General features: G+C 45.6%; 1 protein-coding gene and 1 long non-coding RNA gene across 4 annotated transcripts; both read right to left on the bottom strand.

The window, feature by feature from the left end:
* Positions 1-27,376: 27,376 nt before the first annotated feature.
* On the bottom strand, positions 27,377-128,372 carry FKBP11 (FKBP prolyl isomerase 11). Of its 3 annotated transcripts, XM_069653845.1 has the most exons (6): positions 128,125-128,372; positions 126,998-127,060; positions 51,557-51,644; positions 33,985-34,018; positions 29,537-29,607; positions 27,377-28,191 (listed from the first exon to the last, which is right to left on the bottom strand). In XM_069653845.1, the coding sequence occupies exons 1-6, from the start codon at positions 128,254-128,256 to the stop codon at positions 27,965-27,967; spliced, it is 615 nt and encodes a 204-aa protein (XP_069509946.1). In that variant the 5' UTR covers positions 128,257-128,372; the 3' UTR covers positions 27,377-27,964. The 3 variants fall into 3 exon arrangements, with proteins under 3 accessions (XP_069509946.1, XP_069509948.1, XP_069509947.1); XM_069653847.1 differs by lacking the exons at positions 126,998-127,060; positions 128,125-128,372 and adding an exon at positions 103,823-103,908; XM_069653846.1 differs by lacking the exons at positions 126,998-127,060; positions 128,125-128,372 and adding an exon at positions 103,126-103,345.
* On the bottom strand, positions 55,071-56,148 carry LOC138582505 (uncharacterized). Its single transcript, XR_011305035.1, has 3 exons — positions 55,944-56,148; positions 55,586-55,701; positions 55,071-55,427 (listed from the first exon to the last, which is right to left on the bottom strand). It is a non-coding gene; the product is annotated as an uncharacterized lncRNA (long non-coding RNA).
* Positions 128,373-144,179: the final 15,807 nt, after the last annotated feature.

The following is a 144,179-nucleotide window of genomic DNA, read 5'->3' as shown; positions in this document are numbered from 1 at the left end:
GGATCCCAGACTTGAATCCAAAGCCAAACATGACCCCAAAGACGGAAAAGAAGAAAAGACAGATTTTCTTGAATAGAGCCCCTCAAGCCAGAAGCAAAATCAATATTGAGGAAGACTCTGCAAAGGTGGGAGAATTTGGCAAAGCAGGTTTCAGCAGCTCAAGGAACAAAGGAAGGCAGGCCAGCCACAGAATATGGTCCAACGCTGAAGACTATGGTAGGGGTGACCCAGAACAGTCATGATGAGCAGATAAGGTGGGGCGTTGGAATTGCAAAACCCTTCCAAGTGATGACAGCAAGCACCACCAAGAAGGGTCAGCCACGGCTGTACAGCGGGAAGCTTGTAAAACGGCAGAGATATTGATTAATTATGGAAGGACTGGCCCAGCACACAAGTGGAGCCAGCAGGAGAGATCAGCCCAGTACACTTCATCCAGCCATTATGGCCAAATCGGGTCCTAAAAAGGCACCAGCAGCAGGAGAACCTCCAGCAAGTAAGCAAACCTGCTTCTTCAAAAAAGTCCAGTAGAAATCCAAGCTTAAGTAAAACTTTTCTCATTATATACCACCACGCACTGGGCTGGTCTAAGCCTGCCCACCAATTACGTTTGTCCTAAATCTCCCACTCAGCTCAAATCACCCACACAGGATTTAATAATTCCATCTCTGGGATAGACACTGGTCTAAAACAGTAAAAACTAACACAGAGGAGGCATCACTGTCTCGCAAAGAGCCATGAGTGAACAACAGCCATTTTACACCTGCATCGTGGTTACTCTGAACGAAGAAAGACCCTAAAATGAAATGTCTGAGAGTAGGTCTTAGAAGAAGCATTGGCACTGCAGCAGATATCATAAAAGTACATTGTGGCATTAATGAAATAAATTGGCTTGCACTACGGTGCAGCCAAAACTGAAGTAGAGCCGCAACCAGACCAATGAAGTCTGTAATATGGGTCTTTATTGGAACTTTACAACAGAATGACTGAATGGTCAACAGGGTCCTTTAGGGTCTACCAGGCTGTTAAGGGGGAGTGGTGCTAGGGCTGTCCCTTGCTTCCTACCTCTTGCTCATTTACCCCCTCCCTAGCCCTGGCGTACCTATGGGGATGTTAATACTACCGCCAGGTGACCCCTACTGTCTGTTTTTCTTAATAATACTATTGGGTGTTTCCCTAAAGCGTTGGTTGACTAACTCCCTGGGGATTTTCTATACTTTCCCTAACATATCCAGCTTAATATTATTGGAAGTTAGGGATGGTGCCTTCTTCCGCCTGGTGTCACTCTCTCTGCTTCCACACGCGTTCTTACCTGACCCTTTTCTACACTGGTCACAAAAGATGTTCTCCTCCCACCATATTACTGTCCCACTGAACTCTCATTCTGCCTTTCCACCACCATCCCTTGATCTTACTTTTCTTCTTGCTCTTTCTTACTACTGATCTTACCTCAAATTACCCCTCTACATCTACCTCTGCTGTTGTCGTCTCTTCCCTCTATTCTGATTTGCTTTTTGTTATTCTGTCTCTCTCTACTCTTGCCACTAGCTACTCCTATTATCCCACTCCCTGTTGCTCTTGCTACTTTCCCTCTACTGCTGTTCTTACTCCGTTATTATCACTATCCCTTTAATACCCCTCCTTCATACTACTACTGTCAGTCTGCTGCTTCTTCTACTGACAAAAGCTTGCTATCGCCCTCTACTACTAACTACTGCTCTATTGCCTATTCCACTTACTCGCTATGCTGCTACTCGTGCTACCCGCTGTCTCTACTCCCAACTACTGCTACTAGCTACAATACTAATACTACTCTGCTACACCTACTGTACTTCTAATCCTCACACTCTCCACTGTCACAAACACACACTCCACAAACCCCCTCCTTATAATGGCCTCTGCACTCCTTTTGCTCTCGCCTCCGCTGGTTTCTCGGATGTTCTCCTCAACCTCCTGTCCTCACCCAACTAACCCACTCCAAGCCACTCGCACATACTTACTTGTATACCCCACCCCTCCCTGGATTGGATACTTACCCTGACCAATGACGTACCCTAATTCCAGAGGTGTGTCAGTAAGGGCATTAGAGGCTTCACAAGGGCTGATAAGCCCTACCCTTTTCTGCATTACCAACGTGGACCACGCTAGGGTCCAGGCCTTCTTGGGCCTTTTTAATAATCAAAATATCCCTGCTGATTTAGTGGATTTATAGAATTTCCTAGGGGTCTTTAATATAAAACTTCCCTGGTGGGTTAGTTGTTTTACCTTTAGACCCTCTATGGGTATTTTTCTTATTAACAGTCTTCCTGGTGGGCTATAGGCGTTCCCTGCCGAAGCGGACTCCAGTTGACACTGTCAGCTCGAGCCACACCTTCTCCAGGTGGCGTCCGGTGTATGGTTGTGCAGTAGCGAAGCGCAACCCGCCACTGTGAATGCTGCATACCGTGATGCTCCAGCCGGCGTCCTCGGCTGGCTGGTGCTGTGTTCGTGGCATCCCTCTGTATCCTGGCTGCTGTGGCATGATCCCAGCCTCCACTGGCATCTTCTCCGGCCCCTGCCCTCAGGTCTCCTTGTCTCTGGAGGTCCTCTACAATGTGGCCACAGCCACCAGAACAGGTAAGCTGGGGCAGGGGGCCTGTCTGCACTCGAGCGGGGACCACAGGTTTTTTGCGGTACTCCTCCCTCCCCTGAAAGGGCCTGTACGCAGGCTCTGTTGTCACAGGGGAATAAAGAAAAATGTCAAGGGACCCTAATAAGGCCCTACAGAATTCTGAAAAATGAACACTGTCAACTTAGATGATGGCTCTCTTGCCGTTGCCAGCAATATTCTTGGTGCAATAGTCTGTCGACTTGGTATGGTCCAATATTCTGGGGAGTAGTGTTCCATGGCACATTATCGGGAGGGGAATCTTTCTAATGAACAGTACTATTATTAGGTGGGCAGTATACTTCCTGGCACAGTATACCCTTTGAGATCTTTATTAACATAGCAGTTCAGATCTCCATCATATCATGGCACACCATTTATGATGGGCTTTGCCTTTGCCATGGATCCAAGGTTCAGATGGACACAATTCCTGGTGTGCAAAGGACTAGTGAGTGATTCAAGTATACTTTGGGAAATGTTGAACTTTTGAATTCATTCATATGGTCTCGTTGTATGTTTAATTTGATTTCTATAGCGCCTACTCCTAAGCGCTGTACAATAATTGATTTGGTACATTTTAAGAAATGATGGCAACATTACAACAGGAATGAAAAGACAAGAAAAAGAATAAAGAAAACCATACAGGAAGAACATTCAATGATAGTCCAGAATAACAAATTGTGATAGTCCAGGAAACCTGCGTGCCGCAGGAAAAAATGAAGCCATCCCACCACGAACACAGTGAAGTGGGAGCCAAAGTCTAAAAATGTCACAAAAATACAGGGTGCAGCAAAGAGAATAGTTTGCTTCAACGGCATCCCCCCAGAAGGCACAGAATGAGATGGTATATCAGTGCATTCCTTTGACAAAAAAGTGCTTTGCTTTTGAAATATACCATCTTGAGATAAATACATGGATCCGGGATTTACTCAGGGAAGAAGGAATCACGTGGCCATGTGCAGATTCTGGTAACTGTTACAGGACTTAGAGTTAATTTTGAACTTAAAATGCACTTTCTACAAATTATGATATCCCATCATAACCCTTTTCATCTATATATTGGGGGAATATGAGTTTTTAAATTTCCCTTGCAAACTCAGTCTTTTGAAACTGTCTTGCGGGAAATCCAACTGCACACACACTTCAACTAAAAGAGATTTGCTCTATTGTGGAGAAACACGTGTGAATTCAAACAACTTGGTGAAAGCCTGCGAGAGACAAGGTTGCAGGTGTTTGCGCCTGCCAGGGTGACACCAAGTCATTCCTTCCTGCAACCTACTGAAGCCACGCCCCTCCTGGATATTTGGTCGGATCCTGCCCACAAGGGGGAAAGCCAGCGGGAAGAAAGGTTGCGGGTGTTTGCGCCTGCCAGGGTTTTAGTGGCCTGCAAGGAACGTAGGACTGTTTTGTTGAAACAGAGGTGAGAGCGTGCAGAGACTGGGCATTGCCAGAGGGGCAGAGGGGCTTCTATCTTGAAGTTCTGATCTGGCCCCTGCAGAAAAACTGTTGGAGGATACAAAATGGAGGCGGCGACAGAGCTCTTAGCCACATCCCCCCCTTTCTCTGCAAGTCTGCTCTCCTTTCCAACATGCCAACCCACCCAGAACCTAAAGCAATAGGCAAGATCAAGAGGGTACGAAGAAAAGGGGGGTGGGGTGGCTGTCAAGTATCCAAGGGTTTTGGTGGAGGTGGTGCAATTGGGATTGACTCTGGCAGGGCCGCCGCACCAGTTGCTGCTGTATAATATCCTTGTTTTGGGGGGGAGTAACCAGGGAGACAACTTTAGAGAATCCCATGAGTTCACCTAACCCCACGGAGGAGGCTTACTCCCGACTAAATGAGCTTAACCATTGTTCGGACCCCAAGCTCATAGTTTGGGGTGGGGACACAGCAGTGACCCCATTCATTCCAGCTGTCTCCAATGGGGAGGGATCCACTAACAATATGTCTAACCCCATTGTCACAAGCTCTGGAGAAAATTCCCAAGGCTTGTATCAAGAGGAAACTACGTCCAACACAAGTCTGTCCACCTCTGCAGTGAATCCAGCTTGCACCGGCATGGCTGCCATTCCTGAAATACTGGGCAACAGAATGGGGAAAATGCCCCCAAGCATAGCCTGTTGGCTCTGACTGCGTTCATAGACATGCCATGAAGGCTTCTCCATGGGACCAATGGCTTGGCCCCTGCCCCACAGCTGGCTCTGGTCCCCACTGTAGCTCATCTTCTCTCCACTTTCACATCTCCTGCCTTGAATTTAATGGATATGGACATTGAAGGACCCACTGAGGAAAATCCATCTCGCAGCTCCACCTGTAGCACATGGAGGGAGACCATGCACGCATTTGGGCGCCAGATCTTTCATTCGTCTAACCCCCCTCCTGGCATTCAAGCCTCCCATCCAGTGGAAGAACCTTTACACCTGCAGGCTCATACTGCCAGGGGTTGTTCCTGTGAACATGTGCTTGCTGAATTGACAGCCATAAAAAAACGTCCATTAGACTTAATGGAGGGGTAGGGGGTGGTTCCGGAGAAGGTCTATCAGGGGACCCCTTGGGCATTGCTCCTATTTTATGGTGCACCATCCTTTGTGAACTCAGACGACTATTTCTCCTGGTCCTTTCAATGTTCCAACTCTGAGGCAGCTCCAGACTGTCCAGCCACCAATATCTAATGCACCTCATGAATCCCCTAGGGCCCCCGTGCCTGGGCCTAAGCCCCCTCCCTCGGTAGGCCATGCCCCTAACTTCTCGAGTACTAAGCACCCCGGTGAAAGGGTATCAGGTAATAATATCCCCAACAAAAATATTGCTGTAAATATGGCCGTTTGGTTCGCCATAGGCGATATTTTTATTGGGGATATTATGTGGGAGCGGGGGTTGCGGGGGTGTCCCCGGCACATTAAAAAGTGATGCAGGGGTTGCGGGGATGTCCCCCGCAGGGTCCATTGTGAATTTCGCCAGAAAAATATGGTGATATTTTTGTATGGCGATATTTATGCAGCAAAATTATCACATGGAACCAGTGAAAGGACAACTAGTGCTCGTACTCACAACTTGGGGGAACACTTGGCTAAGGCTCTCATTTATGGGGAGTCAAGTTGTCCACCGTGTTTCTTCATGGGGTACCTAAATTGGCCGTAGATCTGTGAGAGCCGAGGGATGCCCTCTTGAACAAATGCCTTCACTGGTTTCACTCTTCTAGGGACTGTTGCTTTGTGAGTAGGGATGCCACGGTGGGGTGCCATAGACTGACTAGCAATAAACCCGTAGACTCTGTTAAATTGGTCTTCAGGAACAAACAAATGGACAGGGATGTTTTGATGATTTAGGACAGATATGAGCGGTCACCCAAAAGTGGGATTGTAGTCAGCATGTTCCCCGACCCTGGAACAGTGCGTCCCCTCAAATATACCTTTACGAAGATTCTTATCTGGTGCAAATCTCATCCCCTTCCCTTCCCCCCTCAGCACTTGGCGTCCTGGGAGCTGAAGTGGCACTGGGTAAAAAGCAACCTTTATTATTTTGCCATAATACTTTTCATAATTGTTTTTTTATAATGAATAACAAAGAGATTTCAAAGCGCGGACCCGGGATTCAAACCTGTGTTTCTATGCGTCGTCTTGTTTCCAATATGAGTGCGTTGCCTCGGAAACTATCCTCCCGGCCAAGATGAAGATACTGGCCATCACCCCCATTCTCAAAACTGTCCATGACCCCTAAGACATCCCGTAAGAGTTGTACCTGGAACCAATATTACAGGCACTAGACCATCTATTGCCTGTTGGAGCATAGATAATCCCACTGCACTGTTTTTAGGTACTGTCCTAGCTTTCATGTCTGAGCTTCCCTCGAATATCGCAACTCCTAATCCATTTTATCTTTTTCTCCATACACCCCTCCCTCCATCCTAATCGATACAAAACAATTATCACGGATATGAAAATGTGGAGGTTCGGCCCGGGAGAATGTCCCATCAAGATCTCATTCGGGGGGCACATCCATGCATGTGACACATCGCAATGTTTTCTTCATCAAATTCTCTTCCTGGGAATAGACCTCCAGTACTTAGGGTGGTAAGGCAGGGGCGGACTGGAGAACTCTGGAGATTCCACAGTAGGCCTCTGTGCCCTGGACCTCTTTTGTGTGGTAACCTGCTTGATTTCCGCATTTTTCTCATAGGCCAGGGGTTGGGCTTGCTGAAAATGTGTAATAGGGGGCCATTTTGAAAATATTTCCAGGGCCTCTTTTGGTTCCCAGTCCACCCGTGTAGAAAGGGCACAACGGGCGTTCTAATAGTCATTTAGTACAATGTATGACACAGATCTTGTCAAGTGTAAGTTAACAAAACAATGAACGAGAAGTGAAGAAGGATAATCACAGCTGCAGACTGCGATATAGCAGAAGAAAAAGGCCAAACATGCAGCAATGCAATAAACAATGCAAGATGGGAAATGTGTGATTGCTAATACTCTTGCACTTCTCTCAACATGTCCCAAACCAGTTTCAGATCAAGGGCGCAATCTTGTGTTTGGGGCAACTGAGGGAAAATGTAATTCGCCTTTACCATTTGACCTGTTTTTTCCATGGTCTCGGTTCTGCTCGTCATTATGGTTGCAGTGCCAAGCCACAGAATGGACTCCCCTCTGATCCATAATTTTTTCGTTACTCAGTGGTGATGCTGATGATTACGCGATAAGTTGCGCTTGGTTCAAAGTTCAGTCTTCGTTATCTTTCCTGGGACACCTTTCCTAACAACATGGCACACGGTACAGCCTGGTTTGGGTAAAAGCTTGCAAATCTGCTTGCCCATGATCACAGAGATCTGAACATGGGGTGCTGAGGTTTCAGTGCATAACTCGGAGTTGAAGTTTGAAGGATATTGTGATATACCCTTTGGTTGGCTAAGGTAGCAGACGTGCACTTAGGTTCATTGCTGGCTTTGAGAAAGGATCTGGAGTTCCAATCAGCAGCCTCTCAAGGGGGGTTTACCACGTGTGACACAATGCCTTCTGCAATGACGTTCTTTGCTGATCTTTTTTCATTTTTGTGATGCAAAGTAAAGGTGGTTTCTCTGTCGGAAAGTGTTCTCTGCTTGAAACGTTGCACAAATGCTATATGGCTAAAGGGTGCTCTTGATGGTTACACCTGAGCTGACATCGGGTTCAGTGAGCATATGAATTACTAGCATCCATATAGTGGATATATAGTTCAGCTCTGCAAAAGTCCAAAGGCAAAAGTAATATACTGATTCAAATATGCTCACACAGACACTGTATCAATTTCTCATGTTATTGTTATGCTCAACTGATATCCCCGGGGGTGTCTGGAAGGCTCTGACTGAGATCCGGAACCCTAGATGCGTAGTTCCCAGTACTGAATAATGAATCTTAGTTATTTGTAGGGTGAGCTATCCATCCTGCGTTTCTTGTGCAGGGGCGCTTGATGTTTGTTGGCGAGCTGCCCGAGTTGTTTCACTGGTTCAGTTCACTTTCCTTGGGCCCAGGCCTGCTGGGACCCCGAATCTGCTAGTAGGCAGGTAGATTTGTTAATTGTAAGTCTTTGTTCTGTTTATGGTGGGAATTTGTTAATGTCTTTAACTCCTTCTTTTTAGGTGCAAAGGTCTTGATGCTGGCGTGCCGGATGGAGAGGCACGTTTTCTAGGTAAGAGAAAATGCAAAGCGCAGCGCCATTATTGTCTTTTAAAGCTAACCTTTGTTTTCTTCTTCTCCTCACAGGCCACTGTGGTGCTGTGAGTGGATGAAAGTGTGATGAAAAACAGGCCCCTGGAATCCGTTAAGGTAAGTACAGAGCTGTGCGGTTGTTTAATATTGAAAGCGAACATGATTATGTCTCTTTTCCTTTGCAGATGTTGCTGTGGTGCTCCGGATGGAAGCGTGGCGTAGCGCGATGGAATTCAGTTAAGACTGATGGAATTCGATGTTTTGGAAGCACGCGTTCTAATATTGTTTTTCCCTTTCTCGTTATTGCAGGTCGCAGTGCTCGAACAGCAGCTGTGGTAGCGGTTCGCCAGAAGTCCTTAAGCTAGTACTCACCGGTCAGTGATGTTTCTTCTTCTCTCGGTTTCCACATATTGCAGCCCTATTGAGATGCTGAGTGCTGGATGGTGTCTTTTCAGGTAAAACAGAATAATCTTGTTCTTGCAGGATTACAGGAAGATGCTGAAGACCAGGAGCTGGACACGGTGAGCGTCACACCGCGGGTTGCAGAATAACTCGAAGCGTGTTCTGCAGTCAGGGTGTGGTTTATATAGCCCAGGTAAAGTAGTACCAGGGAAAGTAGTTCCAGGCCTGCCACACCCAAAACACTAGACCGCATGGCTTGGGCTTGGATCTTAGAACTAGACTGTGTGGGTGCTTCCATGTTGGATTTAAAGGCCCATGTACATAAATGGGACCTAGTTTGAACAGCCCTTCCTTCCTACATATGAGCCTGGTGCCAAAGGTGCCAGCACTGGCTCCAGGAGCCCTTTTGCAGTGGTTTTAAGGCCCTCAAGGTTCTGGTGGGAGCCTGCTTGTGGCACAACTTGTACTCCCTCACAGTGGTCATGACAGTTATCTCGCTTTAAGAGCTCATTTGGAACTGGGCAGATAGAATGATATCATACAGATATCATTTTGCACTAATAATCCTATTACTACTAAGGGAGAGGAATAGCGAAATTATGTTATTCATTAATAAAAACTGCTAAGACCTAAGTTTGCCTGGCAGCAATGGAATTGAATTTCAATTCCATTAAAATTCCAAGTTAAATTCTATTGGCATTTGCAATTCTTTCTCACACCAGGTGGCAGTGTCCTGGTATCATACAGATTTGAGGCAGATCCAAATATATATCAATATTCTGCCAAAGGAAAATGTTACGGTCTGAAGAGAAGACAAACATTACTTCCCTTAATCGTCTTTCTGATGCTTGTATCTGCTTGGATTCACATACTATGCATCGGCCAACATCTAGTAGTTGGTGTGGAGTATTACATTATTTGTTTTTGAACTTGAAAGAATTACGATTTTACTAAATGGAACGTTTAGAACACGGTTGGCAAGGCTGGTTTCAAAAGGTTGGGCTGAACCATAGACCTCTCAGTGGAGCCTGCCTGGCAGGGGTGATCCAGTAAGTGAAGGTAATTACAGCCAAATACCTTTTTGTTCTTAAAGAGTCAGGACACAGACAGAGCTTAAGCATCCAGAGAGCTTTGACGCAGGAAAGCTTCTTTCCACCATTTTTAGAATTACATGCATGCTTTGCTTTCACTCCACTCGGTGCTGAAGCCTCTGAGAACTGCCATAAAAGGGAGTAAATACTTCCCTAAGAAGCCACCCTCATTGGACTATATCCAGAGGTTGGGAAGCCATCAATCCCCTACTAGAATGTCCCTATAAATGGTATAGGAATCCCCTCTCTGAGCTTTTCAAAAATCCAATAAGAATTAACAGTCACCTTCCATTGGGGTAAAGACAATAATTTGGAGGAAGGAAGGAGTCCCCTTCCCTCTAGCTTCCTAAGCCAGAGAAGGTACACCAGCTGGTAGAACTCAAAAGTTGCCTGAAATTAGGGCCTTCTGGCTAGGACACATAAGACTGGCTCAACTCTATTAAGCTCTGAAAGTGACAAAGGTAGTGAGCTGGTGGGGAAAATGCACTTTCTCAGTCATGCTAGGGATTCTGACCCCTGGGACCCTTACTTGGGCCCTAGAAACGCCTTAGGCCGCTTTTCCTACTTTAAGCAAGACTTTTTGAAAGTAACTACTTTGTGTTTTTTCCTTTTTAACCACTCTAACCCACAGTTCCTCTCTGGCATTCAATTACCAGAATGTAGCGAAATGTTGGTTATTTGTTTCTTCATTAAACTTTTTGTAATAAAGAAAGTGCAGCTGCCTTTATTTCGACTATGGCTGATCTAAGCACATTTTGATGTTTTCAATGACGCGGTGGAGCTTTTTGGGAGTGCCCATCCTGCTCAACATTTTTGATTAATTGGTTTTCAGTGTATGTGTGTGTGTGTGTGTGTGTGATTGCATGTGTATATATATGACAAATATCACATACGTGTAATCGTCTTTCTGATGCTTGTATCTGCTTAGATTCAAATGCTTTGCATAGGACATCTAGTGGTTGGTGCAGGGTATTCCATGGCTTGTTTTCGAAGTTTGGAAAAAGTACGTTGCCAGAGCTTCCAAATTACTATGCTGTCGCTCTATGCTGTGATACTAACCTATGATTAGGGCTTACAGTTTTCTGTTTTTACTGATTTTTATACATAAATACAAATGGAAATCAATCTGCTTTCTGTCTGTATTTATATATAAAAATAGAGAAAAACATTTCTTTCTGTCTGTTTCTCTATGATGCCACTTGTACATCGCATGCCAATCACATTGTGGATTGGCAGCATGCATAGTGTAAAGGTTGCATAAAAATAGCATTAACGTTCTTCAAATGGCTGAGAGAATATATTTTAAGGCAGCAGCAGTCAAAGGAGCAACCATTTGTTGTTATGGAAAAAGCAGAGCTAGCATTTCTTTCCTATATGGTTGCATGTGTGTTTTTATAAATGTATGCTTTATTAGAATAAACGCAGAAAAATACTGGTTGCAAATTATCATTTTATATGACAAAAAATAAATGTGGATTAATGCAGAAACAAAGCCCAAAAATAAACATGGATAAATACAGACAAAAATGGCAGAAAAATAAATACCATAAAACCGGAAGCCTTACCTATAATGCATTCACTCCTACTCACCTTTCCCTATGCTTTCTCCAATCATGCTACAACTTCCTCCTTTCCTATGCCGATTATAAAACTCCCGACTTGAAACTCCCACTTCTCCATTTCTCATCCACCTCCTTCCAAGAAACAAAGCAGGCAAGCTACCCATACCTCCTCTAACATCTATCCACTGTTGCCTCTCTTCCTGAGACTCAACTTCTCTTCTCTTCCTTATCACATCAACAACGGAACATTGCACTTTGGAATGCTCAGTATGTATGCAACAAAACTTCCTTTATCACTGACTACTTTCAGTCCAACTCTCTTCCCCTAGGCCTTGCTATCACTGAAACCTGGATTTCTCCATTTGACACCACTCTGGTAGCCCTACACGACTCCAAAATGTCCTTTGTTCACTCTCCTCAACTGACTAGCAGAGGTGGAGGTGTCAGACACCTACTCTCTTCCAGCCTCAATGCCTCACAAATCTCCAGTGCTGCATCCTCTCCTACCCCTTTTGAATTCACCATCTCTACTATTGCTCTGCCTAACTCGGTTCACATCATCTCCATCTTTCGCCCTCCTGGTCCCACTGGACCATTCTTTGATGACCTTGGCAATTCCTTGATTCTCTTTCCCCTAAACGTCAACTCATTCTCTTGGGTGACCTCTCCAACCACTTCTCAGAAATCTGAACTTCAGTCTTTTCCTAGTGACTACACTCTCCACTCTGTCCATGACCTACCTGCCCACACGAGGGGTAACTCTTTGGATCTCTTATTCATGTCAAAAGCTCACTCAGCCACTAATATTACTGTCACACCATCCCTATCTGATCACTCAATTGTTTCCACCACCATCTCCTTTCCACCCTCTGACCTTTCCTCATCGCTTAATTCACCTATTACTAAAAGGAAATGTAAACCTTCTGCTATTCCCTCTTTCTCTCTGACCTACAGTTATCACTCTCCTCCTTCACATCAGATACCTTTTGCCAACACTGCCTTCTCCAGCTTCCAGTCCCTACTATACAACTCATTCTCCTCTCATTTCTGACTGCTTCCACTCACCCCTAGGTCTCTGCATCCTCAACATGGGTCACCCCAGTGATACGCTCTCTCCGCACAGACATGCGTCGGCTGGTGCGCAAATGCGTACTCACTCGCATGAGGGCTTGCAACTTTACCTCTCTTTCCTGAACTCTCAAGTCCTCTCTGAACCTACCGGCTAACTTTCACTGTGTCTCTCCTTCTGCACTACTCTAAAGTGCTCCAAAGGTTTGTGCTTAAGCATGTTACCAATTTCTCACACATTTAGAACCTTCGAGACCCACTACAAGCAGGTTTCTGATCCTGTCACTCCATGGAATCTGCTCTCATGAATCCACCCAACTTCATTGCTTCTGCTAAGCACGCAAACCTATCCTAATTCTCCTTGACATGTCTGCTGCCTTTGACACTGTCAATCACTCTGATCTTCTTAATGCTATCTTCTTGGGATTTGCAATTGAGCGCTTGCCTGGATATGAATCCTACATTGCACCTTGCCAATTCTCTTGAAGCAACACCTCTCAACTCACTCCTCTAAATGTTGGTGTTCCACAAGGCTCTGTCTTGGGGTCCGCTCCTCTTTACACTCTACACCTCTGCTCTTGGGGCACTAATGTCCTCCTTTGGGTTCTTGTACCAACTCTTTGCAGACGACACCCAAATCATCTTCTCTTTTCCTGAACTCTCCTCTGTTCTCCCGATCAAAATTTCCAATTATCTCTCTGCCATTAAAGATTGGATGGCTTTGCACTCCCTGATGTTAAACTCTACCAAAACACAGGTGCTCTTCTTCCCTACCAAAAGCTCTCTTATCTCTTCCTGTGCCGATCCAGTTCCCACCCGACACTCCCCCTTACTCTTCTTCAGCTAGAAACCTCAACATAATCTATGACCCTCCTCTACTTTCAACTCCAAAACTGGAACAGCAGCTTGACTCAACCTCCTAAATATTAGGAAAATGAGCCACCTTCTTCCTTTCAACACTGCCAAGCATCTCTTAAACACTCTTGTCTACACTGGAGTGCTGTGCCAGCATTCCTCTTTGGTCTCCCCAACTATGCTTTCTGTCCTCTTGCAAGATCATTAACTTTGTTACCAGGACTCTCTTTGAACTCCTTCACTTCACACCATCTTCCTCGTACCGTCACCAGACTGGATGGCAGATGATGCAAAACAGGGCCAGATTTAAATTTCTTCTCCTGGTTCACAAATCAATCCACAGTAATGAACCACTGTATCTATCCTCCACAAGAGGTAAAGACGCTAGGCTTCTACCTGAATTCAGCACTGAACTTGAACAAACAAGTCCATGCAACTGCCTCAGCCACCAGCTACACATGCAAACTTAATGCCTGCAAACCATTTCTATCCACTGACACCTGCATTACATTAGACAGAGCGCTAATTTTTTCTAAACTAGACTATTGCAACGCTCTCTACCTAGGGTAGAGCAAACACAATATCGCCAAACTACTAACTCTACAAAACAATGCCCTTAGAACAGCATTAAGCTTCTCTGGAATACAGTATATCTCTAATGCTATGCGCTCTACTAAATGGCTTGCCATCAAGGACAGAATCAAATTCAAATCCTTAACCTTGACCTTCAAATGTCTGTCTAACCTGGCACCCAAATATCTAGTGGACAAATTCACTAAACATAGTTCTGAACGTCCTATCAGATCCCTCCATGCTAACGGCCTTAATGTACCTAAATTCAAATTCAAGAAAGCAGGGGGCAGTAGCTTCCCTGTCATGGCAGCCCAACTGTGGAACTCCATGCCCGCAACCCTAAGATCAGTCCCTTCATACCACACATTTAGGAAAGAGACCAAAATCTGACTTCTCTCCCTTGATTCATAATACAATCATGTCCACCCTGCATTCTGCCTGACCTTGATTGTTGGAAAACGATTATTATACTTTCTGCATTAACTATGTAATATATTGGCAATCATATGTGTGTCTTCCTTGTTGTATATACTATGTTCTGATAGGTCATTGTGTACAAACTTAAGCAAACTTGTAAAATGTAATGCGCCCAGCTACCCCAGGGTTTGGTTAGCTATGTAAACAAACAAGCAAACACTATCCAATGCTACAAACCTGCTCGTAATCTCTACTCTGCCTCCTCGACTACCCTATTGGATTCTCTCCATCCCTGTGCTTCCTCTAGCTTCCACTATCTCTTCTTGCTCCACTTGCATGGAATTCTCTTCTCTTAGACATCCTAGAAGCAGTCCACCTGGATGTGTTCAAAACCAGACTAAAGGCCTACCTCTTTGCCTCTGAGTTACCCTCTTATCTTACCTCTCACCTGCCTGTTACCTAACATGTTAGCCTAACTTGCCTCTGTTGCTCACTTCCTCTGTCTCCATTCTAGCACTTCGCCCATCATGGTCACGTCCCGAGCACAGCTGTTCCTCCCGCCTACCTGCACTTAGAAATGTCCAATGTTGCTTGTACTTAATGGATGTCCCTTATGTACTGCCCCATTTACTTCCACAACCTGGTCAGAATGTCCCTCACTCACCTCATTGTAAGAAGCTCACTGCTTCTCATCAAATCTGATTTCTTATCTATTGTACATTCTTTTGTGATCAAAACAGCATTGTTCTTCCTGTATATAAATAAATAATACTATCCCCAGTGTGACGTGTACTGTACCCATGGTCCTTCACGCATCAAGGTCCTCAGATTGTTTTGTTATTTGACCTGAGGGAGCATGAAGTGTGTATGTGAGTACAAGAAGGTAAACAAAAGAACGTGTAAGGGGTTTTGTACCTTCAACTCCAAGGGGAGAGAGGGGAGGTTTGGCACATGTGAATCTAAGCAGATACACGCATCAGAAAATGATTACAGGTATGCAATATTTGTCTTCTGAGGCTTGTGGATCTGCTTCGAATCGCATGCTTTGCATAGAATAGCGAGCAGTACCCGGAGAAGGGTTGTTAGAAGATACAGAGGTAAAAAGATGTCTTAATACCACCTGTACCATCTGAGAATCGATCCTTGTAGGATTTTCCCCACAGTAGTATTGCATGAAAGTCTGAATAGAGCTCATATTGCTGCTTTGCAAATAGCATATTTGCAATGAATGTTAGAGTAGTACCTCGAGTTGAGTGTGCTCTGGGTATGAATGGTCATGTTTTCTTGGACAGAGAGTAGCACAGATGGATTCCATTTACAATCCACCTTCAAATAGCGAATTTAGAGACACAATCTCTTCTTCCAGTAGTTAGGGAGACAAATAATGGATGTTTTCCTTATTGGTTTTGTTTTAGGTAGTACATCACTGCCCTCCTGACATTGAGTGTGTGGAGGGCCCTTTCAGTTGAGTTCTGTGGGTTTTCAAAGAAGGCTCGAAGTTCTATTGACAGATTGACATGAAATTTGGAAGTACATTTAGGTGAAAATCCTTGTGTTCTTAATACTACCATGTCCTTATGAATGGTTACAAATGGATCTTGAACTGATAGAGCTTGTAGTTCACTCACTCTTCTTATTGATGTGATGGCTATTAGAAAAGCAGTTTTGTAGGTGAGATGTTTAAGATTAGCTTTATCCATTGGTTGAAAAGAGGGACCCATATGTTTTGTAAGAATTACATTTAAGTCCCACCCTGGGGGTAGAGTTGACATCTGAGAATACAGTATTTGACCCATTCCATGAAAGCTTTAACCACTGGAACCCTCCACCAAGACACCTTGCTCTGTGAGGTGGTGTATGCTGGAATGCTGCTAGATGGACTTTAAGATAGTTAAACACTAATCCCGTGTCCAAAAGGTATATCAGGTAGTGTATTATATTAGAAAGTGAACAGCCAGTTGGATTAACATTGGGCCCCATTCCAGGCCTGGCAGTCCGGAGGTATGGGTGCCTGTAGCAACATACCAGCACCCTTCCAGACAGCCAGACTATGAGAATGCCTGCAGGGGCCAGTGCTCCTAGCAGGTTTGACCTGCTAGGAGCACCAACCCCTGCAGGCATGGTTTTCACAGAAGCAGCGGCACTGTAACTCCGTGGGAATGGGGACTTACACTTTCCACCGCCAGACATCCTGGCCCGATGCCACCTGGAATATCCCGGTGGCACTGGAATATCAGGGGGTGGAACAGAGTTACGAGGTCAGCAGCAACCCGCCAATTCTCATAATGAGGTTATTATTTATCTAGCACTGCAACACAAATCATTTCCATTTTTTAAATAACAGTGCCTTGTGTTCGGTTTACATTCTGCCTTTAAGATATGAATGCATTTTTTAGGTACGTTTAGGTGTCTAAATTCTATGACCTCAGGAGCCAGGCAGCCAAGTTCAGTGTTTGAGGATGTGGATGGAGGGTTCTTCCCTGTTGGTGGGACAACATGCTGTAAGGGCTCAGCAGTTTGACTGGTGGGCAAACTGACATTTTGAGCCGGTGTGAGAACCATGTTTGACGTGCCCACATTGTAGCTATCCGGATCATTGAGAGATGTTGCTGGTGCATTTTGTGGATTTCTTGTTGAGTAGCAGTGTCGGGGGGGGGGGATGGTGGGAAGCGTACGCACATCTCTGTTCCCCTTGGAACCTAGATGCGTAATCACAGCATTTTGCATTCTCTTGTGTTGCAAAGAGATCTATGTCTGGATGCCCCCTGTCTTTGAAGACACTGTGTAGCATGTTTGAATGTAACTCCCATTCGTGTTCTGTGGGAATCTGTATGTTTCTGCTCAACACGTCTGCTCGACAGTTGTGTTCCTCTGGAACATGTTGTGATAGGAGGAAGATGTCTTTTTTTTCAGAGACCAATTCCAAATCCTCTGAGCTTGTTTGGACAGACTTGGTGAGTGTTTTCCGCCCTGTTTGTTTATGTAAAACAGTGCAGTTATGCTGTGTGTGAGGACTAAAACTGTTTCCCTGATGGTTGGTGTTGAAAGGCTTGTAAGGCGTTGAACACTGCTAGTAATTCTAGAAGGTTGGTATGCTTCATTAACATTGACTGTTCCTTCATGCTATGCGCTGTTTGGTGGAGATGATGGGCTCCCTACCCTGAAAGAGATGCATCTGTTAGACTGGCCTCTACTACAGGTTTGTCAAAGAGTTTGCCTTTTAGGTTCACCCTTGTCCACCAATGCAGTACTTCCCCCATAGCTGATGAAACAACCACTACATCATCCCAGTGACCGTCTGCTTGAGACCATTGTTTTGCCAGCCACTCTTGTATAGGACGCATGCGCAACCTTGAACGTGGCACTAGAAAGATACAGGAAGCCATCATTCCGAGAAGGTGGGTAACCCTTCGACCTGCTGTGTAACTGTTAATTTGCAACAGCATGTTTTGTACTGTTTCTGCAGAGGGGAACACTAGAGTGCTGCTTGTAGGTATTATTGCACCCAAAAATGGTTTGATTTGACTGGAAACGAGACTTGATTTTATTTTGTTTATTAACCCAGCTAAAACAGTAGGTTGATAGTGTCTTGGGTGTGTTGCCGAGGCATTTGTGGTGTGTCTCCTGTTATCAGCCAGTCATCCAGATAAGGGTACACTGGAATGGATTGCCTGCGTAAGTGGGCTGCCACCACTGCTAGAACCTTTGTGAAAACCTGAGGGACTGAGGTAATACCGAAGGAAAGCACTTTGAATTGGTAGTGCGTGGAGCCTACTTTCGTTGAGCTGGCAGCATTGAAATATGAAAGTATAATCATTCATGTCTTATGTTGCCATCTAATCCCCTTGAAATACACCCCCCTACCGGTGGAGACATGGGAGGGTACCTGGATGTGTTATTGTTTACAGGGAGTGTCCAAACATTTATCAATTTGGCCTCTCCCTCGACTACGCCCTCTCCAGGAAGGTTCTCTGACCGGAGGACTGAGAGGACAAGGGCTGTGTCTGGCTTGTATACCAGGGTGTGGATGATGCACTTGGTGTGTAAAGTGATTGTGATGCTCTTGAGAAGCCTTGTGATGTAAAGTGCGCTAGGCATTAAAGGTGCCCCATTGCCTAAAGGGTTTATTTGAGATTTGACCGAGGGTTAGTTCTTTTTTGGCAGTCTCAAGAGCATTATCTACTGCTTTACCAAAAAGACCTAATTCTCAATAATATTAATCAAAGTTGCTTGCGTCTCTTGCTTGAACCCGGAGTTCCGGAGCCATGAGTGGCGTTTCATTAGTGTACTCTCAGAAACAATTGCTGCCAGCGGTGTCAGCTGTGTATAAGGAATTTTTAATAATGGATTTGCCACTTGGTTATCCTCCGACACCGTTTTGTGTTTTGTTAGGTTCTGACACTTGGACCAGCTGTTCTTCAACTAGGTCCCATTGGCCCCTATTGTAGCTTCCTATTAGAGTGGTATTATTGAGAATTCTGGCTTGTAGACGTAGAGGACTGTTTGAACACGGTATCGGTTAATGTAACAGTAGCTTTGTGTTCCACGGGTTGACCCTTCAGCAGTTTCGCAGAGGTTTGGCTGGGGGCATGAACGTGTTTAACATATTTCATTAAGTGCCCATGTGTGTGTATGTGTGCTCTTGTCGTCAGCAGTTGTCTCCATAGGAGTGCTTGGCACATGCCTTCCGGAGCTGGGGACGAGCAAGCAGGAATCTTCTGACTCCTGCATTGTGTCCTCGGCATCACTAAAGGCGCCTATGCTGCCTTGTTCATCCTTGGACGCCTCCGCGCCAGCGGGGTAATCCGAGGAAGCCTCAGCCTTTATGGCGTAGGCCGCCAGCACTTTGTCCGCCAATCTTTTCGTGTTTTCATGTGGAAAGGTTTGAAAGTTTCAGAATGCTTTTGTGGAAGACAATGATTGCACACAGTATATAAGTATGTCCTTTCACAGAAACTTGTGGTTGCACTTAGGGTAGAATTTAAAATGTTTATTTTCCATGACCATGAACAAAAGGCAGCCTGACAATGGGTGCAAAAGGGCAGAAAAAGGAGACATTCTCTAAATGTATAAAGAATATGTCCACCCCAAACTGTCCCTACTATAAAAGTCAAAGTCTGATATAGGCTGAAGGGCTAGATCATTAAGCTGTCGACTTGTAGTCGATCACCAAAGAGACTGTCGTGTTGATCAAGCGCGTTGAGCAGCAATTATAGAAAATATGAATATCATGCTAGCTATAAGCTACCCACTTTGCACGAAATGTGACCAACTTGGATGGCTGAAAAAAAATCTGAGGACCTTGATGCGTGAAGGACCATGGGTACAGTGCACGTCACACTAGGGATAGTATTACAGACACACCTTGTCAATGTCCCTTTTCCAACTTCGAAAACAAGTCATGCAATACTGCGCACCAACCACTAGATGGCCTATGAAAAGCATGTGATTCTAAGAAGAACCTCAGAACTATATATCATGCATTACTTACCATAAAAGCATTTCTGATGATTGTATCTGCTTAGATTCACATGCTGTGCATATAGTCCGACATCCAGTGGTCACCGCAGAGTATTGCATCTTGTCTTTTGAGAATCGAAAGGGGACGTCGACATGGGCGTGCCTGTAACACTATCCCTAACGTGACATGTAGTGTACTCAAAATCCCTCATGAGTAAGTCTTCCAGAAGATTGTGTTTCTCTGGAACATGTTGTGACAACAGGAACATGTTGTGTTTGAGAGCCCACTTCCAAATGTTCTGGGACAGTTTGGACAGCCCTGGAGAGCGAGTGCCCCCTTGCTTGTTCAGATAGTACATGGCCGTGGTGCTGTCCGTGAGGATCAGGACCGTCTTTCCCTGCAGTTGTGTCTGAAAAGCTTTTAATGTTTTGAATACTGCTAACAGTTTCAACAGGTTTATGTGATTGGATGCTATGTCTGATGACCAAACTCTGTGCGCCGTCTGATGAAGCAGATGAGCTCCCTACCCTGTGAGAGATGCATCTGTAGTTAGAGTGGCCTCTACTGCGGGGGTGGTGAAGGATTTCCCCTTCAAGATGTTCTCCCTCCACCACCACCATAGCGAGAGAACGAGGGCTGGCGAGACAACCACTAGATCGTCCCATTGTTCGCTGGCTTGACACCACTGGCTGTTGAGCCACTCCTTCATTAAATGCATGCGCAAGCGCGCATGAGGAACCAAATAAATGCATGATGCCATAATTCCTAACAGTCGCACAGCTTTGCGTACCATTACCTTTCGACTGGCTACATATTGAGGGATTTGAAACAGCATGTTTTGGACCCTCTCGTTGGAGGGGAAGACGAGGCCATCCCTTGCTCGAATTAGAGCCCCTAGGAATTGCTTGACCTGACTGGGGTCTAGGCTTGATTTCTTCTCGTTGATGGAGAATCCCAGACTGAATAAAAGATCTTTAGTTCTTTGGGTATTTGACAGACATGTCTCGTAGGAGTCCCCTGTTATGAGCCAGTCGTCGAGGTAAGGATAAACTGGAACGGATTGCCTGCGCAGGTGTGCTGCTGCCACTGCCAGTACCTTTTGTAAATACCCTTGGTGCAGAGGCTATGCCGAAGGGTAGTACTTTGAACTGATAGTGCTTGTCTTGTATCATGAATCTGAGGTATTTTTTTTGTGCGCCAGCAACATTGAAATATGAAAATATGCATCTTTCATGTTCAATGTTGCCATGTTATCCCCCTGTGTGCGATCATGCAAAACTTTTGGGGCTTGACAAATTTGTTTGCTGGGCGCAGATCTAGTACAGGACGCATGGTGAGATCCTTTTTGGGTACAAGGAAGTACACTGAATAAATAACCTTGTTTACCTGTAGCAGAGGTATGACCTCTATGGTGCCCTTTTCCTGCAGGGTTTCAACTCCTTGTAGCAGGATGCGCAGATGTTCTGGCGTTCCGGCGTCTTGCTCGTGGTGGTCTATACTGAGGGTCCGGCAGAATTCTATACAGTAACCATGGGCAACGGTCTTTAGTACCCACTGGTCTGTTATGCAGGTCATCTCTGGCCTGAGGCCGGGGATCCTCGAGGGGTAGGATTCTAGCCCCTTCTTTTACCACGTCATTGGCCCCTTGAGGGATATGGGGTGGTGTAGCTGCTGGTTCCTTGGGGAGAGGACCAATTTTTTTCCTGAGCCATACTGACTTTGAGGGAAATGTTGACCACGAAAGGAACGTCTATTCCCGCTCCCCCTTCTTTGTGACGGTCTCTGGGTGATCTGGTCCAGAGTCTTAAGCGTGTCATACTCTTTCTTTGCAGTTTCGAGGGCCTCATCCACTGCCTTTCCAAATAAATTAGCTTCCTCCACTGGTTTATTTATAAGTGAAGCTTGTGTTTCTGGCTTGAAACCAGAGTTCCTTAGCCATGCGTGTCTTTTCAGGAGGGTACCCTGAGCCAAAGACCTTCCGGCCGACTCTGCTGCATCCAAAGTATTTTTAGCATACTTAGGTTAACTTGTCTGCCTTCTACCACTGTTGAGAGCAGAAAGGCCTGCAGCAGTTCAAGGACTTCTTAAAGGCTCTCCTCTAGTTTGGCCCATCAGCATAGCTGGCCAACAAAGTTGTATTGTTTGCAATGCGAGTGTAGTACGTCGCCGCTGCAGTGATCCTTTTCCCCAGAGCGTAAAGTCTCTTACGCTCCTTGTCAGGGGGTGCCTCCCCAGTAGATAGGGGAACACCTGCTCTTTTCCTGGTAGTTGTCACAACCAGTGAATCTGGAGTAGAATGACCCTTATGTAGAGGGGGTCAGAAGGGGAGGGTCAAAAAAGTTTTTCTATCCTCAGATTCACTGCTCTAGTAAATGCAGGTGTTAATAAAGAAGGGGTTAATTGCTTCTTTATTGAATTTAGGAGAGGAATGGCTTGGCTGGCAGGTGGTTCTTATTTTAAAATGTCCTCCACAAAATCAGCTTCTGGAACGACTTCCTGCATAGCAATGTTGAAGTGGTCCGCTGCTTTCCTCAATATGGCGTGTAAAGCCATTTGATCGTCAACCTCGGAGGCCTGTCGAGTGGGGGGTGGTTGGAGCACAAGGCATCAGGTTCCGGTGTCGGAGTAGGTGACTGCCAAGGGTGAGGATCAATGAGGTCTGGTTCTACTCCCCAGCCCTCAGTGGGATCCAAATGAACCTCCTCAGAGTCGACAAAGGGATCTTCATCTTGAGCCTCTTCTCCAATGAGGTCATAAGTATATTCCTCTTCCTCTTGAGTAGGGTCAAAGACCCTCTGCAGCTTAGCCACAGGGTACATCTCTTGGGTGTGGACTTCTTATAGCCTGTCCATGCATTCTTCTAATTTTTCTCTGGTCCGAACAGATGAACCAGAGCGGTCCAGGGGCGGAAAGGGCTCTTCCATTAGATATTCTGTCTGCAAACATCAAGATTTCTTCTTTAACGTTGAAGAAATCCCTTCAGCAGCTTCCAAAAAGAATTTTCGGGGTCTGATGGGATGGTTCACGCGTGTTCCATTGTTTGTCTGTTGGTCTTTCCGTAGGTTCTGGTAACTCCTTCGCCTATCCTTGGATTTCGACGAATCCTTGTGCTTGTCCTTGGGTTTCGATGAATCCTTGGACCGTTGCTTCTGAGAATCCGCCGAAATGCTCCTGGCGATGCTTTCGGTAATCACCTCCACATCGGGAAGTTCTGAAGTTCGGGCCTCTGGTTGTGGGACTACTTTCGGCGGAACCGGGGCCTTTTTGGCCGTAGATGCTTTCTTACGATGCGTCTCGACGGATATCTGAATTTTGGGGGTAGCCCTTTCATTTAGAGGGCCCAGTCGCAAAACGCTTCTGACGGTCGGTGGGCAGGGCCGAAGTTATCGGTGTGCCCGTTGGCACTATGGATCGTTTCAACTGTTTTGTCGAAGACGTCCCTGGGGTTGTGTTTTTAGTAATTAAAAACATGTGCGTCTGTCGCTGGGGTGTACATTCCCCATAGCAGGACCTGAGTCTTGCCTACCGGGGCCAGCTGCAGACGATGCGGAGTGAGAGTGCTCTGCCGTGAGGTCAATTGCCTCCAAAACGGAGGCTTGTCACAATCGGCGGTTGTGGCAGCGGGAGAGCTAGACTCGGCCTGCAACATTCCGTAGGCTTCCCACCGCTTAACATGGCGCTCCTTCAACGTTTTCGGGATCAGGAGCTTGCAAGCCGCACAAAATGTCTCGTCATGATTAAGGAGCAAACACTAATTACATTTACAGTGTTTATCCTTACAAGGGAATTTGGCCTTACAAGAAGGACAAAACCTAAATGGAGTCCTCTCCATAGCTGAGGAAATGATGAGACCCAGGGAACAAAGAGAGAGGAAAAGGAAAGACATTCTCAGAAAGGGAAATGTCCACCCTGACCCCACTCTCCCTACTGTGTAGGCCGGCCAGAAGGCCCGGCCACATGGTCGGCAGCGCCGACCGGAAACACTGTCCGTCGAACCGTCTACGGCGGAGACCTGGAAACAGCCGTCGATGCAAGGGACGGTAGGGTAATATTTGTAACTGTAATATATATATATATATATATATATATATATATATATATATATATATATATCCGACCAAAGGTCGAAGACAACTATACCAATCCACATATAAGGCGACAAGCCTGCTGTGACGAAGAAAACTATCTGAGGTACCTCAACGCATGAGGAATTTTGGGTACACTACACGTCACGTTAGGGATACTGTTACAGGCACGCCCATGTCGTTGTCCCCTTGTGATTCTCGAAAGACAAGATGCAATACTCTGCGGTGACCACTGGGTGTTGGACTATATGCACAGCATGTGATTCTAAGCAGATTAACAAGCATCAGAAATATATATACACACACACAAGGCAGTTTTGAATAAACTTCACTGGCTCCCAGTTGAGGGCAGGGTGATGTTTTAGGCCCTCTGCATGATCCATCGGGCACTAGATGGCCAAGGGACCCTTTACCTCTATGAGAATATTGACCATATGTGCTAAATAGAGCTCTTCGCGCGGCTGGCCAACACCACCTCTATGTACCACAGATTAAGAAATCTATGGTTGGGGGCCGGATGTTTTCTGTTGCAGGTACTTTATTGTGGAACTCTCTTCCCCTGGCCCTGAGGCTTACGGATCATTACTTTGTTTTGCTAGGCTCTAAAGACTTTTCTTTACCGGCAATATTTATTTCGCCTGGTGGTATGTTTCTGGTCATTTTCCTTTTTTCTCGCTCCGACTCTTATGGTTCCTCCCATTCACAGCACCAAGATACCTCTGGGTGATAGCTGCGCTATCCTAAATTCCACTAACATAACATGCATTATCTGTGTATTTTTCTTGCAACTGTCTCTGCATGGCCATTCTTTTCCAATTACAAACTTACCGTGGTATTGTTGTCTGTGGTGCTTCCATTGCTGACTTGTATCTATCATCAATCGAAGGAGGTAAACTACTAATGGTATCTCTTTTTTAAGTTTATGCCTGAAACACTTCTAAGCAGAGCTGTGGTACACGTTTGGGTCCAGCACATCAAAGCCTTTTCTTTCCCTTCTACGTTTTGTGGCCAGAACAGCATTTCATCACATCACTGTTTCTGCATCTGGAGAGAATCGGCCTTAAAGTCTTGTCTTTGTTTTCAACTTGCAACCCCTTCTTTGTAAAGGAGCAGCAACTTGCAGTTTGTTCTGCCCGCCTTGCAGTGGGCTGGCAGCCTGTCTGATAGGTGCTTCCTTCACAGACCTCTCACTTAGTACTTGAGCTTCATATGCTATCCTTTCTTGCTTCATTCTGTGAGAGGGTTTTAATAAAATGCTTGCACGTTCAGCAGTAGCTGGATTGTTCCTCTGTTTCACGTCTGACATGGTTGTGGCCACCATCTCCAGTCAAAGCTTTTTTGATCCACAAGGGGATATATGTAGACGGAGTACATAAAATAACTTAGAATACACAAAACGGATTGAAGTAAATAGAGCGGTTTTGAGTGCGAGTGGCGGATAGGCGTGCGAGTGGCAGACAGGCGTGCGAGTGGCCGACAAGAGTGCGAGTGGCGGACAGGAGTACATGCATGAGGCTGACAGGAATGCATGCATGAGGCCGACACGAGTGCATGCGCGGGGCAGACACGAGTGCATGCGCGGGGCAGACACGAGTGCATGCGCGGGGCAGACTAGAGTATGTAGGACGGACTAGAGTGCGTGAGGTGGACTGGAGTGCATTGTGCAGACCGGAGTGTGAAGAGCAGACTCGGGTGCATGGAATGAATAAGAGTGCATGGAACAGACTGGAGCGCATAGAATTGCGTGACGTACATAGTACGGTTTGGAATGCAGGGAACGTTTGAAAGAGCATATAACCCATCATATCACACACCACGCTTACTCTCTTCTTTACACCACCACTCAACTGGAACACAGAGATACTATGACACCATTCGGTATAACTGTTCTGATACCAACATCTGCCACTCACTCCCCATCATTCTAAGTAAACACTGCTGGTTACACACCCCCCAGCCAGGCGTTCTCCTCAGGCCTAACGCGGCCACATTCGGTCTGGATAAATCCTGCCAGAACGAACATATACTCCTGATCTCTCAACCAATACCACACCTACTGCTAAAAAGCAGCTATCACACGAATGCCGCACCAGCTGCACACATACCCGGTGCTCACATGCACCTTTGACTATCTACTCTCTCTACTGACCTGAACTTCGGTTCCCAAGGGCGTTCAACCTACCAGCGCCTTCAGACCATACCAAGGCATATAAGGCACTATATAAATGCAAAATAACATAACATAACATGTGGCTCTTTCTTTGTTCATGCAATCCTCTAAATTAAACTTGATGCCGTTTCTGGGATTGTCCGTCTTTCGAATGGATATCATCTCCTCTGCAGATTCCTAATCTTTCATATATCCAGCCTTCGACCTCAGACATTTTGTATTCACCTCACACAACACTGACTACTGCTCCCGCAGACCTGCAGTGCCACGAAAGCGTGCCTTGCAGCCTTCACCAAAAGTGACCGTATCCAGGGTATAGGTTCACTGGGCAATACAAGGCTCCTGATGGGCTTTCTCCAGGTGCAGTTGTTTTTCACCAGTTCTGGTGGAAATGTACACAGATTTTGGGGGTTGCTGGACTAACATGATGTCTCACTTTCCAGACAAAGTGCCGCCAGCCACGGGAGGCATCAGCTCAGTGGAAACATCCAGTCCTTTGCTATGGCTTACATGAGGCCCTTGTAAAGCAATGGCACAGGCTCCCTTTTGAAGCACATGTATAACGGGTTCACCAAAGCACCCCACTCACATTCACAAATCCTAGGACTGCTGTTGCAAAATGTTAAAGCAATCTAGAATTTGCATGAGCCACGGGCAGGGGTTGGAACACATTTTGTTTATGTCCACAGCATGCCACTGTGATTTCTCTTGATAACTAGCAGATTAGATTTGCTCCCCACTCCCAAACCTGACAATAGTAGTTCAGGTTAGCACACACAGTCTGGAAGAGAGCTCCATTACAAACACAGATGTGTTTGCCAATTTCCCATTGATGCCAAATGTTCATGTTCCTCATGTGAGACAGATCGCTTTAGTACCTCCAAGGGTTATGCAAGTTACTTCTATATTTCTGCTTCAGCGTCCGCTGAGACAGATGTAGTGTGCCATTGAGGGCAGTCAGTTCCGGTATTATCTATTCCGTTTCTAAGAACATTCTTTTTGACAATCGTGAGGTTTTCTCTGAAATGACTCAAGGGGCAGGTGATGGATGCAGGCTCTGACATTTGCACAGTGATCACAGGAGGTTCGGACTTTTCCACCGATTCTTGGCAAGTACCCCAACAGTCACTGATCTCAGAGCTTAAACCATGTTAGAAGTAATTTCTCAATCATCCAAACGACATTTCCATTGCAGAAGTTAGGTAAAAATGTGCTTTTGTAACCCGAAGGCGGACAGGTCACTTCCATGTCTCCTGACATATACGTTAGTTTCAGCACAAAAGACAATTAATAACAGCATTTCTTTGCTAAAAAGAAGCGTCTCCTTTTCGGAACCGAAAAAAGACAACACAAATGGGACAGAAAAATAAAACAAATATTACATTTTTTTAAAATTCATCCTTCAGATATACAACCAGGAGCAGGTCATGTACACTCCGAACTCAAAGCTCTGAAAAATAGTGTCCTGTTCAGATTTAGCTACACAAAGTGTGCATCAGAACTTAAATTGAAAAGGAACTCGGAGTTTTGATCAGAAGTTGGACCTCAGACAGACAGAGCATAGGTCAGAAATGAGACATACACAATCAGAATTTAGGCGTTTCATCAGAATTTGGAGAGGAAAACAGACAGCAGCAGCGAGCATGGGCAGACATGGTTGGCCTTCATCAGGACTTGGAGAGACAGATGGACGCGTGGCACGCTAGAACTCCCACTGATGGAGGCTGAATCAGATCCTAGACAAATGAAGGACTTTCAGATGGTCGGATAAGAAACTGGATAGACGGGCCAAGAATAAGAATGTGTGTTAGAACTTGAGAAGAGAGAACTTTCATCACACATTGGAGACAGACTGAGGGTGGATCAGACAAACGATGGACAGGACATGGGCTAGAATGTGCCCACACAGAACATTGATCAGAAATCGAAGAGACAAGCTGGGTCCTAATGAGAACTCAGGAATCTTTATTCTTCTTGAGCTTATTCTTCTTTTCCTCTTTGAGTTTCTTCTTGGAGATCTGGGGGGCCTTGGCTTTGGAATACAGGTAGTAGCCGATGAGCAGGAGGAGGGTGGGCACCAGTCCAATGCAGAGCAAGGGCAGCACATCATTCAACAGTTTCTGCCAGTAAGTGGCCTTCAAGAGAAGCAAGACTTCAATCTCAAAAAGGAGGATGGCATCCGCTGCAAGAAGAGGAGGAAAGTGTTAAGGAGGGAGGGGTGGTAAATGGAGGTGGAAAGATATCAGTTAATAGGGATGTGTACCTGTGGAAAGTGAAGGCGTTAGCCGATGGTCAAATCAGGGAGTCTGCGGTAAGTGGAATGTGAATCTGGAAAGTGATGGAGAGTTAGACTTTACAAAAAGGGGTGTGCATGTAATGGGCCAATGAGGGAACCTAAAATGTGGGGGACAGGCAGGCACTCATCCGAGTACAGAAGGACTCTGGTAAGAGGGGCCTATCCCTCAGTTCATTGACCCTAAGAGTTTTGAACAGGCCTGTGTAACGCCTTAGCACGTCACTTTCAGCGCTATTATTTGCTATTCACATTAGAGACTTGCAACACTGCCACATGTGCCTCCTCCAGAACTTAGATCTTTCTTCTTTATACGGGGGCTTTTATTTCATCTTCATCTGATTTCTCCCCATTACCAACCACTGAGCTTCACGTGTGGTGGTACCCAGGCCTTTTTCATGTATACAATTCTACAGCTACTATGGGGCCAAAGGTCCCACCCCAAGCCAAGATTCAGCGGGTGCATAGTGCTTCTGCCCCCCCCGCCCCCTTCATATGATGGGCGACACCGCTCCTGATCCATCTTTCAAATGCATCACCCAAGTTACACACTGTTTGCGATGCAAACATTTTTGTCAGGCCAATTTTTAGATCTACTGTCCTCTCATTTAAAAGGCTTTCTATACTTTACAACTCCTCACACAAAGGCAGTGGCTTTGAATTTTCCCGACAAATAAAAAAACGACTTTCCTCCTCCTAAAAGGTTGAGGGCCAATGCGGACAGTTACTCAGCAGAAAAAGATCTGTATTGTTACCAGCCTTGGTCGTACTAAAGTGCTTTATTGCCCTTGGGTCCTCAGTGCTATACGAACACTATTAAAATGATACACTAACGTAGCCCTTGGCCACCAATCAAGCTATTTAGAGCAAAGGCTAAGCCGGATTTGGATCTTCTTCCAGCAAAGCCATCAGTTTCGGGGGCTCTTCTGGGGGTGAGGTTACAGAAATTCTCAGGATTTGGGGACGATGTAGGTTTACACGTTTTGGATGTGGCAATTCAGAAACTCTCAGTGCTGTGCAGAGACACTCTGGCTGTTCTGATGTGGAGGCTTCAGTGGTTTGGGGGCTGCTGGGGGCTGGGGTTGTGTTTTAGATGCTAGGCTTTAGAGTCCACGATGGGCGGTTCGGATTTTGGAGACTCCAGCTGTGCTCTGGAACTCCAGAGGTGGTAGGTCAGATGCAACCTTGGAGGCTGTGGTGTGGTGTTCTTGAGGTGCTTGTTTGCCATCATTACCTGGAATAGCCGGAGGGAATCCTCTCTTGCCATAGGCCAGGTGGGGAGGAATCACCACCTGCCGCTTCTCCCTGTGGTTAAAAAAGAAAATTCGTATTTAGACCTGGCCTCACAGAGCAAGTGTCGCCCCTGAGTGTTGGCTGTCGACTTCCCTCGCCACCCTCAGCGTCACTTACAGGACATGCCTGTAGAGACACGGCAGGCAAAGCTCTTTATCACCCCCTCAGGTCAGTGCTGTAACAGGCCAGGGGGGAAGCAGGGTGAGACTGAGCAGCACGCTGGCTTTGTTCTAGACTCCTCTGTGCTGCCTGCGCCAGCCTTGAAGCCACTTTCGGCAGGACCACACATTCTCTGGGTGCAACGGTTATTGCAGTACTCATGACTAAATCCGATGCGGCTTCATACACCTGAGTGGAGCAGAACTACTGTGGCACCTTAAAACTCCTGCGTCTATTTAGAGGCACCCCTTGGCAGGGCAAGCTCCATTCTACACCAATGGCACAACACAATGAAACTATAGATAACGTTATAATAAAGCAAACACATTACATAAACAACAGAGCGATTAAGGGATTCATATAACAATTTACTTTCAAAAGCAAAACAGGACGCATGTCTGAAAACATACAAGGCAGAGGTCTGAGGAAACACAGGGCACGCTTACAGGCCTAGCGAGATGCAGGGGACAGTGAGTGGTCTGAGGTGATTCAGGCATGAGGCTACAGGGGCATTGCTGTAGGCATGAAGCAATACAGTCCATCTTTGAAGACACATCCATGGAATTGCCCTGCCCTGATTTTTATTTCAGCATTTTTGGTTTTCTACATGGGGCGACTCCCTGGAGCCCACATGCTGCCTCCAGCACTGCCAGGCTTCCGTTTAACTGTACTTATGAGAGAGAACTCCCACTGCATACTGTGTCACCCTACCCTCGAGTTACATGTGGCGGGTGGAGTAGCTAACGCTATTTGCTGCCCTCCCCTGCCAGAGTCTAATCCTGGCACTCTCTGCGCCGTCCACGTGCCTATAGGGTGAGCACAGCAAACTCTCCAGTTGTGCAGTTACGGTGCAGTCAGCCAAGCAGCCTGGGTCAGACCTTGGGATTTAGGGCCTAGTCATGTCATCATTGGCTAGGAGAACGCTCAAAACCTTTCCTAACAACCCAAGAAGGGCGACCGCTCACAAACTCTGTCCTCGCCCTTCCCAAAGCCTCGCCCGTCTATAGAAATGAAGTTCTGTGCATTTGGTAATGCCCCAGCTCACCCCCACCCAACCCACTTCCGCTCTGGGCTTACAGGCTAACATATTCATCAGGGAGAGAGAAGCGTGCAGAGAGAGCTTTCCACTGGCATTGTTGTAGACGAGGGCGAGAACCGCATCCCTAGGAAGCCCTCTGGCCTAGTCCCTTTCTCACTATGGCCCTTCACTAAGCTCTAACCTGCACCTTACCTTTCCCTTCCCTTCATTCTTTGTCCCTCTGTCCCCTCCATGTCATTATCTCCTCTTCTCCTACAGGTCTTTGAAATGGCTTGACGCAGTGTTAAGCGCCATACAAGAAAACTATATAAATACCCACTATAGTTCCAGGGGGAAACAGTGGCGGCAGACAGATTAAATAAGATGTTACATGTCAGGAGAGCCTGATGTGGACTGGCTGCCTGTTTGTGTGTACCTGGTCTCTGGGTTTACCATGTTGATTTATGGCACACACTGCTACCACCCAGGGGCAGTCTCCCGGTGGTTGCATCTTGCACTGTCCGTATCCAGGCATGACTGATGCGCCTAGGCCCTCCCACTTTAATAAAACATTAGCATCTGGAATGTGGCTTAGCATCTTTGCATGCTGGATGTGACGCACACAGCCCTACAAACCGAGCCAGACTGTGAATGAGGAGTCCTTGCGCCTCACATCTTCCTGATGAAAACCTTTCCCCCCCAAGGTATTCTTTGCGGCTCCAGAGGGTGGATGGAGGGGTGGGAGTGGCTAGCCAAGGTGGGAAAAGGTCTCCTGCACTAGTTTATTTTGTGTTTAGATCATCGCCACACTTCCCCAAACGTATCCTGTCCTTGCTGGGCGTGTGCTCTGATACCTGATTTATTTTCCACACAGTGTGCCTCCACCCTACCTTCTCAATGCCCTACGTAAGAATACATTAGGTATATGGATAATGTAATACTGCTTAATTTCTTAACTGTCGAGCAGGGCATCTTGGGAGGGTCTGCAGCGGGTGTTGCAACACATTGTTCAGGCTTCCACAGGACACAAGAAGCCTCTCTGCATGCAGTCTTCAACTAGTCCTGTGTGCCGGTTTCCCCCGGTCCAGGAGGGATGGTCGATGGACTGGAAAACTAAGCTTGAAAAGACCAAGAGGGGGAGTGATCCCTGTGCTGCTGCTGCTGCTGCTGGGTTGTACATTCAGTGCCTGGATCAGACAAAGCACTGCCATTGTCCTTAAAGCTGGGCAGCCCAAGCCTTGCAATGGAGGGTAACTGGGTCTTGTCTCGCTCTCTAAGAGAGGAAAGCATGCCGCTAAGCCTGAAGTGTTGATGCACGCATATGGAAGCACCTGCACTTTGTGTGCTGGTAGGGATTGTAGGTGAGGGCAGTTCTGGTGTGTTTTGCCAGAGGGGAGCACCATGTGTTTCTAGCCCGCTTGCTAACACCTTCTTCCCTGGGAGCCTGTGGGCTTGCCTCTAGTGGCAAGTACTGTGGTGGGCTCGGGTGTGTGTGAGTGAGGGCTGGCAGCATGTATACTGTAAGGCGGAAAGGAGGAGGATGAGTGGGTTGAGGGGCAGCCATGTCTGAGGCGACTTGCTCACCTGTACCAGCTACTAAATAGGAACTACCAGGCCGCACCCCCTTCCCTATGTTGGAATGATGAGGAATCTCGTCCATCAGTTTTTAAAGGTGAAATACCAAACAGCAACTGTCTTCCTTATTTTGCGATGATTTAATTTATTTTCATTCGAATTAGGTTTGCATGTGGATCAAGGGGGCAAACCTGGATCCCAGTTACCCTGAACCTCTAGCGATGTCTCTTGCCACCGGTCCAGCTGCCATGGGGATTTGGCCATGCCCGTCTTTAAATGGCACAAAAGATAAAAATGCAGTGAAAAATCATAAGCTCAACACTGGGCCATCCAGAAGACAACAGGCTCTGGATGAGCGGTTCTATGGATACTGGTTCCCCATCTCACTGACTCCCCATAGACTATCCTCCTTTGGGCAAAATCAAACCAGTATGAAGCAAAAGCTTCGAGATTGCACCTGGCCCCCTTCTCGCAGTCATATGGAAACATTTTCCCTTCAACTTGTGGGAAGCTCCAACATTTACTTCCGGTACATAAAGCGAGCGTAAGGGTGAAAAATCAATAATGCCTTTTTTATGGCAAAGTCTGGCCACTATTAGCTGCTAGTTTACTATGTTTAGCAGCTTTGCTTGGTTAACTGTGCCAACTGCAGGCTTTCCAGAACAGAGGCATGGTAGTCGACCGGCTGGCAAAAGAAATGTAAGTGGTTCTTTTGTAGTCATGTCGTCCCCTCTTTGCCACTGCATTTTTACCACATTTGAGTGAGATCCAACAACATATTTGTAAATTCCATGGTCGCCTTCCGTTCAAGCTGATTTTAGGTCACATAATGGCATGCAACATGTAACCAGAATGACAAATAAATCAATATCACCTGGGTAACTAACAGGGCATTATTGCAGGCACAGGGATGGAAAGGACATGGTTACAGAAGAGGGGGATTTACACACACATGCTGCAGAGTCGAGTAGATTTAGGGATTTCACCAGGTTTGGGAGATTGATTTGTAGTTGTGGCTGTTAGGTGGCACTGTAACTGTAATCGCTATGTATACGCCAAAACTATGGGCATAGCTAATGAAGACCGGAGAGCAGGAACACGCAGCCTGCGCCTTGATTCATTTTGCCTACGCATTGACCGCCGAAGGCCATGTTACACCCCATGGCCATTCCCACCCACTATATGACCCTCCCCAACACAACAGTCCCCACCGCAGGATCTCTTTGTGCTTTTAAGGGGACACCAATGGTTTTCTAAGCAATCATCTGAAAGATTAGTGGCTTAACTGCAGATCCTGGTGTAATAAAATGTCTTAACCAAGGGTGCTTTCAGCTACTTGATTTATAAGCAATGTGCTTGACCTCAAATCGGTTTCTTGCACTGAATCTCTGTTAAAAAGACTCATTGCCAAAACCAAGTCTTTTTTCTCTTGTATAGGTCTTTTCCAGGCACTGCCATAATATGCCCAGATACTAAGACCATTTGCCAGCTGTTGTCATTTCATGGCAAGGTAGTACCATTACGGCAGTGCCTGGAAACTGTTTTTCCCATACCCACACAAAAACCAAAACTGTTGGCTTTGCCAATGCTTACTGCTGGGGAGATTGGAGCCATTGCACACCACGTATGTTACTCACCCAGCGCACACGCCTAGCAGGCTTTGCTCCATGCCTAAGGATCAGGAGGAGAAGAAGAAGAAAACAAAGAGTAGAATCATTAATGTCTCCACTAACGTACACAAAGGACATTTGAGTTTGCAAGTGAAAAAGACATATTTTTGCCAGAAAACGTAATTGTAACACCAGGCGGTATAATATTTCGCCAGGATCAATCCATTTTTAGTCAAAAAGTTAAACCAAGATTAGGATTCAGCAACATGACCTTCGTCTCCTTGGCAATTTCTCCTTTGCTGGAGCAAAATATACTGACGTTTATTTCTAGGCACTTCATATTTGGCAGGTAAGTAATCTAGAGTACAGGATGTGGCCTAGATCACACAATGTTGTACAGGTAAGGAAAATGGGATCAGACATTCTATAATTTGGTTTCCAAATAGGCAGTTTAGCCACTAAACCCTTTCCCTCATCTGCTGCATTCCTTATGGTTTCAGAATAATGATTTGTGCTGGTGTTAAATGTATTTCTAAGCACCCTTACTCGGCAAAAAAGCAAACCGAGGCCCAAGGGGACAGTGATCTGCCTAAAACACCGGGATTAGAATCTAGATATGTTGGTATCTAAATTGCCAATTTATCTGCCAAATGTTTTTTCCTTTCTCCAATTCTATCCCTTACCCGCTCTCCCTCATTTCCCCTTTGCTCCAGTTTCCTTTCCCCCTTGTGCAGGTGGACGGAAGGGATGAGCAGAGGAAAGCTGGGCACATGTTTGTGGTGGTCTGGATGGACGCTTGTGTGTCAGAGAAAGGATGATGTGTGGATTGTGGGATTTTATCTGCATATAAGAGTTGGGGGTATATTTGTGGTACGTGGGGATGACCCTGTAATAATCTGGCTAAAGCGTGCTGCTATGCCTGTTGTGGTTATCAGGGTGGGGTGGACGATGTGTGGGAAGCTGTGAGGGAGCCTGAAGAGCATGGTGATGGGTTTTGGCGACTGGATGGAGGAAAGATTGGGATAGGTCTGTGAAGAGTATATAAAATGTTGGAATGTGTTTGAGGGGTGGTTAGGTGGCTTGAGTATGGAGATCAATAGATGTGTCTGCTGATGGAGGGAGTGGGTGTGCCTACAAGAGAAGGGTTGGGGTATGTCGGTGCGGGAGATTAGTATGGATTGTATACATGATGGCCTTGTTGAGCCAAAGTATAGTTCCAGTGAAACTGAAGTTGTCTATAATTTCGCCACTCCTGAAAAAACCTAATCTAGATCCAGATAACTTGCAGAACTATCGCCCAACTGCAGGTTTGCCGTGGCCTGGTAAAATCTTAGAGAAAGTGGTCGCAGTGCAGCTGCAGGTATATGTTGAGCGAGAATCTTGTTGGGCCCCCTGCAATCTGACTTCCGCCCCAAAAACTGAACAGAAACAGCACTGGTTGTGGTACAGGGTGAAATTTTGCGAGTGGGAGATCAAGGAGAACTACAACTACTCGTAATGTCATAATGTTGGTTCTCTCTGCAGCATTCAATGCAGGTATTATCAATCGACTGAGGACGATGGGTAATGTCTCAGCCAGTGCAATCAAATGGTTCACCTCTTTTCTGTCAGGGCGGCAACAGTGAGTGATGTCTGGAGGTCATCTATCAGATTCTTTACCTCAGGATTGTGGAGTCCCTCAGGGGGCTTTTCTTTCACTGTTATTAATTAATCTCTTTCTACATCCACTAATGGACATCCTGCGGAGCCATAAGGTCTGCTTTCAGTCATATGCAGACGACACCCAGGTGCTCCTCAGGTTGAACGATATAGAGAAGTACTTCTCATGGGTGAGTCGCTGCCTGGAGCTAGTTAGCCACCTGATGTCCACCAACTGGCTCCAACATAATCCAAACAAAACAGAGGTCATTCTGTTTGGACCAAAACATTGGCTAGGCGAGGATAGATGCCCCCCTCCTCCCTTTCTCTTGGGATCAGAACTGAACTATGCCACCAGGATTAAAAACCTTGGGTGCATATGGCAGAATGATCTTAGTTGTGAAGGCTGGATTGGGGCCAAAGTACAGGCTGTCTTTTACAGTTTACGGCTGCTACAGCAGGCCCTCTCCTATGTACCTCAGAAGGATCATGCGGCAGTGGTAGGAGCCCTGGTAAATTCACAATTGGATTACTGTAACTTTCTTTTAGCCAGTGCTCCCGCCAAACAAAAATATCGGCTGCAGAAGGCGGCGGTCAGACTGGTGTTTGGAGTAAGTCTTCTCCTATTTCAGGGCTGCATTGATCCATCCACTGGCTAGCCGTGGAGGACAGGATCAAGTATAAGATTGGATGTATGATATTCAAATGTCTGTACTATCTAGCCCCCACATATCAGGCAGATAGGCCAAGCCTCTACCAACCAACATGTTCCCTTAGTTGAGGAGATAAACTACTGCTGACTATCCCCCCTCTTTCTGAGCGTCTAGAGGAGATCGCAGATTTTCTGTATTTGGATCTAATCTAGTGAACCACCTCCCATTGGAGATTAGAGAGTCCTTCTCCCTGTTCCGCAAAAAGGTAAAAACATATTTGCTTAAATAGGGTAGATGGTCTCTGGCTCTTAGCAAAGTCCCTGGATCTGGAAACGCTTTGCTGATTCACTTCTACAACAGCTTCACCTAGATAAGATTTGGTTCGTCCCAGATGCGTAATATAAAATCCTCAATCAATTAATCAATCAAACTCCACTTACCGTCTTCGCCGCCCGATATCCCGGTATTACCGAGATATTACGGGTGGCAGAGAGTCGGTAAATTACCATTCCCATGGAGTCCCATAGGACTCAGTGGGATAGGATTTTCTGTATCACTGGAATCAGTATCAGGCATTTATCTGCTGGTGGTGGCCTGATCTACTGGCAGGTCAGGCCTGCCGGGAGATCCGTGCCCTCCACCGGCAGACTTGTGCTTTGCTAGTCGGGAATAAATGCTGGTGTTGGAATTACCAGCAGGTTTCCCAGACCAGCAAAGTTGCAATGCGGCACTATGACTCTCATGATCCCTCAACATTGACTCAGTCATGCTGGAGAGGAATGTTTGGACTTGTAATCCACAGCATCTCCAAACGTTACACAGCCCGACCGTACATGCTCGTCAGTATTGCTAAACCTCTCTGATGAGTGCTCTTTGTTGCTAATAATGCACTGAGGCTGCACAGAATCGGAGAGGGATGTATCTTCTCTCTCGGGATACGACTGGTGCGTGTGCCAGGGTTTGGAGTCTGTATAAATAGAGACAAGCCTGAAAAATAGAAAGTACCTGGGATACAAGGCATCCTTGGGAGTGGAGTTACGATGTGTTTTGGAATGCAACTGAAGAAGAAACTTGATGTGTGTGTGCAAACGTCAGACTGGGACTTTGCTAAGAGGCTGTGCTGGGTCTCTTTTTCCCGCTAGTGCCCTGAAACCCGAAAGAAGATGTAAGTACTACATGACAACCATCTTAGTAACGATGATTGTAGGTTAGAGATTGTTTTGCAAGGGGGTTCTAAGGGCATTCCTTCCATTCTCCCTGTAGTACATGGACACCAAGAAGTCTCAGACGAACTGGCCATATTTAATATGGGGGATCCTCAGAGTCTGAATCGTACTGAAGCAATTAGAGCTTCTGATCCCTTGGGTCCTCAAATGATTGTTTTTGTACAATTCCCCTATGCTCTTCGCAGATATAAGCGGTCAGGACCTTGCAGAGAAGTGATCCCAGCTAGATGTTATGCTCACCATTGTGAAACGGAGATTAAGAGTGAAAACCATCTAGGCAGCAATTTAAACAGTATCACAGGCCAGCTGCTGGAGACACAAGGCAGCCATGTTGCCTCAAACTCCAGCCCAAGATAATTGAGGAGGAAGCAAGTGAACCCCAAAGTAACATCAGGGGCTCCAGAGGATAGGCAAGGCGAGCCAAACCGATAAGCTACTACAGGTCAGTGCTGTGCTCGGAGACCAATGGTGTTGGCCACGTTGATTACGTCTGAACAGCTTCAACGCTATCGTTGTCTCCTTCTTCATCGACCACTGTCCAGTCTTTAGCTGCAATAATTGCGCATCGGTCTAATCCTGTTGAAGGAGAACCAGGACCTGCATTTTAGAATTTGTATTCCCTAACGTACACTATTCTACTTTAGGTAGACTGGTAACCTATCTATGCACCCATAAACTCCATATAACAAAGCTTCTACATTTCAAGGTCCTTTGTTCTCTGTCGGCCTCATATACACAAATTTAGAATCCAACACAGTGGCCCCAAATAGACTCACTTGCCTGCAAAACAAAAACAGGACACTGCCAAAAACAGACACTCCATACCCACTATATTACATGCATTTTAACATTGGGAAGACCAATGGATAAACTGTGCTGCTGAATAAAAAAGGCAGAAATGCAATGATTTGAGGGTAATAGAAAACTCAGAAATTAAGTCTAAGAGCAGGAAAAAATAAAATTCCCCTGAACTGCCCAATGGCTGCTATAGGGAACAATACACCAACATAACACTGCAATGAAGAAGATGCGAGGAAAGTACTGACACAGTCCACACAAAGACACCGCTAAGAGATCAATGGACTAAACAAGCCTAATCAAAGACACTGCTAAGAGATCGGTGTGCTAGCTAGAACTGGAAAAACAAAATGGAGGAGAAAGTGAGAAAACAAACCAGGAGATGATCAACCCTCACTGACAAATGCAGTAAGCTGGGAGATTGACTACACTGCACAAGTCAAAAGAAGAAAAAAAAGCGTTTAAAGAAACAGTGACCGTGTGTAACCCAGAAGTGCTGTTTGCAGACTATACCCAAAATACAATCATGAGGATAAAAACTGATCTATATTCCCCACAGAATGCTATATGATTTAGTCAAAACTACAAAACGACTTGGACTTTCTACATTAAAAAGACAGGCAATATAACAACCTACCATAGCAAAGCGTACACAGAGAAAAGGGGATCGGGAACTGCCATTCTCCATATTAACCCACATCAAAGAAGGAGAGTACTAATCCCAGCAACGGAGAAAGACTTAAGCAATTTTGAAAATGTGTCCTCTAGGCTCAAAGGCTCACATTTAAAGTATGAGAAAACAAAAAGAACATGCAAGAAGAAACAGATGCTGAACCTTAAAAGTCAACTAAAGGGCAGAATTGAAAAAACCAACACCAGCAAACTACCACCACTGAAACATCCCTAAAAAGGTGGGAAGCCTGGGGAACTGGCTAACGGATCGACAGGAAGACTATGCAAAATTCAGAGAGCTTGCTTGAGCAAAACTAGACATAGCCCACAAGACACATCAGCTAGAAAAAGATACAATGACCATAAATAATCGGCATAAAAAGGCAATATGTGAACTCAAGATACATCGATGAAATAAGAATGGGAAATAAAAAATTACCAACGAACTAAAAACAATGAATTACTAGACATAAAAGAGACTCTATTGACGATGGATCAAATGGAACAAGATGCACATGAGAAATACAAAAAAATAAACCCCTGGTGCGGGTTTCCACAAATTCCACTGAAACTACACAACAATAGAGACACACCGACCTTGGAAAAGAAAAAGAATATAAACCACCAGAGAAGATTACAACAGACCATGGGAAACACATCCTAGAACGCCTAGACAAAACTTGAACAGCCAGAGTAACTGGACATGTAAACTCTGGCCAACAACCACCAGATACAGATATTCTGCTCCTTGCAGACTCGTATGGGAAATTCCTAGATGCAGTACATTTATTACCACAGGAAAGAGTACTACATATACCCTGCCCAGACACACAACGAGTAATGGAAAGCATTTCCAACTCCAGACTCAGCAATCCCATTCATACCATTCTTCATAAAGGAACAAAGTGTTTAAACCAGGACCATAAAACATTACAGCTACAGAAAACCTTGCAAAACTAACAAAAAATGTCCCTTATATAAAAATACCATTGTCCGATACACTGCCAAGACAAGACATGAACCAAGACAACCTACATGACTAACAGACCCGTTCCACAATCCCATGGGTGGAAATAGCACAGTACCGAAACATCAACCCACAGCACCATTAAGACGATTCAGTCCATGGTACACTTAATGGCCAAAAACCACAACAAAAACATAACTCTCAATGGGGGCTGAATAAGCAAATTTAGCAAAGTTAAATAGGAAGGTCTTAAGGCGTTTCCTAAACATAAGTAACTTTGCGTCAGAATGAACAGAGGCGGAAGGGAATACCATTTGTTTGACAGCGAGTACAAAAAAAGGAAAGTCATCCGGTCCTCTCTCGTTTATATAGCGGGGTACTGGAATCAAACTGTTGGACTGAGAACTCAAACAGTGGGGGGTTGCGGGAGTAGATCTGCAATTTATGCCAGAGGAAGGTTGGATTGGAGGTCTGCAATATTTTATAAACTAGGCACATAGCTTTTTTTAAAAATGTGCTTTCTGGCAGAAAGCCAATGCATGGCGGCAAGGCCGGGGGAGATGCTCTTGAATTTCTCTAATTAAAGCAACATTCATGCTGTGGCATTTTGTAGTTTCTGCAAATGCACCCTCGTTGGCTGAGAGTTGCAGACAGATGCTATTAACAAAGGGAAGCCTTGATGAAAAGAAAGCATTCATTGCCGTGGCCCGTGAGGCAATGATAACAACGGGAAGAGGCTCTTTACCTTCCTGAGGTGATAGCAATAGGATGTAGATACAGAGGCCACCCCGATTCTTTTTCTTAATTTATTTATTAAAATAACTTTCTTCATAAAGTTCATATACACAACAGCAACCTAATTCTTAAGGGAGAGTCATGTGTCAAAAGTTATGCTTAGGTTTTTTTTACTGCCTCTTTTGGAATCGGGCAAGAGGCAAATGTGTCAGACCAATAATAAGGGACCCAAGGGCGCGAGGATGAATTAGCCAGCAAAATCTTGGCTTCATCAGGATGTGTTTTCATATCATCTGTGTCCATCAAGTGCTTGATCGAAACTAGGCAATCCTTCACTCTCGTGGCCAGTGCAGTTCTGTTTACCGATGGATTAACCAAAATGTTAGTATTGTCCGCTTAATTAAAAAATATTAATCTAAACTGATGCACTATGTCCACCCAAGGACAGGAATAAAAATTAAACCGCAATGGCGACAATGCTGAACCTCATTATCCCCCTCCCCCAGTTTAATGATTTTGGTTATGATGCAAAATGTCCCAGTTGTACTATTTTGGTTTGTTAGGTTAGACAGTCTACCTACTTCAAAGGAATTAATTCAATTCCCTAGCTTCCTAGTCTGGTACTGAGTGTTTGATGACTGACTGCATCAAATGTGGGTGACTGTTATGATACGGGGATCGCTGGCCCCTGCTGGGACATCTACACTTACCCGTTTTAATGTCCAGAGACGTTCTGCCAGACATGGCACATTTCTATTTCAAAGAATACGGCGCTTTGCAGCTCCTTTTCATAGACGCTGGAATTTACAGTAATATGGGTCGTAAACGTTTCCCATCATCCTTGGGTTTCCGTTCTGTTTCCTCCAATGGGAAACATGGAACCTCACATTGAATTGTATTTTACGCTCTACAAAATGCGGAAGTTTGCTTCCTATTGAAGTTACTACAGTGGTTTTGTTTCATCTGAAGTCCCGTCTTCATTCACGAGCAGAACCTCGTACCTTGTAGTGAACTTTGCCGGTTATTTTGGACTCCTTAACTGGCTCTTGCTTCTTTACCAGCTCCCGGTTTTTCGGAACCGCGGTAGTCCTTTATCACCCCTTGGACTTACCTGCCTAGATCGATCTATCTGTGTATCAGACCTTTCGCTTGCCTACAGACTCCCCCCTTTTGGAACAGATTTTGTTTTGGTTTCCATTTCCTTTGTACCGGACATTCGGCCTGCCTTCGGACTACTCTCTTCGAATCTGAATTTGTCTCTGGTCTCTCCCTCCTGTGTACCGGACCCTGACTGCTATACGGATTGGCTTTGGACATTCCCTCTCAGCAGCAGCTACTGAAACATTGCAAGTATTTTTTGTTATTTACCTGGGTAAACCTTACAGTTTTCTTCCTGTGTTTACAAGTTACTTTACTGTTATCTTTGTCGCCTACAAGTCTGGTTGCATCCTCTGATCCTCCTGATACTTACCTTTCCTTGTGCACTAGGACGCTCTGCAGGGACGTGCACCACCCCGACTCTAATGTGATCTGCATGCCGTCGGGGTTAGTTCCCCTACTAACAATACCTATTTGTTGTTTTGCACCAGTCGTTGTGGACTTTCTCTTATTTTTCTTTTTATCCATTTGCCTTTCAACACAGTAAGACTCTAGGGTCATTACTAGTTACCAGTCAGCCATTTACCTTGTTCTGTTTAGTTGAGCTTACCACTTCCTTCATTCTTATCTCTGTTCCCAGGGTCAGATTACCTAGAGGAAGACTTAGCTGCTATTTAGTGCAGGTATTATTATTTGTAATATCACAGTGTTTAACCCATTACCATTACCTGATATGTAAACATAGTAGTTTTCTTTACAGCCGGTGTCCATAGCGGTGTGTGTTCCCGCTCTTTTGAGTGATCAGTCTCCTTTGACTGTCTGTTCTGAACAGTCTGGGGGCATATTTCTAAAAAGAGTTCATTTCCCTCAACAGAGAGGATGCCCTGGTTTAGGTCAAACTTAGGGCTCTACTATCAAGTCATGGGCCAGGGTTCTGCAGCATCACCAGGATTACCACCCGGTGAGTGACAGGTCTAACAGGAACAGTGCACCAGTACCGCCAGTATCCGCTTCTTCACTCAGCTGATCCAAAATGTGCTGTTATATTAACTTCAGATCTGAAGTCGAATCGGTCCGGATCCAGAACATTAGAGTCTCCTAACATGATGTTGTTACCAATGAATCACCTCACTTTCAAGGTGTTTTGCCATATATGGCATTTGTGAGATGGGAAATTATTGGGGTCTGCAGGGTCCAAGGAGGGCTAATTTAGAAGTGCTTGTATGACAGCTTGTTTCCAGATTGGGGGAAAAATATGGTTCTATGTGATTTCATCCAGGAGATTAGGTCGAATCCAAATCCGTTGAATTCTTTTTTCTTCTTTTAAGCCATTTAGCTTCAAATATATGTGGGGGGAGACCCTCACAGCCACTCCTTACCCCCCACTACCTTAATTATTACCCTTACCCACCCCCACATATATTTGCGGCCAAAGAAATTCAATAGATTTGGCTTTGACCAAATCTACTGCGATTAAACCTCCCTATCCCAACAATATCTGAGCATAAGGATGAATAGATAGTAGATATATCTGTTTAGCAAGTAAGGGAAGGCTATATTGTGCCCCCCTAGGGGGGGTAATATGTCCCATGGTAAGCCAGAGCATTTAGATAAGAACAAAACGTTTATGTACGCATTCTTTATCCGATATCATGGATTTCACTGAATCCAATTTCACCTACTCACAAATCTTCTAATTTTTTTGTCTTCAAATTGGTTAAAGAGTTACATTTCAAAAACATAGATGCGGTGGGGTAAGGGGATAGGATAAGGTAGCGGGAAGTGGGAGGGTGCAGGTGGTCTCCCCCTGCATAATAACAAAATTGAACAAAAACAAATTTGAAGATTTCTCCTTTAGGTGAAGTGGATTTGGTGAAATCAAAGACATTCTTCTTTATCCAGCTTTCTAAAAGAAGTTAACGTAGGCTCATGGATAATTGAAATCTTGTTTTCACAGTGTGTAGCCAAGTTTGTATTAGCTGTGCTACCTTCACTAGCACCACATTCTCGGAATGCCTATAAGCAGGATGGTAAAAGGAGGAGATCCAGCCCACTGTGGCAGGAGAACAAACCCTCCATAAAACGCAAGTAGCTATCACTGAAATCAATGGGGGATGAAAGCCCAGAGGTTAGAGTTTCCTTGAGCAAGGGGGGCGGGGAGACAAGAGAATGGCAATGGTGATCAAAGGTTAATCCCAGAATTTCTGTGTGAGCCAGCTCAACAAAGTCATGGCCATGCCAACAGGAAGGTTGGGTCACTGCTGGGAGACAGCAGCATATCATAGGACAACAACCCCCTGAAGAAGATGTATAGGACACACCCAGAAACATACCCGTGAGTCAGAGGAAAAGGGGAGCAGTGGTCAAAGAAGGCGGAAACCTCAGGGGGAGACCAGTGTGTAGCAAGAGGAAAGGCTGAACTTCCACCCGACCTTCTAAGGGCCACAGGACACTTTATGATGTCGGGCAAATGCAGGAAGCAAGATGGAATAACCCGGTGAACAATTAATCAATATGGAGAGCTATCATTGAGAGAGTACATTGAACAAATCCCAGAGAGGGAAAGACGAGGAGATTGTAGGTAGGGCCAATAAAAGAGACGCAGAGATGAAGAGGAAGGCAGGAGTGGGAGCTGGTGAGTTAACCACATCCAGGCGGAAGAAAGGCAGGAAACCGAGGAAGCTGGAATGAGCCAGTAATTCCGCTGCAAGTGCTTCATCCCAGCCTGGGGAACTCAAGGGAGGGTTGAGGCTCAAAGACAGAGCCACGTTTGGAGAACCCCGGAATCCTTGGTGCAGCTAGCTTCACTGTGGTGGTGGCGGTACAAACCTGGCAAAATATCTTAAGACCTAAGCACACAACCTCCAGATCTCAGATCCACAAGAGGGCCAACATAAAATACAGTCCTATTTTTAATTCTCAGTCTTCCGGATACCCTGCTCTAAAAGAGAAATGGTCCAAGGTTAGGCCAAAACAATATAGTCCAAACACTATGCTTATAGAAAGTACTTACCTACTCAATTAATATTAACAAACATAGTTCATTAGCAAAGTTCTGGAATCAGGTACTCAGTCCGGTCTTCCCTCTGGGCCCCTTTCAGATTTCTCCCTAAGACTTGTGTCAGTCTGGGAGTCCTCCTTCGGGCCAGTCCTAGCCCTTTGGGCTCCATTGTTTTGTTCCAGTGTCTCTTAAAAGACCTTGTAAGATTGCCTTGTCCCTACAGGATCTGGGATATAAGACCTTTCACACAACCTTTTCTCCAAGACCGTAGGTTTCATGTCTGTGGGATTAAGGATTCATGAGGGGTCTCTTCCTTCTCAGGCTTTGGGTTTCAGTGTTCTCAATAGGTCCTTTACTGGACTTTGGTGCATAACATATAATGGGTATCTTCCCAAACCTTGGTCTTCAAGACGTTTTGCAGGTCTCCTCCTAGACCTTGGGCTTCAGGTTGCAGCACAGGTCCCTTTCGACACCTGGTTGTTGCCCAGGTCTCTTACCTCCTGATGCTTGGGTTCAGGTTACAGCGGTCACAGAGGGCCTAAATGACACACCAACTCCCAGAGCTGGTTCAAGGGTGTTTATTAAAATTCTTGAAACAGGCTTCAAGGGCCGTCCCTCGCTCTCTTGTCTAGTAAAGCAAGACCCTCCCTAACCAAGGCATCCCTATTCCCCCGGATAATATCTGCTGCTTGTTCGCCCCTACAAACTAGATTCTGTCTTGCTATCTGTCAGGGCCTAAAGGTGTTCACCTTCTCTGGTGTGCCCTACAATATCCAAGGGGTTAGGTCTAAGGGGTTGTGCCTTCCAAACACTCAAGCCCCAAGAGATTGTCTTACTTTCACACCCTGATCTCCATCTTCCTATGTCTCTTGAGGACTCTAGTCTCTGCCTGCTACTCTCCTCCCTCCAACTCCATCCACCTTCTATCTCGTCTGCTTGGTCTTCCTTCTCAATCCCTCTGATGTCTCTCTCTTCCCTCTCCCTTTCTCTCTTACCTACCTCCATCTGCTGTTACTCCTTCCTACTCTCCTGCTACTCTCCCCTCTCCTACTCTCCTCTTCACTCTCCCTTCTCCACTCCCCTACTACTACACCCAACCTTCTACTCAGTCATTCTCCTTTCACTCTCCTCTCCACCTTCCACCCACCCTCTACTCTGACTCACTCACCTTACACACACTCTCACAACACAGTACCACTTGCTTTCATCAACCAATACCTCACCTTCAATAAATCTACTCCACACTCCTGTACACCACCCTTTCTCCTTCTGGTCTCTTGATCTGACACTTCCTTCGCCCCTGACTTCACCAGAACAACCCACATCGTTCTGCTTCCTACCTCCATCTTTATCCCAACCTCCTCCGAGTGATCATCGTTCCTGGACCAATCTCACCCTATCTTATCTGCCCCAGAGGTGTTACAGATGTCAAAATCCATTAAAAAGGGGGTAAGCTCCGCTCCATTTTGCTCTGCATGTCCGCCTTTCCAGAGTAATGGCGGCATGTATTAGAAAACGTCCCTGTTCATGTCAGGGAGCCGTGGCGCTGCCAAGTCCAAGGTAAGTGCTTGTGTATTTCTGGGTTTCAAATTGGAGAGATGCTCCGCGCAATGTTTAAAGCCATCTGGGTTGGCGAGATATGCTGCAGCTTCTTGCTTGTGGTGTCCACTGATATCAGCTGGCATGGCACCAATTTCCCTGCTGCTCCTTAAGGTCTCTGCCTCAAAGTAGAGTGGTTCTCTCTCCCCACAATGTTCGTGTAGATCTTGTCATTGCAGTGGTTAGATTGGAGGCGGCTCCGGTGGGCTGCCATGTTGCCGTTGTTCCACCAAGACCAGATGTTGTGGCCTACAATAAAAAGAAAGAAACTGGCCAGAACTTAAATAAAGAGGTATGCAGTGATTCACTGTAGTAATGCCCAGATATATACATGGAGCTGGGGAGGGGACATGAACTACGGCCCCTTTCAACTGCCATCTTCCCCCTCTGGGTTAAGACTGGCTCTAACTTTCTCTCTGGTTAGACCTACCGCCCCAGGCTGAGAGGGGTCCCAATCACCTCTTGAAAAGGTCAGATTGCTGACCTTGTCACACAGCCCAGGTCTCTCTCTACACCTTTCGATGCACAGGTCTCTTTCCAGACATAGACTATAAAGTTGTCGATAGGCATTTCTCCCCACCTTTATCTGCGTCCTCGTCAGGCAGCCGATACGTTTTATGCCCTCCTGCCAAGGGTCTGTTATTCTTCCTTTGTCCTTGGAGTTGCTGGTGGAGGGTTAGTCTGGCGGCCCTCCAGTTCCTTTATGCTGTGAAGTTGTGTATTAGTTCTTGGATCTTTCCTTACTTTCTGGGTCTTCCCGCACCGAGCGACCAGCCAGCAACTTCTAATGCTCTACCAAAGTTCCCCAGGTTTCTACGCAGTGGACTTCATCAGGTTACCCTCTCAATTACAGTGTCCCCTTGTTTCTAGGTTTCCGTGGCACCATTCCTGAGCCTGGGAGCACCTTCTTGCAGTCCGCTCTTCCAGTCTACTCTTTACTGGTAACAAGAAAGCCATGAAGATTCCCTCTGCATCTCATGGGATCCTCCCTTCGGCTACTGGATTTTCCCCACAAGCTTTATTGTACTCAAGGAGGCACTGACCTCCTTCTCTGCTCTCCCATAGGTTATTCCCCTTTGCAATTAAAACTACAGAATTTAATTGATGCTTTTTCATTTTCAAATCAGCCCCTCCTTTTGGTTTGCTGTTTTCTTGGCTTTGTGATTGGTTACCTGATGATTCTGCCCAATTGCTCTTAATCAGGCTTAGCTGCGGAGTTAAATGCCAGTTCAGCATTCGGCACCATTTTGGATTCGCTTGGGCCCCTGGAATGCACACTTTTTCATTCGGGTTGTCGAATGTGCCTGCTGGAGCTCTCCACTCCGCGCACTCTCTCCAGGTAACGTTTTGAGATCTGTGGTGAAAGTTACACAGATGCCAAAAGGCATTGTTTTGTCTCCTCCATGTCTTTGCTGCTAAATTGAATAAGACTACCAAAAAGAGATCTGGAATATGGTTAAAAGGTCTCTCCTTTTCTCCATTCCTCTATGGCCATCTGCTCTGCAGAAAAATGATCCCCTGTATATTCTGGCCCTGTTCTCAAATCTCATATTTCCTGCATAGTATTTGAGGCATTCTGGGACTTCTGCCTCAGTGTTGTGGCTTTGTTTAATACCAGGTTCCATGGACAGTAACAAAACCCTCCTCCTCTCTTGAGCTATTTTGCCTGTGTTAATAATTAATCTCATGGAAGGAGTTATTTGGGGTCAGAAACAAAATCCGGAGTGACGTCCCTTTCCCTGAAAGTTATTTCAGTTTTGGGACTTCTTGTGCACCCTCCTAACCCTACATTTTTTTCATAACATGTTGCCCCAACCATTCACTTCAAGCTCCTCACATATCACCCCAAATACCCTTCACCACTTTTCACCTGTCATTTAACTCCTTGCCACTTGCTTTCATTCTTAACCCTTCACATGGATTCTTCCACCACCCCTTCACCCGTTACCTACTATCCTTGTACTATCTGTAAAATCACACAGGGGAAATAGTTCCACTGATAAAGGTTACTCAATTAAAAGCACTACATGATTAATCTACATGAGAAGGGTTCAGTGCAAGGAGGTTGTGCTTCCCTCAACCTACATAGCTACAACAGGAAGCATAGCACTCACGTGCTCCCAGGGGGTTTAGGCCATGTTGAGGGCACTAGAATGCTGCTGGTAAAAATGCCAGTGCCAGTATTCTCATTCTTGTTCCCCTGTGCCTTCCTAGTCCCTCTGAATCGATGCCTTGGCCTCGCACCAGCTGTAAAGGTTATCAAGCAAATGATGCAACAGTGTTTTACCAGTGGCCTTCTATTGCACTGCCCCACTGGCAGTAAGTGATGCACAGACAGTCTCCACCCCCCAGGCAGCACAACTACCTTGCCACAGAAGCTCACACTCTCACAGGGTGTCCGCTCCCAGTGAACAGCTATTCTCAGATTACCCAGCCTAGGAGTTCCTTTCATAGCCCTTACTGATTGTAAGCCCCCTCACTCACAGTAGCATCAATTCAAGATTTCACCAGAGTGTGCAATCTCTTTGCCACCAATTGTGCACTATGTTACTATCTCACCTTCGGCAGCCAGGGGTAAGGAGGGCACGTTAAAAAACTATATAATGGTGCAGATTGTGCGTCCTGATTTCTACCTGAACATGTACAAGCACAACTGCCTTTACTTCAAGAGGAGAGCCATGTTTAAATGACACAAAGACTGGGACGAGCATAGGCTACAATCTGGGGAGTAAAATGGTATCCATTTAGAATTAAATAGAGGGACAGCAATAGATAGACGGCAAAGAATAGCTCACACTGTTTTTGAACTGCACATCCTGCTTACTCAGCAGCCAGTGAAGATCACAGAGAGTTGGTGATCTGAGCAGAGGGGTAAAGGCCCAAACCAATACCGGGAGCAGAGTATTGAAGAGTTTGGAATCGTTAGACCTGGAAGTAGGGTAAAATGGAGGGAATTAGACTAGTCCAGATGTGATCGTAGAGGTGCCGTAGAAGCAGGAACATGGGGCGAGTGGGAAAGAAAAGGAACAATCTGTCACAGAAGACAAGCAGAATACAAACAGGAAGATGAGATAGGCCTGCCATGAGGGAGAAAAGCAAGTAACGCATCCAATGTGGACCCAAGCTTTCCATAACGGGGACAATTATAGGACATGTGCCAAGAGAAGACCAGAAGAGAACCACAAATTGAGAGGGTCATTAAATAGAAGGATCTCTGCCCTGCCTGGGCTTAACAGAGGCAGGCTTTGAAGGCTAAACACATAACCAACTCTTCCACTCTTGCCCTTGACCAATGAGAGGCACCGTCCCCAAACTGTCAGGCATGACTGGTAAGGAATCAGCAAGAATCTGGGACACTTTTGGGGACACAGGTCAGGTGGGGATAAGGGGCTGAAATTTGAGACTGGCCTCAAATATCAGGGACATACAGACACCTTCTCCCAATGCCTTTTGTAAGGGAGAGTGACTGCAAGCATCTTTTAATGCTGCCAGACTGTTAAGACGATTGCAAAAATCAAGAAGCATGGATGAGTGTGGGAAGGTGATATGATGGATGGGGCCGGAAAATCAAAAGTTGGCAATTAGAGATGAATGACGCGGAGTCTGTGGTGCAAGTAAGGATGGCACAAAGCGATAGAAGATGTGTATATACACTCGCCAACCTTTTTTCCAAATGCAGAACTGCGTTATCAGTACCCATGTGGTACACGTGCAGATTCCCGAAGAGGTTAACCTGTTTCCAAGTTGAGAATTCAGTCATAAAACATTATGTACTAGACCTAGTGATCAATGTATTCCCTAGTTGTTGGCATGTGTTTCAACCCATAACAGTCTTTTTCAAGGCTTTAACAACCATAATATTATAAAACTATTGTAAGTGTGAGTGTCTTAATATTCCAATAGTGATACACATGTATGTGTTATGTTTTTTTTATACCACACACTATCACCACGTACCTGGTCCCTTGGCGCTCTTGCAGGTCTTTGAACCAAGATGGTAAGGTGTGGGGGTAGGTTAGTATGACTGAGTGGGAAAAAAGAGCAAGAGGGCTGTGATGTGCTGTTGGCAGCTTCAGTTCGGTTTACACCGTTTGCTGGGAATAGGTGTGAATTTTCGGTCAGTAGCCGTCACGTGCTGTTGTGCAAGGCTATGTGTGGTTTGTTTCGTTGTTGCAGGGTACTGAAGCGCCTGCGGTTTGTTGTGCTGTAGAGGTATGGTTGTGTTTAGTTCGAAGTTTGAGAGGTGTATTCAGAGAGATCATTTTCTTTAGTGGGGTTGGTTAGTGGCGATACCTTATGGTGCTCCCTCAGTTTTGGCCACTTGCGGCACATATCTCTTCCAATGTCGTACATTGTGGTGTGCTTCAATTCCCCCTCCTATTTTCTGTGCAGAGGTGTGGGTTGTTAACAGGGCTATTTAGTGGTGGTACCCTCTCCACTCTCTGTGTTCGGACTGATGGATGTCCACATCACTTTACCCCCTGGCACATCCCGCTGTGCAGCAACCATCGCCTCCACCGGCCCCTTGAGGAGGGGGCACCTCTTCCCTGTGCCCCTGAGCTCTCTGTGCCCTATCTGTTATCAGGGTTGGTCGCCACTCTCTCCCCTTTCATTCTAATGCCCTTTATCTGGGGTTCAAATAGGTTGGTCCCATCGCTCTCCTTTGTTTCCAGTACGGCCCTCTATGAGAACGGGTGCACCTGGGTCTTCCTCCCACTCAGAGGCCTCTCTACTTCCCTGCACTTTGCTGTAGTCTGGCCTAGTCCCCCGTATTTCCAGTTGTGAAAACCATATATAACCATAGGTGCAAATCAATTCCAGGAAATAAGCAAAGATAAGTGATACCCGAAAGTGTTCCAAATGTGCCACCCTGAAAATGTAACAAACCTACGTAGAAAAGATGAAACTTTTAAAAGTTCTCCTGAAATGGTCACAGTAACTTGCAGTGAAAGGGTCTAAAGACGTATGAAATCTAGTGGAAGTGAAAACGAAAACTCGGATATAACGGCTCCTTAGATCTGTAGTCTTTGCCATTCTGGTCTGTATTATAATTAGGTGATCAGACTCTGATATCCTACTTCTCTGTCTAGTACACGGGCTTTCTACAATTGTTCCTTGTTCTTTGTAAAATCTGGTCATTCCCTTGCGAGAGCAATGCAACAAGCTAGGCCAGCACAACCTGGCGTGTTAGAAGAACCAAGGATAAGTATACCTGGGATCACCTGCTTCTTGCCGAGCTCCACCACCAGAGGGTCCCGTGCCAGGGAGCTGTCGATGACGCGCCCATCCTCCAGCTTCCCCTGTAAGGAAAAATAAATCTCTGCGTCAAGAAGGTAGCGCTGCGTTGATAAAGTACGCGTGTATAGTGGATTAAAGTGTAAGAGTAGGACTCTTAACCCATGGGTCTTTCCTATTCACAAACGGCTGACACCTTGTGGCAGGGACGTGAAAGCCGATTCCTTGGCATAAACTGTACCGCTCCCTGGTGATGGCTGCTTGGTCCTTGTGCGTACATTAGTAGACAATAACAAGGGGAACTTCGCAGCACGGTCCCAACAAAGGCAACAGTTTAAATATTTGTATTTTAGATTTAATCCTAAATTAAATTGGTTCCAAATCATATAATACACATAGTGTTGAAAACATAATTTGATTATAGGTAGATCGTGAAGGCGGCCCTGTCCCGTCCCAGGAGGGCGTTGGAGGGATGGGGAGGGGTTCCAGTCTCCCTGCTATCTTTCCCTCCTTAGGCCTCTTTCCTTCTGCACCAGCCGGACTCAGCTCACACCCATTTTCAACAGGGAGCACCCTAGCCACCATGAGCCCATCCTCGTCACTGGTGAGCTCTCCCCTGCAGGCAGACCGGGGTCCCCTACCCACGGGACAGAGCCCCTAGTATGGCCACTGAACATTTCAGCACCCATCGGCTTGCAGTGCTAAGCCTACCGGGACGTTGATACAAGAGAAGACCCCAGGAGACAGACAATCAAAAAGAAACGCCATAAAGGCAATGGGCATCTATTCTTTTCATTAATGGACAGATACACACCTGCACCTTCCTGATAAGTTGCACACGCGGCAAAACATGAATCAAGGATTATGAAAACATATATGGGACATTTTCAGTTGAGGTTTTTGAATACTTCAAGGGTTTACAATTGCGTTTTTTTCTAGTAGAGGATACTCAATTTCAAATCAGAAAACATTGGCGAGTGATGATTTTCAGTTGAGGATACAAAGAGGAGCAATATTTGAGGATACACGTACATAACGAGTAATATCCATTGGGGCATCAGGATTAATAGATTTAATAATCAGGTTATGCTGTCAAGACCACGTGTATTAATTGTAATGATGTATTATTTATATAACACTTATGCCTAAGCTCTTTACAGAAGGGGACTGGCCATCAGCAAATGAGTGTTGGTTCTGCCACCAAAAGGGGTAGTTTAGTTTCAACTGCTTGGCACTTCCCCAATGCGCCAAAACGCAAGCCATCACAGGCATTGTTAGGCCTTGTGGTCTACCAGTTTGGGCCGGGCAGCTCACATAAATGGCAGGGCCAAGGATGATTTGCAAACAATGGCATGGAAACAATGAGAGTGGTTATAAATGATGCCAAGCCACACACCCATCCTTTTTCCATGTTGGCTATTAAGTAGAAGCCAAAACTATGCCATTGGAATACTGATAGCAGGGATATGTGATGTGAGGAGGGGGACACAGTGTATGGGCTCATTTGGTCATTTTCCCACCCATTGTCCACTGCATGCATTCCACCAGAACTGTTCTGCTCTACTTTCCAAGATGAATAACATATGTGAATCTTTTGCTTATGTTGAACAAGTGTACTAACCACTTTCCCTAGTGAGTCCTAATCAAAGATCTCAGTAAGGGTGAAAATCTGCATATAGTGCTCCCGGCGAGACCATACTCCCCTCAAGGTGGTGTGAGCAATCCCGCAGTCATCCCAGTATACCAGCGTAGAGCCTCCTCCCATGTAGCCATGGGAAGGCAGACACTACCTGATCCTAACCCTGGGGGTGGTATCAGGTGGGAAGAACACATGGGAGGAGAAGGCTGTCAAGGGAATGCGGTGACTCTGTCAGGGGTACACAGTATTCCTCCTCTTCTCAGAATGAGGGTTTATTACATTTATTATTAATGAGTTTATTAATGCCTGAATATGTAATGGCATATTGTCACTGTAGGACATCCCCTCCCAGACTTACCCTAGGTGCCAAGCATAAAAACCTTCTTTATAAACATGAAGATGATATATACATATTTAAGAGTCAAGGAAATGTTACAACCTTTAATAGCACTGATCCTCCAGAATGTTCAAGTAATAAACCTAAAAGAGAACTTATAATTCGATTGAAATCTTCCTTAAAATATGTATCACATATGACCCCTAAACAAAGAGGATTAAGAAGAGCCATTAAAGAAACTAGGAACATTAGGGACTTCAAGTCCCACAATGCCGTTAGTACTGAGACGAGGAAGAGGGGCACAGAGTCACTGGATCATAGTGAGCAGTCAAGTTCTAATGACCCACACCTGAGCCGGATCTTTGAATATTTAAGGGCCTGTCAGGTGCAAGTCATTAGAAAGTCATGGCAGAGGAAGCCTCAGAAGCCGCATGTAGCAGTAGATGTCGGCACTGCTGCTTTGTCGATAGCGGGACGCAGTATAGAGAGTTCACTCATAGTGCCCAGGAGATGAGGAGAGACTTACTCTCTGTATCCTGTAACGCTCTCCGGTGTGAAGACTTCACCGGAGCATGTGTGGAGTCGTGGGAGCTCCAGCTAGAGACAGCACATGCAGCAAGTGGCTGTTCATCGCAAGGAACTGCCCAACGAGCAGCAGATTATAAGAAGCGGGTCCGGAGGAGATGCCGAGAGAAACTGGCGAGTTATCCTGAACAGGGTATCCCCGGGGTGCTCCAACATAGACCACTTCAAAAGAAAGCCAATTTTGAATGCCGAACATTTAAAAGAAAACATTGAATGTAATTACACAAAAGGGAGAGGACAAAACAGAAGGATATTCCAACCCATGCTTCCCAAACCAAAAGGTGGCAATTGTTAAACAAAGTGAATGCATCATGCCTGAAAGAAAAGGCTCAATATGAGTACGTTATAACCTGAATTGCTTAGCTGAAGGAGGGCAAATATAAAACCAAGGTGGACAGTTTTCCTAAAGAAGGATATTCAAATAATGATATTACCTGAATTGCCAAAGCCAAAGAATATCAAGGCAGATTGAAGGTAACATTCACAGGAGTTGTAAATCACATTGTCATCGGCCAAAAGGTAGTATGGAACGAAATGAGACAGCAGGAGAAAAGCCCTCCTCATGGAAAGGATCAAACGGGAGAGAATTGTAACATGCATTACCAATGGCAAATAAATGAATGTAAAAATCTGTGTCCTTCTGTGTAGCATGTGTATGAAAGAAGTTATTCACCAATGGTGTTACAAGTCCAAAGACTTATCCCAGAAGCTGTTGTGGGTTTAACTTTCTTTATTTACTATACATAAGGTAAGCAACACCTCACTGAAAACCTAACTCCATGGTCCGGGGTTAGCCATAAGTATTTATACACAAAGGAGAACAGGTACACAAAACCTAATCTGGTGAATAACTCATGTGTCTAACAGGAGGTGTTTAGTAATGACCTATAACCATTGGTCCTGAATAAATGGACTTGGTGTACAACAAACTTTCATAAATTTGACCATTTTAATTATCATATTCAAAATCAATAAAACACTACTAAAAATACTTTTTTAAAACACACAATAACCCAAGATTTAACCCACATGGTGGGTAAAACATCAACCTTATGGGATAAAGTACACCAACAATTCACAACATATAAAATTCAATAGACACATGACAATTACAAAACACTATGCATTTGAACTGAGTGTTGATTCACAAAAAACATATGCCGACATGTTTCAGTTCTTTATAGCTTCTCAATGCTTGAACTTTCTTCAGGGGAAAACTTTACACATTAGTTTCCACCACCATGCAATCCCGAGTTAGGGGTGAGACGATCCAATTGATGGGGCCACCTGCATAGGACAACAACCAACACCAAAAAAAAAGAAAGTGAGCAACACATTCTCTATGTAACTCAAACAACAACCTCTAGCTTACACCACATTGGTGTCTAAAGGACTAAGGTACAGGTCTCAATTAGGCCTGTCCTTAAAAAGAAAAGCTACTATACCTCTAAGTGGGACTTTAGTAGCGCTAATGTCCAAGTCCAAAAAATAGCAAAAAACTTCTTGAATCAAGTTTGTATTTATATGTGGGTTCTCAAAGTAGCCCTGCTGGTTCCAGGATCTGTACAGACAATAAAATAATAAACAGGAAAACAAATCCAACAATAACCCGTTAAAAATAGAACGCACAAAAAATGCCAACACCACCTTATATCCCAGTGATCTGGATTAATCCCATCACCTTTAGTACACCTATACAAATAACCGTTGACAACATTAGCCCAATATAACACAGTGTAGTGTCTATAACATACACCAAATACCATCACCTTTAAATATTGTAAACACACCAAGTGTAATTACCTCAACCACGTAAGAACAACCATTTCCAATATTCACTGTTGAGTACACGCCAGCACCTCAACACTGCTCGTTCGTGGATGGAATCCTACGAGCTCTCTAGTTTCTCTGGGGGTAAGTATGCAGCACAAAACGTAGCGTTACTAGAACAAAAGGGTATTCCAATGTAAGAGTCAAACATAAAAGATGACACCGACATTTAAAAACACAGTCCAATTACTTTTGCGTGCCCGGAATGGAACTCTCCGAATACCGATCTATCTGGTGTTGATCGCCGCAAGCGTATTGAGGGAGCACCATTAAACACACGCGCTGTAAGTATTAAGTGCATGTACACAAACAACGGACTAACGCCATTGGGCACACACGGCGTGTAGAGAAAGTAAACAATAAACAACAATGATGGACTAGCTGACTAACTCCCCTCATATAACCCTAATATTAAAAAGGTTGTGAGCAACCAAAAAGAAAGATAATGTATATATCAGTGCAGACTCCAGTAACGGATAATTAAACAAGTATCACACGGTACCGTCCAAAAATAACCCGTACCAAGACGAGCGCCATTTTGGAACAGGAAAACACATCACTGGTGCAAAGAGCCGGTAAAAGGAGGGAAGGTAGATTACATGGTGGTAAAAAATGTGCATGTTCACTGCTGCATCAAGCAAATACATAGTTGTCACAATTCATTTGTGGCATAGATGTTCATTGCAATTTAAACACTTGTGTCGAGCAACAGCATTTTTGAAAATTGCAACAAGCCTTAAAAACAGAACATCACATCTCCAAGACAGTCAATTTTACACAAGCAAAGCACTACATTGGCATCCTATGCATTGAAAAAATTAATGAATTGCCAGCAGACAAATTGGTGTCAAAGGTGTTTAGCTTGAGTACAACCAATTCATACAGTTACGACACTGAACATTAGAGGGGTATCTCAAAATTATGCCTAGCAGATTACCAAAAGTCAAAACAGAGCAAGAACCACATGATAGCAACTCATAAATTCGCATGATGCCACTCCACATCCTCTTTGAGCCCTCTAATGTGACTCTGGCATTTAAAAATCATCTTTTGTTCAAAATTTGAAAGTCTCCGATCTATCTCTTGTTTGGTAGAACCATGGATCTTTTTAAGAATGACCCATCTAAAGTCTTCATGTGTATGTTTCATTTCTAAGAAATGTTTTACCATGGGGGCTGCAATGACTTGGTTCTTGATACAACTTCAATGTTCTGTCATTCGTGTCCTGCATTTCCTATTGGTTTTTCCAATGTATTGCAACTCACAAGGACATGTAATCAGATAAACCACATTTTCTGAATTTCAATTGGTCATTTCATTCAATACCCAAGTACAAGATTGATTTAACTTGATTTGTTTGGTCCCTTCTGTGTAGCCATACATCAAACAATTACCACACGGGAAATGACCTTTAACAGATGGAAGGCCCCATAAAGTGGTCTGTCTGGATGCTGATGTTTGTCATTCCTAATGAGCATATTTCTTATATTTTGGCTCTTTCTAAAAGCTATAAGAGGAGGAGGAATGGCTCCATCTCTGTACACATTTTTCCATGCTTTCTTTATGATAGCCTTTATTTTATAGGACAAATTTGAAAAGGTATTAACAAACACAATGCCAGTTTTATTGCTTTCTCTTTCTTTCTTTTCTAACAAGGCCTCCCGATTGTTATTGAAAGCTCTTTTCGATGATTGATTAACTAGCTTCGCTGGATAACCTTTATTCAAATGTTTGTTGGAAAGCATTGCATCACTTTCACTAAAATCCTCCTTCCGGCTACTGTTCTTCTTAAGCCTAAGAAATTGGCCGAAGGGGAGGTTATTTTTGATGTGATTGGCATGGTGGGTAGTATAATGCAAAAGTGCATTCTTATGTGTTTCTTTACTATACGGTTTAACTTTCAAAGAACCCATATGGTGGAGAATGGTAATATCTAGAAAATGTATTTCCTGCTCACTAATTTCTCGTGTAAATTTTAAGAAAGGATTACATGAATTCAGCCAATCAACAAAAGAATTAGCCTCCTCTGTAGTGCCATGCCACAAAATAAAGATGTCGTCTATATAGCGAAACCACTTTAATAGATTTGATTTGAATGGATTGACATCAATATATACAAAAAAAAAATCAAAGTACTCAACATAAATTAGGTGCCATAGCAGCACCCAAGGACGTGCCCTCTGTTTGTTTGTAAAACGTGCCCTGAAACTGAAAAATGTTTTTGGTAAGAGCAAACTCTGCACACCATATAATGAAACCATTACTAACTCGATGTCCATCTTCTCTGCTGTTTAAAATTTCTTCAATAACAGCCAGAGTCGCTCTCTGCGGAATAACTGTGTATAGTGATTGAATATCCAAACTAATCAACAAAGTTTCGCCAGGGACAAAGGAAGGTTCTCTATCGTGTTAATAGCATGTGTAGTGTCTCTTAAATAGCTGTCCATCTTTAACACAAAGGGTCTCAAGTAGAAAGCCACAGACTTGGATAGTGGTTCCAGAATAGATCTAACTCCCGACACTATGTGTCTTCCAGGGGTATTAATGAGACCTTTATGAACTTTGGGCAAGATGTAGAAAACAGGCACTCTGCCTCGGTCTCGAATTAGATAATCATGTTCTTGTTTGCTGATCATTTCTAATTCCAGAGCTCTAGAAACCTTAGATTTTATAACTTCTATGAGGTCCTTAGATGGATCATTAGGGATACGGCAGTAGCCTCTTTCATCACTCAAGTGTCTTAAGCACTCTTTCACATAATCAGAGTGATTAAGAAGCACAATGGCGCCTCCTTTGTCCGTCTGTGTTTGGTTACCTCAGTCTCTACGGCTGGGCCCCTGTCCTAAAAAAGGACGACCTTGTCTCTGACGATTGTCATATCGTTGTCCTCTACCCCTGTGGATTACCTAGACCACTTGAACCTGTACTTCCATCGTCACTGGAACTATATGTTGTGTTCCGAAAGTGTACCCTTTTCTTATTAGAATTAGTGGGGCCTTGATACACATTTCCAAATTTATATCCGTTCACAGTACATGGAAATATTTTCTTGTGACTGTAGTTAAGCAAGTCTTTTTTCATTCTTTTAACACGCTCTAAAGTGGTATCATTTTTAAATTCCACTAACTCTTTAAGATGTTGTTCCAATTTTATTTTGAAAGTTTCCAAATCAAGATTTTTTTTTTAGAACTTCCTGCAATTTTGTGATGTAAATTTCTATGTGTTTGGAAACTTCTGCGGCGGTATCTATGATTAGCACCAACCAGTCACGTCCACATTTGTTGGAGATATAGCTCCATTTAACTTTGAATTCCTGATTGTCAAGAAACAATCGGGGTTCATTTCTAACAATGAGTCCTTGAGGTAGAGCCTGGTTCTTCAGATCGCACTATGTAATTCCGTGCGAATTGGACATTTCCTGAGCTGTGAACACTCATCCCATTGGTCACTGCTCTTACCCAAAATACCATCATTGGTCTCAGATAGAATAAAAAGTGAGTCCAATAATTTTTTTACATGTTCTTTGCTGTAAACAAGACATTTCTCTGAGGTTTCTGCCATGGTGACTAACAAATACTTTCACGAGTGCTACACAAAATACACTATAACCACAAAACAATCTGTACTTCCTATTGAACCATTCCGGGGTAACCATAAGTATTTATACACAAAGGAGAACAGGTACACAAAACCTAATCTGGTGAATAACTCATCTATCTAACAGGAGGTGTTTAGTAATGACCTATAACCATTGATCCTGAAAAAATGGACTTGGTGTACAACAAACTTTCATAAATTTGACCATTTCAATTATCATATTCAAAATCAATAAAACACTACTAAAAAGACTTTTTTTTAAACGCACAATAACCCAAGATTTAAACCACATGGTGGGTATAACAACAACCTAATGGGATAAATTACACCAACAATTCACAACATATAAAATTCAACAGACACATGACAATTACAAAACACCATGCATTTGAACAGAGTGTTGATTCACAAAAACCATATCCCAACATGTATCAGTTCTTTATAGCTTCTCAATGCTTGAACTTTCTTCAGGGGAAAACTTTACACATTAGTTTCCACCACCATGCAATCCCGGGTTAGGGGTGAGACGATCCAATTGATAGGGCCACCTGCATAGGACAACAACCAACACCAACAAAAAGACAGTGAGCAACATTCTCAAAATAACTCAAACTATAACCTCTAGGTTATACCACATTGGTGTCTAAAGGACTAAGGTACAGGTCTCAACTAGGCTTGTCCTTAAAAAAAAAAAAGCTACTATACCTCTAAGTGGGAATTTAGTAGCTCTAATGTCCAAGTCCAAAAAAGTAGCAAAAAACTTCTTGAATCAAGTTTGTATTTATATGTGGGTTCTCAAAGTAGCCCTGCTGGTTCCAAGATCTGTACAGACAATAAAATAATAAACAAGAAAACAAATCCAACAATAAACCGTTAAGAATATAATGCATAAAAAATGCCAACACCACCTTATATCCCAGTGATCTGGATTCATCCCATCACCTTTAGTACACCTATACAAATAACCGTTGACAACATTAGCCCAATATAACACTGTGTAGTGTCTATAACATACACTGACTACAATCATCCTTTAAATATTGTAAACACACCGAGTGTAATTACCTCAACCACGTAAGAACAACTATTTCCAATATTCACTGTTGAGTACACGCCAGCACCTCAACACTGCTCGTTCATGGATGGAATCCTACGAGCTCTCTAGTTTCTCTGGCATTGTGTTTGTTAATACCTTTTCAAATTTGTCCTATAAAATAAAGGGTATCATAAAGAAAGCATGGAAAAATGTGTAGAGATAGAGCCATTCCTCCTCCTCTTATAGCTTTTAGAAAGAGCCAAAATATAAGAAATATGTTCATTAGGAATGACATAACAGTGAAACAAACATCAGCATCCAGACAGACCACTTTATGGGCCTTCCATCTGTTAAAGGTAATTTCCTGTGTGTTAATTGTTTGATGTGTGGCTACACAGAAGAGACCAAACAAATCAAGTTGAATCAATCTTGTACTTGGGTATTGAATGAAATGACCAATTGCAATTCAGAAAATGTGGTTTATCTGATTACATGTCCTTGTGAGTTGCAATATGTTGGAAAACCCAATAGGAAATGCAGGACATGAATGACAGAACATCGAAGTTGTATCAAGAACCAAGTCATTGCAGCCCCCATGGTAAAACATTTCTTAGAAATGAAACATACACATGAAGACTTTAGATGGGTCATTCTTAAAAAGATCCATTGTTCTACCAAACAAGAGATAGATCGGAGATTTTAGAGGGTTCAACGAGGAAGTGGAGTGGCATCATGTGAATTTATGAGTTGCTATCATGTGGTTCTTGCTCTGTTTTGACTTTTGATAATCTGCTAGACATGAGTTTTGCGATACCCCTCTGATGTTAAGTGTCGTAACTGTATGAATTGGTTGTACTCAAGCTAAACACCTTTGACACCAATTTGTCTGCTGGCAATTAATACATTTTTTCAATGCATAGGATGCCAATATATATTGTGCTTTGCTTGTGTAACATTGACTGTCTTGGAGCTGTGATGTTCTGTTTTAAGGCTTGTTTAAATTGCTATAAACATCTATGCCACAAATGAATTATGACAACTATGTATTTGCTTGATGCAGCAGTGAACATGCACATTTTTTACACCATGTAATCTACCTTCCCTCCTTCTGCCGGCTCTTTGCACCAGTGATCTGTTTTCCTGTTCCAAAATTGCGCTCATCTTGGTACGAGTTATTTTTGGACGGTACCGTGTGATACTTGTTTAATTATCCATTACTGGAGTGTGCGGTGCTATATACATTATCTTTCTTTTTGGATGCTCACAAACTTTTTAATATTAGGGCTGTATGAGGTGAGTTAGTCAGTTAGTCCATCATGTTTGTTTATTGTTTACTTTCTCTACACGCTGTGTGTGCCCAATGGCATTAGTCCGTTGTTTGTGTACATGCACTTAATACTTACAGCGCGTGTGTTTAATGGTGCTGCCTCAGTACGCTCTCAGCGATCAACACCAGATAGATCGGTATTAGGAGAGTTCCATTTCGGGCACGCAAAGGTAATTGGACCGTTTTTAAATGTCGGTGTCATCTATTATGTTTGACTCTTACATTGGAATATCCTTTTGTTCTGGTATCGCTACGTTTTGTGCTGCATACCTACCCCCAGAGAAACTAGAGAGCTCGTAGGATTCCATCCATGAACGAGCAGTGTTGAGGTGCTGGCGTGTACTCAACAGTGAATATTGGAAATAGTTGTTCTTACGTGGTTGAGGTAATTACACTTGGTGTGTTTACAATATTTAAAGGTGATGGTATTCGGTGTATGTTATGGACACTATACAGTGTTATATTGGGCTAATGTTGTCAACGGTTATTTGTATAGGTGTACTAAAGGTGATGGGATTAATCCAGATCACTGGGATATAAGGTGGTGTTGGTATTTTTTATGCGTTAGATTTTTAACGGGTTATTGTTGGATTTGTTTTCCTGTTTATTATTTTATTGTCTGTACAGATCTTGGAACCAGCAGGGCTACTTTGAGAACCCACATATAAATACAAACTTGATTCAAGAAGTTTTTTGCTATTTTTAGGACTTGGACATTAGCCCTACTAAAGTCCCACTTAGAGGTATAGTAGCTTTTCTTTTTAAGGACAGGCCTATTTGGGACCTGTACCTTAGTCCTTTAGACACCAATGTGGTGTAACCTGGAGGTTGTTGTTTGAGTTACTTTGACAATGTGGCTCACTGTCTTTTTTGTTGGTGTTGGTTGTTGTCCTATGCAGGTGGCGCTATCAATTGGATCATCTCACCCCTAACCTGGGATTGCATGGTGGTGGAAACTAATGTGTAAAGTTTTTCCCTGAAGAAAGTTCAAGCATTGAGAAGCTATAAAGAACTGAAGCATGTCGGGATATGGTTTTTGTGACACAACACTCTGTTCAAATGCATAGTGTTATGTAATTGTCATGTTTCTATTGAATTTTATATGTTGTGAATTGTTGGTGTACTTTATCCCATAAGGTTGATGTTATACCCACCATGTGGGTTAAATCTTGGGTTATTCTGTGTTTAAAAAAAGTCTTTTTAGTAGTGTTTTATTGATTTTGAATATTATAATTAAAATGGTCAAATATATGAAAGTTTGTTGTACACCAAGTCCATTTTTTCAGGACCAATGGTTATAGGTCATTACTAAACACCTCCTGTTAGACACATGAGTTATTCACCAGATTAGGTTTTGTGTACTTGTCCTCTTTAGTGTATAAATACTTATGGTTAACCCCGGACCGTGGAGTTAGGTTTTCAGTGGGGTGTTGCTTACCTATGTATAGTAAATATTCGAGAGGCTCTTGTAAATCTCGAAGGTTTATATTTACTGGTTCAATAGGAAGTACAGATTGTTTTGTGGTTATAGGGTATTTTGTGTCGCACTTGTGAAAGTATTTGTTAGTCACCATGGCGGAAACCTCTGATAAATGTCTTGCTTACAGTGAAGAACATGTTAAAAAATTATTGGACTCACTTTATATTCTATCTGAGACCAATGATGGTATTTTGGGTAAGAGCAGTGACCAATGGGATGAGCTTTCACAGCTCAGGAAGCGTCTGATTCGCACGGAATTACATGGTGCGATTTTGTTGGAGTATCTGAAGAACCAGGCTCTACCTCAAGGACTCATTGTTAGAAATGAACCCCGATTGTTTCAGGAATTCAAAGTTAAATGGAGCTATATCTCCAACAAATGTGGACGTGACTAGTTGGTGCTAATCATAGATACCGCCGCAGAAGTTTCCAAACAGATAGACATTGACATCACAAAATTGCAGGAAGTTCTAAAAAAAGATCTTGATCTGGAAACTTTCAAAATAAAATTGGAACAACATTTTAAGGAGTTAGTGGAATTTAAAAAGGATACCACTTTAGAGTGTGTTAAAAGAATGAAAAAAGACTTACTTAACTACAGTCACGAGAACATATTTCCATATACTGTGGACGGATATAAATTTGGAAATGTGTATCAAGGCCTCACTAATTCTAATAAGAGAAGGGTACACTTTCGGAACACATCATATAGTTCCAGTGACAATGGAAGTACAGGCTCAAGCGGTCTAGGTAATCCACAGGGATCTGGTAGGGGTAGAGGACAACGATATCCCAATCGTCAGAGACAAGGTTGTCCTTTTTTAGGACAGGGGCCCAGCCGTGGAGACTGGGGGAACCAAATACAGACATGCAGCAGAGCAAGGAGTCAGTGGTGATTAACCTTTCTGACTATATATTAAGCCGAAATGAAGAAAATGTGCTCAATAAGGGTCTTAATTTTGTTACTACGAAGTTTCATGACCCTTTTGAATTTAGATCAGAGTTCCAAGCCTTTATGCGCAAACTACACCTCAATGAATTTTTTGAGACAGGGAATGATTATGTTAATCTCAACCGTACAGGTTTGAGGAATAAATCCACCTTCAATGCTCCATCCCATAGTTTTTGAGCTGAATATCTTGTTTTTGAGAAACAGGTATTGTTGGAATTGCACAAGTTGGAACAGTATGGTATTCCCAACCACTCAAATTTCAGTACCGCACAACGTACACTGGTTTCCAGGATAGCTAAAGATCACTATATTATTGTGAGACAGGTGGACAAAGGAGGTGCCATTGTGCTTCTTAATCACTCTGATTATGTGAAAGAGTGCTTAAGACACTTGAGTGATGAAAGAAGCTACTGCTGTATCCCTAATGATCCATCTAAGGACCTCATAGAAGTTATAAAATCTAAGGTTTCTACAGCTCTGGAATTAGAAATGATCAGCAAACAAGAACATGATTATCTAATTCGAGACCGAGGCAGAGTGCCTGTTTTCTACATCTTGCCCAAAGTTCATAAAGGTCTCATTAATACCCCTGGAAGACCCATAGTATCGGGAGGCTCTATTCTGGAACCACTATCCAAGTTTGTGGATTTCTACTTGAGGCCCTTTGTCTTAAAGATGGACAGCTATTTAAGAGACACTACAGATGCTATTAACAAGATAGGGAACCTTCCTTTTGTCCCTGGAGAAACTTTGTTGATTAGTTTGGATATTCAATCACTATACACAGTTATTCTGCAGAGAGCGACTCTGGCTGTTATTGAAGAAATTTTGAACAGCAGAGAAGATGGCCATCCAGTTAGTAATGGTTTCACTATGTGGTGTGCAGAGTTTGCTCTTACCAAAAGCATTTTTCAATTTCAGGGCACGTTTTATAAACAAACAGAGGGCACGTCCATGGGTGCTGCTATGGCACCTAATTTAGCTAATTTGTACGTTGAGTACTTTCAAAAAAGGTTTGTATATATTGATGTAAATCTATTAAAATTAAATCTATTAAAGTGGTTTCGCTACATAGACGACATCTTTATTTTGTGGCAGGGCACTAGAGAGGAGGCTAATTCTTTTGTTGATTGGCTGAATTCATGTAATCCTTAAAATTCACACGAGAAATTAGTGAGCAGGAAATACTTTTTCTGGATATTACCATTTTCCACCATATGGGTTCTTTGAAAGTTAAACCGTATAGTAAAGAAACAGATAAGAATGCACTTTTGCATTATACTAGCCACCATGCCAATCACATCAAAAATAACCTCCCCTTCAGCCAATTTCTTAGGCTTAAGAGGAACAGTAGCCAGAAGGAGGATTTTAGTGAAAGTGCTGCAATGCTTTCTAACAAACATTTGAATAAAGGTTATCCAGTGAAGCTAGTTAAACAATCATCGAAAACAGCTTTCAATAACAATCGGGAGGCCTTGTTAGAAAAGAAGGAAAGAGAAAGCAAAATAACTGGCATTGTGTTTGTTAATACCTTTTCAAATTTGTCCTATAAATAAAGGGAATCATAAAGAAAGCATGGAAAAATGTGTACGGAGATGGAGCCATTCCTCCTCCTCTTATAGCTTTTAGAAAGAGCCAAAATATAAGAAATATGCTCATTAGTGAAACAAACATCAGCATCCAGACAGACCACTTTATGGGGCCTTCCATCTGTTAAAGGTCATTTCCCGTGTGGTAATTGTTTGATGTGTGGCTACACAGAAGAGTCCAAACAAATCAAGCTGAATCAATCTTCTACTTGGGAATTGAATGAAATTACCAATTGCAATTAAGAAAATGTGGTTTATCTGTTTACATGTCCTTGTGAGTTGCAATATATTGGTAAAACCAATAGGAAATGCAGGACACGAATGACAGAACATCGAAGTTGGATCAAGAACCAAGTCATTGCAGCCCCCATGGTAAAACATTTCTTAGAAATGAAACATACACATGAAGACGTTAGATGGGTCATTCTTAAAAGGATCCATGGTTCTACCAAACAAGAGATAGATCAGAGACTTTCAGATTTTGAACAAAAGATGATTTTTAAATGCCAGAGTCACATTAGAGGGCTCAAAGAGGAGGTGGAGTGGCATCATGTGAATTTATGAGTTGCTGTAATGTTGATCTTGCTCTGTTCTGACTTTTGATAATCTGCTAGATATGAGTTTTGAGGTACCCCTCTGATGTTCAGTGTCGTAACTGTATGAATTGGTTGTACTCAAGCTAAACACCATTGACACCAATTTTTTTTTATTTTTTTTTTATTTTTTTTATTTTATTTTAAGTGAAAACAGTATAAACAAACTTGTGACATTATACACAATAAACCAATAAAACACTTAACAAAGCACAACACTACACTCCCTCCCTCCCCCCCAAGAGCTCATCCACAGGGTAGTTCCGTATCGACCTGGTGTGGCCGGGTGACTTCCTCCTCCGAGGCAGTAGATTCTCCTCGTACCCCAAACAGACCAGTGATTAATGACCTCCAGGCTACTAGGTTGCCCACATCCTCCTCCCCGCATTTACTGCATGCCTCTTGCCAGACCATGGTTTCAGCCTCCGCCCATTTTTGGAGATCCCTCCACCACATCTCTATCCTAGGTTTGCGGCATTGCTTCCAGTTCATAGCTATCCTCCTCTTAGCGAGTATATACGCTAGGTCTCTCAGTTTCCCCAGATGTCTGGTGTTCTTTGGTCTGGAGAACCCCCCCAGAAGGCAAGCCCAGGTCGTGTCAATGCTTATCGAGACCCCTTTGTCAGCCAACTTCTGTGACACTTCTCCCCAGAAGACTTCAATTACTGGGCAGGACCAGAACATATGCGTCATGTCCGCGTTCTCCTCGTTACACTTCGGGCATGCTTGCCTGCCCGAGTTAGCAAACTTAGCTATTCTCTTGGGGGTCAAATACGCTCTGTGTGTGATATATAGTTGGATTTGCTGTAATCTAGCATTCCTGGACACTTTTTTATGATATCCCAGAGCCCGTTCCCACATCCCATCCGTCATCTGAACCCCCACCTCCATTTCCCATTCTAGTCTCAAGTCTGTCAAGTCCTTTCCCACTCGGGACATCACCACCTCGTACAATCTGGAGATCTCGTGTCCGCCCTCTGATATGTCATATATTGTGTCAATCAGGGCATCCGGATCCTCCGCTAACACCGTCTCAGGCCAAGATTTTCGGATAATCTGTACCAACCTGAAGTATGTAACATATTGGCCCCCATGTAACCCAGCTTCTTCTTCTAAGTCTGCAAAATCCTTGATGGCCCCATCTTGCCATATATCTCCTAACGTGGCCAACCCAACCGGTTCCCAGTACATTCTGATCAATTTTCTAAGTTGACCATCCCCCGCAGTCAAGGCAACCAGTGGCACCTGCGGCGAACACGGATCCGGGCTTTCCAGTAACCGGCATGCTCTACGCCACATTTTCCACCCAAGTAACAGCATACCAGGGCAAAGGTTTAAGTCTTGTCTAGGGACCCAGATGATCTCCTTCAAATAAAACGAGGTGCAATCTGTCCCAACCAATCTGGACTCGGGAGATTCCTCATCAGAGAGCCACTGTGTAACATATTGCAATTGGCTCGCTACATAATAGGCCTCAAAATGTGGTAATTTAATTCCTCCTTTGTCGTAGAAGTTTTGTAGCTTCCACAGTGCCACTCGGTTGCGAGTGCCGTGCCATAGGAAGTCCCTGCACATACTGTCGAGTTTGGTAAAGAACTTCCTAGCTATTAAGTATGGTATGTTATTGAAGAAATGCAGCAGTCTAGGCAAGACAACCATTTTAAGCAACGCCCCTCGCCCTATCATCGCTAGCGGCAGTTTTTCCCAAAATCGCATAGACGCACGGATTTTATCCACAGCAACCTCGGTGTTGTGCAGATGTTCGTTTCTCACAGTGTGATATATGTCTATTCCGAGGTATCGGAAGGACTCGGCTGCCCAAGGCACGGGCAATACCGGTAAGCGTTCCGTGGGGACCCTCGAATAGTACCCTAGAGGGAACATGCTCGACTTGTCAGGATTAACCGCTATGCCGGACAGTTCGGCATACTTCTGCATGACCTCCAAAACATACTGGAGGTTCTCTTCAGGATACTTTAGGTACAGCAGCAGGTCATCGGCATATAAGGATATCAAATGGCTCTTTCCTCCCACCTCGATGCCCACCAGGTCATATTGCTGTCTAAGATATACCGCTAAGGGTTCCAAGGCCAATATGTATAACATCGGGGACCAAGGACATCCCTGCCTAGTACCCCTACTTAGGTGCCACTTGTCGGATATCACTGATCCTGTACGCACCCTAGCCGTAGGCTGGCTATACAGTAGTCTCGCCCATCTGATATAGCCTGGCCCAAACCCATATTCCCTCAGGACCGCAAACAGCCATGGCCACCTCACCGAATCAAACGCCTTAACTGCGTCTAGGGAGATCACTGCCATTTCCTCATCTCTTCTGTTCCCTTCTTCTATCACTCGGTGGAGCCGCCTGTGATTATGAGTTATGTTCCTGCCAGGGACATAACCTGTCTGATCCGAGTGTATCAGCCTGCCGATGACCTTGCGCAGCCTATCCGCCAAGACCGCTGTCAGAATCTTACTGTCTTGGTTTAACATCGACAGCGGTCTGTACGATCCACAGTGTTGTCTCGGCTTGTTAGGCTTGGGCAGTGGTACGATCAGCGCTTCTCTGAGCGTGTCTGGCAATCGGCCTCCCTCGAATGATTCGTTGTACATCTCAAGCATAGGGGGGAGTATCTCTGCGCTATACGTTTTGTAGAACTCACTCGGGAGTCCATCAGTGCCCGGGGTCTTGCAAGTAGGCAGCCGTTTCACCACCTCTTCCAGTTCATCTAGCGTAATGGGGCCATCTAACTCCTCCCTTTCCTCTGCACTAATCCTGGGCAGTTCTATATCTTCCAGTGCGTCCCTGATTTTATCCAGATTGTCTTCCCCTTTGTCCTCATACAGCGCTTTATAATAATCTAAGAAAGCAGCGTTAACCTCTTCCTGAGTGTGAGCCTCCTCTCCGTCTTCCCTTTCTATCATCATGACCGGGGCCCTGGGGGTTTCCCTCTTGTAAAGCCATGCCAGTAGGCGACCCGTTTTGTCACCTCCTGCATGTTGCCTCTCTACGTATTCCCTGTAATTGAGGTCACAAAGCCGCTCCCAAAGCTCTGAGCATCGTTGTTGTAATTCGAGTACTAGGTCTGTGTCCCCTCCCCCTCTGGTACATTCACGCTCCAATTCTTTCTCCACTTTTCCCAGCTCAGCTAAAACCCCCCCCTGAAGGCCCTTTGATTTAGAAATAGCATCGCCCCTCACTACCACCTTGAAGGCCTCCCAAAGTGTACCAGCCGACTCCACACTGCCTGTGTTCTCCTCAAAATACCTTGTAATCGTCTCTCTAATATCTTCTCTGAAGGCCGGGTCTCTGAGCGCCTCCGCCCGGAGGCGCCATGTTGGAATCCGCCCTCTAGGGCGGCCATATTGCCAGGCCATCACCAAGGGCGAATGGTCCGACAGGACCCTTGCTCTGTATTCAACCTGTATAGTTGTTATCGTCACTTCTGGCGTAGCAAAGAAGTAATCTAGTCTCGTGTGCAACTGTTGAGGGGCCGAATAATGAGAGTACTGCAAGGCCGTGGGGTGTTTCAATCTCCAGACATCCTCTAGTCCATAGTCGTCTAATAGTACCCGTAGAGCCCTGGCCGCTGGGGTGGGCCTATCTACTTTCCTGTCGGACCTATCTATCTTGGGGTCAAGAACACAGTTAAAATCCCCCCCCCCAGATGATCGGTTCTCCTGCGCACGAGCCCAGGCGTGTACATAGAGTCCTAAAATATACAGCAGTATTCTGATTGGGGGCATATGTATTAATAATACTCAGTCCTCTGTTCTCAATCAGTACCCTCAGTATTACCAGCCTACCCTCCGTGTCTATCTCCTCTCGTACAATTCTGAGTGGGACATGCGGGGCCACCCAGATCAGCACACCTCTGGCATAGGCCGAGTACGGGGAGCCCACCACTGTACCCCCCCATTTTTTCTTTACAAGGTCTAGTTTATGTTGGGCCAGGTGCATTTCTTGTAGCAGGGCAATGTCGATCTTCTGTCGTTTAAGATACAACATGACTTTATTTCTTTTCAAGTAATTATTGAGGCCTCGGACGTTCCAGGTGGCAATCTTGAGGTCACCCATGGCAGCTATGTGTCTTCCCACCCCCCTTAAGGGAACCTCCAACAGTTCTCATGACACAGAAAGCGTCCCACTGCGGCCACTCCGCAGATAAGCTCATTCCCAAACTAACCGCACACACAACTAAACTCCAACCCCCTTTCCCCTCCCTCACCCACCCTCCCCCCAACACCACACACCCCAACTGTTGCCCAGCTTCAACAAAAGAGCTCAGGCACCCCCACATCTGGCTCCGCAAACACCAGTCCGTACACGGAGCCCAGTAGGGTGAGGTCGCCCTAATGGCCACCTAACCTAAGCTATTGTGGGGAGAGAGTATCGCTCCATGGGGCTCCCGTTCAATAATAATCTCAATGTTTGTGGCAAACAGTACAACCAACTGACCTTCCATACCGAAGGTTCCGAACCGACTATAATCAAGTCTTAGGGTCCATGTGTCGCGCCATCTTGCGACGCCATTTTACGTCTTCCGTAGCTCCTCCGAGTCCTTCTGGGGCCGGTCCGCCGATTCTTGAGGGCACCCTTGTGCGTCGAGCCACTCCATGGCGTCCTCTGGGGTCTCGAAAAATAAAGTCTTATGCGCCTGTATGACCTTCAGTTTTGCAGGGTAAAGCAACATATATTTGTAACCTGCCTCCCTCAGCCTCCGTTTCACAGTTCCAAAGTTCATGCGGCTCCGCTGCACAGCTAGGGTGTAATCCGGATACGCCGTGATGTTTGCTTCTCCTCTCTTGATCGTGCCTCCTTTACGAAAATGTTCTAATATTCTTTCCCGATCACGGTAGTTAAGAATTTTGGCAATGATGGGTCTGGGAGGGTTTCCAGGAGGCGGCCTCCTCGTTAGGGCTCTATGTGCTCTCTCCACTGCGAAGCCTTGGGATAAGGCCCCTCCGGATATCTCCTGCAGCAACATGGTCTCAACGAAGTCAGTAGGGTCACGGCCCTCCGTCCCCTCCGGTAGGCCTACAATGCGGATATTGTTGCGACGGGCCCGTCCTTCCGCCTCCTCCGCTCTACTTTCCAGGTTGCCCACCCTTTGGATTAGGGCGTGCAGTTTTGTCTTGTGGGTGGCACAGTCTGCCGTATTCGGGCCGACTTCTTTTTCTAGGGACTCTGTGCGCTCTGCCAGAACCCTAACGTCTTGTCTCAGTAGATTGACGTCTTCCTGGACCTCCCCAACTTTGAGGTCCAATGCCGTTTTTAATTCAGAGACAGCCTGTTCTAATTTCGATTCCCAGGCCGCTCTCAGGTCCGCAATCGCTGCTAGGATTTCTTTGTTAGAGCTCGAAGTCGTCGCGCTACCTACGGCCGGTGCATCCTTATTCTTGGTGGCGTCCGAGCCCGGGGACGTTTTGGTGAAGTCATCCAGCGTGGGTTGTTTCGCCTTAGGTCGCCCTGCCTTACTGGACATGGTTCTGAGGATGTGCAGGTCTACCGAATGATGAGTGGGCGCATTACGCGCTGACCTGGTTAGGTCTTTCCCACGACTCTTTTCAATCCCGTCTCAAGTCTATGTCGGCCATTTTGAATCGCCCTTTGTTCTCAGCGTCTCTCGACTTTTCTTCTCCGATCTCGGTCGTCGTAGCTACTATGACCTCCAAAAGTTCACAATACTTCGGCAGCACCTTCACACGCTGGCATGCATGTCGTCGGTTTTCAATAAGCAGTCGAATTGCACTGATTTGCCCGGATCTGTTCAGGATCTCGGGAGCTCCACTGGAACGCGTCCTCCTACATGGCTCTCGTAGCCACGCCCATTGACACCAATTTGTCTGCTGGCAATTAATTAGTTTTTTCAATGCATAGGATGCCAATATATGTTGTGCTTTGCTTGTGTAACATTGACTGTCTTGGAGATGTGATGTTCTGTTTTTAAGGCTTGATGCAATTTTCAAAAATGTTGTTGCTCTATACATGTATTTAAATTGCTATAAACATCTATGCCACAAATGAATTGTGACTACTATGTATTTGCTAGATGCAGCAGTGAACATGCACATTTTTTACCACCATGTAATCTACCTACCCTTCTTTTACCGGCTCTTTGCACCAGTGATGTGTTTTCCTGTTCCAAAATGGCGCTCGTCTTGGTACGAGTTATTTCTGGACGGTACCGTGTGATACTTGTTTAATTATCCATTACTGGAGTCTGCAGTGATATATACATTGGGCCTCATTACACGGTAGGCGGAGAACCATGGTGCTATTAGCGCCATGGTTCATGCCGGTAAAATACCGGCACCGCCTTGGTGGAAAGGGGAATTACCGCCCCATTCCAAGGTTGGCGGGGCGGTAATTCCCCCTTCCACCATTGCCCTTCCCCATTTTTGCCCCATGGGGCATAATGGGAATGGGGAAGGCGCTAATTACGGCACCGCAAATTGCGGTACCGTAATTAGCTCCCTGGGTCCCTTTGCGGGTTGGTTTTTAACGCCTGCAAAAACCAGGCGTTAAATACCCCAACCCGCAAAGGGACCTCGTAGTAAGGTGGTAAGGATTTACCGGTACCGGTAAAATACCGGTACCGGTAAACCCTTACCGCCTACCGTGTAATGAGGCCCATTATCTTTCTTTTTGGATGCTCACAACCTTTTTAATATTAGGGTTGTATGAGATGAGTAAGTCAGTTAGTCCATCATTGTTGTTTATTGTTTACTTTCTCTACACGCTGTGTGTGCCCAATGGCGTTAGTCCATTGTTTGTGTACATGCACTTAATACTTACAGCTTTTGTGTTTAATGGTGCTGCCTCAGTACGCTCGCGGTGATCAACACCAGATAGATCGGTATTAGGAGAGTTCCATTCCGGGCACGCAAAGGTAATTGGACTGTGTTTTTAAATGTCGTTGTCTTCTATTATGTTTGACTCTTAAATTGGAATACCCTTTTGTTCTGGTAACGCTACATTTTGTGCTGCATACTTACCCCCAGAAAAACTAGAGAGCTCGTAGGATTCCATCCATGAACGAGCAGTGTTCAGGTGCTGGCGTGTACTCAACAGTGAATATTGGAAATAGTTGTTCTTACGTGGTTGAGGTAATTACATTTGGTGTGTTTACAATATTTAAAGGTGATGGTATTCGGTGTATTTTATAGACACTACACGGTGTTATATTGGACTAATGTCAACTGTTATTTGTATAGGCGTACTAAAGGTGATGGGATTAATCCAGATCACTGGGATATAAGGTGGTGTTGTCATTTTGTATGCGTTATATTTTTAATGGGTTATTGTTGGATTTGTTTTCCTGTTTATTATTTTATTGTCTGTACAGATCTTGGAACCAGCAGGGCTACTTTGAGAACCCACATATAAATACAAACTTGATTCAAGAACTTTTTTGCTATTTTTTGGACTTCGACATTAGCGCTACTAAAGTCCCACTTAGAGGTATAGCAGCTTTTCTTTTTAAGGACAGGCCTAGTTGAGACCTGTACCTCAGTCCTTTAGACACCAATGTGGTGTAACCTAGAGATTGTCGTTTGAGTTACTTTGAGAATGTGGCTCACTGTCTTTTTTGTTGGTGTTGGTTGTTGTCCTATGCAGGTGGCCCTATCAAATGGATCATCTCACCCCTAACCCGGGATTGGATGGTGGTGGAAACTAATGTGTAAAGTTTTCCCCTGAAGAAAGTTTAAGCATTGAGAAGCTATAAAGAACTGAAACATTTCTGGATATGGTTTTTGTGAATCAACACTCCGTTCAAATGCATAGTGTTTTTTAATTGTCATGTGTCTGTTGAATTTTGTATGTTGTGAATTGTTGGTGTAATTTATCCCATAAGATTGATGTTATACCCACCATGTGGGTATAACAGTGTACCATCTTGGGTTACTGTGTGTTTAAAAAAAGTCTTTTTAGTAGTGTTTTATTGATTTTGAATATGATAATTAAAATGGTCAAATTTATGAAAGTTTGTTGTACACCAAGTCCATTTTTTCAGGACAAATGGTTATAGGTCATTACTAAACACCTCCTGTTAGATGAGTTATTCACCAGATTAGGTTTTGTGGGTTTAACTTTCCCCATTTAGAAGTCAAGTGTTCAAAGTTGGGAGCAAACCTTACCACCGAGTACGAGTAGTAGTAGTAGTAGTAGCAGCAGTAGTAGTAGTAGTAAGAGTTTTATCCTGGCCGGCGAGTGTACCAGGAAGGGGACAGATAGTAGTTAGTCATGGCAGGCGAGTGGACCAGGAAGAGAAGTTGAAGTACTTCGAATGTGGTCGAAGGTTCTAACTGGACAAGAATTGACAATGCCACTTCTGTGTTTGTTGAACTGTTGTGTAACCATTCTGGCTGAAGTGGAATTTCTGAATTATCCGTTCTGATGAAGGTGCTAATTGTGAAGAAACATAATGTAATGCAAAGTGATTGGCCTCCTGAGAAAACAATCTCTTAGTTATTTACTTTTCAAATTGATGTGTGAAGAAAAAAAGACTGTTTGAATTGCCAAGTGGAAGTCTTATTGTTCTAAGAAAGAGAAATCTTTTGAAATGGGATGTTACTTTGCCATGTGAAGGATATATTGGACATAAAGAACTGTGTATTCCACCTGGAGTGGAAATGGCCAAAAGAAAATAACTTTCCTGAAATTAACTTTGGTTTAAAATATCCTGACTCGAACTAGGGGAAGGGGACCCAACCATGATCATAAGAGTTTGTTTCCTTTTCATATTTGAGTATATGCTGAATTACAAAGTTGAAACTGCCAAATGGTTCCTGTATGGTTTTGTTGTATGCAATAGTGTTAGGGACAGACATTTTCCGCAAACTAGGTCATTTTCCGTTAGTTTTGGTTTTGTTAGGTTAGGGAAAGATAGGCGTTTATCTCACCTTTTAACATTTCAATAAATGTACGAATTGTGTGAAAACTCCATCTACGTGTCCGTCTCCCATGTCTGATCGCTCACAGTGGGAAGGGTGGGGCCAAAACGTACTGTCATGCGCCGCATGAGCTGGCGCATGTGGGAGTACTGGCGCTCCCGACACCATTAATGGTTCCGTTATGCTCCCTTCCGTTTTGTCCTTCAGCGGTCTAGTGTTTAGCAGCATGGCTGCCGTCGGGATGCGTAATTTCCCCCCATCCCATCAGCAGTCGGTGCGTCGCAACCCGCTACTCAGGGAGTCATTCTTTAGGTCCAAGCGCTGTCCTACCGTTTTTGGTGCGTACCGCACTGCTTTCTCTCTCTCTGTCTTTCCTGTGTCTCGCCATGGTCTGTCTAGGTCTCCCTGCTACCTCGCTTGGAGGTCTAGCGCTGGTCCGCTTGCGTCCCTTCAGCTCGCTCTGTGCTGGTTGCCTTTGATCTCTCCTCTGCCCCTCTCCGCTGTGCTCATTCCCAGTCTCCTCACTGTGTTCCTTTGCTGTCCACTGCATTTTCACACCACTTCCTTATTTGGTGCTCATCTCTCACTCTCCTTCTCTCTAGTGCTCTCTGGTGCTCTGTTTGAGCATTATTTTAGTTTCTGTGCATTCTGCTGAGTCTCTTGTCAGATTATTTGCCTCTCTTCTATTTCCTTTTCCCTTACCTGTGTCCAGATTGCTGACTGGTCTCCTGCCGGTTTACTTGGAGGCCCCCCCTTCCTATCTTCCCACTGGTCATTCTCTTCAGTAGTACTGAAGTTCCGGAATCCATATTCCACCAGGGTGGTACGGACTACTTGCTCACCAGTCCTTCTGTTGACTCACTCATTCCGATTGCTTGGAACTTTGGTCTGCTTGGAAATTTGGATTACCTTGATCCATCAAAGGGGTTTTTTGTGCCTTCCGGCTTTTTCCCCTTCCCTGGGTTTGTTCCGGGAGCGAAGACAGTGGGTTACTGTGCTATTAAGTTTCCACTGTGGCTTCCTCTCGAGGCAGGCCATATCTTCACAAAAAAAAGGAAGTACTTGGAAAAAGAAGAAGACCCAGAAGGATGCCATCAGCTCAGGTGAGTAGGAGGGGGATTAATAGAAACTGAAGACAAAGACTACCCGAATGACAGTTTGCAATGCCGATCGGATACCATGGCAATGGCAGAACAAGTACAGGAGCTAGTGGCGGCCGTGCAGGGGCTGATGTTAGAAGTACAGAATTTAAAAGCTGAAAACACGGTCCTCAGCCAGCTAGTCCCAGGTCGGGAACCACATCCAGCGGATCTACCTCCCATGGCGCTCTCCTCAGGCAAATTTGATGGAGCACCCAAAAGGTTGAAGCAGTTCATCGAAGCCTGAATGATTCACTTTGCCTTCCGCCCCCACACCTATGCAGCGAAACACTCTCGAGTGAGCTTCATGGTTTCAAACGTGACAGGAAATGCATTTGCATGGGCTACCCTGTTAGTGACAGGGAACAACCCGGTTCTCCAGGATTATGGATGATTCTTTGTGCTGCTCAAACAGGTGTTCGCACACCCCGAAACCACGTTTGGAGCATGTGAAGAACTTCTCAACATACTCCAGGGATATACTGACCTGATGGCAACTGAAGCAGGTTGGCCTGAACAGGCACAGTACTTAATTTCAGAATGGCTCTTAAAGAGGAATTGAAGAATGAGTTAGCTCGGACCTCTTATCCTGCGACGTTCTCGGATCTCCTCTCTATGGTATTACAAATCTAACACTGTCTACAAAGATCCGAAAAGAGGAAGACCAAGACCTTTTTCTCACCACCCTCGACCTCCTTCTCCCCTCCTCCCTCTGTAGCTCGACAGACCGAAGAAGAGCCCATGCAGATCGGTTCAGCCAGAGCCCTGTTGACCCCTGAAGAAAGAAACCACCGACGGGAGTCCGGACTATGCATGTATTGTGGCTCAGATAAGCATTTACTCCGAAGCTGTCCTGAAGTTCCTCCAAGGAGATCAGGAAACGCCAACCTCGGACCTAAATGGGACGGGTATCTGAGGTCTGTCATGTAGTCCCTACGTCACCCTCACTGTAGCTCCCACTGCTGGTACAGAAGAAACCCCCTCATGGTGGCCACCTAAAAGATTCTTACCCAACAGCAAACTATTGATACCTTAGCCCTCATTGACTGCGGGCAGCAGGAAACTTTATAGATACCCTATGGGCTGATTATTATTAAACATATTTTATTGGCATTTAGACATATAAACTTCGTTTGGCATGTGACAAATCAGGAATTAACAATTCGTCTCGTTATTATGTGTGATAACATTTAACAAAAACAACATAATAAACAACTAAACAACAGTCTTCATTTGGTGCTATTGTGTCCTCAGCGTCCGTTGGGGGCAGGGGTGGAGGGGAGCAAAGGTTCAGATGCCGAGAATGGTCCAAGTCGTGCGTCTTCAGGAGTTAGTGTAAGTCTCTTTCAGAAGTTGTGCTGGTCCGGGCGTTCCCTTCAGGGGTGTTTGTGATCCGTGGTAAAGGGTATGTCTCTCAGAAGGGCTTTCCACGATTCGAGGGTGTCGTTTGCTTCGTCCACTCTGGGGTTGGCCCCTTCTTGCCATGCTCTGGTCTCTGCTTCGGTTCACCTTTCCAACTCCTTGATCCAGCGATCATATCTCGGACCCCCAGGTGACTTCCAAGCCATTGCAATGGTCCTTTTCGCAAGGATGCAGGATAAGTCCATCAGCTTGACTACATGATTGTATTTACTCATTCTGGGGTGGGATCCTAGTAAGCAGTCTTTCAGATCCAATTGGTATCTGGTGATGTCCACTGCTATGCAGGTCTGCTTGACTTTGGAACAGAGTTGCATCGTTTTAGTACAAGTCCAGAACAAATGGAGCAGGTCAGCTGCGTCAATGCCACACGAGGGGCAATTCGGTGAAGCCTTTTTGTTGAAGCTGGCCTCCCGCTGTGGGGTCATATACGTCCTGTAAAGGACATTCATTTGTATCTGCCTGAATCTGACGTTTCTAGACACCTCCTTGGGGTAGAGTAGTATTCTTTCCCATTCTTTGTTCATTAGTGTGATACCCAGGTCGGTTTCCCACCTTTCTTTTAGTGCTGCACTTTTGGGGTTGGGTTTGTCCATCAATCGGCTATAGAGCCGGGACACCGGCTTCCAGCCGTCAGCTAGTTCGTGCATCTCTTGCAGTAAAGGATCCGGGATGAGTTCCTCGGGCCAGTTGCCCCATTTCTTTCTAGCAATCTGTTTGAGTCGATGATACCACAGGAATTGGCCACTGGTGAGTCCCTCTACCGTCTGCATTGATTCAAAGTCTCTGAATTTGCCATCTTCGAACATGTCCCCCCACACGTAGATATGAGCTCTCTCCCAGCTTCTCGCCACCGCAAGATCTGTTGCAGTTTTGCATGCGTCCACCAGGATAGGGGTATTGGGTGAATATGGATGTCTCGATTGCAGGGTGGAGCAGGTTCTGGACCAGATCTGTCTGCCCAACTTCGTAATCATGGGGACGTCCTGTGTCTGTTTCAGTGGGTTCCAGAGTGTCTCTTTGGGGAACAGATTGGAGGTTATCTATCTTAACAGTTCCAACTCCGTGTTCGACTCGTCCTGAAGCCACCTCGTCATGTGGCTAAGCTGTGCCACTATGCAATACGTTTGAAAGTCGGGAAGTTGCACTCCACCTTCTTTGTGACGCAACGTGAGAATTGATAGGGGTAGTTTGTGTCTGGATGGGCCCCATAAGAAGTCTCTGATTAACGTTTCCAGCTTCTTGAAGAAGGGTGGACGGATGTAGTAGCAGATGTTTGTGAAGAAGTATAAGAAGCGAGGGAGGATTATCATTTTTGCAATGGCTGCTTTGCCCATCATTGCGAATGGTAATTTCGACCAGAATTTCATGGATTTACGAAGTCCTTTCAGTGTTATTTCAGTGTTGTGGTCGTGTGTGAGTTCTGGAGTGTGATGTATGTTGATTCCTAGGTATCGGAATGCCTCAGGCTGCCATTTTATGCCCACACCCGGTAAGTCGGTTTCTGCCAGGTCTCTGAGTCGGGCCAGTGGGAATGGAAAGGATTTTGATCTGCTGAACTTGATCCCCGAGTAAAGTGCGTAGTTGTCGAGGACGCACAGTATGACTTGCGCGTTTACATATGGGTCTTTCAGGTATAAGAGCACGTCGTCCGCGTATAGGGATATTATTGAGTGTTGGTTGCCGAGTTTGATGCCCGCGTCAAAGAACTGCTTTCTAAAATAGATAGCGATCGGTTCCAAGCCTAAGATGTATAACACCCTATGGGCTGATGAGGTCGGTTTTCGTCACCTACGATGAGAAGAGGACCAGAAAGTGGAAGGAGTGGACGGAACCCCTCTCACGTCCAGACCTATCACTCACACTACCAAGACTCTTCTGGTCAAGGTATTGCAAAACACAGAGAAAATGGCCTTTGATACTATGGGAATCAGCCAATTAGGTCATATTCAAGAGCCGATCATAACCCATAGGTGGGGTGAGAGAGTTGAGAGGGCCCACTCTACGAACCCCTTGAATGTGCCTTGCATGTTGACATTGGTACTCCTGTCGATTACCCAATGCCTTGCAACCTAATTTCTGGCCAGAGCGATCTTTGGTTTGCTTCAGGACAGCAAGATCAAACTTTCTTTAACACATAACAGTCTCTAAGGTCGCTTGCCACCTCACTGGCTGTGTGCATTTCTTTCTTGGTTTCACAATTTCCAATTCACGAGTCAAGGTTAGTACCACAGGGTTGGCCTCACCTCCCCAACTCTGCCGATCACCCAGGAGGGTCGCTGGCGTCCTTGAAACACAATGCATCCTTCTGATGTGTGATCTGGCCTTCTCCATGTGTCTTTTGCGGCCTGTTGGGAGGCAACAACCTCCAGTAGGGAACTCTTGGGTTTTTCAACCAGCTGCTCCCGTCCCTCGGTCTGTCGCTCTGTTCCAGTAGGTTTGCCTTTGCCCCAGAAGTTCTGCTCATTCTCGTGTTCCGCCTTGGTCAGAGTGTGTCTCTGAGTTGTGTCTTTTATCCGTGTGAGGAGAGCTAATTGGTATCAGGTGTATGCACTTAAAGTCAAGTGCCTAACCCGATTAATGGGACATGTCCAGTATGATGTATGAGAGTTAGTCTTGTTACTCTCAGTCATGCTCTCCCTCAGCTCAGTGTTTGTGTAAAAAGTGGGGTGGGGGAGTTGTGATCCCGGACTATCCTAAAAAATAGGATGGGTTAGGTGAACAAAAAAGGGGGGAATACTGCGTCTCACCATTGGCTATCTCCCTCCCCCACTCCTGTAGACCCCTCACCCAGGTGATTCTCTGGCTCTGGTCCACCCCCAGGGTCTGGGTCTAAAGGCAATGGCCGTGCCCTGGCCACCTGAGAGAGAGATCCCTGGGGACTAGATGGTGAGACACCCTCTGGCTTCTCACATCTCTGCTATTACATTTATGGAATCCTGGGCTGGGATGGAGGAAGCCCACAGGAGGATGAGGGACCAGGTAGAGAGACCCATTCGTTTTAACCATCGGCAGTCTACTAAGATCATAAGAAATCATCTTTTGGGCAACTTGTTAATAAAAACCCCATGAACCATCTTCTAGAGTCTGGAGAGTATTGAAGCCATCTGTGACAACACACACACACCACACACCCACACAACTTGGGCATTAATGAAGCTTATCAAAGTGAAATGTGAAGGCCGGAAAGTTCTACCTTCTTACATTAGCAGTATTCAATTTAATCCCAGGATTAGATGTATCTCACAGAATTAATTTTCCAGGTGCATCATTTCAAAATTGTTCATAAGCTAAAAGTAGGAGAAAGGATTTGTGATGACAGTGTTTTTAAAAAAATTAAATATAGGCCTTTTTGGAACCCATGCTTGTATGTTTTTGAAGAATACATAACGATTTTCTGAAATTCCGTTTAACTTAATATTATTCTAATGCACCAGTGCATTAAGCTAGCCCAACAAATACATTCTTTGTCGAATCTACAAGTGTAACTATTAATATGTTGATCAATTGAAGCACAGGTACTACATATTTATATGCTCAACTATAATAAAAGGCCGGATGTATGTTTGTCCAATGCTGTCATACACAGTAGAGGCTGCCCGAACACACCGAATGCTCCGCTAGAGGGAGCTGTTGCTTTAGGATGTATGGTGGTTCAATTTGCATAGCTTCGCCTGTTGTCACCGGTGCATTAAGCTAGCCCAACAAATACATTCTTTGTTGAATCTACAAGTGTAACTATTAATATGTTGATCAATTGAAGCTCAAGTACTACATATTTATATGCTCAACTATTTTTGTGCAGCGCTAGGTACAGTATCTTATCTTAATATACAATAAAAGGCCGGATGTATGTTTGTCCAATGCTATCATACACAGTAGAGGCTGCCCGAACACACAGAATGCTCCGCTAGAGGGAACTGTTGCTTTAGGATGTATGGTGGGTCAATTTCCAAAGCTTCGCCTGTTGTCACCGCTAGAGGGAGCGGTAGGCTAAGGATCTATGGTAGTCCTACTGTGTTAATGAAAACCTAAACTTTGGCCCGTGTACATGGGCTTGTAAACTAGTTATAGATACAGTGGATAAAAAAATATTTTCGAGAAAATACCTTCTACATATGAGAAGGTAACATACCCACAATTAAGCAGATATATTATGTTTTCACTAAGCGAACCACTTGATATTAACCCAACAAATGGGTAACAGTGATGAGTTTGAAAAGAGAAAGCAGAAGAGGATATAATCACATTAGGGGAAAAATGGGGTGTCTGAGAGGCCCCTTAGGACCCAATACCAGATTCCTTACATAATGTAAAACAGGTATGGAATGGGAAGAAGTCAATGGGCCTCATTATAAGTTTGCCGGTCCGATAACAATGGTACCAGTAAGCTTGCCGGTACCGTTGTTACCGGACCGGCAAACTACGAGTTCTGCTCGCAGGTGCCTTCCCGGCCACCAGGTCTGACCTGGCGGGCGTACCGGCACCCGCGAGCAGAGCACGTCGGGTGAACCGGCACCATTCTGAATGGTGCCGGTGAATCCAAACTCTCCATTTCCATTGAGCCCTATCGGGCTCAAATGGGAATGGGGAGCAATTCGTTCCGGCGCATGCAAATGGGCAATTACCAGGTCCGGCAGGGCCGTAATGACCTGGTAATTGCCCATTCGCGGGCACCGTAAAATTCTGCAAATTTGGCGGCAGCCTGCCGGTTTTACCAGCAAGGCTACCGCCAAACTTGTAATGTGGCCCAATGATCCCAAAATAAAAATAAATAAGGAAAGAGTTGATGGGCCCTAAAAAGGGATGACAGAATTCCCAAAAATAAGACGCCTGGCTTTACACCTGAAAAATAATATTCCCTCCAAAACAACACCTTCGATCAATGAGCAGCAACCCACTCACAGAGCTTCATGGCACTTTTTGCTGGAGGACGCCATAGAATCCCATGCCAAGGTTAGATGTTGGGCACTTTTTGGAAGTTAAACTATTTCCATGCTTACATTATTTGGAGTGAATGCAAAGTAGAAGTCACTCGCTAAATGAGAAGACACGTCAAGGACAAGAGAAATACCTTCAGCATGTTTCACAATACTTCTGACACTGCACAACTGGAAGTCAGATTTTAAACACTGCTCAAACGCTTTTTTGGAATTTTCTGCACTGAAATATATCCAAATCTGACTAAACTTGTGCACTGCCTACTTGTGTTCCCGAGAACTAAATATAGTCAGGCCTTGCAAATTCTTAAAAATCACACTGGACCTGTAGGGCGAGTTCCTTACTTTACATACTCGACCTAAGAGAAATTCACTTGCCCCAAGGTGACAAAATATTTACCAACAATATATTTTTCTGCTGAAGGACACAGTTTCTCCCAACCACCAGCTGATCCTCAGGGTACCTTGGACACGCCCCCCCCGCTCTCCCGCCACCAGCCTACTTGTAATCACCAGAGCTTGCGCACGTCGCGAGCGCACGGAAGTGAGGAGGAAGTGAGGAGCTGTTGGGCTGGAGACTCTGCCCATATAACATTAGTTGTTGCCTCTCGTTGCTTGCTGTAAGGAGAAGAGGAAGGGCTAGCTGTGTAAATTACGGCGAAACGCTGGACTGTGGACTCCATTAACAATAGTAATTTTGCCTTTCTGCTTTACTGAGATTTCTGGGACTAGCGTTGTGCCATGCACTTCGTTTTGGCTTGGGGGCTGGGTTTAAGGTTGGTGGGTTGAGTTTTGGTACTGATGGGTTGGGCTTGGGTTTTGCAACTGAGATTGCTGACGTAGCCACACAATAATTGACTAGGTCCTCCTCTGTTTCCATTTGTTTCCAGATCCTCTGGGTACCTTGGACACGCCCCCCCGCTCTCCCGCCTCCAGCCACCGGCCTACTTGTAATCAGCTGAGCTCACGCACGTCGCGAGCACACGGAAGTGAAGAGGAAGTGAGGAGCATCGTTGTTGACGATGAGGCGGCATTACACTAAAATTAACTTGTTTTTTCTGTGTTTCATCAGGCTTTGAGCCTGTATTGAGTTTGCTTATAAGACTTCCTAAGGGATACGCCCCACTCAGTTGATGTGTGTTTTGTGTGTGCATTACTTAAGGTGATTTTCTAAGGCTCAGGGATTAAATCCTCTTAAACCAATATGGCCACAGTATTAAGAAATGGAAAAGTCTGCCTTTCTTCCTCTATTCCTAATAAAACCAACACTGAATCCTCAATGGAGGACCTGTGTCCCCCTGGCTTAAATAGTGAAAATGGGGTGGCTGAGCCCAAGGGAAACCAAGAGGTCCCAGGGCCGGGGGCAGCACACAAGGGGCCAGTAAATCTGGAGGAGGGGGGTATTAAAGATTGGCCGCAGTATGTGGGAGAAAATAAAAAAAACAATTAAAAAAAACAAAAAGACAGAACTCTTACAGGAAGTGGAATTTTCACATATGTTGGCTCAGGTGCACGCAAGGGGGAGTGGTCATATGTCGGAGGAAGAAGACACCTCATTTATCCCAGGAGGCCTATCGTTTGACTCAAATTCCTACCCAAACAAGTTTTCTGAGCATTCGAGAGATACCTACTGAACAGCAATCCAGGTCACAAACTGAGGAGATAAAGGAGACAAAACTGGATGTCTCGATGAGGTCACAAACAGTTAAGCTAGAATTTAGCAAACATGTAAGGCTTTCAAGAGGTCCATCTACTCCTGTTAATGCTGCATGTAATGGAGTGGATACTGTTCACCTCTATAATACTCTTCCTCGACTGCAAAATGCAACACCACATAGACTATTCTCGGCCAATGCAAAATTTCCCCTTCCATCAGCCTCTATTTTTTACTGACGCCGATGGTAATAAATGGGCACTGGATGAGAATATTGATGTAGCCTTACATGATGGGCTGACAAATTTTGAAGAACAAAATAAATGATTGCCACCTCTACCTGTAACCCATCCACCACCGCCTCGGGCTTCTTCGACTAGCTCCCCCAATCCCGAGAATAATGAGCACTATGAGGAATCACTCCCAATAATTCCCACAATTTTAAACCTACTGGATAAGGGGCATGAGTTGACCCCTTGGGGAGTTAGAGATCTCAAACGAATCGTTCTGGATACACAATCTAAACTCAATAGAGTTGAAGGATTTTTAATGGGTACAACATCTGCAGACATTCCGGAAGCTACGAAGAAGACTGTGCCGTACCCTGTAACAATCAATTCTCAGGGATCTCAGACTACTGAATCTATAAACAATCACCTCACCTCAGCTTCAGTACGGTTGTAGCCTCTGTAAGTAAATTAACAATGACCTACCCTCTACCTGCAATTAACGCTCTGATGGTTGTAGGTGAAAGGGATAAACAAATCTTAACTGCAATGAAAGAGCTTTTGTGAAAATTACAAAATTAGGATATGGAGTCTCGACTTTGGTTCTGTCTACGAATTCTAAGACAACTGTGGGGGACAGGGCAAGGAGTACGGATCGAACAATTTCAATGCCATTTCCCCCCCCCCCCCCCCCCCCGACAGTCCGTCAGTCCTAGTAGACTTTATGGAAAATGCTCAGAAGTGGGCAGTAAAACACAGAAGATCCATTAATGACAGATTGTGAAGGCTATTCTTTATCAAGGCGGCAAAAACGTCTAACACTGAGAGCAAAAAAAAGGCAGTTGAAGAAAAATGAGAAACCTTATAGGTTACCAATAAATAATAAAGGTCCTAAGGCTCTGACAAATGAGGTTGCACTGTCAGATTTGATACAACTGAACGAAAAAAGTAGAATGGCTTTGCAACTCCATAATGTCAGTTCCGATCTAATTCCACCCTGCCCAGCTATGGGAAATAAAAAAAATATTAAAAAATCACAAAAAATAAAAATTACAAAGTCAGAAAATCTGGGAGTGAAGATCACTGAGGGTGGTAATTCAGACTTGGGACACGAGCACAGGTTACAGTCCCCAACCCTGAAGGGGGACAATAATAAAGAAGTGAAACTACTCCAACTGTCTAACTATTATAAAGTACTGGAAAAATCTACCTCAAGGAAAATATTACCGCAGGAGATCTTGAACCAGAAGGTCGAAGCCCCAATGACTTTGGCGGAATCCAATAGATTAGGCTTCACTTCGCTACCAGCGGATGGTAAATGGGCTCAGTTACCATCAAGGATAGTTGACTCCTGGCTCCTGCCAGAGAAGGAGCCATTACCGAAAATAGATTCGGTTCATCCAAACAAAATGGTGCATAAGGGGCAGGAACCATTACTGATAAAAAACAGTTTCATAACACTTACCAGAGGAAATTGGGCCAAACAACAGTAATCTTCCAATGATTATTAAAAAAATTATTCTGGACTGGCCACCAGGGGGCGCACGGATGAACGTCCTCTCCGTGTGAGCACCGCCCCCATGGTCCCAAAATAGCGGTATGAGCCCCCGCTAACGGACCCCCCCCACTCCGAAAGTGAGAAATCCCGTGGTCTAAGGAGACCCCCCCGCCGCGGAGACGAAACCCGACGAAAATCGGGCCCGTTTTCAGCGAGAACGGGGTGTTTCCAGGAGCGCCCGCCAGCTGCGCAACAGGAGTCTCGAACGCGACGGCCTCTGAGACAGGCCTCTCTCCCGGCGACGGTTCGCACCCCAGGCCTATGGAAAAGGCCAGCCGCGGGATCGCAGTAAGGTGACACCCCCCAGGACCGGCACATGAGCACGGGGTAAGTGAGGACCCCCACCGTGAAACTCCGCGGCGCCGGCGCCCGCGCCCCGGCGGCACCGCATGACACGCGCACCTTCCTCACTGCTGGAGGTGCGTGCGGGGAGTTGTGCCCCGGGACTGGACACACTCCTGGGCACGCTTTTGAGAAGGCAGGGCGCCGACCTCTGCAGCTGCTGCCTGCTGGACCCGGACCCCCCGTACTGGTGCTGCTGCCCCCGGCGCCACCGGGGGTAGTGAGGTGTTTCTACGCACCGGGCTACGCCAGATCCCGGCAGTGAACCCCGAACCACGGCACACGGCCCCAGACCCTCCTTCTTTGCTGCTGAGGTGCGGATGACCCCCCCGGAGGCTGGAAGCCCGCGAGACACCACACCCAGGAAGGACACAACCCATAACAGTCTGTGTAAAGGACTGATCTTTACATGATCATTGCCCATAACTGCTGGCTGCCCAGCCATACGCCCCCTGCGCCAAATGCCACACTGAAGAGACAGGGGTAAACCGCTAGCCCAGCACTACATACGGAGCAACCCCCGCCTAGATACGCTTCTGGACCATGTGAATCCTGCGTTGGGGACACCAAACACCGCCTAAACATCGCGCTCTACGTGCAGCGGACTCCCAGTAATCCGGCAGGGAAGGCCTCAACAGAGACCGCCTGGAACGCACAAGCGACCCCAATTCTGGGTGAGCATAGCAGTAATACCCTACCCCGTGACCCCCCACATCACACGAAGTGCCGAGAACAAACAACACCACTGAGCCTTCCACCTGTGCATCCTCCCAGAGGGTAGGGCCCCCTATCCAGGGGCGTGTGCCTCCTCTAAACCGGAAGTCGGCGCATGGACCCGCGCCACAAACTGGCCAAATTTGCCTACGGATCATCCCCCGCACCCTCTTGGACCATAGATACCATGGCCACGGACTCAACGGAGGCAGGTGCTGCGGCCACCAAAGGAGACATTGCCACCCTATTGTCCGAAATAAAAAACATGGGTGCCAACCTTGGCGGCAAAATCGACAAAATCACCCAGAGAATGGACAGCTTCGAGGAACGATTGGAAAGCGTGGAGAATAATCAGACCTCAATTGGCACCCTTGAAACCCAGATGGATGTACGAATCCGCAACATCGAAAGAAGGGAGGTCGAGGCAAGGCTTAAGATGGATGATCTAGAAAACAGGGAAAGGAGAAATAACCTTCGCTTCTTCGGCATTCCGGAACGGGATGGTGAAACTGAGAAAGACCTCGGTGACACCATTCACGACATTATCAAAATACTAACAGCTGATGAAGACATCGATGAACCTAAGACGGAGCGCATACACAGAGCTGGAGGACCGCCTGGTGGCCCACGCTCTGTACTGGCCAAATTCCACCGATACCAAGACAAAGCCAGAATTCTTGAAAAAGCCAGGTCTGGTGGCCCGCTCACGATGGGAGGCGCGCAAATCACCATCTTCCAAGACTTGTCTTCGCTGACGTTAGCCCTGCGACGCCTCTGCAGCCCCCTGACGAAATGGCTGAAAGACCAAAACATAAGGTACAGATGGGGATATCCTTTCTCGCTTACCTTCGAACATGGCAGCAGGAGATTGACCCTACGCTCCGAAGAAGAAATCAAAGATTGTATCGCCGATCTCCTTGAAGTGAATAAGGGAAGCAAAGAGGATGACGACGGCGAACGCCCGAGAACGCAGTGGGAACTCCAGGGCCCTAGGCGCAAGAGGGTAAAGGGATCAAGAAAATATAGGCGTCCCAACAACACACCAGAGCAGGCCTGAGCCAAGGGACCCAGGCGAAATTTGAACCGACCACAGCCATAGCCACAATAAGCAACGCTGTCTCCCGCGGAGATCGTCACATGGCGGACCCCGCCGAATGGATGCCGCCGCTGGCGGGGCATCCCTCTGGACCGAAAAGTGATGCGAACTTCCGCGGAGAGACCAGTGCACCACACGTAACGTTGAAATTTCTCTCTTGCTTTTTGTCACTGTTGTTGAAACTGTAAAATGTTTGGGGGGGGGGGAAGGAGATGGGGGCTCACCCTTAAGTAGCGATGAGAAACCTGAATGGGACCGTGGGATGACGATCCCCACTGATGGTCTGCCAACGGACCATACGTTTCCACCTAGTCCGTTCCGGACGCCGTCAACAGCTGCCGACGCAGCATACCCTGTTCCTACGCTCAAACGAACGCCACCAACCATGGTGGGACACGAGAGAAGGGGAGAGAGGTAACGAACACTTGGGAAATGTACAAATATCACTGCACTCGCTTCAGGTTGTCGTATGCGTGATGACACAGGGTACCAGCAGGTCTTTCCGGACTCTGGTGGCGAAGGATTCCAGTCTACAAACCATCAATGGCATCACATGAGAAGGTCAAGGGCAAGGGTCTTCTCAGAATTGGGTCAATCAATGTGAAGGGTCTGAACTCTCCTACCAAGAGGTCGCTGGTAAATAGAGAATTCCGAAGGTCTGGCATAGACATTCTCCTCATTCAGGAGACGAAATTTGCGAGGGGTGAGGAGCGGACAGTTCTGGGGACAAGGGGAGGCACGGAATTTTGGGGCTCTGGCCCGCTTAGAAAAGGAGGAGTTGGAATCCTCATTAAAAAAGGAGTTGGGTTTGAGTTAGAGAAGTCCTGGTCTGACGTGAGCGGACGAGCCCTCTTGATTGTGGGGAAAATTGCAAGGATTCAGGTCACGATTGCCACAGTGTACTCACCCAATACCGGACAGACCGCATTCCTCAGGAAAACGATTCCCAAAATAGTGCTGGAAACTGCAGGCCATCTCGTGTTAGGAGGTGACTTCAACCAGTGGATGGACCCATCTGTAGACTGGAGACCAGGTAACCCCGATACGCGGAACCAGCACAGAGGGGCCCGCACCGAATTCGCAGCCCTGATGGAGCTGTACGACCTACGTGATGTATGGAGAACGCAGCACCATGACGAAAAGGGCTTCACTTTCTACTCGAACCCTCATGGCACATTCACGCGCATAGACTATATATTCCTCTCGTCTGATCTTGCGAAGTCCACAAGCCACTCCAATATAGTCCCGATTACGTGGACAGACCACGATATGGTACTGGCTGACGTAGATTGGGCTGACCTGCCTGTCGCCGGAGGATCTTGGCGCTGCAACGAGTCCCTTTGGACTGATGTGGTGTTCAGAGGAGAAATGGAGACCGAAATTGAAGAATATTTCAGGACAAATGACAATGGAGAGGTCTCCAAACAAGTGATCTGGGAAGCTGGGAAGGCTACGTGGAGAGGCGTGCTAATACGCGAGGGCTCCTCTAAAAAGAGAGAGCGGAGGATTGTCGAAAACAAGCTACGCAGTGAAATACACCAGCTGGAGAGCGAATTGAGAGATGAAACAGAAATAGACTCCGCCAAACTGGACATGGCCCACCGCAAAAGGGAAGAACTACGACTGGTGGAACATGGCCAGGTGGTGCGGAAATTGCAATTTCTGAAACAGACATACTATGAAAAAGGTGACAAGGCCGATGCACTCTTAGCTACCAGGCTCAGAGAACGGAGAGAGGAACGCAAGGTTAAGGAGATATCAGAGTCCACTAGCCCCACGACTCACCTACCCTGCTCAATACCCGAGCGTTTTGACACCTTCTACGAAAATCTTTATACCTCCGAGCTGCTATCGGCTCATTCTGACATAGCATCCTATCTGTCCCCAATTACCATCCCTACAGTAACGCAAACGGAAGCCGAACTCCTTGATAGTCCCATAACTGAAAGCGAAACGAGAGATGCAATCAAACGACTTAAACTAGGAAAGTCGCCGGGCGAAGATGGCTACACGGCCGGTTTCTATAAGACCTTCGCCGACCAATTGTCACCATTCCTCACGGAGCTCTTTAACGAGATAGTGAGCTCTGGGACCGCCCCAGATTCCTTTAAGAAAGCCCTCATATCTGTCATCCCTAAAGAAGGTAGAGACCCCAAATTGTGTGGATCGTATCGCCCCATTTCCCTCCTCAATCTGGACGCGAAGATCTATGCCAGGGTATTGGCCGCCAGACTAGAAACCTTAATGCCCAAACTAGTCCATTCCGACCAGGTCGGATTCATTCTTGGCAGGCAGGGCGCTGACACCATGCGTAAGACTCTGCACCTTGTCCACGCCGGACACAGTCTTCCAGACGACCCGGCCCTCCTTTCGATTGACGCCGAGAAGGCTTTCGACAGAGTGGAATGGGACTTCCTGAGTGCAGTCCTCCAGAAAGTAGGAATAGGCCCCAAACTCTGTGATGGGATACGAGCACTATATGCCTCTCCCAAAGCGTCAGTCTTCGTTAATGGAGAATACTCCAGGTGGTTCGAATTGCAAAGGGGAACCAGACAGGGATGCCCGCTTTCAGCGATCCTGTTCGCACTTTCCCTGGAACCTCTGGCACAAAAGCTCAGAGACGACCCCCGAATAGAGGGAATACGGTTGGGAGAGACTGAATACAAAGCAGCGTTATACGCTGATGACATCCTCCTTCATCTAACCAGACCTATGACCTCAATCCCTCATGCCTTAGCCCTAATAGAAGAATATGGTAGGTTCTCCGGATTCAAAGTAAATATGTCTAAGTCCATCCTCTTCCCCCTCCAAGGCACCCCGGTTGAAAATGAAGCAAAGTTCCTCTCCCTTGGGCTCAAAATAGAACACGTGACATTACAATACCTAGGTATAAAGATTACTAGAACCCTAGATGACCTCTACGAGGCCAACTTCCCCCCGCTTCTCCGAAGCTTTGAAAGAGACCTAGAGAAATGGAGTAAACTGACGATCTCATGGCTGGGGCGTATTAATGCCGTTAAGATGGTGTGCCTCCCTCGCTTTCTATACCCCTTCCAGATGCTGCCGATCGTGATACACAAACAATTCTTTGTCGAGGTCCGGAAGACCATGCTGCGGTTCATCTGGCAGGGGAAGAGACCGAGGATCTCATACAACACGCTCATTCTCCCCACAGAAAAAGGAGGGGTGGGTCTTCCTGACTTAAGGAATTACTATAAAGCTGCCCAGTTGCGCGTCCTAATCCCACACCTTAGGGACCACAAACACCTGCAATGGGTCCAGATGGATAACCACTATATGTCCCCTGCCACAGTGGCAGAATGGCTTTGGTCCCCATACCAACGGGTGCAGAGGAAAATCAGACAACACCCAATATTGATTACTATATGGAGCATATGGCGCACTGGGAAAGAGATGCGAGAAGTCACCACCTGGCCATCCCCGCTCAGTCACCTATGGTCTCCTGGCATAAATGACCATATTCCGAACCTGGAACGATTCCAGTCATGGTATGAAGCGGGCCTTGAAAGGGTAGGACAACTTCAGAGAAAAGACTCGTTCATTACACTACCGGACCTGACAACGGCGCTGGGGATAGGTACCTTATCAACATTTCACTTTATCCAGCTAAAAGGGGTGTTGACAAAACCTGAATGGAGAGTGAAATTGAGAAGAGACCTCACCGCCTTTGAGAAACTTCTGGACTCCAGATCAGAGATGAAAGGCCTCATATCCGTAATGTACCAAACACTCCTAGCAGCAGAAGGTGGCAACACGGAACCCCTCAAAGCTAGATGGGAAAAAGACTTAGGTGAAGAGATACTCCCCGACCACTGGGACCTGATGTGCAAAGCCGCACCCAAATCCTCCATCTCCAGCCAGTACAAACTCCATGCAATAAAGCTCCTACATAGATGGCATTATGACCCACTACGCCTCTCTAAAATGTCCCAATCCATGAGCCCGAAATGCTGGAGGAGGTGTGGGGAAAATGCCAACTACTGGCACATGTGGTGGAGCTGCCCGCACATCAAGGTGTTCTGGACTGAGGTTTTGGGATGGATTAAGGAAATAGATGATATACACAGGGAACCCGACCCACACCTGGTTTTGTTTGACCTTGAAAGAGATGAGGAAGAGTGGCTCCGGGTGAAAGGCCTGGCCCCCCAGCTGTTGTTGGCGGCAAGAGCTCTCATAGCGACCAAATGGAAGTCCCACCTGACCCCAGGGAAGGCCGAGTGGATCAAAATTGCTACAAATATCTATGTGATGGAAACGATCACCGCCTCCTTGCACAATAAATCTGCGAAATGTGAAACCCTATGGATGGACTTCAAGAACACGTATATCTCACCCCCTATTGCCTCCCAATCAGAGGAGCCTCAGAACCCGACCGAATGATGCCACGTCCAAAGGACAATACAAAATACAAAAAACGAGCCACCTAAGCCCGACCGCTAACATCTTGCAATGCTTAGCCCTGTGCCAACTGCACGATACCGATAATAATGTTTGATGATTGTATTTGTGATGTACAATAAACCAAGTGGGGGCGGGGGGAGGGTGGGGGGAAAGTATGGCAAACAGCCAACGAAACATACTCAGGTAACTGGGACTGTCGGACGTCAATGAGACTATTGACATCTTGTTCTGATTTGCATCTCGTGCCCGACTTGCCCTCCTGAGGGATGTACAACTGTGTTTGAGCAATGTTTGCATTTTTCTGTTATTTGTAAAACCAATAAATATAAAATTTAAAAAAAAAAAAAAAAAAAATTATTCTGGATTACCTGATGTATCTAGACTTAAAAATCTGGACCCCCAGGAAACTGAAAAGGAAGGAAAGGGAAGTTTCCACCATGTTAAAGTGGAGGCTCCTTCTAACACGAACATGTCTATTGAGCCGACTGTGAAACATCACATGCGGGCATCTCAGCCGGACATGGGGGAAAACTTACAAAGGGCCATGATCATTTATCTGAACAACCTTCTAACTCCAGACTTAAACAAAATCTCATGTGGAGGGTGATGATAGGTCCCATCAACAGCCAACAATGCCAACTCATATTAAGGACAGTGATCTGCGCAATATGACTTGGCGGAAAGTGGCCCTTCCTGACTATCCAGGTATTCTGCTATATAATCTATGTGATATTGGAGGTCCCACCTCCCTAAATAGATCATGTGTTCTTTCTCTGTTTAATAAGATTCCAAAACTAAGACTGATTTCCTCGGCAGACATTAGCTTGGTGGACTTTATTCACCCGACTCGACCATGTGAGAATTGTTCTGAGGTCCCAAAACATCTTTGACCTCATAATACAGGAGACAGAAAACTTTAATAAGATGGGATATGACATACTAATCTTTAACAACGGCTGGGAAAATGGAAGGGATGTTATGGATCCAAAACACATTCCTCTCCGACCACGGGAGGAAGATCATCTGCAGAAAGAAGAGAATATCCCCCAAAAAGGAGGTGATGACCAGGATTGGAGATGGTTAGCGCTGTCTCTGATAGAATCCATCTCTCAAATTCAAAACATACATCAGAAACTTTAGTTATTCTGACCTAACACAACACTGGCTAATCCCTTCATGGAATTCAAGGGGTCCCTCTTCTTTAGTGACCTCAAATGCCCTATGTACGAAACTTAAATCCATGGATGTGATATGTATCCAAGAAACTTGGCTGAGAGCCCCTCTTCATTTGGATGGATATGAATGTAGATATCAATTTGCCGGGGGGGCTCCGTGGTAGACCATCAGGAGGTCTGCTAATTGCGGTGAAAATAGCAAAGGGTACACGAATTATGGAATCTCTCATTGTAACATGGGGAGTACTAGCAATTGTACTAGAGTATACGATCACACACAGTTCAACCTTTATATTGGTAATGAATATTAACTCGAAACCGCAAAACCTAGTAGACAATATCATTGCGTCTATAAATGTTTGTTTCTCGAGTATGCGGACCAAATATAGAGGTCTTGACATTGGTGTAGTGGGAGACCTTAACTCGGAAATCTGTTATGGTGAGGGGATGAATAAAAAAATGGGTTCCGCCTCTTCTAGATCCATAGGGAACCCGGGGCCGATAGACGGGGTACCCTGTTCAACTTCACGTTAAGTCAATGCATGGGCAGATCTGGTCTAAACTTTTTTACTCATGGGGACTTACTCATATGAATGTTGTATTTGATACTTGTGCAAATGAGTTTACATGGTCAAATGGGACTTCTAAATCAATCATTGATCACATGTTTCTCTCAGAAAGACTTTCCACTTCCTGTGTTGATTTCTGTGTGGGCGAATCTTATATGAGTGATCACAGACCTTTAGAGGCTAAACTGAAGTGGAACTATGCTAAACCAATTCAGGATTCCCTCTCAATTTCTTTGACAGCGACATGTGCGGGAAATCGAATTGGTTGGCATGATGGTAACATAGATAAACTGAATGCTGCTTTTGTATATGAGCACCAATGTACTCCTTTGTTTACTAGGTTAATACCATTTTCGGTTCCCTATTTCTGTGATTATGTTAAGTGTTTAATTGACAGCTCAGTAAAACCTAAGGGAATTGGAATCATGAGACCCCAACATGTGCATATCTATGATCCTACTGTAAGGTAGAAAAAAACTGTACAAATCGCAGAATTAGAGCAATCTTAAAATCTAACTTAGATCAGGATACAAAAATGAAGGAAATTCATGTACTTAAGCAAGCAAAAAAAACTGCCTGAAAACTCATAAAATGTACATGTTCGAGAAAGATAACACTGCTATGCTAACGGCATTAAGAGATTCATCGGGCCCGTCAGTTCTGGACATTAATAAACTCCTTGGAGAACTCACAAGTAACATTACAAACAGCATGTGTACAAGAGGATGCTTGGGTCACTTACTTCTCAACTCTATATGAGGGAAAGTTTGCTTTAACAGATTCGCTAGAGGCAATTAAAAGGGGAAGTTGGATATGTAATTTTGGTGTTGAAGATATTGAAAAACAGATTAAAGCTGCAAATATCTCTCGAGCTGCCGGTCTAAATGGGCTTAGCAATAGTACTCTGAAACGAAACCCTGAATTATGGGCTTAGGCACTGTTTATACTATTCTCTGATATCATACTGACTCAATCCATCCCGTGTTCCTGGAGGATTTCTTATATTATCCCTATATATAAAAAAAGGGATAGAAGAAGCCCTCATAACTATCGTCCGATTTCTATAATGGACGCGGATTCCAAAATATTTGCGGGAATAGTTTTAAGGAAAATTGAGGAATGGGCGGAAACAAACTATATTCTTTGCTCCCAACAGTTTGATTTCCGAAAGGGTATGGGCACAGAAATAGGTGGACTAATATTTACCCTCCTCTTGGAGAAAGCGTGTAAGAAAGCAGCGAGTCCTATATATTTAGCCTCGATTGACCTTTCTCTCGCTTTCGACAAAGCTGATCAGGTAAGCTTGTGGTCAAAGCTAGCCTTAATGGGGATTCCATCGGAACTTTTGACTATACTCATACACATGCATGAAGACTCTGCCATACGGATCCGTTTAAATCTGTCAGGAGACCTTTCACAGTTAATACAAACTGGCAATGGGTTGAGACAAGGTTGTTTATTTGCCCCAACATTATTCAATCTATATATATATCGGACGCCGATGGACCTTTAACAGTAGCATCCCTAGTTTCACCAAGGATAGAGGGGGGTAAAATATCTTGGACCGCCTACGCTGATGATATCCTCCTAATTGATGCTACTCCAGTAGGTCTCCAGCGGAAACTGGTGGCTTTGTCGCATTATGTGGGAAAAAACGGTCTTGTTATTAATGAGAAGAAATCGGTTGTAATTATTCTTACAAACAAGACAAAGACATCTGGTTTCAAATGGAAGATAAACTGCTGCACTTTACTCAAGGTCAGATCTCTCTGCTATTTAGGCTTTCCGATCTTTAGTGGATCAACGACCCATATGTATTCGAACTACTATCCATACAAAGCAGATAAATTGATCTTTCAAATGAAAAAGGTTGCTACTAAATACTGCAAATATTCTGTGACTCCGTTAATTAGGTTTTACAACCTTAAAGTTCTGCCTAAACTGCTACATGGCTTTGAAATCTAGCCTTTCTCAACTCGCCGATTGGCTGCTAAATTAGAGTCAAAAATATGGCGGAAAATACTGTATTATTTGCCGAAGGGGGTTCCAATGTCTGCAATTCGTTTTGAGTTGGGCTTCCTTTCCTTGGATAGTAAAATATGCTGGAAAAGACTGACTCTATATCGCAATCTGATTGTATCAAAAGATAATACCTTGTATGCACTTATGGGTAGTAGGCTAAGAACGGGATCTGCGACATCTAAGTAGTTGTTGAATTTACAAATAGACTGTCTGTACTATCTTGACTCCATCTGTCTTACCATCGATACTTTGGTATGCAATCCTTTGAGGGTTAAGGATAAACTCCAATCTTTGGACTGGATAAGATCCATGGAAACGATTGGGTCAGCCAGGATATATAATCAGATTGTATATGAGGGTAAGAAAATTGCAACTCCGGAGTCATACTTAGTTAAGTTTCCAGATCCTAGAAGGAGGATTGCATATCTGAGATTTCGCTTCAATGTCCTGTCGACAGGGGAAATTCTAGAAATTCGCTCAGGTACCTCACTGAGACTTCCCTGTCGTTTTTGACATAGTATCGAAACATCTGTGTCATTGAAGCACTTACTATTGAAGTGTCAGGCGCTAATCCCCCCAACGCCTAGCAGCATTTGGTAAATTTGTTCACGATCCGTCAAGGGTTGATGTCGAAGATCTCTGGTGGAATATGCTATATGGCAAATTGAATGCATTGAAATTGTCCGTAGTAGAATTCTTGCATGAAGTCTGTAATCTGCCTTGGGACAGTTAGCACCAATAATGGTATGTTAATTGTAAATTGATTCAACGTAGGTCCTGTGTTTAATGTGCTTTTTTTGTGTTTCTTTTATGAGGTATTCATACATTCATGATAAATATGGTCTAGGTTTTAATCATTTGAGGAGGTGCTGCACAAACTGACTGTAAAATTCTTTTTAATCGTCTGATTTTAATTAATCTGAGAATGTTTATATTCTTTTGTATAAAAATGATTTTGTGTTTTCTTTTGTAAAGGTTTATAGTGTATAAACCAAACGCAAAATTAAAAAATATTTACCAGTGCTTTTGTAAAATGGTGCATGTCGCCATAAGCACACTTCATATTGGGACCAATGCTGCCAAGCATGCACAGTGAAATTTGCACTTGCCATTTACTGCAAAGTGTGTTTGCAGTAAATGGAAAATACGGTTTCTAACATCCCACTACTCGCCAGCAAGGTCGAGTATCAAGCAAATGGTAACTACTTGCCAATGCTAGTGGGCTGGTATATTTTGGGAGCACAGACAGTAAAAGACAGGGCAGAAGGTTTTCAGTGATTTCACTTTGGAATGCACTATCCCAGGAATTCTGGAACCTATATACTTCATGTAGTCCCCAGAAAAGCTAATAACATAACATACCCCGACCATGCACACAGAATGACATTGGTCAGTAAATTTGCAATGCGGCTAATCTATGGGCCTTATTACAAGCATGCCGGTAAGTTTTCCCAGTTACCGTCATGCCGGTGCCACCGTTTCCGGCAACTGTTATTCCGGAATCACCGGATGATTACGTGTTGTCGGGCATGCGCATTCCAGCATGCCGGAAACGGCGGTACCGGCATTATGGAAACATCAAAATACCCCAAAACTGACAACACCGTCGTCCTCTGTGCCGGTGCCTATGAATATGGCATCACGGTTCCACACCCACCGGCAACAGGGGTCCGGCAATTACCGTGACTGGAAACAAAGTGATCGCCGGAACAGGAAATTGGCCGGCGGCCATTATAAAAACACAATCCATTGCAATCGTCAAAGCACAGGCAACACTCCGGACCTGACAAACTCCACTGTCAGCAAGCCATCCAGATTCTGTGAGACCCGTAAGCGGAAGCCATGCTTCTCTAAGCCAGTGCTGAACATGCTAGCGGACACTATTGTCAACCATGCCGCAGAGCTCTTCAGCAGCAACCAGCGCAGGAAAACCCAGCTGCACAAGAACAGCATCTGGGAGGAGGTGGCCCAGAAGGTGTCGGCTGCTGGCACATCCCCTCGCACCGTATGAGACTGCCACAAGCGATGGGACGACCTGCGCCTGAGGGTACGGAACCTCCTCTCGGCAATGCAGAGACAGGGCATCGCTACAGGTGGTGGGAGAACATCCCCAATATGGTTGATACCCTGGGAGGAGACATCCAGCAGTGTGCTGCACCTAGAGTCCATTGAAGGGGTCAGTGCTGTGGAGGCCAGAGCCAGGACACCCGAAGAGGCCGGTGAGTACACATAGCCCCAATGTAATATCAACCTCCCTGGCCACCCTGCACCCACCACTGTACCAACATATCACAAAAATGGCAATTGCATCATCCACAGCCCCAAAAACACCCTGCATGCCCCCCGCCAACCCAATCAAACAACCTGGGTGCATACATAGATTTTGGCCACCAAAATATGACCCATCCCATGGCCACCAAAATATGACCCATCCCAGTAATACACGTAGAACCCAGCACCGGAACCCTGTACTTCCAACTGAACATGCATCTGCTCCCACACAGACACACATCACCCTGCCACAGCGTACTGCATGTGTGCCCGGCATGCTTCCCCTGGCAAAAAAAAATCACAGCAGTGCTAAGCCCCATCTCCACCCCCAAATGACCACCGTTGGACACAAAGGCAACATGTGACGCCCTTGTCCCAGCCAGCCCGACCCCTGTGCATAAATACAAAACTGTTCCCGTAACTGGTACAGGCAGCAAGCCCATGCTGACCCCATCGATACCACACCCCTGCCCACTCCACCATTCTACTGCGTGAACCCTCCCACTCCCCATAACACTGTACCTAGCAATTGGCAGTACACCACGACAGTATCCCCAGCGCACTACTGTACCATGTACAAACATCAGAAATCCTGCCGCTCAGTATGCATAACACAAGCATTTATGCATCATACCATGTACCACACAGCACAGCCATGACAAACATAATGCATGTATCTCTGCTTCATCAATTCACACTGTTCACTGACACATGCCTATCAGACTCCCGCAGGCACATCATCTGACAATGAAGTGGGCCAGGCAAGCACCTCAGGGAGCACCAGCCACCGCAGCACACCACAGACCACCACCACCCAGGACACCACAGCCTCCACTGGCACAACTGCCACAGTCAGCACAGCTGTGGTCATCCTGCCAGCCCTTACCATCACTGTCAGCAGTGCTGTGGACATCCCGCCAGCCCCTACCATCACAGTCAGCACAGCTGTGGCCATCCCGCCAGCCCCTACCATCACTGTCAGCACAGCTGCGGACATCCTGCCAGCACCTACCATCACTGTCAGCACATTTGCGGACCTCCCGCCAGCCCCTATCATCACTGTCAACCGAGCTGCAGACATCCCACCAGCCCCAGCTGCTGTAGTATCACCACCACCACCAGCAGCAGAGCAGCCACATGCACGTGCCCATCTATCAAGTGCAGAGGACATAGCTGACAATGGTGGAGTTGACACAGGGGCGACCAGCGACCACAGCAGCTATGAGCCTTTAGTATTCAGCCTGATAGACCCAGTGTCAGGGAAATGGAGGGCAGACTCCGGCGCATCGAGGAACGTCAGGAGGTGCAGTTGATGCGGGAGAGTGTCCAGGTCACTGGGTGGCAAAATACACGTTCCCTTGGACGTTGCACAACTGCCATCGTCCAAATGGCTAGGAGGGTACGCAAGGGCAATTGTGTCATGTCCTCCTTTGCCGAGACAATGGCAATGTGCCTTCAGGCCTTCCTCTACAGATGTCCCCCTGAGCAGGCCCACACACCTTCCACAGGTTTGACGCCTGCGGGTTATGTGCCCAGCAGCCCAAGGCGACATTCGATGCGCCTGTCCACCTCTGCACTCAGTCGCATGCCAGATAGCAAAAGGAGATGCAAATAGGCCCTCAACAGACGTGTGCCCTGTATGTGTCTTCTGTAAGGACTACTTGGACAACATGACAGGAGTTTTGGATAGATAGTTGGGGATGGGAGTGGGGAGGGATCATTTGGGAGGAGGAGTGGGAAGGGATAGTTTGGGTAGTTGATGTCGTTCCACATTTGTTATTCATTCAATTATATACATTACACTTGGTGTTGCATTGAAATCAGGACTGGACATTCATTTTTAGAGTGACTGGGAAATGTATTTCCTGTACAGTGCTGAGTGCGTTTGTTGTCCTAGACCATGTGCTCATGTGATGTGTTTAGAAAAAGTGGGTTATCAGTGCATTGCATGCCTCACGGCCATCCACAGCATCCCTGCGATGTGCCAATGGCAGTTCCTCATCACTGGGCCTCATTACGACCCTGGCGGAGTGGGTTTACGCCAGCGTTATTCGCGGCGGACCCGTCCGCCCTACTACGAGTTTCCGTAGCGCCATGGAGCGTTATCCGCCTGGTTTTTCCGGGCGGAGAAATCCATGGCGCTACGGGACCTTGTCGTTAATTACGCCACCGTATTTTGAGGTGGCGTAATTAATGCCTTCCCCACTCCCATTATACCCTATGGGGCAAAAATGGGAATGGGGAAGGGTAAAATGGGGGATGGGGATTTACCGCCCCGCCAAGGTCGAAATGGGGCGGAAAATCCGCCAACCCCCATGGCGCTATCGGCAGCTTTCCGCCATGCTCCATGGTGCATTTTGCACCGCGATTTCCGCCAGGGCTGTAATGAGGGCCACTGTCATTCTCATCCACTGCATCAGGTGGGTGCATTTCCATGTCCGGGGGCAGTGGTATATTGTGCCTGATACACATGTTGTGTGGCATGGCACAGGCCAGGACTATCTTGCCCACCTTCACAGGGCTGTACATCAGTGCCCCCCGCCCCCCAATCTGCTCAGGCAACGGAACCTTGCCTTTAACAGGCCTAATGTCTGCTCAATCGTACAACGTGTCCTGATGTGAGTATGGTTGTATCCCTGCTCGTGCTGGTTCTGTGGTTGTCTCAAGGGGTGGGGGGGGGGGGTTATCAGCCATAGCATCAAAGAGTATTCGGCATCACCTGCACGTGAGGAACAGAAAGGGGAAAATCATTGTGGGGTCTGTATCATGTTGGCACAGTCTGTATATTGTTCACTCGCTAATGTTAGTTATTACATGCGATTTGCAGGAGACTTAGCATATGTCATAGATGAGCATGGTAACATGTGCATTGTGAATGTAAATTTATGTTTATGCATTGTATGGACAGTTTGCGTAGAATCCGGGTGAACCGAAGGATTTCTGTCTGCATTCATCAATGTCAATGTAATGACATGGGCAAATAGCAATTTTTGCTTGTCTGGGTGCAAGTGTGCCGGTGGCATTACCAGGTGGCATGTTTCTGTGCGGCCCGCAAAAGAGAAATCTGCCTGACACAGCCCGATAGGTCAGACCCTGCCGGGGGCCGCAGACATGGTAGGCAAAGTAGTCACAGGTGATACCGTTTCTTTAAATGCAAAAAGAATTTGCTATTATTTAGAGATTGAATACATATGTGAAGGCAAACTTGCATTTTGAGGTACATGATGTGCTTCATGGGAGTGGTTGACCAGCATCTATGAATCTAGCAAAATGATGGATGTGGATGTATACACAGAGGGGTACCATAGTAGGAATTGATTGGATTGGGAAGGCGAGGATGGGCTAACTATTGCCAAGCAGCCAATATGCTTCGTCACTATGCGTGATGGATGGGTGGTTTACTTTTCCATGGCCCACTCACACCCACCTTGCCCTATGACCCTTTCACTACGGCACACACAAATCAGACGAATGTGTGTTCTGATTTAGTTTCGATTTGCATGTCCTATGATTGTCATATCAACCATCCATTGACATGTCCAGCTATTTTATTTCTGTTCTGTTCACATGCATGTGTGTATGTGCACTTGCAACAGGCAGGGGACCTGGCTACATGCTGGGGACACGCCAGTGGTTTGGAGGTGGGGTGTTGTGCTGCATTGGAATGAGTCTGTGCTGCAGGGAGTGTGGGTTGTGCAGTGTGTTCTTGCAGAGACAGAGTTCTTGCTGGGACATTGGTGTGATGCATTTTGGTACCTGTAGTGCATTTTTATGTTGCCGTCCAGCTTTGATGTTATTGTGCATGTGCATGCTGCGTCTGTCCATTTGACACACGCGAGTCATGCCCTTCAACTGATGCATGCTATTCATGTGTCGGGCATTGCATTGCACACATGCACTGCAGATAGTTGTGAACCCCTCACCCCCTCAATTCCACAGGGCACATGCTTTGATCATTACACTCACCCAGCAGCCAGGTATGCTCTATTGTATTATTCCCCCCCTCCTCCCCCAATTCCACCGTGCACATGCTATGATCATTACACTCGCCCAACAGCCAGGTACACTCGGGTGCATTATGCCCCCCCCCCCCACAATTCCACAGTGCGCATGCTTTGATCATTACACTCACCCAAAAGCCAGGTACGCTCTCTGCTGTGATGTGTCAGGTACCCAGGCAGTGTGGAGTTCCTCAGCACCATGGAATCGTGGGTTGATCCTGGAAATCTTGCACAGCAATGGGTGATGAGGTGGTGTGCATCACACACCATCTGCACATTAAATTCATCTCGGAAATGGAATGAACGGCTTTGTTAAATTTGAAAATAGAGTTCTAATTTGTAATTCCGTCCAATGTGTTTTTTTGTTTACTTTATTTGGAAGCAAATGGTGTGGGCGTGTGGCAGCAGGTAGCAGTTCTCGGTAATTGCCAGCATTGCTGGGAGCGTGCCACCTGTCTCCCTCATGAATGCTCCCAGCGGTTGCCGGAGGAGGCTCACCACACACTCCGAATTTCAATGGGGGCGCGCAGCCCCCTATTGACCCCCACCGAGTTGGCGCCTGTGCGTTGCACCCTTGCTCTCTTTCCACACTCACTGCGTCGCGCTGCGCGAAATCGCGCACTTTGCAAATTAACTCTTTATCAAACTGAAGAAAACGATGTGATTTTCGGGACCTCTCGGAGACACACTTTAGCCGAAGGACGTCCATAGAAAGTGAGGAAATGCGCCACAACTACACACAAATAGCACGTCGTGCAACAACTAAAAAGAACATGTATGCTTCCAACAGCATATGTTTAGTTCTCTCGGGGCTGGTTCGAAACCTACCACATTTTTCTGCCTCCTCCCCACACCCACATCACATCTCACGGGTTGCTTCTCTCCGCCTTTCTCTACGTCCCATTGTCCTCCCCGCCCCTCTGCCTTCCACCGTTCCACCCTCTGCCCTCCTACTTTCCCCGCCTCTCTTCCACGCCCCTCCCTAATGTTTACTCTCCCCCTCCTTCCTCCAGCCACACGCACCGAATTCTCAGTGCTGACGTGTTATTTCAGGACTCCAGCGTTCTGAGTCGTCACCTCAGAGCAGCCATTCCCCCTCCAACTCCCCCCTTCCAAAAAGCGGACGGCGACCACTCTTTCTGCATCCCCAAGCCCGAAAAAGGCCACCGCAGTCAATCGAGCGGCCCCCGTTGAAATGGTGGGGTCACAGTCACATAGTGCCAGATGTGCACAATTTGAGAAAGCGCGTAGTCATGACCAGTGGAGTTTCTAGCCAACTTGGTGCCCAGGGCAAAGCACTAGAATCTGCCCCCTGACTGGCACACGTCACTCTCAAACTACACCTCTGTGTCACGCAACACATCTTTCGTGAATATCAATAAATCATTGCTAACAAATGTTATGATGTTATGACACTTGTATAGCGCCAAAATCCCTAGGGCGTCCAGGCGCTTACTTACAAACAAGAAACAAAATAAACACGGCAGCTGGATGGAAGCTTACATAAACAATGTCGTTTTCATAGATTTCTGGAAAGCTAAGTGGTCCATTTGTTCCCTAAGTATTTCTGGTAGATCACAAATAGATCAAATATAGCTGTTTTAATTACGCTGTAATTCTATCACTTTACAGAAGAAATCCAATGTGAAAACACTGCTGTTGCTGCCCAAGTAAATGGTTCTTCTGTCAACTGCGCCTAGGGAAGGCCTTGCCTGAACGCAGTTTCAAACTTCATGCACCGGCACATTGTGGCGTGACCAGCCTGCCGGCATCTGAGGGCCTACCTACCGCTGGCCCTTGCGTTGCAGGCGTTCTGTTTAAAACAACCTTTCTTGTATTTCGCAAGGGGTAACACTAGAATAACTATATGCATTATTTTCTGATAGGCTATCATTCCAAGGTGGACAGCCTGGTACACTCCTATTGCACTCACTCAAAATACCCCTATGAGAGAGGAAGGGGGAAAAATAGCAACAATGAGTGTTCCTGTCTGCTTTGCATTAAATCAGAGCATTCCGGAAATATAACAATGATAAGAGATCTCTATATTTGATAAACAAATCTGTGGTAAAAGGGTTGTATGTGTGAATCAGTAAATGCATAACAGACACATGGCTTGGTGCTCACATCTCTGTTTACAACACTCACCCTAACATTAAAATATTTGTAACCATGAACTATACTGACTAATTAGACATCTTAAGTTTTTGAATTTGAGGATAAAATTCCTGCAACTTCAGCCACTCAAATGGGATATAAGGGGTCTTTTGCTTCTTTTTTCTGAAGAATTTTAAATGAGGAGAGGCTGGGTCTCAGTCTGAGGGTGCCCAGTCCCCAATACAGAAACTTCTTTAGGGAATTATATCTATAGACCAGAACGGACACCCTACAAGAGACACCCAATAAGGAGGGAAAAGTTTACAGAAAGGATTGTACTTCTTACAAATGTTACCTTACCAGTAATAAGATGATGAAGCGTTTTAAACAAAACTGGCTTCTGATACATGGCATAGGGCCCACAGTTTCTCAGCCACTACCTCTGAACCATTGGGCAGGCTTCAGGGGTTATTTCTGCACGAAAGAGCAGTACCGTTCTTGATCTAACAGAACTGGCATTAGAATCTCTTCTTAGTCCTAGCCTTCAGCTAATGAAAATCATGGTGTGGTAGTGTAGAAAGGGTGTTTGACCTAGTGGATGAACAATCTGAGGCAATTTCTTTGATTGTTTTATGTGTTTAAGTGTGGGGATAGTATGGCACACTCATTAGAGCTACATACACAAACAATTCCAGTGTGCTATTGTATGGACATGGAATGCATCAGACAAAAATAGTCATATATGCTGTTACATAGAGGAGCAGTTTATAGACACCTTAACAAACAGGGTGGTCACTTGGGCAGCACACAAATCATTGCTGAACACATATCACTGCATCGATTTGACACGGACTACGTCTCCATGTTGACACAATGAACCCTGCTTTCCTAATCAAGGTGCCAAGTCACATTGAGGAGCCATCTGGCAGTGGTTGGCGTGTTAAGAAAATGAAAAGTTCTTTGATGCTGAGCGAATGCATTTAGTCCATGTCCCAAAGCAGCCACTAGACCACTCAGGCAAGAAAATGAAAGTTAACTTTCTCAGGCATGCACCGTATGTAACTAAAAAGTACTAAACCAACAAAAAAAAAACGTGTTGGTGTGTCAAATAAAAAAAGACATCAAAATAAAGAACATAGTTTTGAACTATTTCTATGTGGCATGGTAATTCTCTTAGAAGAATTAGTAGATTTGAGCAGCTAACGGATGCTTTGTGCTGGCCTTCAAAATAAAAATTGCCCATGTTCAGTTCTTATCACTGTGGTGTAAAAACAATGGCTTGTTAAATGTACCATCCCTGCCTTCACTTTAAAGGCTCTGTCAACACAAAGAGCATAAACTGGAGGTGGGATGGAGAGTGTGTGTTCTTCGGAGTATGCATTCCTTTATTGAACACAAAGGAATGCTTGACTTTTGGCCTGCAGCAAGCTCCGAGGCAGCTGTCTGGGTGGGGCCTTTCCTGTGCGCCCCCACCACCTGAGCGTCTTAAGCTCTGCTCCCCGGGCAGCCTCCCACTTTGCCTGCCCCAGGAAACTGGTCTGGTTATGGCCTATCAGCGGCAGCATTACACAACGGGTACTTGAAGAAAATCGCACAGCTGGAGTCCTGCTGTTGAAAACACATCCTACTTAGAGCCCACGTGGCTAGCAAGAAACTGCTGGGATTTAACATTAATAGCATGTACTCCTGGAGGGGGTTCACACTCCTGGAGTCATAATACTGATTTGGCATTGCTAAATTGCGCTCAAACTACTTTAACCAAAGCTCAGTATAGTAGAGTACTTTAAGTCATTTGCAAGAAAATTGATTCTGTCAGCCTAATGCAGTCATCTCTCAAAGATGGGTTAAATGAATGTGTTTGTTAACGCTAGACATAACGTTCCCAAGTAGCTAGAAACGCAATGTGTCGAATGACTATAAAGAGCATACAGTCGCTTTTCCGAAAATCTGTCACCCCCACTAACCCCGCTTTTCCTGACGTAGTTGTCAGGCCAGTTGTTTTTAGTTACATGCTGCGTAGTTGCAAGTGCAGTAGGGTAATGTGTTGTAAGTGTTTTTAAAGGTACTTTATTTTGTGATGTGAGTGATTATGCACTTTTGTAGTGTACCATATTAAAATATTAAATTATATGTTTTATTCTTCTCTGACCTAAGAACTGATTCTTGCGACAGTTCTGTTTTCTCCATGGCAGAAGTCCACGCACCCACGTGGTTAAAGGTGGGGTAGCCTGTTTCTCTGTCTTTTTTTAGACATATCTCTCAAAGAAGTCCATCAATCATAGACTGATTTTGCCTTTTATTGGCACCAATATTATGAAATCTAAAAGTTGTGAAGCTTTGAAGATAGGAAGATTCTGAAAGAATAATAATATATTAATAACTTTGATCTGTGAGTAAAATAGGGTGTGAAAGAGAACGTCACTGATAAACTCTCACAATCTACATTGAAACCTGCTGAGGGAGACATGGAGGCTGTTATGTTATGTTACTCAGATTTATAACCCACACTTGCACGGAAAGGCATCTTGGTGCAAGGATAGTCACAGCAGTACAACTTCAATCTAGGGGACTAATGAAAGAGCAGAGTTTTTAACAAGCGTCGGAAGTGCAGGTGGTTCATGGTCAGCATCAAAGTAAAAGGGAGACCATTCCATAACTTACTAGCGGCCACCGAAAAGTCTCGACCGCTCACTCTTACACGACAAATCGGGGGACAGTGACCAGACAGTCACTGCTTCACTGGAGAGGGCAGCCAGGAATATAAAGAGTGAATTTATTCCACAAGAAATTGGCACCAGCCTGGTAGTATGCCTGGTGAACAAGCCGAAAGATTTAAACACTATTCTTTGTTTCACCGGGAGCCAGTGTAAAGAACGCAGCACTGGGCTAATGTGGGAACCATAAAGGGTGGCTGTGGCTGTCCGAGCAGCCAGGTTCTGCAGCAGTTGCAGGCGATGGATTAGGTAGAGAGCATTACAATAGTCCAGCCACAACGGGAGGGTGAAGAGAAGGAGGAAGAAAGGGCAGAATCTTCCGAAGGACCCTCAGTAAGAAGTGGCCAGTCTAGCACACTGCACTTACCTGTGACGACATGGACAGAGAAGCAGAGAGATTGACCCCAAGATTTTTAACTACCGTCACTGGAACAGCAAAGTCATACAGTGAGGATGGCCAGAAGGCCGAGGATCAAGAACAGGATTCAAAGGAGGCACCCACCACCAGGACCTCAGTCTTGTCCCAGTTGAGTTTGAGCCAATTTCTGCCCATCTACTCCCCCACAGCCGCCAGGCAGTCACACAGACAGGATGGCACCTCCTCACGGTCCCAATCTAAACGGACCAGGAGCTGCTTGTCATCCGCGTATGAGTAGCACCTGAAGCCGTGAGAGTGATGAGGTCAACCAAAGGCTGCACATAGAAATTAAATAACAGTGGGGACAAGGCAGAGCCCTGGGGGACGCCACCGGAAAGAGAATAGAGAGAAAAGGAGGTAAAGATTCTGACTGGCCCTGATCAGTCAAAAAAGAGGTAAACCATGCCAGGACAGAACCTGAGATGCCGATAAGAGGCCAGGAGGGATAGGAGTATGGGGTGGTCGACAGTGTCGATGGCCGTCGATAGATCAAGCAGAATTATGGCCACCCCACACCACCTCCATCGACCAGCCTGGTCATATCATCCATTACTGAAACTAGGACACTTTCTGTACCTCTCAGCGGGGCGGAAACCCGGCTAAAAGGGGTCAAGCACAGAGGAGGACTCAAGAAACCCAGAAAGAAGTGGAGATATCAAGGCCTCAAGAAGCTTCATAAAGAAGGAATGTAGAGAGATAGGGCAGAAATTGGACAGAACAGAGGCATCCAGTGACAGCTTCTTTAAAAGAGGGACCACGATAGCCTGTTTAAGTTCTTCAGGGAATTACACCAGAGCAACAAGAATGGTTGACCGCCTTGGTCACCAGAGGAATAATCTCAGGCAAGACATCTTTAAGAATAAATAGAGGAATAGGGTCGGATGAGGCTGCGGATTTCAGGTGAGCGATGGCCTGCAATACGGCCTCATCAGAGAATACAGGGAAGGTGGACAACCAGAGGTAGCTGGCTGGCTGTGCCCCATAATGAGTCACTTCTCTGTTCTCAAAAAAACGGTTCTGAAACACAGTTAGGGATAAACAGACTTCTTGCTCTGTGGACATATATATTCTATATACAAAAAGAAGTCCTATTTATTATTAGAGTGTCACCCTTCACTCTTCCCACATCAAGTGGAACATTTCAATAATTATCACAAATTTTATTAGTAATCAATTAACATATTTCATAAAAGACAATCATAAAAATGATCATGATACATTGAACACATACAAAATGCTAAAACAACACAAGTAGAATCACCATAAGTGCATCATAGTCCAGTAATTCTTCAAAGGATCAAAAATGTGTACCCAACTGACACTTTGATTCCATTGCCTTACTACTTTCAGCTTATTTCTTATTGGTGTATCTAAAAAAAACGACTTGTACAAGTTTCAGTCCTTTTTAAACAGCAATGTAGGATATTCTTCAGGGGAGTGTGTCTTGTGTCGAACTCTAAAAATCTTCTTTAGTTGGGGAGAGTACTCTCTCTTTCCTTGTAATGACTCTGAGGCCTTTACTGGTTCTTGCTGCAGATTCCCAAATTCTTATAGGAATTCTTGCTCTTCCTCCTCTTTATTCTAAACAACAATGGTCTTCTCCCATCTACTTCTTTTTGTTTCTTTCTACAATAAACTCTTAGTCTTCTGGTGAAAGATTGGCACCTTGTGCTTTTAGATGTTGCGTTCCATCACACTAGGCCTTTGTATCATTGAGTATTATAGGCCTCAGGTTCCTTTTTAAATTTTTCCAATTATCATGTAGCTAGGATCTGCTCAGGTCATCCCATTCGATTCTAGTTGTTCACTAGCGTCCATACCTACATAATTAAGATCGTGGTCACACCAGGGCTAACCTGCGTGAGATTCAAATTGTTTCGAATATTAACAATTTTGGCATGGATAAACTCAGCAAGTGCATCACAGTGTGACTGAGAAGGCTGTGTGGGAAGAAAGCGAGCTGTGGAAGAAAAGGATTCAATGACTGCAAATATCTCCTTCGATTGAGTGCAGTTTCAATCTTGAGAGTAAACATTTCTGTTTGGCTGACTTAATAGCCAGATGATAGTTTCTGGAAAGCAAGACAAAGGCCACTTTATCACAAGGACTACAAGAAGAGCGACACTTGCGCTCTCCTTGGCGAAGCCCAATTTAGCCACTCTCAGTTCTTCCGTGAACCATCCCTGAGACGGGCGGCCATGCAGCTGCATGGTTTTAAAGGGTGCCAATTGATCTGCAGTAGCTAGCTGTGCCTGACATAGGGTGGCAAAATCCACAGGCAAGTCACTAGGACATTTAGTCTTCACTGCAGATGCCAAGACAGACTTATCAATGCCATGCCATTTCCTCTTAAGAACTGTGCCTCTAGACAGGGTAGGAGGGGAAACTCCAAGGGGTACAGCGAAAGGGATCAGAGAGTGGTCGGACCACGGGACAGGCACTAAGGGGCAGCCTACCAGACACGGGACTCCACAAAAAATAAGATCCAGGATCCCCCCCAAGGATGGGTGAGTTCAGTGACATGTTGGGTTAAACCCAGATCCACAAAACCCTAAAAAACACCAACTAGAGTAGGGACAAGAGGAGGGTTAAAGCAGATATTAAAGTCACCGAGCACTATAAGATTTACATATTTGAGGTGAAGAGAAGCCACAAGTTTCAGGAAAGGTAGCAGGAAATGTGTATAAGGGCCAGGCGGACGATAGACCAGCAGAAAATGAACAAAGTCGACCGCCGAGATTTCCAAGCACACCATAAGTGTCCATGGTCAAATCATGGACTACCGGTACAGTAGTAACCTTAAGGGTGGCTTTAAATATAACAGCTATTCCCCCACCCGCATAGGGTGCAGCTCTTTCTTCATGAATTATTTTATACCCCTCAGGCAAGAATTGGGGAAACATGGGGGCTGAGGTGGCTGTTGGCCAGGTTTCCGTAAAACAGAGTATATCTGGACCATCGTCACAGATAACGTTGTAAATATGATCAGAATGTGTGACCAAGGAGCGTGAATTAAGCAACAAGGCACTCGGAGGTGTGTTAGAGCTGTAAGAAACTCCAACAGGAGCGCAACATGCCAAATCTTAATTCAGGGGAAAAACAGTACCTGCCGGTGCCATATCTAACAGACATGAGCGGGAGTAGTGGGCTATAGCAGATAGGGGTATAACTTAGCAAAATATCTGCAGAGCAACTTTTGGATAAGGTTTGAAGCTGAGGGCAACATACCAGACCTGGCTCTTTGGTTTGAAGGGGGTCATTTTCTTCCCTCTGCTAACTGCAGAGAGAGGACTGCTCTCCCTATCAGTGGCGTGTTACACGTCCTCTTATGCTATTTGCATTGCTTGGCCCACAAAGTGCAAATGCATGGAAATTCAGTCGAACTTGAGTTTGGCCATTCGTTGAACGTTTTACTGCAATCACAAATACATCATGCCATGAATGCGCATGGCACAAGACATTTACATGAATTCCTATGGAATGTGCCAATTTATACCAGTTTCAAAAATCTTGAGGGTTCCATAGAAATCTAATGCATTTGTGCATCATCAGAATCATAAACTGGCAGATATGCATTTGTTTTGGAAAGGTGGAGCTGGTGGGGTTGTGGGAATGTAAGTTCCATCCTGGGACCTCAACAGAGCCAATCAAAACCTTGAAAATCCGTAGAGTGAAACACATGGTTTTTACACTTCATTTACCGCTCCAGGAGATTGCAAAATGATCCCCAAAATCTGCCCTCTGTTCGGGAGGATTATTTTCTCAGGAATTCCAATGTTTGCAGAAACAGCACGGTGAGATAAAATGATTTGCCTAGGATCACACACTTTGCTTAAGTGGTGGAATCAGAATCTGAGCCCAGTCCGAGATTTACGCACTTGGCCCCTTATCTGCCCATCTTCAATTTAATAAGTATTTGTTAAGGTTTGGTTTGAAAAGATGAAATAATAGTTGTATAGCATTGCATTTCAAAGTACACACATTAGATAAGACACTAACCTGACATTATATAAATCGTTTTAGAAACATGTCAAGCATATAGATTTACTTTACCCATCCTGGCTAGAAGATCACAATAAAAGCCTACAAGAAGGTTGTGAGTTTTTAAAACTATATTGACAGTGAAAGAAAATACAATGCATTGGAATGACACCTGCCAGAGTCTTTGTTTCACTCCTCTGCCAACGTTATGCTCCCCTCCCATGTATTATCCCTACCATTCAGATCTTTTAAATGGACAGTAGTCCTCCCACCCCTCTGGGCCATCAATCTCTAATCTTGCTCATTGTAAAGTTCTACCTTAAAATGCTGGGGGAAAAACGAGGACCAGAAATATTTGGGGTCGAATTTCGAACATGTTTGTTTTTTTTTTACTTTTCAAAAATGTTTAATGTGGGGGGAGACCCACCCAAAAAAAACACCCCCACCTTCTTTATACCCTAACCCAACTCCATCTACGTATTGTGTAAAAATGTGCCAATGAAAATCGTGTTTGTATTCGTTTTTGGGGGGGAATTATCCATTGTAATGTGCTTTGTTGATACAAAGCGAAATCAGAGGAAGCAGCCATGCTTGCCTGCACTGTGACGTTTTACAAGAAAAAGTGTGAACGCCGAGTTGGGAAGGCTTTGGAGAGATGATGTGTGTGGCATTGTGTTAAATAACGTTCTGTGTTTCTATGTTGTGGGAAGCAATAGATGATCTGTATTCCTCTGAACGCGTCACCCAGGTAAGGGTTGGTTTTGTTAATAATCAGCTGCTACTTAAATAATGAACCGGGTGGACTCTATACAGTAGGAATGTAACGTGTGCGAAAATTAGAGATGGGAGAACAAGGAATGTTACAGCATGACAAAAACACCAGCTATTGCCATTGATTCTTTGCATAAGGCACAACACTCGGTATAGTAACTAGAGGAAGACGGCCCTGAAGAAGCTACCCCCATTGTGTTCTTGTCGCTGAAACCGGTCGACTCCGTGTGAGGGATACTGTCAACTGGAAACAGCAGCCTGGCCTTATTGATTGTCAGACTAGTTGGAACAATCATTAAACGTCTTCGATGTATGAAGTTGAGGCTTTTACATCCCTTTCCAGGGAACCATACTCGGGGATAAATAAAGCATTAGGCCCCTAGAGAGTGCCGTCTGTTTTTAATGGGTCTATGTTAAGTGTACTCCTGTTCCTAATAAATGGTGCCTGTAGTGTTACCGTGTGGTTTATGCCTAAACACACCCACCTTGTGAAAAAACGTTGTCACATACCGTAAGGTGATTGGGAGAGATCCTAGCTGTAATGCCGCCTTCTTTTCCTATCCACTATCATAGATAGGTGGCACATCACCGCTTGCTAAGGAAGCTAGGCGGGGTGCCAAGGGGCAGTCAGTTTTCCCGGTCTCCTTTGACAAGGCTGTTTGTGTTGTGCTTAAATGTCTGTAGAGGTTCTATGTGGTGTGGGCCTCCTGCCTACTTTTTGTGCAATACAGAGTAGCTCCGTGAGTGGCCCCCTTGTACTATTAGGCCAGAACCACTTCCAGCTCAGAGATCCTGGCCTCATTCACCGAACAGGTCCGCTTACTCGCGGAATAACCCCCATTTTTTTCACAGGTGTTTGCGGTTGGCGTAAACCCTCCAACTCAAGAGTCCTGTCCCTGGCTTCCAGGGTTCAGCTTGACAGCTCAGAAAATCTAACTCAATGGAAGACCTACATCCAAAGAAATCCTGCTCAACCCACAAGGCCCTCAGAACTCTCAAGTGGTGCTGTGCCGTGCCATGCGTGACCACCTCACTCATACCATGGTCATTTTGCATTCTGGGACATGTACTTCTGCAATTGAGGGTTCAAAACTACAAGTATCAGCAACCCAAAGATGATGGCAAGCCTGCTTACTTCAGCTTTTGTAAACTTGGGACTCTTCTTATGGTGGCCTGAGTTTCCTTCCACTCATGAAGGCAAGGTTGTCCACATCCTTTGGTTGGGTGCAGAAAATGTATTTATTTCCCCTCCTAGAAGCTGAGACTAGCCCAAACTTAGCAAAGGTGCAACAAAATAAAAGCAGTGGAGCTGTTATCATGCCGGAGATTAGGAAGTGGGACCATAAGGCACTGTATGTGTTAAGGGGCTTATGGGCGGTAGACGGCCATGCAAGTGGGATGGCCAGAGAAGGGTGTCATATGGATTGTTTTGCACTTTGTTCTCTTTAGTCAAACACATTTCCGTTTAGATGCAAGTGCTCTGATGGCTTTTGGGGTTTTTTTATCTTGAAAACTCTAGAAAATACGTGTTGTTGACCCCGATTTAAATTTCAGCAGCTCCACATTTTTTAAATTTACAATAGAGCATTTGTAAAGGAAATTGGTGGCACAGTCACTACTTGTTTTCAAAGACTACATTCAGAAGATGGAGGAGAATTCCTGTAGCGCAACCACTTGCCTGTTGTGTACACCGGTGGTTCGGCGGTAGCTGTCTTTATGTGACCAATACTCGTGCACACCTTCGAGTCAGCCAAAAATAGAGCGGGGCAAGCAAGCAGCACTTATTAACAAGTGTTAGGTACGCGTTGGTCCCCGGGAACCCAAGGGGGGTGATTCGCTTCAGAGTACGCACCTATTAAGTAAAATGAAGCAGATGGGTTTAAATGCCGTAACAAAAGTTGCGGAAATGTGAAGTTGCCTTGCAAAGTATGGTGGAACGGTTAGATCAGATCTTTCAAAAGTCCTTTGATGACGGGTGTAAGAAGTCTTCTCACACAGCACAGGGGTGGGGGAGGCGAGGGGGGGGGGGGCATTTGACCAAAGCTCTCTCAGTGGTAACGCAGCAGAGCAGTCGGGCGGCACTCTGAGGAGAGGCGGGGCTGGTGCACGTTACGGTTAATCCCAGACAAGGAAAAACACTGCACAGATATATGAAGAACAATGTATGCATTCTGTATTATAAGTATTGCATCAACGTAACCACAGTTCAGATAAGTACGACAAGTAAAAACAGAAACAACCAACGCCCACACGCCGCGTGTCCCTCCTCATATGCCATTTCTCCCTTTGAATCTGGATTCTTATGCAATCGGTTCGGCTTATAGGCCAAACTAAATAGAAATAAAGGGTCTGGGAAGAGGAAGAGACCAAACTCACCCCTAGGAGGTGTTGCAGAATGTAGTTACCCGACAGGAACCTATTATACACTTTGCTATACTCCTAGAGAGGGGGGGTAAACAGGATTTCCCAAGACTACAAGGCAGAGGAATCATAGAAAGTGTTGATAAAGACAGCAAATACAGTGCTGGGCGGGGCCACGTTTGCCTCATAGAAAGACCCTCCTAGATACAATCTTGGCAACGTCAAACCAGCGTGAAATGCAGCGATTTTTAAATGGGAATTGCATCTACAATCACAGGAGTAATGTAAACATGCACACAATTGGCCAACTGCTCCTGTTATCCAAAAGGCACAAAGATAACATGCCACGTAAGCCATCTTAGGTGAGTTCTCAAAGGCTTGCAAAACGTATCCTTTGGGGTTCACAGGAGAAACCCAATAGGTCTTCCGTAGTTATAGTGATAATCAAGGTTAGTGTCATGTACTGACCCTAGATGCAGAATATTAGGCAAGCAGCAGGCTGGGGAGTCTGAGGCACCCCTCCAGAAGAAGTCCAGACCCTGATTCCATCACTAAAGGCCTGGTGAGAGCTGGTTGCAGAGCGAGGCACACACTCACTATGCCTTTTGCAGTCACACTAGGGGAGGACAGAAACTACTATGCACTCAGAGCCAGGAGACCTTGGGAGCCGGGACCAACAATGAAATTGCGGTCTAGGGACTCAAGGTCAGCCACTCATGGTGCGGACTGCAGCAGAAGCATTCCAAGAGGCACAGGTGAACCAGTAGGCTTCATGAGCGAGATTTGGTCTGGCGAGGTGTTGGTGGGTTTCTCCAGTCTGTGCGACTAGACCCCCAGATGGAGGCTGGACCCAGACCGGGCAGTCTCAGCAGCAATGAAGTACTAAATAATGTGCCCAATACCACCCGAGTTACATCAGGTATGACTTTTGACTTTCACAGCCACATCATGCAAGGTTCTTCCATGCCCCGCATGCTGAGTTGAAGATGCTCTTGTAATTTTCTCATGAACTCATTGGATGAGGGTTTTATCCCAGACCCGCTCAAAGAATCTATAGTCTCGCCACTTCTTAAGAAGCCCTCTTTGGACCCCATTCTATTAAAAAATGTTAGGTCCGTCGCTCGGCTGCTGTGGGTTTTGGAGATGTTGAAGGAGGTGGTGATGGAACAATTACAGGGATACATCGATGGCCATTCCCAACTATTTAGTCATCAATCGGGATTTCGTCCTCATCACAGCACGGAGTCTGTTCTTCTGACCGTTTGGGATGATATCCTGTTAATGCCGACAATGGCTTTCTTTCTATGTTGGTTGTACTGGATATATCCGTGACATTTTACTGAGTCATTTATCGTAAAGAATGGGTGTGTCGGACCTTGCGTTAACATGGTTCCAGTCTTTCCTGAACGGGCAGTCCAAGCGGGTTAGACTGGGTCCATTTGTACCTACTAAATTAGGGACTGCTTCTGGTGTCCTTCAGGGCACCCCACTGTCACGCATTCTCTTTAACATATATGTCCATCGTAGTTGTGAATTTTTACTAAATAGGGCCTAATGTTCCAATTGTATGCTGATGACCCACAGGTTTACTTTATAGTTCGGAACCCGAGGTAGACTTTGACGTCATCATTAATTGCTTGAACAAAGAAGAGAGCTGGATGCTCCATAACCGACTCCAACTGAATACAGGGAAAACAGAAATGATTCTTTTTGGCCCTTAACATAATCTTGACAAAGCTAAAAATTGTACACAACACTGGCTTTATTTGGCTTTCCTTTACTGATAAGATAAAAAAAAACCTGAAGTTCACTGACGATCTAATTTAGAGTTAAATCAACAGTTTTATAAATTACGATGAATTAAATGCATTCTTCCCTATCTGAACAAAGATCATGCCAATACGGTCATTGACACTGTCATTATTAATGCCAGATTGGATTACTGCAATGCTCTGTACATGGGGAACTCTGATGGTCAGCTTTCGTGTCTACATAGGGTACAAAATGTGGCAGCGCGACAGGCCTTTGGCCTTCCTAAATATTCCTCTGTGCCGGTTGCTCAGTGTTCCCAGCGCTGGATCCCTGTAAACTGCAGATGGAGGTTTACAATGTTATGTATGGACTTTAAATGCTTGCATGGTTTATTCCGGAATATTTACAAGCCAGGATTTATCCATACAGATCATGTCAATCCCTTTGTTCAGACAATCTTCATCTTCTTCAGATCCCAAGAGCTAAATGTAGCTCCAGGGGTCTTAGGTTGGTGGACAGTTATCGGCTTTTCTGTAAGTCTCTGAAAATGTATTTATTCTATTAAATTGCCATCTTCACATGTGTGCTTTGATGTGGAGTTCAGATTATATCTCGGGATATAGTCTCGGGATGATAGCTCAGGGGCAACGTGCTCGCCTTGGAAGCAAGACGACACGGAGCACCATAGGTTCAATCCCCGGTCCGCGTTTAGAAACCTCTGGGTATTAGGCACGTTATAAATTACCTGTCATATCATATCATATATGGCGCTCTATAAATGCCACTAGGAAATTGACGACCCACAAAGCAGGAGACACCGCGGCAGTGAGGGCAGCATCAAACGAGGGCTAAACAGACCCCATTCAGGAGGTCAGAGCCGGCCTGCGAGGAGAATAAAGGATCTGTGTGGGCAGCGCAAGAAGGTCCCGCGAACAAGGCATCTGCAGGAGGTGATCCAGTGCACCCCTCAAAGAGCACAGGAGGGGGAGCAGCTGCCACTCAAAGTTCCAGAACACCACATCGAAGAGGGGCTCAGACCTTTAGGCGCCAGGGCCAAAAGCAGCCTCCAGAGGCTTGAGGACACTAGTAACGAAGGTCATAGGATGCAGCAATTAATGCCAGAGGGAAGTAATGGGAGCGTCTGGCAAAGGATTCCACGAGCACAGAGAAGCAGGGATGCGAGAATAAAGGACCAAGAGCACAGCCAGTATATCCACAACAGGGCCCTCGGGGGCAGCACATCTCCAACAGTCTTCCAGTGGAGGTGAGGCAATTCATCTCACAAAGGTGCAGGGTCTCCCCCAGATGTACACATTCACACAGGGGCTGGCTAAGCCAGCCCACTAACCCCTAGGCATGAAGCACTTAGGCTTTGGCGGCTAGCCAATCTGGGCTGACCAGCCCATCTCTGAAACACACAGACACACCCACACCCATGAGAATGTGGGGAAGTCTAGGAGATCCCAAGCCAATTTAAAGTGAAACCCAGAGAGGCCATTGTGGGCTCCGAAAGAGCCTGCACCGGCTGGGTGGCCATTTTAGCTGTCTCTCGTGGATCAGACAAACAAAGAAAGGTCACAAAGCAAAATAAAGGGGTTGTAGGACTACTAAAATGACTTAGTATGCAAATAGTCACCATATATGGGTATTTGGCTACTAACACAGTAAAAGGCTACATGCATGGTATAAACAAAAGGAAATTACACAGCTGCCACCAGCCTATTCCCAAACTAGCGTTCTGGGTGATAGAAATTACCCAGGGTCAACATGGGCCTGTGCCCTGGTAACCATACAGGCTAGGCAGCATATCTAAAATGAGTTGCATTGACGGGAGGTCTTCAGTAGAAGGCTTCTAGCCAAAAATGAAAATATAAACCCAAGAAAGCCAGCAAAAGGTTTAGGGGGCTCAAAATCTGAAACCGGCCCCCCACCCACAATACATTGAATTCGGTCCCAAGAGGAACTATTAATGTTTAAAAATACACCAAGTAGAACACAGTTCCTGCTCACTTTGGGGTCTAGGCCTGGCCTTTCCCCAGGAGCTTGTGCAACTTGACTTGGGTATCACCATTTTGAAGTCCAGAGGCAGACAGGCCTGCCTTAATTTATGTAATTTATTAAAGACTAACGGTAAGGGTACAATTAAGAAACCATTGAGGGAAGTGTTTTTTTAAACTTCTTTTTTAAATCAAAGCTCCCAGGTCAGTGTCGGCACATGGTCCCTCGTGTGAGCCGGATGCCAGAAAGTTATCTGGTGCTGGGCAGCTTCCGTGGATTCGAATGGTCTTCAAAACGTTCAAAGATGAATAAGAATGGAGGATGTTTAAATGTGATCCTGCTACTTAGAATCCAAGATAACAGCTAAAGTCCACCTTGAAAAAGTATGCCCTGGTGGCCGTGGGGCCAATTTGGCAAAAGTACTCAATGATTGCACTAGGAAGTATATATATCCTGCACCACCCCCGCCCGCGCCCCCTTTCCCCTAGTAACACAAATCTGCTTCCCACAAGAGATATTGCTGGGACATGGGACAGCACCCCAGGTCTGGCCTGTTGTTGTCAATTATGTGGCGTTGTGCTGGAAAGTTTGTTACAGTCATCGCTTGCACACGTTTCGCATGGAACGCGCCTGACTCAGTTCCCCTGCCCCTGTATAGGAGGAGGCCTTGGTACACGTGTGGAGAGGAATTAGCAAGACATGCTATGATGGGCAATACTATACAAACACTACTGTGTTTCATACAGTGAACATGTGGAACGTTGCGAGGGACAGGCCTGAACTGTCCCGTCTGAATAATAGGATTGTTATCAATCACATTGTGATTATTGCAGTAATGTTGATTTATTGTGGGTCGAGTCCCCAGGGTAGAGAGGCTGCAATGGGTACAGTCGACCCACACCCGCATTATGGGCACAATGCCAAGCTGAGGGCTCATTCCAAGGAGAATGACAATAACGCCCGGTACACCCCAACCTCCTCGGCTGGAAAGCCATTATAAAGTGGAAACGCGTTGCGCAGTGGAACGGTGCCATGGAGCGAGCATTGCCAGGCTGGCATGTTGGCCAGGGAAGACACTGAGCCCCGATGCAGACTGCTGGTGCAGAAGCTGTAGGCCTCCTCACGGCGATTAAGGCCCTTTTGACCCATTGCTTAGATGGACATTTCAATAATGTAATGGCGCTTTAAGGCCGCGGTCTGGGGTGTCGGACTGGGCATTACAGGCCCCAGAGACAGAGTTAAAGGCCGTGGCGCAGAGAGGATTATGAATAGAAGGGTGACGTAACACAGGTGGCCTGTTGGCAGGAATTCTGCATGTGTGCCCTAGGTATTCAACTGGACGGCATTATGGTTCGTTTAAAGCAAACGTGTCACCGCACCCTCCTCAGTTTACAGTTGTAGCTGGCTTGGCACCTCAGAGAAGATGCTTGGCACCCCTGTTTCCTCATTCCGCCCCAGCCCCAACCAGTGGTCTTCAAACTGGGGGTGGGGGCCCGAAAGATGTCTGGGGGGTCGGCAGACTCCTTAGAAACCGATCAAGTTTACTTTTTTATATTAAATATAAGCAGCGTTTCTACTGCTTATTTTTTCTATTAAAAACAGTCACCTTAATCCTTATCTTGAATGGCAACACACCTCGCCCCGAACATCCTTTGGGCCCTGGAGAGGGTACAACCCCTAGATGGGAGGGCCCAGAAACAAAACTTTTACTCAAGGGGGGGCTTGGTATGAAAACGTTTGCGACCACCGGCTTAAACAGAGCGCCTAAGGGGTAGCAGTGAGTTTTATTTATTTTACTCGTTTACCCCCAAGCAGCGTAGAAAGGCAAGGCCTATACAGCAGCCGCACACGTGATTCTCTGGAAAAATTCACCATCATTCGCCCCTAAAAGTGCAACACGAGTTGTGCTGCATCTTCGCAAGGTTTTAGTAAGTGCAAGTGTGACCCCGGGTCAGTCAATGCATTTCCCGGGCTTCTGAATTCACAGTAACCAGACGTATAGATTCAGAAACACACACAGGCCAATGGCATGTAGGCCCACTATGTAGCTGGGAATGAATGCTTAACCAGCTGTTGATTTGTTTTCTGAGCTATGGAGTGGTTGAGCAATGGTGAACTCCAATATAAGGGTCTCTTAGGACCCCAAGGTCACTGGACTGAGAACTGGTCATCCTCTAGTGTCCCTGAATGTTGGTATGGGCCAGTGATCGTTTGGAAGCGATGGTCGTGGGAGAAAGAGGCTCAGTGGAGAGCTTGCTGCCCCAGGCAGCACCTCCTGGCATTCTTTGGCCTGGGCTAGGAGGCCACGTGGCCTTGTGCAAAGCTACTGATGTCACGTGGGTTGCTGCACACTGAGACAAGCGATCGCACATGCAGCTGGACTCCCAGCGCAGATCGCAAAGGATGGACCCACTGTGGCAGGCCCACGGTCGGAGTGGGACAAAAAATGGTCTCGGGCACCAATGAAAAAGTGGCCCACAGTTGCAAATGGCTATTCATTCCTTTTGTGCCACTGTTTGAATAGTACCCAAGGGGGAGTTTTTGGGTAAAATGTGATGCAAATTCTACACTTTAAAGAATATTCAGCAACACTGGTCAAAACTATTTGCCGCAGAGTGATGAAACTCCACATACTGGGCCACATTTGCCGAAGAAGTGTCTCACTTTGACCAAAAAACGGACCCACACCAGCATTTTGCATTTCTGGTTCGGCCATGGGCCTATTGCCCTACAGATTAATCCGAGCCCGGGCAGGCCTGAGGGTGGCCACCCTGGGGGAAAGAGAGCAATGTCCACCCGCCCTGGCCGTGAAGAACATCACCTCCCTCAAAGGATATGTGACTTATGCAGGATTTAAAAAAGGTGAAAACAAGAGATTGGCTGCACACCCTCCCAAGTGCTTCACCACATGGGTGAAAAATGCCCAGAATGAAGAAAGGGGTTCGCCCTGTGGCACGACTGACCGTGCGGCGTGCCACAGGCATGCAACAAACTTAAGCACAACGCCGGTCCGAGGCTCTCAGCGTAACAACCGTTACATTTGTAGTGTGGCAACCGTTTCCTCCATCACTCCTGCTCTTGCAGTAAAGGTCACAGTGCCAGGACAGACTGGCCTATAGGTCAATGCCCGAAGTGCAAGCCCATGATTCTAGCATGGCATAACAGGCCACCTTTTTGCCCATAGTGGGCCAATTTCATGCTACACTCGTTTTAACCAATGTTGCTAAGCGAATACAATTTCAAATGCATTATTTGCAAAATATTTGAACCAAAACACCCACTTGGGTAGAACTAAACAATTCTGTTCTGAAAAGTAACGCATTGTACGGCCACTTTTTCCATTGGTGCCTGGACCGATTTGATGTCCTAGTCCGACCCTGGACACTGCCCACAGAAAGCAATGGGCTCTCTACCTGGGTTCTTGCTTGTGCCCAGTCAGCAAATCGTGATCCGGCATGGAGTCGCATGGACCGTGGCCTTGAGTTTAATTTTACCCATTGCACAGCCGATGAAGGGCCTTGTCGGATGCCACCAGCAGCAGAGTGGCTGTTCGTGGGAGGACAGTAAAGGGGAATAAGCAGTGGGATAGCTGTCCAGGAAGGATGCTGTTCAGATGAGTGAGCTGAGAAGCTGGTGTTATTTTTATACCTGTTTACCCTTACTGATTAGGTCATCAGGGCTCCTACCTATAGGAATGCTAGTCATTTTCAGCATGATTGACAGTCGCCATTCTGAGCCTGGAGCCATTACCATTCCAATCCCTAGTCTTTTGCTAGCTGTGAAAAAAATATTTTCCTCTCTGCAGAGCTGTAAGTGGGCCGAGGCGAGCCCAGCAGTTCCTGAAAAGTGTTTCTGAGCACGGTCGATGTCAGTGCTCCCCAAAGTCCCATGATAGCCATCGAGCAGGCCGCTAGAAGCCAAGGCATTTTTTTTCTAAAGCCTGAAGCATTGGTGCATAGAAAATAGGCCTGGGCTCTTAGCGAACTCGCCTTGGCTTCCTTAATTGTGGTGCCGACCCCACCAGGCATTCTTTTAACTAAAAGATGCAGGGACCATCACCATTGTACCCCAGGTGAGAGGGCGATGAACGCTGCAACGGAATGCCTGGCAGGGGTCAGCACCACAATTAAGGAAGAAAGGGCAAGGCTGCTAGAAGCCAAACCTTTTTTTTTAAAGCCTGAAGCTGTTGATGGCAAAAATAAGTTAAAGGGAAACAAATTCATACCGCCACGTGACCTGCAGAGAAAAAGAACTGAATGGAGTCATACCAAGTCTCAAAAACGTATTTGAGAAGACATTTTTGGTAGCCTTCAACAGATCACACATTGAGAACCGTGTCATCAATTGTGTAGTTTGTGCATCCAGTTTTCAGCCAAGGTGAGCGCCCCGATGTCTCTCTAGTTGTCCTCTAGGTGCTGAAGGTGGCTGTTCGATGCTACACTTTGGGCGGAACCCTGACTGATAGTCATTTAGGAGGTGGAGTTGTTCGATTCTGGTGAGTAGTTGTGTAGCAACTATATTTTCCAGGATTTTGCCAATAAACGGGAGGTTGGTAATGGGCCTGTGGTTGACCAGATCGTCTGGATCTAGGGTTGATTTTTTCAAATGAGGTCGTATGAGACCAGTTTTGAGGATGTCTGGAAATTATCCTTCTGCGAGGGAGGCGCTGAGGCTGAGGAGCACATTGAGCGTCAGGCCCATCAATTGTTTAATGATGAGGCCGGAATTATATCGTCGGAGTAAGAAATAGGTTTGAGGGAGGCAAACATTTTTAGGAGATCCGGGGGAAAGGAGAGAATACGGTTCAGAGGGTCAGTATGCGTGCTGGGGTGCATGAGATGCTAATGCTGTGAGAGGTTGATTTGATGGTCTCACAGACTTTGTCTATTTTTTCCATGTGTTGATTTTGTCACCTTTTTCATGAGTTGTTGGTACCTCAGTGCCGGGCGGGGGTTTGATACAATGCTTTACTAGTTCAAAGAGGCATTTTTTCCTGTTAGAGGCTGCCGAAATGGTGGTGGAGTAGTAAGCGGCGTTGGCCGTGGTAATCAGAATGCTACGGTTTGCGCACAGAGATTTGAGGCTGGTGAGGCCTCCCGAGTTATGGTTTTTGTACCACAGTTTCTCTAGGGCTCTGATTGAGTGTTTGTTAGAGGCTAGCTCGGGGGTGTACCCTCTCTCTCTTTCTCCCTGTCTCCCTTTCTTTCCCTCTCTCCTTCCTCTATTTCTTATTCTCTTTCCCCTTTCCTCTCTCTTCACACCCCAGTGGGCCTGTTATCTGTCTTTCTGCCACCCTGGGCCCAAGTCTCTCCCCCTTCTATCAGCCTCACACTATTCAACCCTTCCCTTCCTCCCTTGGTGTCCCTTCTCCCCCCTTTCCCCTGCATCCAAGGGTATTCCCCATCCCCTCCCCAAGGTATCATGCAAGTGGGTGTGCCTATCTTGTATGCCTGGCATCAATGCCCAGGCTTGTGTCCGCAGCCCAGTGCAGACAATCATCTGTGTCCAGTTTTCCTAACTTATTCTGCTGGCAATGAGCCTGCTTCTATGCCTGTAATACATTGTTTCCTGATTTCTGCAAAGACTTTGATGCCTTCATTTGTGTTCCCATTTTTCAGTGTAGCCTGACTGTTATTGCCAGAGGGGGGACCAAGTCCATCTGCACCCACAATGCACCCTCTCCTGGGTCTGTTAATTCCCTGTCCCAAAACTGTGGTTCTGCCTGGGGTCTCCCACATTCTGGCCTGCCTCCCATTTCCACAAAGAGGCATGAAGGATTTTAAACAAGGTGCTACAACCACCCACCAAAAACCTGCCCTAACCTGTCTTTTCTGAGATATGGGGTGCCCATCCGATAAGAGATGAGGAACACAGAGAGACAGCAAACCTTGCCTGTGCTGAACCACCCTTAGAAAACGGTGACAGGCTTGAACATTAGGAACTTTATATTCCAATGGGGCGATTCCCACACCAACCCATTTCAATATCATGCATACCAGTGTGTGCCATGACTTTCAATTTAATCACAAATTCATTAAATGTTTCTAGCATGGAAAACCCTTTACTTCTTCTCTGGTCCATCAGGACTATGCTACTTTGACATTCCACGTGCACCACAGGGCCTTGGTGGAGGGTTTGCCAAATCTATGCAAGTTTTGCGATTTTGAAAACCACGACAAGCACTTTCCCGAACCCACACTCATGAATCACTGGGTTGGTGTACTTTGCCTAAATTATGCTAGAAGCTGTGCATTACTTATTCTCAGTGCTTTAAATACCCACATTTTAAGATTAGCAAACAAACTAGCTCACATCCTCCTGGCATATGGCTCCGCTGTTTGTGCCAAACATGCCAGCTGGAAATTGCCAGGCATATTCCTCCATGACTCTGCCTCGCCTCTAGCCCACAGCCACCCCTTTCAAGAGGGGAGGTCCCGCTCCACAAAGAGCATGCGTGTTCATATAGGTGTCTTGCACCCCAAAACACCTGTCCCATGATCCCTCCCCACTGTCACGCACTGTTCACTCACTTCTACCCAGTAACCACAACTCTACCTGTAATGCAGTTCAGCCCAGATACACTTTTCAATGCCATTAACATGGGCTGCTGTTTTGTGGGGTGTTGTCATGCATGCTCGCTTTTCAGAAACTGTAAACTATATCTTCATCCTCAAAAGCTGCGGAGGGATAAAGCCATGTATAAAGCAGTGCTTCCATATAAGACTAAGAATGTTCTGGAGCAAAACGCATGCTCTTGAAAGAATGTGAATACCCACAAGGCACGTCTCAGTGCTCTGAACTTAAGGTGGACTTTCAGGGTTAGCTAGTGAGTGGTGCTGTGACATGTGTGGCCTAGCTGAAATAGCCTTTTATTATGATTATTATGGTATTTTATTAGCATGGACCTAGCTTTGAGAAGCAACAAAGTGCTTTACAGAGGTGTACAACAGTACAGATATACAACAGAGCGCTTTTCAGAGGTAACAACAGAAGAGATATACAGTAAGGGGGGGATACAGAAGGGCACAGAGGAGGGGTAAATCTGTACCGGGCGGCGGGTAGGAGAGAGACGGGCGGTGCCTTGCCAGTCAGGTGGCGTGAGGGGCAATATGATGGCCTAGGTGTTGAGGCAGAGAGATCCCTTTAAGATGTGGGTCTTGAGCTCTTTTCTGAATTGTAGGAGCGTGGGGGCGAGTCTGGTGCTTTTGGGGAGGAGGTTTCATAGTCTTGGGGCGTAGGCAGAAAAGGCTTGTTTTCTGGTCCTTTACTTTTTGCAGCAGTGGATTTAAAGTCTGCATGTGTCCTGGCTTCTGGTGGTGAGCTTCTCTGCGAGGTAGCTGAGTGGCTTGAGGGCGACTGCCTTATAGATGATGCAGCAAGACTTGAAGGTGATGTGTGCGTGCAGTGAGAGCCACTGAAGGTTTATGAAGGCAGGGGTGATGTGGTTTTATCTGTGTAGACCCTTGATAAGGCATGCAGCCTCGTGTAAGACACTTCTCAGCAGCACAAGGGAGAATGGGAGACCTTAGAGGAGTGCACTGCCCCCATCCAGGTGAGATAGGACCGTTGCTTGAACAGTGGATCTAAAGCTGTCCAGAGGGAGGAAAGGCTTAACTTGCTGCAGGAGGGAGAGCAGATACCAAGCTGTCTGAGTTTTCTTAGATATGTGTGCCAGACAAATTCTACCTGCAAATGATATGCAATTGGGAAAAAACTCTTTCAAAAAATGTAATCTGTGAATATGATTTCTGAAATTATGCAACATTCCTTATGTCTGGTCTCCTACTCTTGAATCCGTCAATCACCGGAGCAGAGTGAACATTACTGCCTTCGGAGTCTTTGTCTGCTACCCCCGCCCCTTACAATTTCAAAACTGGCGGTCCTCTACCCTGCATCACAAGACAGTCTCACCGTATAATGAATGTGCAGCGTGTCTCCCCAGGAGGAGGTTTCAGAGCAGGAATCCGGCTTCACCTGCAATAGAGAGAGGGGGGGACAATGAAAGCATGTCTCTGGAGATGCTACTCTTGCGTTTTTGTCTGATAAGCAGGGCTCAAGTTGATCGTACACGCAAGTGGACAGAGTCCCCCCACTTTTTTTCGGTAGCCCCAGGAGGTGGAAATACCGTGAGGTAACAACGTTTAATACCTTATTGAAACAAGAGGAGGAGTGGTGGAGTGCCGCCTGTGGAAGCTGGAGCAGGAATGCACCATACAGGATTAACTTCTGTCAAAGAGAGGCCCCAGATTGCAAGCCTTGGGGGCTGGGGAGAAAAGAGTATGGGATGGGAGAGAGGGGAAAGGGGTGTAGCGTTGGAGGACTGCACTGGTACAGGTGTCGATAGCGCAATACTACAGGTGCGGACCTGGCACAACCGCTACAGATGTAACCCGCAGGGGGCAGCACTGCTGTAGGTGTACACCCCGGGCTAAAGCTGTGCATGCAGCAGGTTCTCCCAGAACAGTGTTAAAGGTGTGGACAGAAGTACTACATATTCAGGGGGGAATACCACGTGTGTGGAAATCTGAAGTGCTACAGATGTAAATGGGAGGGGGCGGTGCTGTTGCAGGTGTGTAGGAGGTCTGGTTGAAAGCTGTGGATGGGGCAGGGTGGTGCTACATGGAGGGATAGCTACGGCTTGGGTGGGCTGGAGGGCTACAGGTGTAAATGGGGCGAGCATGCATGGTTTTCTGAGGGGCAGAGCTGATGTAGGTATATATACACACACACGAGGCCTGGACTAAAGTTGTGGATGGGGCGCTACACAGTGCTGCGAGTGACATGTGTGCGTAGCACAGTGCTGCATGTTCATGGGCAGCGCTACGGGGACAGCGGAGTGCTAGATATACGAGGGTGAAGAAGCAATGCCACAGGGTTGGGGGCGAGGCGCAGGTGTGGATAAGATACATGACATGAAGCAGAGAAGCATCACACTGCTGGAAGAGCTGTGTGCTGCAAGCGGGTACAGGAGCGGGAGGGGGGGTGGTGCTACAGGTATGGGGCTCTTTCTGTCACACCGAAATCAGTGCTTCACTCACCAATGTCTCTATGAGAAGTTCAGACTGAGTTTCCTCGTCAGTCTGTGCCCCGGTCTGGTGGGGGCAGAGAATAAGAAGCACCAGGAAGAGCCCCCGCAGGCACGGGGAGATGGGAGGCAGCATGTTAGCCATGGTGGAGGGCGAGGGCAGAAAGAGAGAGGGAGAGGCTGGTGATGGGGAAAGTGCCCACGGGGAGGAGCTAGAGGAGGGAAGTTGTGTGAGCAGCCAGGGAAACGCCCAGAAGGCCGGGCCCGCCTCACCGGCGACAGGAGCCGCCCACGATACCCCGGGGGCCTCCTCCAGTGCAGGCAGGGCCCGCCCCTAGCTCTTCGAGGCTCCCCCTTCACTCTGCGCCACCGGCAGGGCAGCTCCGGAGGCGCCCTCAGAGCCGGAGACAACACGGTGTCTTCCCTCGTCACCTCACGGGAGCGGAACTGCGTTTTCGAAGCGGACGCGCAGCGTCATATTTCATGAGTGCACTTGTGGATGTGGAACAAAGAATCTGCCCGGGTTGGCCAGTGGCGAGAACTTCACAATCTCAACGTGTAGTCCCCTATACCCTCTTATCCCAGAGTTATCCAGGTTCCTGCGCATTCCCCCAAACCTTGTAATTAAGGGTGATTAAGACACATACCCTCCCCTGGCGTGGTTTTGGTGCCCCATGATTCACCATTCCCAAACCCGCCTTTCCAGAGCGTGTTTCCAAAAAAACAAAGATTTCAATTGTCCAATTCTCAGAAAATGTCACATATTTTTCGGGTTCTCCTAACCAACCACAGCTGGACATAATAAACCACCTCTCCAGACGCTGCCGCCTTACCTCTCAACTTTATTTGGGGTCTGTAAAGCAGGCGACCTCACACTGAAATAAATGTAGAGCTGCACATTTCTTGATGGCTGTAGACATTTTTGTGGTAAACTTAACATATAGTGAGAGTCTCACAGTGTTTTTAGGCGTCCCAAAAGGTGATTTAGAGTCTCAGGTGAGTAGTACTAGAGAGGGAAATCTGACCGGGCGTTCAAGACAAAGAAAGGAGCAAGTTTGGACAAAATGTAGTATTCAGATTAGGACATAAACAGCTTAAATCGAAAAGTAGATGTTGTAGGATGCAGCTACCACCTTTGGTATCCAAGCAGATTTAGCTTAGAAGTATTGGCCCGGCCACCAAGTACCAGGGTCATCCCCAGATAACAGTAAGGCGAGCAGGACTTTGCACCCAATGCAAGGCCAATGGAGATAGGGGCGCGTCAGGAGGTATGTTATCTCAGCCCCTGGAGGTTCCACAAAGATAGATACAGACCCTGTGGATCTGGAATCGCTGGGGAAGACTTGCTTTACCGTCGTTGACGTACAGGGTCACAGGTTTGAGGGAGTTCAGCGGCTGTTGTCTTCTGGCTCCTCTGGATGCCGTGGACAGCAGTGGCAGCAGCCTGGGTCAGTGCCAGGATGTAGCAAAGGCCCTCACAGATGATTGGAGGGATGCACATCTTGCATTGACCAGGACAGGGTCATCAGGCCCTCGGCCGCTCAGCTGGTGTTTTTCGGTTTCCTCACAGGACCCTCTTCTAGCGAAGGTCAGCACAGCAGGGTTCCAGCAGAGCAAAGAGGATGCCCACAAAGATTCCAATACCCAGGCTGGGTGCAAGTCCTTGCAGCAGAGCAAGACAGGTACCAGGTGTTGCAGGCGAAGCAAGCTCCCAATGCCCATAAATGGTGTTCCAAGTCGAGCAGGACAGCTGACTGGTTCGGCCCACCAGCCAAAGGGTGGGGGGAACCTTGCAAAGGTCTCCCATATCGCACAGAAGGTCGAGGTCTGAAAGGCGGTGGTGTTGGCTGAGCCACCTCTGGTTCCTGCAGCAGTCTTACTGCATCCCATGGTCATCTTCTTTGGATCTCTTCCCGTTCTGGTGCTCGACTTTTTTCCTGGGTACAGCTACTCTCCTTATATCCAGAAATCAGACTGGAAGTTAGCCCATCCCTCTAATAAGGGACTTTGCGACATTCAAACTTGGAGGTGGCTGTCCAATAGGGGACAGCCAGTCTCCTAGGATCTGCCCAACAACAGCATCTTGAGGAATGTGGATAAGGGGAGGACAGCACCCCTCCCCGTTTACTCCCAGCTGAAACACACTGGTCATCCTTCTGGCGCATTCCAGGGGAAAGCCTGCAAGGACGAACGAAGGAAGAAAACGCTTCCATACCTAGAAAGGTGGAAGGATGGGCAACAATGGTCGTGCCACCTTGAACAAGACATAAAACACGAGGAGTAGCCATTTTAAGCATTGGGTCCTCCTAAATTCGTTATCATGCCTAAAAAGGCAGCACATGATGTTGCATCCTAAAAAAAATATCAACTGCTACCAGCCTGTTGAGGGCAAGCGTGAAAAGTAACACAAGTGTTGCTACTTGCTAAATAAAAGGACACACAAAGTGTCCCCAACACACTCCATAGAAGATGGCTTGTGCTGCACAGGAAAATAAGTATGTCATAAAAAGGGGGTGACAACTCCTGACTTGTAAGCACCTGGGCTACACAGTGCCCCGAAAACAACATAGGGAAGGCGCCCTTGTTGCCCCCTGGAACGACTTGACAGAAGGTGAGGGGTGCTGTCATAAGAAAAACCTAGATGCCAGAGCAATGGGCGAGGTCTCCCGGTACTGGTTACCAAAAAAGGTGACTCACATAAAACAATGCAACAGGGCAGTGAGGTTGGAAAACTTTAGTCACCTTCAAAGTGAATGAAAAATCCCAAAAGCTCAGCCGTTCTTCTGGGGGGGGGGGTTGGAGTGGCTCAAATGAAGAAAGATGAAGATTTGCAACAAGAAGAACCTTCTAACAGTGGGTGGTCCCACGGAAGCCTGCTAAAGGGATGGATCTTATTGGGAGGCTGAGTATGAGTCCCAGGTGGATACCTTTCAAAGGAGGGTGAGCTAAGTGGCATGCCTCTTCATCTGCAGAAACACCACCCACACCATCTCGGTTCTGTCTATATGAACAGGTGTTATTATAACCCCATTTAATCGCCTCAGAAGGATGAACGTCTGCAGAACAACATTATACACAAGCTATCTGTCCAGCCCTAGTGGCCCACCCTGCTTAAACTGCATCAAATCCATTTTCGCATGTGTGATGAGGACTGTAGTTATTCCTCAACAAGTAATTACCCTAAATATACGATGATCAAAACTGGCATCTTATAATGTGCCAGTACTGACAACTTCCCCCACACAATGCCCCTTCAACCAGACCACCTTCCTGTCATATGTCCAAAACTACCTTTCAAATCTGTTTCTCGAGGGATGTATATCTGTTGCTCACATTTATTTTCCTTGAATTTGTTTTACAGAATTGTTTTACCACACATCCCCACTGCCCTCCACTCAAACCAGTACTGTCTAATCCCAACTCACCATCTACATTTTAGTGGTTAAAAAAATATCGAGCAAAAACATTTCGCTCAGTTTCAATACCAACTGTACATTGCCAGTGATTTCCCTCAACTTCACAGTAGAGCGCCTGTCAATCCAAGCATCCAGAATGCCTTCCTCTGCAGCCGATCTGATATCCAGGCCATAAAACAAAACCCATTGCAATGTGTACTCCCATTGCCTTGCCTCTGGAGAGTTAATATAGCCCATGCACCTTCTCGCCTTTCCACTTCCCACATCCTTCAACCTCTTCATCGATACCCACTCTGGCACCCTCCGAATGAAATGCATTCCCTAACACCCGTCTTCCTCGCCCCAAGTCCTCCAACACTTTCATAGTATCTGTAGTTCACAAGGCATCATGATCCTGTGCCTGTTCCCTTGCCTCAATACAAGCCCACAGCCTGGACCTCTTATTTTCCCGGGTGCTTCGATCTTATTTTCCCGGGTGCTTCGATACTACTGCAGTGGTCTTTTGACTCAGTATAAAAGACTTTTGGCATAACATACAAAAGATGCGATTACTGGCCAATGAATTGGCTACACTTGCCAACCTAATGCAACTTCCCTACCCCACTGCTGTCAATCAGGCTTTGATTTTTATGATATCCAAGTTCCTAGTGCTACGTTTAACCTCTTATGACTGCAAGGTCAAACTTTTCTCTGCCCCTTTTATCACTTCCAAATAAGTCTATAACTAGAACAAAAGGAAATGATCAAAGCACAGGTTTAAAAATTTGCTCACCCAACCCGATAGAAAACCCTAGTCCAAAACCCTCATCTGACTGCCCTATGATGGCACCATTAGAGCCTTCCTCGCCCTTTCTGGTGTCCCCTCCTCGCTCATCCAAACCTCCAACAATTAGCTCAGGGGCAACCTGCTGAACCTGTGCTTCATGTGTCTGATCCGCGGTCCGGCGCTTAGAAACGGGATGAGTCAAAATATAAATAACCAATACATTAATAACCACAAAACCATTTCTCAGAAAGGCTATGTGTGCCTACTTCCCTACTATCTCAACCAAGACATTCCTTTTCTAGTCATTCCAGTTAGAACTCTATTATATCGCCTCGTCTTTCACTCACATTTGCAATTTACACCTTGTCCATTTACCTATCAAGTTCAGTGCTCTTCTGTAGATCTTCTGAAGATAGAGCCAGCAGCATCTCTTGCAGCAGCCTCCTTCTCTTAGCTCCAAAAGCTCCCTTGGCATCTTCAAGAAAAGGCTGTCCACAGTGGGTGCCATCCCCCGGAATCTGTACAATGCATACACAATGATCCATCTGCTATATCATACAGACCCGCAACATGCCAGCTCTAAACACAATATCTTGTGCCAGGCAACGCAAGATAAACACACGCAGAAGTCTGAGCACTCTTACATCCCGGTGGACTGGCCATTTACCACAGTTGGCATGTTATCCTCACTGAAAATTACCCTTCTGTTCACCAGCTCCTCACCTACTGAGCCATTGCCACCAATAGAGAGAAATACACAAAAAATTAGATTCTCAAAGTCCTAGACCTCCATCTGAACGGCCATTCCTCAGTGCCCCACCACCCTTTTCTCTGAATATTTCTGGCCCATCTGCCTGTGGCCTTATGCCAATTCTGTTCCATTAAAATGCTGCAACATTGACTGCCACCTGCCCAGATCTTCCTTCACTGGGCCATATAATATTGCCCTGCAAAGAGGCTGTTTGGCCCCTCACATGACACTTGCTATGGTCCTACACAATTACTTTGTATACAAAATTCTCATCGACTAACCAACGCTAGACCTTTTTTGTGCTGCAACGTCTACACTGATAATGTTTCCTGTATCAAGCTCAACAATACCACTAGCTTTTCTTCCAACAGCTTGCACATCACAGTTCTCCTATTGAACTCAATTCAAGTATGGTCTTCTCTCCCATGGGCCCCTCTGTCTTTTCTGGATCCATTGGCACACCCAACTCCTCTATCAATTTAGCACAATTCCACTGCAGCTTCAAGCATTCATGCCCCCTGTCCATCCAGGTAATGCACACCCTGACCCATTTCAGAACTACACTTCAGGCACGGTATGAACAATCTGCCAAAGTGCTCTAATAAAGATACACCACTGAACAGCCCAAAGGCGTGACTTGGTTTGTTCCCAGAAATATTGCTGTTAACCTGGATCACTCTCAACCAAAATTTCAGCATAAGAAACGCAAATGTAGATTTGGTAACATAATTTGCCATCTTAGCCCACTTTTCACACCTCATTGCAGGAGCAACAGCATAGTCATTGTTGGCATATGGCCCCCAGAGTGGATGAATCGACCAGAATTGCGCTGGATACGTCTTTGGTAGCCTCGGCCCCGTTCAGTGGAGATGAGATTAAATGTTCCAGTTGCCAATCCTGGAAGGGACCTTAAATTCGGCCTTCCTGCAACTCCTTTTCCATCTTCCTTCATTACACATCCAATTGCTCTACAGCAGACCTTAGATCTTCTGCCTAACACCTCTTACGCAACCCATTGCGCACTATCCTGAACACAAACTCAACTCATTCCCCTAAAAGCTCTGCCCTCCGTTCACAGTGAAAATTGCAGTTCCTCCATCCATGCCATGCTGCTTCCTTGAGTTGCGTATGCCTCGTTTGCACAACCCGCTCTTGACTCCCTCTTCCACTGACTGGCTTAAACATGCCACCTAGACGGACTGATCCAAACCCGTGTTTGCCAAAGTGTTGCACCCTCACATCTATTACAGTTGTGCATGCATTTACATGGTCTGACGTTCATTCATCAACAGTGTTTTCAATGGCTTTTTTGCTGAAATTATATTTTCGAAAAAACTCATCGAAAAATATAGGGGGTTGTGGGTAAGGGTATATAATGGTGTCTGGAGAACAGTGTAACATCAATATGGGAGTGGGTTTGGGGGGAACCCCCCAAAAATAAGACAACATTTCCAATGAGTTTTTTTGGGGGAAAATAATTTGGCAAAAAACCCCATTAAAAAACCCACTGCCGATGAATTAACATAGGACGTATTTACATATAGGACTGTTAGATTCCTCCTTGTTGTAGGCCCAACATACCTATAATCGTTTTTTTTTAACTTCATATGGGGCACCACTGGAATGGCTGGAAAGGGAATATTCAGCCATATGGGGGCTGCAGGTGCTGGATGCCCAGAAGGCATCCGCCTCAGCTAAACCATGACAACTCCACCCGATCGCATGCGATAATGCCTGTACTTCTTTCTCCTCCATCTGCTGGCCTGTACGTCTGTCAAACATGCCTGTCTCCCAAAGTTCATATGGGTCTACCTAATAATGTCCTTATACATAAAGATTGCAACAGACCTCTCTGAGAGTGTTCACTATATAAAATGGCATATACAAGAAAGCCCAAAGTCCAGTTCTCGATCATCAGTAGTACCTTAAGACGTTTTGCTAATTCCTGTTCTTTCTTCTATTGACGATCCCTGCATTTCCCCTCCCGCTGTAGTAATTGAAACACCTTGACACACTTAACTTGCACATTTTCTCCAACTTTGCTATTATTATTATTATTTTTACTAGGGGGGGCTCTGCTTTGCTCGCTCCCCCATGTGAACTGCTGTGCATTGAATTCGACGGCTTGGTCGCTTGTAGGGATAGTCCACCAAGGGCTTGCTTCGTTCACACCACCGCCCCTTTAGGGAGTTGAAAAGTTAGACAATATACCAACAAAGTTGGAGAAATGTAGGACGGAATGACAGCAGACCCATATCTTTAGGGCATACAATGGCCCCCAATTCAAAGCTTTACGGTACTGTCACTTATCACTTACACAAGTTCATCACAAAACTTCATCAGTTAATGTCAGTTAATAAACTTCCAACGCCTTAGGAATTGCAGATTTAGACAGTATACTATCAAAGTTGGATGCATGTGAAACAGAATGCCACCAGACTTATATGAAACGTTACACAAAACCGTCACTTATACACAACTTCATCAGTGAATAAACCTCCAACACCGTAGTAATTGCAGATTTGGACAGCATGCCATTAAAGGGAGCTAAATGTGGAACGGAATGACACCAGAACCATGTCTGTAGGACATATGATGAGCCCAATTACAAGCATTACAAAAATTGTTACATAAAAATGTTACAAGAAAATCATCATTTATGATTTCATATTCTATGGTTGATTATGGTATTTATTGAGCGAATACCTAGCTGCGAGAAGCAATGAAGCACTTCACAGAGGCATTCAACAATACAGATACATAACAGAGCACTTTCCAGATGGAACAACAGAATAGATGTACAGTGGGAGGGAGGGGCAGGATACAGAGGGGCACAGAGGGGCATGTTGCCATAAAACGCGCCTCCAAATGCTTCTTCCCACATAGAGAACATCTATAAATTTCCCATCTACTTTCCCTCTGCAGCCTTATCTTGATGGTCCAGAATTTCCCCTTTTGCTCCTACACCTCTAAACTTGCTGCTTGTTAATGCTTACATGTGGCTATTTTCCTCCCTTGTTGGTAATGTCCTTTTCCAACGTAGTGACCCCATATCTACTTTTGCCACCACTGCGTGTGGGTGTTCCATTACTCCTGTTCACATTTCCATATCTCCAGTCCTTCCCTTCTTTTTCCCCATCCCCTTTCCAACTAACCTCCCTTCCACACCACACAAAAAACATATTTCCTCCTTTTCGCCCCCATTGGCAAACACTGGCATTCGCTAGCCATGCCTCACCTCTTTACCCACTGTCCTCATACCGTTCCCTTCATTGTCGGAGACCTTCTGCCATGGGAGATACCTAAAACAACATCCTCCTGGATAGCTAAAGTAGATCCCCCTTTTATGTAGCCATCTACTTCCACTCTTTTCTGACACTGCCTCCACCAAGGACATGGCCCGCCCCAGTCTTGCTTGATTTGTTGGAGTGTTCTCCAGGGCTCAGCCCTGGCACTAATTTTTGGGCCCCAGCACTTATTGTCTCAGATTCACTTTAATTATGAAGTGGTGATAGTCTGTGGATCCATCAACCACAATGAGCAGGTGCAAGCTGTAGTGTAACCTCAAATATGGGGAGCAGCTATGGTAGAGGCAGCAGTGGTGCCCACCCGCAGTGTCACAGGAGTGCTACAAAATATTTGGACCCTGGCACTTATTTCTTTAAAAATTAAGTCCTGGTCAGATCGCCCCTTCTTTCCACTTGTATTATTCCATTATCTTTTATTCTATTATTTTTCCAGTCTCCTGACTGGATTTTTATAATTTCTCCTGGAGGTAATAAATTGAGCCGAAAGCACAGAAAATCGATTTCACCAATTGGAGTTTGGGAATATCTGTAAATATCGCGGGAAAACACACAGGGCTTCATCTCCTTTAGTGAAGCTCTTCTACAGCATATAACTGTGCATAGATTCAGTTGTGGCAATCTAGTCTGTCTGAAATAGAGATCTTTTAACTAGCATGGGATTTGTAACCAAATTAATCAGCGTTTAATCTCATTCACTCAAAATAGCTTCAGCTACCTTCTGTGAGAAATCTGAGGGTGTCTCTCTAGCTAGTCCCTAGGGATCTGTCATCCAGGTGGCCAGGACACAGCCATTGCTATTGGATCCAGTTCCTGGGGGTGGACCAGTGAGGGAGGAGCACTTGGGTGGGGGTCCTTGGGGAGTGGGACACCGAGTGGTGAGACACGGTATCCCCCTTCTTTAATTACCTTTTCCCCAGCCTACCACGTAGGATATTCCAAAATGCTGCCACCCCTTTTCCACACAAACACTTTTGCACAACACGAAAGACAATGGACTAACACCAGAGCCGTTTACCTGACATGTCTCAATACAAGGATCAGGCAAAGTTAGGCAATTGACCAAAATCACACACACCTGATGGCCCTTTCCCTTCTCCACAGGGATAAAAGGTGGAGCACGAGAGCACAGGACGATCAAGGCAGACCGCACGACATAGGAACTAACGCAGCACAGCAGTTCAAGAGAAAGAAAGATGGAGCAGACTGAGAGGGTGACAAGGAGAGGATCAACCTTGCCCTTTATGACTATGGCCCCTGGAACTTCAGCTAAAGGAATAATAAGTCTGCGAACAATAGCCATTGTGTATTGCAGCAGATGTCAATGGTACACAAGACCCTCCTCCGCTGATAACCAAGCCGGGGAGAGACGCTGGTCTCCTTATTACCAACCTTGACTTGAAGGATAAAGAAAGCAAAGAAGTTCATCACAGGCGGTGAGTCGAGAGGAGTATCAATAGGAAACCGAACTGTGCTAAACGAAAAGTAGCCGATGGCTAATTTGAACTTTGAAAGGCAAGAAGGATACTGTTGAGAAAAGAGGGGGAAACCAGCTTCAGAAAAGTCAGGCACCACGTGGGTGCTCACTTAGGAAGAGCTGGCGATTAACCGGTTGTTGAAACTACAATAACCAGAAGGCCTTGGAAGAAGGCGAAAAAAGGATAAAAGTGGTCATACAGGGGTCGAGAAAAATCCTCTGTACCGTCAAAAGTCTTTGACCGACAGATGATTGTGAAGCGAAAGGGAAATGAGTCCCGTTCTGTGAAGTGGACGCATGAACAGTGTGTTGCAAAGGTTGGAAAGAGTGAACCCAATCAAAAGATGCCCACACTGAATTGTTTGAAAAGACATTGAGATTTGTCAATAAAGAAGTATTGCAAGACAATGGGAAGGGAAGTGCACCCTTGTCATTTAGGGTCTGAACACAGCTGAAGGAAATCCAGGGGTGAAAAGTCATCCAAAGTTCATTGAGAAAAGAACTGTTCAGTTGTTTTTTTGAAAGCGACTTGGAGAGGTCTGCACCCGGAAGAGGGGGACCCAGGGATGAAGTCATCACCCAATGCATTCATAGAACAGAACTCTGTGTTTGTTTGTTGAGAATATCAGGCCTCGAAGGCAAGATACCTTTATTGAAAAGAGACTTAACCATCAAAGAACCTGATAGCTGATATAGAACTGTTTGATCGTGCTGGGAAAGCTTAAAAACGTGGACAAGGGAGAACCCTGGCAATCACATCCTGACGTATTATTTGTGAACACTTCTTTTATTTTTGAAACCCTATTCCACGCTATTTTTTAATTAGCTGTAAAAAACTGGCAATAGTTTTTTTTTAGTATAGGCCTTTTACTTTGACAAGGCCCAACAAGGACGGCCTTATTTTCATTTGATCGACGCTTGCTGCCATCTTAGATTTAGGTTTAGCTTAGACATTTTTCCACTCTGCATTTACATTTGATAAACACCCTTGAACTGTGATCACTTGTGTCTGTCTTTACTGTTGCCACCATGAGTTCCTTACACTTCTTAAAAGTCCCAGGATCTTTGGCTAACACATTTTGTTTTATGTCCACAAAAATTGAATCAGTTAACAGATTCGAAATATGCCCATAAAAAGAGAATATTTTCCATTTGAGCCATCCGATCATAGAAACCAAACCTAGCTCATATCCTTAAATGTAATCTGAACACAGTCAGGAAGATTAAGTGCTCGCTTCCAAATAGTCATTTCAACTATGTTCCAATCCAGTTTTCTGGACACCTCATCTAACCCCTGGCCATATATCATAGCTGGGATAACCTTTAGTTTATAAACTCTATGGAATCATAGAAAATCTACAAAACGTAATGTGTATTTTCGTCATTTGCGAAAATTGAATAGCCTTATGTTTTAGTCTCATCAGCGCCAATCCTTTATTACGTGTGGCAGCTATACTAAATCCTAAATAAGTAACATTTAAGACTTTTGAGTATGTACTAGTGCCAATTGTGATGAATCCTGTGAAGTCATCAATGAACCCCAGCCTACGATCTCCTCCTATGTGGCCAGGGCATGGCAGTTGCTACCTGATCCTGACCCTGGGGGTGGTACTCTGAGGCAGGATGACATGGGAGGAGATGACTGTCAGGGGGAAGTAGTGGCTACTTTGGGAGAGACGCAGTATTAATCTTCTTGTGAGGATGAGAATCCTGTAATCCACAGAATCTAATGGCATGTTATCATTGTAAAAGTTCCTCTCATGACAAAACCCAAAGAACTTTATGTGAAGATCATCTGGGCAGAATCAGTTATATAATTTGGGAATTCCCGAATTAGATGTGACATCCTTTACTGGCCATGATTCTGTCTTCTGTGGAAATATTAGCCCTAATGATAAGTCACACATCCCCCATATAACATCTCCTAACCTTAATAACATTCAATTCAACAAACACACAGAAATTAATAAACCTAAAAGACTCAAATTCATTATGGACTCCAATGTCCATAATGCCTGTGATAGTGGGACAAAGGAAGAAGAACCAGGAGTCAATGAGTATCAAAAGTGCCATTGAAGAAAATGTGCAGTTTAGATGTTGGGAGGCAAGGCAACTGAGCGGGACATTTAATTCCAAAAGTGTACCGCAGCTGGGTGGAGGCTGCGGTGGATGAGGGAGGGGCAGGAGAGACTTCTTTTAAAAAAAATGTGTTTTATTGTTTGGTCAAATGATTTCAACCTTTCAATTTTAATTAAACATACAATTTCGTTACACATATTGTTATAGCAAATATGAACATTCAAAAGATTTACAAATTCATCTATAAAAACATCAATGAAAAAGAGAGACTTCACTCTCCCAGGCTGCGGCTTCAGTCACGTGCAAAGCAGCAGGTGTGCAGAGTCAAGGAAGAGGTTGCAGCAGCGTGTGCAAGAAGGTCGGGAGAGCCGTGGTCACTGAAGGTGGAGCAGCAGAGGCTCCCAGAGGGAGAGGCCTAGACAGCGAGAGAACCCCGAAGAGGCTCCCGAGACACCAAGATGCCAGAAAGAAGAACCACTGGGCCATGCGACACCTGGAAAAGGATGCTGAAGCTGCCAAAAGTAACCAGCGAATCTCAGAAGAGACACGGCACCGGGGCACTTTGTAGCATTTACGGCTCCTGTAGTGGAATTACGGGAGTCCAAGACAAAGTGACATAAGGAGGGTGTGGCAAAGGGAGTTGGATGAATGCCTTATCAAACCCCTTAATTGGCAAGATGTGAGAGTGCAAGAAAGGCGCAATTCTACATTTATGAGAAGCCAACTTGGAGAAACCTGTAATCCACATTGTAACGGCCAAGAAATCCTAATGAAGAAGAAGGCAAAAAGGGCACAATTCTCCATTTATGAGATGCCAACGTTTGGAAACCTGTAACCAACATTGCCAACAGTACAGACACCATAAGCAAGAGGTAAAAGGGCAACACGGATGCAATTCCCCTTCCCCGAGATACCAGTTTGGGAAAATCTGTAACCCATATTGCCACTAACAAGAGATCAACTGTAGTAGTAGGAGTTTTCCTCCTGGCAGGAGAGTGAACCAGAAAAAGGACCATTTATAGTTAGTCCTGGCAGGCAGGTAGATCAGGAAAGAAACAGTTGAATGAATGACATGTGGTTGCAGTAAAACAAGTGTTGTAGATAGACATTGATAACTATATCATTCCTACAAAGTGTTGCATCTTCAAAAGTAATGGTTGTATCCTGACAAAAGCATTCAATTGGAAGAATACCTGGGATGAGTTAAGATTTACTTTGAAACCTGAGAAAGACATATTGTGAAGGAAAACAATTGCATTGGGTTATCAACTAGTGTTTATGAAAGAGACACTGGCCTCATCAAGAAAGATATTGTGGAGGAGAACTACCACTTCAGTTTTGAACAAGTGTTTATGGAAAAGACATTTGCTTTGCCAAGTGGAAAGATGCAGAGGATGGAAAATAAATGTTTGTGTTGAATTGAACATATCCTTGTTGAAACCGAACTTGTATAAGTGTATTTCTGAATTGATCTAGGGGACGGGAGCCCAACTCTGGTCACAAGGAGTACTTTCTAAAAACTATAAGTTTGAATTTTTGCTCGGGTTTATTGAACTGAAGCTAGCCAAATGATCCTTATATATTTGTGTTGTATGTGTTAGTGTTTACGGTCAGATACTTTTTGGACTTTTGGACACAAGGTCATCTTTCTTTAGTTTTAGTTTGCTAGATAGGGACATTCTCGTTTTTATTTTAATAAAATATCAAACATTTCCAGAAACACGAGGAAAGCCTATGGCTATACTTGGGAGATTGTGTGAGGTGTCACAAAGGCAAGACAGACACAAAGGTATTGTTTTCTCAAAGTGGATGACCGTGGTGATCTTAGCAAAGTCATTATTGGCATTAAGAAGCCACTGTAATCCAAGTTGTGTATGGTCCAACAAAGCAACATCATTAGCATATGTCAGCTAATATACCGGAAGACTGTTCTTTTTTGGGGAGGTAAGAGTGCAGACGTACAAGACTGACACACCAGTGGCATGATGGGTTCTATAGACCAATATTGTTATCAAATTAAAAGGAAACCCTACTTGTCCCTATCTCCAAGAGGGGTTTCCCTGCCTCATCTAAATACTAAGGGTTCTGCCAAGATGTCCATCTAAATTAAATAGTCCACAGTCTTGTGTCAAAAACCTATGTCCATCCTTTACCCACTTGACTAAACTAAGGAAAGTGTTGATCTTCTTGGTCCAGAAGAATGGCTCCCTTCCTCTGGACAGACGATCAAAAGTTAGTTCCAAGACTTTGGCTTGGCCTTGTTTGTACCTATGTTCCCTTTTGGCCAACCTGTTAATGTTCATAACATAATGTTTGTAATGATCCTCTTGAGGAATTCTTTGAGGTAGAACAAAACAACACCAGGCTGAAATGCCTCCCTTTCCCCTGGTTTCGTCAGAGTTTCTTGACGCACCAATGATTAGTTTTTTGCAACATCAGGGGAATGACTCCCTTTCCCTGGCCTTTCTCGGACTCAATGTCACTGTTCCACCCACTAGGGAGAATGTCTCCCTGCCCCTGGCCTTTCTCAGGCTTTATAACAGTTCAACGCACCAGGGGGAATGTCTCCCTTCCTCTGGCCTTCCTCTGGCTTTATATGGGAGTTCAACACACCAGGGGAATGTCTCCCTTCCCCCCGGGCCGTTCTCAGACTTTATATGGCAGTTCAACACCCATTGGGAATGTCTCCCTTGCCCTGATCTTTCTTACACTTTATATGGTAGTTCAACACGCCATGGGGAATGTCTCCGTTCCCCTGGCCTTTCAAAGGCTTTCTAATGACAGTACAACACACCAGGGGGAATGTCTCCCTTCCCCTGGCCTTCTCATACACTATGTTTGTTGTGAGCCTCTCCAGTGGCTCGGATAGGCAGACCTGGTACACTTCCCTGCCAAGTACTGCCACGAGGAAGATGCACAGTTGAGGAACTCCTCCTCATTCAGTTGCAGGTCCACAACCCGGTCTCTTTCAGTCTGTTCAACTTCTAATATATCCGGTACACAATCCTGCCAGGTAAAGTACTTTGCCCAACCTGTGTTATATTTTAGTTCTGGGTCCCAGACCCTCTTAAAATGGTTTCTTGTGCTTCCTCTGTGAACCCGGGTAACCCCCGTAACGTCAATAGAAGCTCCCAGTCCTCTTTGTCGGTTTAGGTCTTCCCTGAGGCTTCTGATGTCTCTCTCTGGTTCTCCGGTCTTCGTGCTGCCTCCCACGGCTCCACACCACTTCCCTGGAGCCAGGCTGTGCGTCTCTGCTCGACCATGTGGTTCGGCGGGTTCCCGCACCTGTGCTTTCTTCTTCTCTGTTTGCGGTATGGGTGCTTTGCTCATGGTGCCTCCCAGGAGGGTTTGACAGCTGAGTCAGTCCATCCTCCATCTTTAAGCCAGTGGTCATTCGAAAGCTAGAACATTCAAATCAGTTCTGATGATGATTTATGCTGTCTCTGCGCCTCCTCCTCCTCCCAGTACTTTGCAATATGTATTCAGTGGAGTCAGTCCTACTCTTCCTTATCACAGTAATGGGGTCTTCACTGATCTTTACAAACATACATAGGAGAGGATCCTTGATTATAGGAAGGTAAGGAAGGAGGTAGGAAAGCAGTGTGCGGATGTTGGGAATACCATGTCTGGCCATGATGTTCTCCCTGTATCCCAGAGGGGGAATCCCTCCCCATGAGATCCTCCCGCTGAGTACCAACGCCAGGGGGACTATGGGGTAGCAGCCTTACCTTCTTGGCCTCAAGGAAAGGGTCTCCCCCTTAGGGGATGGGACTACATCACGGGATTTGTCACAGGGAGCAACGGGAGATGCAGCCAAACAGTTCCCCAAGTCAGAGAGATATAGGTTGAACAAGCAGGGGGGGCACACAACCCTGCCAGAGTCCCCTCTGAGTCCTAAAATCATTTGATAATCTCCCCTGCCTGCTCACCCTAAACCCCACAGTTGTATCCCTGTGTAAATGGATCAAAATAGCTAATTAAGAATCTGGTAGGTTGCTTCCTTTTAGTTTCGTCCACAGTAAAGCCCTATTCACAGTGTTGCACGCTTGGGAGAAATCCACCAGAGCTACATAGAAGGGCGCCGCATCTTTGTACAAAGCTTTCTCTTGTAGGGTACTGACAATAAAGCCATGAAGTGTGGTTCCCATCTCCTTTCAGAATCCCCTTTGGAATTTCTGTAATCTCCCAGTTGTAACTGCCCACAGTTCCAACTCTCTCAAAACCAAGGAAGCAAAAATGATACTGTTAGCATCCGATAAGGCTACTGGGCGATA

This window comes from Ambystoma mexicanum, chromosome 3q (assembly GCF_040938575.1).
Source record: "Ambystoma mexicanum isolate Mex_15411 chromosome 3q, UKY_AmexF1_1, whole genome shotgun sequence".
Lineage (NCBI taxonomy): Eukaryota > Metazoa > Chordata > Amphibia > Caudata > Ambystomatidae > Ambystoma > Ambystoma mexicanum.
Note: the sequence above shows the minus strand (reverse complement) of the source record. Positions and strands in the feature narration are given on the sequence as shown.

Excerpts from the sequence above, each read along its gene's own strand:
- FKBP11 (XM_069653845.1), bottom strand. The coding sequence starts at position 128,256 with ATGGCTAACATGCTGCCTCCCATCTCCCCGTGCCTGCGGGGGCTCTTC. Across the intron at positions 34,019-51,556 it reads CAAGAAGCAGGTGATCCCAG|GCATGGAGCAAAGCCTGCTA; the intron begins GTATACTTATCC and ends CCTGATCCTTAG. Across the intron at positions 28,192-29,536 it reads ATTCCCTCCGGCTATTCCAG|CGGATGCCATCCTCCTTTTT; the intron begins GTAATGATGGCA and ends CTCTTCTTGCAG.